This window comes from Zea mays, chromosome 8 (assembly GCF_902167145.1).
Source record: "Zea mays cultivar B73 chromosome 8, Zm-B73-REFERENCE-NAM-5.0, whole genome shotgun sequence".
NCBI lineage: Eukaryota > Viridiplantae > Streptophyta > Magnoliopsida > Poales > Poaceae > Zea > Zea mays.
In genome coordinates this window covers 62,573,096-62,687,319 of record NC_050103.1, presented here as the reverse complement: position 1 = coordinate 62,687,319, position 114,224 = coordinate 62,573,096, and the positions used below count along the sequence as shown (strand labels likewise).

The 114,224-nt window shown below is 44.5% G+C and overlaps 1 pseudogene; it reads right to left on the bottom strand.

Annotated features, from left to right (window-relative positions):
• Nucleotides 1–24,469: 24,469 nt before the first annotated feature.
• On the bottom strand, nt 24,470–105,948 carry LOC103636964 (vacuolar cation/proton exchanger 1a-like; annotated as a pseudogene).
• Nucleotides 105,949–114,224: the final 8,276 nt, after the last annotated feature.

Genomic DNA, 114,224 nt, shown 5'->3' with positions numbered 1-114,224 from the left:
GTTATGGCTGTCAGGAGTGTTGCTCAGACCTGGTATTCCTCCCTTCGACCAGGAACAATCACTTCATGGCAGAAGCTGAAGGATATGTTGTTAACCAGCTTTCAAGGGTTTCAGACGAAGCCGGTCACTGCTCAAGCCTTGTTCCAGTGCACTCAGGATCATGAAGAATACCTTCAGGCGTATGTCAGAAGGTTCTTGCGTTTGAGGGCGCAGGCTCCAACGATGCCCAATGAAATTGTCATCGAGGCCATGATCAAGGGGCTTCGTCCTGGACCTGCAGCTCAATATTTTGCTAGGAAGCCTCCTCAGACTCTGGAGAAGCTGCTCCAAAAGATGGACGAGTACATTCGTGCCGACAATGATTTTCGCCAAAGAAGGGAGGAGGCTTTCAGATTTTCTGAGATGACCAGGGGCTTCGGAGGAAGATTCTATCCGAGGCATGTCAGGTCCATCCATAACTCTACTCAAAGTGATGATAAGGGGAGTCAGCAGCACAGGCCGCAGCCCTCCTCACAGGCTTCGGGGCAACAACAAAGCTTCTTCCGGCCACCAGCTCCAAGAGGAAGAGGCGCCAGGGGCTTTGGCGGAAGATTTGGAGATCAACCAAGGAGAATATTTTGCTTGTTTTGCGGTGAAAACAAGGGCCATACCACCAGGATGTGCCATGTTACCATCCAAAAGCAAAAGGAGATAGCCGAAGCTGCAGCACAACAAGCTCAGCCGAAGCAGGTCATGCATACTGCTTCGTACCATGTGCCTTACATCCCAGAATACGTAGGTAACCACCCTGCAGTTTCTGTTGCTTCGGCAAGTCAACCTCAAGCTTCCTGGCAACAACCTCCACCTCCACCACCGCTGCAACAAGGCCAACAGCCAGAAGGGAGCCAATATGCTCCACACCAAAGGGACTTCAGAGAGCAGTCCGAAGCTCGTACAGTCAACAGCACCGTGCCGGAGTCAAAGCACATTTATTGACAAGTATCCTACCTTGATAACAGTCTTTTCCATTTAGTTCTATTTTCTGTATAATAAAGAACATTTCGATTTTCATGTAATGGTTTTGTGGTTGGTCATAAGGGAAATCTATTTTCTCCGAAGGCTTAAGTTGCTGAAGCTTGAAAGTTTGCGGAGGACCTTCGAATTATTAAAAATCCTTCGAAGTAACAAAAAGTCGTTCTAAGGAACGCAGAGTAAGTTGCTGAAGTTACAAAAAGCCGTTCCAAAGGGAGCGCAGTGTAAGTTTTTTGCTCCAAAGACGTTCCTAAGGGAATGCAGAGCATACAGCGAAAAGTCAACGCTGATACCGCCTAAGTAAAAGGCGAAGAAGCTCCAAAGACGTTCCTAAGGGAATGCAGAGCTTATACCGCCTAAGTAAAAGGCGAAGAAGCTCCAAAGACGTTCCTAAGGGAATGCAGAGCTTATACCGACTAAGTAAAAGGTGAAGAAGCTCAAAAGTCGTTCCTAAGGGAATGCAGAGCTTACAGCGAAGAATCAACGCTGATACAAAAATATTGTGTGGGGATATGTGTGTATCTTTTGGAACAAATGTCATCTACGTAACATAACATCATCACATCATTTTGCATAGCATAAGCATCATACATCATGTTGCATATGGCACAAGAAGGGGACACAATATTGATCTTCGGAAGTATGCTTTGAAAGAGTGAAAATCGTGTTAAGTCACAAGGAGACACAATCTTCATCTTCGGAGTATAGCTTCGGAGAATGTTTTCACGAAGCTTGGATATTCTTCATCTGAGCACTATGGACATTATTGTGATACATAAAAATTTTTCTTCACGAAGCATGAAAAGAAGGGAAGGTGTTTTTTCGCCGAAGGCTCAAAAGCGGTACGTATGTAAAGTTTCATGCATCGTAAAGAATTGAATAATGAAAAGAGACTTGTATATTACATTCAAATGTACCAAATATTACATAAATCACACTTCAACTGTTTTTCCTAATAACACCTAGTCTTCTCTTAATACTACTTCGGCAGCCTCATTTAGAAGCTGTTCAACAACTTTATCCACGATAGTTTCGGCCATTTGTTTAATTTCGTCATCCCCTTTTGTGTGAGGGTCAACAAACGATCCAGCAGGTTCTGAGGGAAGAGAATATTTTTGCATTACTATTACAAACCGCGAACAAAGTTTGAAATAAAAATTACAACACGATACAAATTATTAATTAATACCTAATTGACCTTCGGGCTCTGCGCTCTTTTCGGCAGCCTTAGCCACTTCTTTAGCATCGTGAATGCCCTTTTCACTTCTTTGAATAATTTCTCCTGCCATTTCTCGGCCACCATTATCCCAGACGTCGGTGAAAAATTTTCCACCAACTTGGCTAGCTTCGGTCGAGGGGTCTTTAATATCTTCAGCGGATAAAGTGGCTTCGGATTGCGCAAGCAGCTTAATATGATCACAACCTTTCTTCTCTAGAACAGTAGCAACTCCTCTGGCGCCCGAAAATGCGCAGATATCACCGCGGCTGCTCAGGATTTCCTCGAAAGCTTCTGCTTCATGACTAATCCATTCCAATGGACCTTCGGGATTGCCTCTGGAGAAACTTTCTTCACTAGAAAATGCGCCAACACTGGCGAAGCTGGATTTTATCTTTTTGACGCATTCTATAGATTTAACATAGCATTTCCTCTGGGATGCACGAAGCTCCTGAGCACTTAACTCTAAATGATTAACCAACTGATCACTAAGCTCTCGTTTTGTTTCTTCAAGCACACGTTCCTCTTTAGCTCTAGCTAGCTGTTTCTGAAGATCTTTAATCTCACGTTTTTGGGCTTCGGCCTGGATCTTTGAGGCAGCTTCATCCTTTTTTACCTTGTCTACCAATGTAAGCAAAATTTTATCCTTTTCCAGAGCTTCGTTTCTCAGTTTAATAACTTCTGACCGAAGGTTGTTGAACGCAATTTCATAGCTCTCATCTTCGGCACTCTTTTGTGCTCTTAATGCGTTGCTTAGGATTAAGCCCTATATGTAAAGACTTGGTATAAGAATAAAAGAATGAATTACGTATTGTAAAATTTTTTCAAAACGTCTAATTCCCATACCTTTAGGCTGTTATACGCAAGACTGTCCGCGAGATCCTCCTTCGTCATAGCACATAATCCAGCTTCGAGCTTCGGGAACCCCATACTTCTAGCCATCTCTCGGCAGACAGATAACTCTTTGTTATCAGGGAGGCAGTATAGGAAGTCATCCTCATTTGTCCCATTGAACACCACTGCTCCCTTTGGATATTTTAACTCTCTGGCATAGTGATTGGCTTCATAAGTCTCTTCTTCAGATAATTTTTTCCCCGAAGCATGTCGTATGATATAATCGCATGTGCTGGCAGGAGCTTCGGGGACGGCAGTGTCAATCTTCTCAACCAAAACTGGTTCTGATGTTTTTTCGGTTTCCAAAGATTGTTCCTTGGTGGGCTCTGAAGGCCCAGCTTCAGCTTCAGCTTCAGCTTGTTGCTTCGAAGTTTCAGTAGACGCTTCAGCAAGTTCAACAGTCTTCTTTGGAGTTGTGCTTGAAGACATAATTGTCTCCAAGACATCTAGTACGTTCACCATTCTTTTTCTTTTTGGGGTCACCAATGGGCCCTTTTGGATTTTTCTTGTTTCAGCATTCGCTGAAGGACTTAAGATTTCCAATATTTTTTGTCCTTCAATTCTCGATTTTCCGCCTTCTCTGCTAAAGGCGCTTCAGATTTCTCTTCTATCTTCGGCACTGGAGCTGGTTCTGTAGCTTCAGAGGCCAAGGAAACTTCACCAATGAATTCTGGCACTGTGGCCGGCTCAATAAAGCGCGCTCGGTGGGTGAGCACCTTCATCTTTTTCCTTTGCGGCGCTGGCTCATTAGTGGCACTTGTGGTAGTTTCTGTTGCAGAAGAAGTATTCTTTCTTTTGCGACCCAACACCGGATAGTGATAGTCAGGGTAGACAAACCCGACTGCGTCAAATACCCGGTTGAGTCTTTTCTTCTTTCGGCCTCCGAAGGCTGCTGATAATGCAGTGTTCTCGACCTTCGAATATGCCCCAAGCAGTTCGTCACTTAATGTTTCAATGCTTTTCAACCAGTCGTCATCAGGTTCAACAAATTTATCCCCGTATTTGAATGTGTATTTTAGTCTGACCAGTCCGCCTTCGTCGGACTCTTTGATGGTCTCCTTCGGCATTTCCCACTTAACTGCAAGTGGCCACACCCTGAAGGCAATATGTTCTTGAATCAAGTCCCTTGTCCCAATAAAAGAGCAGACTACGCCGAAGGCTCTTTGGCATTCCTCGGTTGCTTCATCCATTTTAACCTTCGGCCTTCGAAGTCCGAAGCGTTGCCAGATGGGGCGCATAATGATACTTTTGACATCTTCTTGCGTTGTTAGGTCATTCTTTACATAGAACCATTCAGTCATCCAGGCTCCGGGCCATCTCTTCCGAAAGGTCGGCACAGGGCAGCTTGACCCGGAGCGGGCAACGAAGCTGTAACACCCAAAGTTGTTGTGATATTGTTCTTTCCCCCAGGGCTTCGTCTCATATAACAACTCATGAATGTTGCAAAAGCTTTTGGCATTTGGTTCTAAACCTTGGCTTCTCGCAGCCTAGACAAACATCCCCATTCTTATGATAGCTTCGGGAGTAATTTGATGAAGGTAGATTTGAAATGTTTTCAGAACTTCAACAACAAAGTTGCTCAGGGGGAATCGAAGTCCAGCCTTGAGAAAGCTTCGGAAGATTACGACTTCATTTTCTTCGGGGGTGGGAGAAGTTTTTTCTCCAGCATCAGCTCTCACAATAGATATATCTTGAAAATATCGGCCCCTCATATTATCAATATGACTCTGCTTAATGGTGGTTTTCCCGAAAACCGCGTGACTTGGCCGCCATGGCCGATCTTCGGACTCTTCCCCACCACTTTCTACATCGTAACTGTCGCTGTCACCAGTATCTTCAGACAAGCCTTCCAGTATCTCCTTGGTTATTTTTTCCGTATTGGTCTCCGCCATCGCTATAAGGAACCCCAGGTTCTTCTCTTCAGAGAGACTCAGCTTCATCTCGGGACCGGCCTTTTTGTCTTCAGACATCTTCGGAAATGCTAAAAACTGTTTTCAATGCCGAAGCTTCAAAACTAAAAGCTCAGTAAATTTTTGCGCGCAAGAGATAAAATTGAGTAAGCAGGGGCAGATGGCAAGTGTGCGTACCAAAATGAGTTTGTGGTATGATCTTATTTATACGCCCAGTGCGTTGAAAGTTGAAAGACCCACTTGTCAGTGAATGTTGCTATTCTAGCAAAGGGAAGGTGTTTTTTCGGACCTTCGGCTTAAGGCCTTCGTCCATATCGCAATCTAAATTTATCATTAATAAATTAATATTGCGAGGGGCTACTGTTGGGGGCCTTCGTCCTCCGAAGGTCCTCAAAAACATGATTTGACAATATCTTCCAAGTGAAATGTATGAACAGATATCTTCGGACCCAGATTATGAACATGAAGTACGATCAGGACGAAGCTTAAGCTAGACGAAGGAGGATTGAGATGAAGGACGGGCTGATCACCAAGCCGTACGAGGGATGGTGCATAGCCGAAGCTATGCGCAGGGGAGCTTCGGCATAGTGGCAGAAAGGGGAACCGACTTAAAGATGAAAAGACTACTTAGGCTTTGACAGATCCTCATAAGTCATTAGCAAATGTAGTGGACATGAATGTAATTTTACATGGGCTGCGTCCCACGTCTATAAATAGATGAACAGTACTCCCGTACTGTTCAGGCTGACTTGGCATTTGCTTTTGCGTCACACTTGTATTTTCATCTCCTTCCAGGCCGAAGGTACATTTATAATTCGATATTGTCTCTATTTTTCTATGATGATATAATAAAGTTAAATGGATGATGTTATATGATTATTCATGCTATCTTTTATGTTTCATATGCTTCGTCTTTCATTAATGTATATTGTGACGATGAAGGTTCGTCTTTCATGACCTTCGTCCGAAGATCGTTATGTCCTAAGGGAAATAATGTTTCAAAGGACGAAGGACTTTATCGTTTAACATTCTCTGTGTTGCCTTGTTCTTAACTCATAGCACTTGAGAACAAGTTCCCAACAACTCTTGGACCAAGTCACTTGTCCCGATATAAGTGCACACTGTTTTAAAAGCTACTTGGCATGCTTGCACATCATTTCCAAGCGCAATGAGTGGCCTCCTAATGCTGAAGCGAGACCATATAGGACGCAAAATAATCCCTTTTATATCCTCCCTCTGACTCAGGTCAACTTTCACATAAAACCATTCCTGCATCCATGAGCCTGGCCACTTTTTCTAAAACATCGGCACATGATAACTAGCATCAGAGCGAGGCACGAAGCTGTAGCAGCCTAAGTTATTATGATATTGTTCTTTCCTAGTTGCCTTCATCTGATAAGATAATTCATTAATATTACAGAAGCATCTGGCGTTTGGCTCTAATCCTTGGCTCCTCATGGCCCATATAAAAACCCCTACTTTGATAAAAGCTTCGAGGGTAAGTTGATGAAGATAAATTTCAAAAGTTTTTAATACTTCAACCAGCATCGTGTCTAGGGGGAAACGAAGCCCAGCTTTCATGAAGCTTCTAAAGATCACCACTTCATCAGCTTCGGGAAGAGGAAAAGTATTCTCCCCTCCGGCCCTCACGATAGAAATGTCACGAAAGTATCTGCCTCTCATTGTTTCGATCTGCCCTTGTTTAATGGTCGACTTTCCGAAAATAACATGGCTCGGCCTCCATGGTTGATCTTCGGCATCTTCATTTCCACTTTGAAGTCAAAACTCTCACTATCGCTGGAATTTTCAGATAATCCAGCCAGCATCTCATTGGTGATTTTCTCCATGTTGGTATTCTCCATAGTTTCGTAAAACCCGGCTAGTGTGGGATCAACGATCTTTTTCTCCCCAACCATTCAGACGACGGTTGCTAAAATGCTAAAGCTCAAAACTTGATCAAACTCAACGAAGCAAGGAAGGTTAAAATAGAAGACACAATGCAAGCAGCAAAATAACACGAAAAATACTCACGAAACAGGTCTCTATATACACTCAAAACCCCGCAGTATGGTGGGTCCCACGGGTCAGAACGATTCGCTAGAAGGTGTTTTTTCGGACCTTCGGCTAAATGCCTTCGTTCACGTTGCAGTCTAAATTTGTTACAAAGAAACAAATCAATACTGCAAGGGGCTACTGTTAGGGGCCTTTCTCTTCCGAAGGTCCTCAAAAACATGACTGGCCATATGTCTTCAGTATGACGTGGATTATTACAGGAGGTTTCTGTAACACCTCTGGTGTTACTAGCACTAAAACTTGAGCATAACATCGTGTGCATTGACATTTCATGTGGTTGTTACACCTAGAATGCATTCACTAGGTAAAATTTTCAAACAAGTTGTGATGATGTGACTTGAAGAATGCTTAACCTTAGGGTAGGGTACTGGACCCTTGAATTAGGGCCTATGGATTAAAGTGAAGCCAAAATGAGTAGAAATCTCATAAGCCATGAGAAATGTTCACAAGGTATCACATTTGATGCTTTAGTGGCACAAAAACCCTAAAGTACTCAAAACCCTAAAAGAAACCCTAAAAACCCTAATTGGAACCCTAGGGGGGTAAATGCAAATTTTATTCACTTTTGGACCAAAGTGAAAATAACCAAGTGATAGAACACCACAAACTAAGTAAATTTCATATTGAAGGATTTTCAAGTAATGTGGAGGAATTTGGACTCATTGCAAAAGTACCCCTTGAACACTATGTGGTTAAGTCTGAAATTTAGTGTATTAAAGTCAACTTTGGAGACCTATATCTCTTAATTCATGGGGATTTTTCCCTAGGTCAATATAGCAAACTTGTAGAGCTATGTTAGGGGTACAAGTTTGATTAAGTGACTAAGCATTGGTGTTGTACAGAAATTGGATATAAAATGACTTAAAGTCGGGCTGTCAGTCAACTCTGAGTCTGAATTTTTACTGACAGTGACCTGGGATGAACTTTGGAAGATATTTTGAGTAGGAACCAGGGAGTATTTGATTATGGTTGCTATAGTAGAATCAAGGATGGTTTATAGAGCTACAACTTTGGTACAGATGGATCAATAGCTCTCCACATGAAAATGGAGAATGGAGCTTCTCAATTTGCTCTGTCAGGCACACTGAATGGAGTCCTGATGGTACAATAGACTGAAAAAGATCACAAGTTCGCTGCACCTCGCCGCTGGTGACCTTGCGCTCGGATTCGCACTGGCGCTGTGATTCGCGCCCAATAAAACGCGGATAACGACCCCCTGGTGAAAAGATCTCGCCGTGGATGAAGTCGGAGCACTGTGGCCGCTCTGTCGCCCATCCACTTGCGCCGCGACATGGCCGCGCGGCCGTCGCGGCGATGATCACCGTTAACCCAAGCCTGCCACGCTATAGGTAGCCTGCTTGTCCTCTGAGTCGACGCGCCAGTGAATGCCACGGTAGAATGCCGCGGTGACTCAGTCCCTCTCTCCGGCCGCCAGCGTGCTTTCTTCAAATTGAACGCCACCGCCGATGGAGTCTATAAATTGCTGCCCCAGTGAGCTCCACTAGGTTATTACACATCCAAAGCATCAGCTCTCTCCTCTGATCGTTCACCAGAGCCTCCCAATTTCACATTTCCCCCAAATCGGTCAAAACACCATCGTGAAACATCTCGTCGTGGCCAGTCGTCTATGGGTTAGTTCATGTCCTTCTGTGTGATGTTCTAGCTTCCCTCATGTCTCCTGTTGCTCACAGACCCGTTTGATTGAACTAGACCGCATTGAATCACCTAGAACACCTTGCTTTGTCTCCGATTTTCGCTGTCGTCGTGGACAAAGAGATTTTGGCCCGGATTTGTGCAATTAGTTGAGGGATTAGTGTCGCCTGGGGTAGGATTTGGTGTTAGCCGAGTTAGGACACCAGCCGTTGCATATTCCGGCCAGTACGAGTTTGCCGAAGACCTGCTCGTCGCCGTCCACCATCGTGGACTTGGCGCTGCGAAGAAATAGAAGTGCAGGGGCCTAACTATGAATGTTAGAGACACTGATAAATAGTGCACATGGTTCTTTACCGATTATTTGAATAACCGAGGTCCTCTGCGCAAAATGAACATCGCGGGCGTGTGCGGGCGCGTTTCGCCTAGACGTGGGCCGGTTCGGGCTAGTTTCAGCCATCATTGTTCCTCCTTTTTCCTTTTCTTTTTCTGCCGGACTTAGGGAAATTATAGGAAAACGATAAAATCATGAGACCAATTTTACTGGACTCCTAAAATCCCCTAGTATTTAATAAAAATTGTTCCAAGATTTTTAGTCCAAACCAAGAATTATTTAGTATTTAAGAAGGCCTAAACCTAGACTTTTGGAATTTTAGAAATTATTTGATAACTCCAAAAATCATAAAACTTTTTAGGTAATCTTAATTTGATAATTAGAGCCCTTGGGTGAAGTTTGACATGTTTTGAACATTGTTTGATCCCCAAACCCAAAACCCTAGCTTTCTAGGTAATAGTTGCCTTATTCTAGTGGGGTACTGACTCAGAAAACCCTAGTTTCCCGGGTGTATCATGAAGGAAAGTTGTATTCAAGATACAACTTGATGTATCACTAATATAACTGCATATTCATAACATCACATAAGCATTCATGTATATGTATGGTTATAAATAGAAAACGAAGATGAAGTCAGTGTTGAAGAAGAAGAGACTACACCACCAACTGAGACTCCACCTGCCGGGAATTTTTTTTCTTTGATATCTGTGGAACAGATCCCAACTCCCCTACAACACAAGGCAAGCCCCGGTGCATTTACCTTTTCCTTGTGATTTTAAACTCTTTATCACTTGAATGATGCATTAGGTGATAGGAGTCGGGTGTTAAGCCAATTGCTGCATTTCCTTCCTTGGAATTATTTACCCTTCCTTGATTACCTGTTTTGTTAAAAGGTTTTCTGATGCTTAGTCTTTCTTTAGAAAACAAAAATGTTTTGTTTTTAACAAAAGATGATGCTTCAAATGGAATGGGACGTTTTCAAAAATAAAACTTGATGATGGATCCATCATGGTCGTGATGGGTTCAACATCGGACAAGATGTACCTCTATCAGGTACCAAATTTTGGGATTGAAAATGATAAAGATGAGACCAGGCGGGTGACTTGCACGAGAAGGAAGTCTCGGTGTAGTGTCTCCGTCTCAGTCGATTAAGGACCGTACCGATGTGGGCCTGCTGATCGAGAACCCTTTAACTGGTCACTGTAACACCCTGAATTTAGGGGTATAAAATTTCTTTTCTGTTATCCACCAAATTCAAGTGTTACTCTCTCTTTTCCTTACTTTTCTTTTCTTTTTCCTAAATAGGGAAGGATTATTTTATTTTATATCGACTTGTGAGCCTAGTAAAGTAAAACCCCTAGGTGGTGCTTAATTGTCGCAACATACGGTAGTGCATTTATTTTATGTTTAATGTATTGTCTTTGTGTGTATCCGTTTAATTTGTAGCTCTTTCTTGTGTATAAATATGAATATGAATAAAAGAAAATAATCAAAAGAAGAGAAAATAGAGAAAGGGACTTGCTTCCTCAAATCCCCTAGCCAGCCCACCTCTCATTTTCCCTCCCCCCGCGTGGCCCAGCCGCCGTTTGCCCATTCCCGCGGCCCAGCCAGCACGCCCGCGCTCCCCTAACTCTCCCGCGCTCGCCAGCCAAGCAGCGGCCTGCTCGTCGGCCTGCTCCCTCCCGCGCTATGGCCCGCCCAGCGCCGACGCCCCCTCCCCCAAGCCCTAGCGCTTGGGCGCGCCCCAGCCGCCGCCCCAGACGCCCCAGCAGCCGCCGCCTATGGGGCCCGCTTGTTAGGGTGGCCTTCTCCAACCGCATGCCTGCTCCCTTCGGTGCCCACGCAGCGCACACTCATGGAACCGCCCCATTCATGCCTCGGCCGTGCTCAACCCCTCCGTCTTCTTGTCACACCCGTTTCTATGGGGCAGAGCTGGGTGCATAGCATATGTGTGCCAGGATGTATTTTCACACATACGTTGACATCACAAGTGTAATATATCAAAAGAACAATGCATAAAAGCGTAAATAACGATTATATTAACATATTACACTTCGAATAGACATAATGTCTAAACCTTTATTCATCAAAGTACAACAAAACATGGACATCCATCCACAGGAAGATGACCGGGGGTATAACTAGACTAGCATCCATGGAGCTCAGCATCATAACTTCATCTGCAAACTTCTGATCAAAATTAAGCAAGGGTGAGCTCACTTATGGTCGGGGCTCAGCAAGTGGAGGAAAAACTAATGCAATTTTAACAAGGTGAGGCTAAGGTTGAGCAGTAAGCATTTTAGTTGGTCACATTTTATTAACAACATCTGTCTTACTAATAAGTGTGAATCCCAGGTATTCCCATTAAACAGAGGTATAAGAGTATATCAAAAACACTTAAGTGAAACCACTTAAGCAAACCATTGGCAGATCATCGGATCTCGATTTATTTCCATCTTCAAGTTCGATTATCATGTGAAGAGTCCAGGCTGCTCATAACTGTGAGCACGGCTGATATATCAGTTTTACACTCTACAGGGGTGGCGCATCTTTACCCATGAGTCACGATTCCCTTCTAGCCTGGGTTAGCTAGACCCGTATTCACTTTCAAGGTGAATGGCTAGGGTCTCACTACGAGGCTTCTCCCTAGAGTCCTCATTACGCAAATGTTGGAAATGGTCAACTGCATAAGGTACACCTACCGTAACCAACTTATAGTCCAGACTACAGGGTAAAGCTTTAGGAACTATGCCCGTATCCAATCTGCCTGAGCCGGAACTATAAGCGCTTGCCAGATGCCCCCGTTCCGGTCGACCACGACCAGCACCCAACATAAGACTTCCCTAGTTATTTAGCCAAGACCACAACCATGATAGTTCTCATGGTAGCACTGTTTTCCTGGGTGCTTACTCCATGTTCCAATTAATATGCAATAATCTTGTTTAACCATCGGGTTAACAACAATAATGTAAACTTACCATTTGGAACATTAGTATCATAAACAGGAGTGACTTCATAAAGTTAAGTTGTAGCAACAGCATAGCTACGAAGGTAAAGTATAATACCTAGGTTTGATCAAGGAATAAGGTTGGAAATGTTAGGTGTATCCGAATAGGTAACCCATCAAATTATGCATATATATCCAAGAATAAACTTTATTAAATGTATTGTTTAGGATCAAACAGAGTATGTGAGAGCACCTAGAGGGGGGGTGAATAGGTGATCCTGTGAAACTTGAAACTTAAGCCACAAAACTTGGTTAATCGTTAGCACAATAATTGCCAAGTGGCTAGAGAGGAGTCTCAACAAAACACAATAACCACAAGAGATCAATCACAGAGATGGCACGGTGGTTATCCCGTGGTTCGGCCAAGACCAACGCTTGCCTACTCCACGTTGTGGCGTCCCAACGGATGAGGGTTGCAATCAACCCCTCTCAAGCGGTCCAAAGACCCACTTGAATACCACGGTGTTTTGCTTGCTTTTCTTAATCCCGTTTGCGAGGAATCTCCACAACTTGGAGCCTCTCGCCCTTACACTTGAATATCACAAAGACGCACAGAGCAAGGGAGGGATTAGCAACTCACACAAGACACAAAGATCACAGCAAATACGCACACACAAGACCCAGACTTAAGCTCGAAAGACTAGCACACTAGAACGGAGCTTAAATCACTAGAATGTTGAACAAATGCGCAAGAATGAAGTGTGAGTGGTCAAGATTGCTCAAGGAATGCTTGGTGTGCTCCTCCATGCGCCTAGGGGTCCCTTTTATAGCCCCAAGGCAGCTAGGAGCCGTTGAGAGCAATTCTGGAAGGCAGATCTTTGCCTTCTGTCGACTGGCGCACCAGACAGTCCAGTGCACCACCGGACACTGTCCGGTGCAGATAGCCTTCCTTATTTGGCGAAGCCGACCGTTGAAGTCTGAGAGCCGTTGGCGCACCGGACACTGTCCGGTGCACACCGGACAGTCCGGTGCACCAATGTGACCGTTGGCTCGGCCACGCGTCACGCGCGGAATCCTCGGCCGACCGTTGCCCCGGCTGACCGTTGGCTCACCGGACAGTCCGGTGCGCCACCGGACAGACCGGTGAATTTTAGCCGTACGCCGTTAATCATCTCCCGAGAGCGACGAGTTCGCCTGTGAACGGCTCACCGGACAGTCCGGTGCACCACCGGACAGACCGGTGAATTATAGCCGTACACCGCCGTCGAAGTCCCGAGAGCAGCCTGTTCGCCAGAGCCAGCCTGGCGCACCGGACACTGTCCGGTGCACCACCGGACAGTCCGGTGTTCCCAGACTGAGCAGAGTCTTGGCTGCTCGAGCCAAGACATTTCCAATTGGATTTTTCCTGTTTCCAGCACTTAGACACAATACATTAGTCCATAAAACAATGTACTAAGTCTGAGAAACATACCTTTATCCTTGATTTGTACTTTGTCCACCTTTTTACACTTAGGCACTTGTGTTGGACACTAAATCAACAAAATACTTAGAAATGGCCCAAGGGCACATTTCCCTTTCAATCTCCCCCTTTTTGGTGATTTATGCCAACACAACATAAAGCAAGTAGAACAAGTACAAAATCAATTCAAATAAGAACTCAAAATTGTTTTGATTCAATTTTGACATATATGGATCATCATTTGCCACCACTTGATTTGTTTTTGCAAATCAAACCCAAATTTCTATCTCTAAGTCAAACATACTTGTTAAAACATAAAGAGAGTCATTACAAGAGAAATTGATTCAAGATTTCAAAAACTCCCCTTTCTTTCATAATCAACATTTCTCCCCACAAGAAGCCAACTTTTGACAAGAGAGACAATAAAAGAGTTTTGACAAACCAAAAGCTCTATTTTACTATTTTCAAAATCTCTCAAGTGGTAGCTGATCCATTTATCGCTTTGGCCTTTATTTTCTCCCCCTTTGGCATCAAGCACCAAAACGGGATCAATCTTGGCCCTTTAACCCCATTGCCTCACCAAAATCTTCACATAAGAGTACAAAGGCAATAAGAGTACATGAGATGAACTTGGAATTAGTTACCCTCTCATCGGAGTGCAGTGGAAGTCTTTCATGGTCCAAGTCCACCTTTCCCTTTCAAACCTCCTTTGAGACTAAACCAAGCAAACTCAAGCAAACGGTTAGTCTCAAAGGGTCAAGTTGTAGTACAACTCCCCCTAAATATGTGCATCACTTGCACAAGGACTTGTGAGGTCCGGGGAGAGTTTGTACAACTTGAGCACCACAAGTAAGCAACAAAATGCATAGAGAACATGATCAACGGCATAAATACATGTATGCTATAAATCAATCCAAGTTCCGCGAATCTAGGACATTTAGCTCACTACGCAGCCTCCAAAAGGTCTTTTCATCTAAAGGCTTAGTGAAGATATCGGCTAGCTGGTTCTCGGTGCTAACATGAAACACTTCGATATCTCCCTTTTGCTGGTGGTCTCTCAAAAAGTGATGCCGGATGTCAATGTGCTTTGTGCGGCTGTGCTCAACAGGATTTTCCGCTATTCGGATAGCACTCTCATTGTCACATAGGAGTGGGACTTTGCTCAGATTGTAGCCAAAGTCCCGGAGGGTTTGCCTCATCCAAAGTAGTTGCGTGCAACACTGTCCTGCGGCAACGTACTCGGCCGCAGCGGTGGATAGGGCAACGAAAGTTTGTTTCTTAGAATTCCACGACACCAGGGACCTTCCTAAGAATTGGCACGTCCCCGATGTACTCTTCCTATCGACCTTACATCCAGCATAGTCGGAATCTGAGTATCCAATCAAGTCAAAGTTAGACCCCTTTGGATACCAGATCCCGAAGCAAGGCGTAGCGACTAAATATCTAAGAATTCGCTTCACAGCCACTAAATGACACTCCTTAGGATCGGATTGAAATATAGCACACATGCATACGCTAAGCATAATATCCGGTCTACTAGCACATAAATAAAGTAAAAACCCTATCATAGACCGGTATGCTTTTTGATCAACAGACTTACCTCCTTTGTTGAGGTCAGTGTGTCCGTCGGTTCCCATCGGAGTCTTTGCGGGCTTGGCGTCCTTCATCCCAAACCGCTTTAGCAAGTCTTGCGTGTACTTCGTTTGGGAGATGAAAGTGCCGTCCTTGAGTTGCTTCACTTGGAACCTAAGGAAGTAGCTCAACTCGCCCATCATCGACATCTCGAATTTCTGCGTCATCACCCTGCTAAACTCTTCACAAGACTTTTGGTTAGTAGAACCAAATATTATGTCATCGACATAAATTTGGCACACAAAAAGATCACCATCGCAAGTCTTAGTGAAAAGAGTTGGATCGGCTTTCCCAACCTTGAAAGAATTAGCAATTAAAAAGTCTCTAAGGCATTCATACCATGCTCTTGGGGCTTGCTTAAGTCCATAGAGCGCCTTAGAGAGCTTACACACGTGGTCGGGGTACCGTTCATCCTCGAAGCCAGGGGGTTGCTCCACGTACACCTCCTCTTTGATTGGCCCGTTGAGGAAAGCGCTCTTCACATCCATTTGGTACAACCTGAAAGAATGGTGAGCGGCATATGCTAGAAAAATACGAATTGATTCTAGCCTAGCCACAGGAGCAAACGTCTCCTCAAAGTCCAAACCTGCGACTTGGGCATAACCTTTTGCCACAAGTCGAGCCTTGTTCCTCATCACCACCCCGTGCTCGTCCTGTTTGTTGCGGAACACCCATTTGGTTCCCACAACATTTTGTTTGGGACGAGGCACCAGTGTCCAAACTTCATTGTGCTTGAAGTTGTTGAGTTCCTCCTGCATGGCCAACACCCAGTCCGGATCTAGCAATGCCTCTTCTACCCTGAAAGGCTCAATAGAAGAGACAAAGGAGTAATGCTCACAAAAATTAACTAATCTTGAACGAGTAGTTACTCCCTTGCTAATATCACCCAAAATTTGGTCAACGGGATGATTCCTTTGAATCGTCGCTCGAACTTGGGTTGGAGGTGCCTGAGGTGCTTCTTCCTCTTCAACTTGAACATCCTGTGCTCCCCCTTGACCATGCGCCTCCACTTGAGGTACCTGTTCGTCATCTTGGGTTTGGGGATGCACCATTGTTGAGGAAGACGGTTGATCTTGCTCCATTTGTTCCTGAGGCCGCACATCTCCAATCGCCATGGTACGTATCGCGGCCGTTGGAACATCTTCTTCATCTACATCATCAAGATCAACAACTTGCTCTCTTGGAGAGCCATTAGTCTCATCAAATACAACGTCGCTAGAGACTTCAACCAAACCTGATGATTTGTTGAAGACCCTATACGCCTTTGTATTTGAGTCATAACCTAATAAAAACCCTTCTACAGCTTTGGGAGCAAATTTAGAAGTTCTACCTTTCTTCACAAGAATATAACATTTGCTCCCAAATACACGAAAATAAGAAACATTGGGTTTGTTACCAGTTAGCAGCTCATATGAAGTCTTCTTGAGGAGGCGGTGAAGATAGACCTTGTTGATGGCGTGGCAAGCCGTGTTCACGGCTTCCGACCAAAAACGCTCGGGGGTCTTGAACTCTCCAAGCATAGTCCTCGCCATATCGATGAGCGTCCTGTTCTTCCTCTCTACCACACCATTTTGCTGAGGTGTGTAGGGAGCGGAGAACTCGTGCTTGATCCCCTCCTCCTCAAGGAACTCCTCCACTTGAAGATTCTTAAATTCGAACCCGTTGTCGCTCCTTATCTTCTTCACCTTAAGCTTAAACTCATTTTGAGCTCTCCTGAGGAAGCGCTTGAGGGTCCCTTGAGTTTCAGATTTATCCTGCAAAAAGAATACCCAAGTGAAGCGGGAAAAATCATCAACTATAACAAGACCATACTTACTTCCTCCTATACTTAGATAGGCGACGGGTCCGAAGAGGTCCATATGAAGCATCTCCAAGGGTCTTGATGTGGTCATCACATTTTTGGTGTGATGAGAGCCTCCCACCTGTTTCACTGCTTGACAAGCTGCACAAGGTCTATCTTTTTCGAAATGTACATTAGTTAGACCTATCACATGTTCTCCCTTTAGAAGCTTGTGGAGGTTCTTCATCCCCACATGTGCTAAGCGGTGATGCCACAACCAGCCCATGCAAGTCTTAGCCATTAAGCATGCATCTAGACCGGCCTCTTCTTTTGCAAAATCAACCAAATAAAGTTTGCTGTCTCGTACACCCTTAAAAGCTAGTGAACCATCACACCTTCTAAAGACAGACACATCTACATTTGTAAATAGACAATTATATCCCATTTTGCATAATTGACTAACAGATAACAAATTATATCCAAGCGACTCAACTAAAAACACATTAGAAATAGAGTGCTCAGATAAAATAGCAATTTTACCTAACCCTTTTACCTTGCCTTGGTTCCCATCACCGAATATTATTGAATCTTGGGAATCCTTGTTCTTGACGTAGGAAGAGAACATCCTCTTTTCCCCCGTCATGTGGTTTGTGCATCCGCTGTCGATAATCCAGCTTGAACCCCCGGATGCATAAACCTGCAAGGCAAATTTAGGCTTGGGTCTTAGGTACCCAACTCTTGTTGGGTCCTACAAGGTTAGTCACAATTGTCTTAGGGACCCAAATGCAAGTTTTATCTCCCTTGCATCTTGCCCCTAATTTCATAGCAATCACCTTCTTACTCTTTCTATAAATGGCAAAAGAAGCATTGCAAGCATGATATATTGTAGAAGGTTCATTAACTTTCCTAGGAACATTAACAACATTTCTCCTAGACATATTATGAACAACATTTCTCCTACCAACATTTCTATCATGCACATAGGAAGAACTAGAAGCAAACATGGCATGAGAATCAAAAGCATCATATGCATTATAACTCCTATAAGCATTTCTAGATTGTCTCCTGTCATGATACATAAAAGCTTGGTTCTTTTTAGCACTACTAGCCATAGGGGCCTTCCCTTTCTCCTTGGTGGAGATGGGAGCCTTATGGCTTGTTAAGTCCTTGGCTTCCCTCTTGAAGCCAAGTCCATCCTTAATTGAGGGGTGTCTACCAATCGAGTAGGCATCCCTTGCAAATTTTAGCTTATCGAAATCACTTTTGCTAGTCTTAAGTTGGGCATTAAGACTAGCCAATTCATCATTTAATTTAGAAATTGTAACTAGGTGTTCACTACAAGCATCAATATCAAAATCTTTACACCTAGTGCAAATCATAACATGTTCTACACAAGAATTAGATTTATTTGCTACTTCTAATTTAGCATTTAAATCATTGTTGACACCTTTTAAAGTAGAAATGGTTTCATGACAAGTAGATAGTTCATAAGAAAGCATTCATTTCTTTTAACTTCTAAAGCATAGGATTTTTGTGCCTCTACAAATTTATCATGTTCTTCATACAACAAATCCTCTTGCTTTTCTAAAAGTCTATCTTTTTCATTCAGGGCATCAATAAATTCATTGATTTTATCAATTTTATTTCTATCCAATCCCTTGAACAAGCTAGAGTAATCTATTTCCTCATCGCTAGACTCATCATCACTAGAAGAATCATAAGTAGTACTGTCTCGAGTACATACCTTCTTCTCCTTCGCCATGAGGCATGTGTGATGCTCGTTGGGGAAGAGGGATGACTTGTTGAAGGTAGTGGCGGCGAGTCCTTCATTGTCGGAGTCGGAGGAGGAGCAATCCAAATCCCACTCCTTTCCGATATGTGCCTCGCCCTTGGCCTTCTTGTAATTCTTCTTCTTCTCCCTCTTGTTTCTTTTTTCCTGGTCACTTTCGTTATCGGGACAGTTAGCAATAAAATGACCAATCTTACCGCATTTGAAGCATGAGCGCTTCCCCTTGGCCTTGGTCTTGCTTGGCTATCCCTTGCGACCCTTAAGCGCCGTCTTGAAGCGCTTGATGATGAGGGCCATTTCTTCATCATTTAGCCCTGCCGCCTCAACTTGCGCCACCTTGCTAGGTAACGCCTCCTTGCTTCTCGTTGCCTTGAGAGCAATGGGTTGAGGCTCATTGATTGGACCATTCAGTGCATCGTCCACGTACCTCGCTTCCTTGATCATCATTCGCCCGCTTACGAATTTTCCAAGGACTTCTTCGGGCGACATTTTGGTGTACCTGGGATTCTCACGAATATTATTCACCAAATGTGGATCAAGAACGGTAAATGACCTTAGCATTAGGCGGACGACGTCGTGGTCCGTCCATCGCGTGCTTCCGTAGCTCCTTATTTTGTTGATAAGGGTCTTGAGCCGGTTGTATGTTTGAGTTGGCTCCTCGCCCCTTATCATTGCAAATCTTCCAAGCTCTCCCTCTACCAACTCCATCTTGGTGAGCAAGGTGACATTGTTCCCCTCGTGAGAGATCTTGAGGGTGTCCCAGATTTGCTTGGCATTGTCCAGGCCGCTCACCTTATGATACTCGTCCCTGCACAAGGAGGCTAACAACACAGTAGTAGCTTGTGCATTTCTATGAATCTGTTCATTAATAAAAATAGGACTATCCGAGCTATCAAATTTCATTCCACTTTCCACAATCTCCCATATGCTCGGATGGAGAGAGAACAGGTGACTACGCATTTTGTGGCTCCAAAATCCGTAGTCCTCTCCATCAAAGTGAGGAGGTTTGCCAAGTGGAATGGAGAGCAAATGAGTATTTGTACTTTGCGGAATACGAGAGTAGTCAAAAGAAAAGTTCGAATTAACCGGTTTCCTTCTCTCGTAGTCGTTGTGGTTGTCGTCCTTTTGGGAAGAAGTAGACTCATCGCTGTCGTCGTAGTAGACGATCTCCTTGATGCGTCTTGTCTTCTTCTTCTTCCCATCTTTGCGTCTGTGACCCAAGCTCGAGTCTGTAGGCTTGTCATCCTTCGGCTCGTTGACGAAGGACTCCTTCTCTTTATCGTTGATCACGATTCCCTTCCCCTTAGGATCCATCTCTTCGGGCGATTAGTCCCTTTGTGAAGAGAACGGCTCCGATACCAATTGAGAGCACCTAGAGGGGGGGTGAATAGGTGATCCTGTGAAACTTGAAACTTAAGCCACAAAACTTGGTTAATCGTTAGCACAATAATTGCCAAGTGGCTAGAGAGGAGTCTCAACAAAACACAATAACCACAAGGGATCAATCACAGAGATGGCACGGTGGTTATCCCGTGGTTCGGCCAAGACCAACGCTTGCCTACTCCACGTTGTGGCGTCCCAACGGACGAGGGTTGCAATCAACCCCTCTCAAGCGGTCCAAAGACCCACTTGAATACCATGGTGTTTTGCTTGCTTTTCTTAATCCCGTTTGCGAGGAATCTCCACAACTTGGAGCCTCTCGCCCTTACACTTGAATATCACAAAGACGCACAGAGCAAGGGAGGGATTAGCAACTCACACAAGACACAAAGATCACAGCAAATACGCACACACAAGACCCAGACTTAAGCTCGAAAGACTAGCACACTAGAACGAAGCTTAAATCACTAGAATGTCGAACAAATGCGCAAGAATGAAGTGTGAGTGGTCAAGATTGCTCAAGGAATGCTTGGTGTGCTCCTCCATGCGCCTAGGGGTCCCTTTTATAGCCCCAAGGCAGCTAGGAGCCGTTGAGAGCAATTCTGGAAGGCAGATCTTTGCCTTCTGTCGACTGGCGCACCAGACAGTCCGGTGCACCACCGGACACTGCCTGGTGCAGATAGCCTTCCTTATTTGGCGAAGCCGACCGTTGAAGTCTGAGAGCCGTTGGCGCACCGGACAGTCCGGTGCACCAATGTGACCGTTGGCTCGGCCACGCGTCACGCGCGGAATCCTCGGCCGACTGTTGCCCCGGCTGACCGTTGGCTCACCGGACAGTCCGGTGCGCCACCGGACAGACCGGTGAATTTTAGCCGTATGCCGTTAATCATCTCCCGAGAGCGACGAGTTCGCCTGTGAACGGCTCACCGGACAGTCCGGTGCACCACCGGAAAGACCGGTGAATTATAGCCGTACATCGCCGTCAAAGTCCCGAGAGCAGCCTGTTCGCCAGAGCCAGCCTGGCGCAACGGACACTGTCCGGTGCACCACCGGACACTGTCCGGTGCACCACCGGACAGTCCGGTGTTCCCAGGCTGAGCAGAGTCTTGGCTGCTCGAGCCAAGACATTTCCAATTGGATTTTTCCTGTTTCCAGCACTTATACACAATACATTAGTCCATAAAACAATGTACTAAGTCTGAGAAACATACCTTTATCTTTGATTTGTACTTTGTCCACCTTTTTACACTTAGGCACTTGTGTTGGACACTAAATCACCAAAATACTTAGAAATGGCCCAAGGGCACATTTCCCTTTCATTATGCAGAGGGAGAAGTCCACTTGCCTTGCTTATTGAAAACTTGAGGTTCTTCCACGGATAGGAATAGATCTTGATTCTTAACTACTAGATCAACCACTGAATATCACACAAACAAACAAGGAGAACAAACACCACTCAATAACATACAACATTCACCATAGGTAAAGCTAAAAGAAAGCCTAACAAAAAGAGCGTTCGCTTTTCAAAAACCTTACACGCAAGGGTTATAATAAGTAGGTATTCTTTTCAAAGATGTGTGATCTATACTTTATAAAACAAGACATGAGCTTAAAAATGTCTTAATTAAATATATAAATATTAGGTTCACCAATTTAATCTTTTATAAAGCGTCATATGTGATATGTCTAAGATTAAGTGTTTATAAGACAACAAAACACGTTACAACAATATTAAACCTTTTTAACCTTTTTAGAAAAGATATATGTTATTTATCTAAGGTTAATGAGTTATGAAACACATTATTAAACATTACTTTTATAAAAAACTCATAAATAGCTTAAACAACTTTTTACGTGAAAAGATCATAATTATATTATTAATCATCTATTTAAGACGAGTTAGGTTATGAGCCTTAACTAGATTGTCATGCAAAAGATAATGATCGCATAACCATCTTTTAATTTTATTAGAAAACACATAGCCTATATTATTATATTCGAAGTCCATATATAAAGTAACATTTTAAGTTATAAAAGAACTTAAACTTTTATTACTTTATTTTATTCCTTTAGGAAAAGCGAAGTGATTCGTATATAATGTGGACTAAATTCTATAAAATCATTAATCATGCCATAAATCTAGTTAAGAACAAATTGACTATATGTTTGATTAATAAATTATGATAAAGGATAATTAATCTATTAATTATCTGTAGTTCTATTTTAGGAACAAATGATCTAATGCATTAAAAAGGAAATTACGTTCAACAAAATTTAATCTATCATTTTAGTTATGTGGGCACTTAATTAAGCTATAATAGAAATCCCTATCTAGCGTACACTTATTTAATATGAAATACTTGAATACAAATCTAAATCATAAAATGACCATTATATAGTTATTTATTTAGTACGTTTGATTAAGGAAAGGTGATCTACAATTCTTTTGAACTTCATAATTAGAAAACTACGTAATAATTAGAAAACTACGTATAAATTTATTATAACATTCATAAATCAGATTTAAATTATGAAAACATGTGAATAATCGTAAATATTAATTTTGAAGTATTTAGAATAGACATACGAAACTAATAAAACAATTGTTAGCAGATTTGAATCTCAAATAAAAATCATCATAATAACTTATGCCTAGATTTTAAAGAGCAGCACACAATTTTCACCTTGTTAATCACATGTTCATGGCAAAAAGGAGTTGCGGCTTCGGTTGCAAGAGAGTAGGAAGCCTTGACGTGAAATTCGTACACGGCGTCGGTGAGCTCGGCATCAGACGGTGCGTGGCAACAGAGCGATGACGCGATGCGGAACAGGGAACGACGACGTCTTTCGACGCGATGAGCTGGACGATGTGGACGGGCTCTGACGGGGTGCTGCAAAGCGGCCACGGCATAGTGGGTGTCTAGGTGCTGGCGGTGGGAAAGACGCAGAGAGCGTCGAAGACGAGCTCTGGCGGCGACGACGACAACAGTGTACGGGCACGAAGATAAATTGCAGAATCAGAGGTCGGAGGGGAGCGAGGAAGGGGAAGGCGAGCTCGCTTGCGCACTACTTATATGCGTCCGGAGGAGGGAAGACGAGTAGGCGATGGTGCTTCAGTGTGGCCGACGACTCTTCCGTGCCAGCAGGCACAATTACTTGGAGAAGAAACGAACGGAGTTACGGATGGAGTTAGGCCTTGTTCGTTTGTGTCAGATTGCACCTGAAATCGTTACAGCTAATCAAAATTTATATAAATTAGAGAAACAATCCGTTTAGAAACCATTCCGATTCATCAATCCAGCACAAACGAACAAAGCCTTAATGCAGAGGACGAGAAACGGATGACGTCCACTGAGGAGAGGCGAGCGGACGGAGTGAAAACTCGTGTCGCGGCAATGTATGCAGGCGAGGGCGAGCGGTGGTGCGCGACGCGCGCGAGCTCGCATCTGAGATTCTGAGCGGCTGCCTGATGCGTGCGGCTGCGTCACGGAAACAGAGGCTGGCCCACTTGTCATCCAATGGAGAGGGAATGGGACTGGCTAGCTGGGACGCATGAACGGGTGAGCGGATGGGTCTAGCGGCTTGTAGGCAAAGCATACGTCCAGTGAAGCCTAGATTTTTTTTTTGTTTTTCTTTTCTTAATTTATATGTGTAGCGTGTGTTGTGTGTGTGTTTTTTTCCTTTTTTTTATAATATATATATCTATATTATATTTAAATATTTTAAAAATTGTAATAAATTCAAAGATAATATTTTATAAATAAAATACCAAATTTTAAAGAATAAATTATTTTAGGCACAAACCTATTATTTAAATAGAATGGGCTCTATAAAAAGAAAAAGAATATTTTCACAATTACCTGCAACAAAAGTTATTAACCTATCAAAAAGTATGTTCCAAAAACACTTATTTTAACAGCTCATTCTTATTTTATTAAATGAGATTTTTCATACTAACTTAAATCCAAAAGTTGGATACATCAAACAAAGTTTATGTTTCAGCATGAATGCATCAAACACTTGATAAAATTGATTTATTCAAAAATTGTGTAATTTGTTTCTATCACCAAATTTATTATTTGAAAACGAAAATATTTTTTATTTCTACTGGAAATTAATAATATAACCTAAGTAATTTTCAATTGATGGATTTAGGGTGTTACACTTCTCCAGGCGCGCGCCCCCACCCCCCGGCCCCCAGCACGGCGGCCGGCGCTGATTGCTCATGGCGCGCGGCCGATGCAGCCCGCTCGTCGCAGCTCTTGCCGGTCGACGGCGAGCCCGCTCGACCACCTGACCCGCGGCCGCGGCCAACCTGGTGGCCCGACGTGGTGGCCAGCCTGCAGCCAGCGCGGCGCGCGTGGCCATCCAACCCCGGTCAGCTAGCGTGGTCCTCAGCACAGCGGCCTGGGCACGCCCGGTTCGACCCGTGGCGTGGCTTCCCGTGCCCTGCGCGGCCTCGCAGCCGGTCGACGTGGCACGCGGTACCCGGCGCGGCCCGCCTTGCGCGCGACCGGTGGCCTGTGTCCGTGGTGACGTGCCCCCGGTGGCTCTGTCTGCGCGGCCATGGCCCGGCGGCCCGCGGCTTGCCCTGCATGGCCAGCCAGCGCGGCCTCTGCCCGGCGGCTCGCGGCCAGCCAGCGCGGCGCGCACTGAAAGGGAAATAGGCTCACACCGTTTCCTAAATAATTTTGGTGGTTGAATTGCCCAACACAAATAATTGGACTAACTAGTTTGCTCTAGATTATAAGTTCTACAGGTGCCAAAGGTTCAACACAAACCAATAAAAAGTCCAAGAAAAGGTTCAAATAAAAAGAGCAAAAGACAAACCGAAGGCTGCCCTGGTCTGGCGCACCGGACTGTCCGGTGTGCCACCGGACACTGTCCGGTGCACCAGGGAGAATTCCCTACAACTGCTAAGCTTCGGGTTTCAGAAAATGGCTCTCCGCTATAATTCACCGGACTGTCCGGTGTAGCACCGGACTGTCCGGTGTAGCACCGGACTGTCCGGTGTGCCAAGCGGAGTAACGGCTACAGCGCCAATGGTCGTCTGCAAAAGGTGAACAGTGATCTATAGTGCGCGGACAACGCGTGTAGAAGTCAGAGCAGGCGCAGATAGCGCACCGGACAGTGAACAGGACCTGTCAGGTGCACCACCGGACTGTCTGGTGGCCCCACTTGTCAGAGCTCCAACGGTCGAACCCTAACGGTTGGGTGACGTGGCTGGCGCACCGGACTGTCCGGTGCGCCCGTCGACAGCAGACTTCCCCAACGACCACTTTGGTGGTTGGGGCTATAAATACCCCAACCACCAACACTTCAAGGCACCCATGTTTCCAGCTAGCACATTCAATACAAGAGCTAGTGCATTCAATACAAGACACAAATAGAGTGAATCAAAATCTCTCCAAGTCCCAATTCCACTCAAAGCAATTAGTGACTAGAAGAGAGACTTTTGTCGTGTTCTTTTGAGCTCTTGCGCTTGGATCGCTTTTCTTCTTCCTCCTTTCTTGTTCTCAACTCAATTGTAATCAAAGCAAGAGACACCAAGTTGTGGTGGTCCTTGTAGTGGACTAAGTGTCCCGTTTGATTGAAGAGAAATGCTCACTCGGTCTAAGTGACCGTTTGAGAGAGGGAAAGGGTTGAAGGAGACCCGGTCTTTGTGACCACCTCAACGGGGAGTAGGTTTGCAAGAACCGAACCTCGGTAAAACAAATCACTGTGTCATCCGCTCTTATTTGCTTGTGATTTGTTTTCGCCCTTCGAACTCAACTATATTTCTAACGCTAACCCTGGCTTGTAGTTGTGCTTAAACTTTATAAATTTCAGATTTGCCTATTCACCCCCCTCTAGGCGACTTTCAATTGGTATCAGAGCCCGATACTTCATTAAGAGCCTAACCGCTCGAAGTGATGTCGGAAGCTCACGCCAAGAAGGAGATGGTGACCGGCGACAAGCCCGCCACAAGCCACGGGAAAGCTCCATCGGGGGAGTCCGGCAACAAGAAGAGGGAGGAATCACCTCTCCGCGTCAAGTCGCACCGGAGTGGCGACAAGAAGAAGAAAATGAAGAAAGTGGTCTACTACGAGACCGATTCTTTGTCGCCTTCCACCTCCGGCTCCGACGCGTCGTCCGTCACTTCTAAGCGCCATGAGCGCAAGAAGTTTAGTAAGATCCCCCCTACTCTATCCTCGCATTTCCAAACACACTCCTTTACTTTCCGTCCCACTAGGCAAATCACCAGTTTTTGACGGTGAAGATTATTGTATGTGGAGTGATAAAATGAGGCACCATCTAACCTCACTCCACGCTAGCATTTGGGACATTGTTAAGTTTGATGCACAGGAACCATCCGTGGGGGATGAAGGCTATGACTCGGACGAGGTAGCCCAAATCTGGCACTTCAACTCCCAAGCCACTACTATACTCCTCGCCTCTCTAAGTCGAGAGGAGTATAATAAGGTGCAAGGGTTGAAGAGCACCAAAGAGATTTGGGATGTGCTCAAGACCGCGCACGAAGGAGATGAGGTGACCAAGATCACCAAGTGGGAAACGATCGAGGGGGAGCTTGGTCGATTTATGCTCAACCAAGGAGAGGAGCCACAAGCCATGTACAACCGGCTCAAGACCTTGGTAAACCAAGTGCGCAACCTCGAGAGCACCAAATGGGATGACCATGAAATGGTCAAGGTTATTCTAAGATCACTTGTTTTTCTTAATCCTACACAAGTTCAATTAATTCGCGGTGATCCTAGATACAAGCTAATGTCTCCCGAGGAGGTTATAGGAAAATTTGTGAGCTTTGAATTGATGATCAAAGGCTCCAAGAAAATCATCGAGCAAGGTGCCTCCTCCACACCCGAGATGCAACCCGTCGCATTCAAGGCGACAGAGGAGAAGAAAGAAGAGTCTACATCAAGTAGACTCCCCATCGACGCCTCCAAGCTTGACAACGAGGAGATGGCGCTCATCATCAAGAGCTTCCGCCAAATCCTCAAGCAAAGGAGGGGGAAAGATTACAAACCCCGCTCCAAGAAGGTTTGCTACAAATGTGGTAAGCCCGGTCACTTTATAGCAAAATGTCCTATTTCTAGTGACAGTGACAGGGGCGACGACAAGAGGGGAAAGAAGAAGGAAAAGAAGAGGTACTACAAGAAGAAGGGCGGCGATGCCCATGTTTGCCGGAAGTGGGACTCCGACAAGAGCTCCACCGACTCCTCCGACGAGGACGCCGCAAACATCGCCGTCAACAAGGGTCTCCTCTTCCCCAACGTCGGCCACAAGTGCCTCATGGCAAAAGACGGCAAAAAGAAGAAGGTAAAATCTAGAGCTTCCACTAAATATGCAACATCTAGTGATGAGGCTAGCTCTAGTGATGATGAGGATGATTTGCTCACCCTTTTTGCCAACTTAAACATGCAACAAAAGGAAAAATTGAATGAATTGATTAGTGCTATTTATGAGAAGGATGAACTCTTGGATAGCCAAGAGGACTTCCTAATTAAAGAAAATAAGAAGCATGTTAAAGTTAAAAATGCTTATGCTCAGGAGATAGAAAAATGTGAGAAATTAACTAGTGAGCTAAGCACTTGCCATGACATATTTCCAACCTTAGATTTGAGAATGATAAATTAATTGCTAAGGTTGAGAAGTTAGATGTTTGTGATGATTCAATTGTTAGTCTTAGAAATGATAATGCTAGTTGGATTGCTAAGATTGACAAGTTGAATGCATCACTCTCTAGCCTTAAAATTGAGAATGAAAAATTAATTGCTAAGGCTAAAGATTTAAATGTTTGCAATATTTTTATTTCCAATCTTAGAGATGAGAATGCTATTTTACATGCTAAGATTGATGAACTAAATACTTGCAAACCCTCTACATCTACCATTGAGCATGTTACTATTTGCACTAGATGTAGAGACATTAATGTTGATGCTATCCATGATCACCTAGCTTTAATTAAACAACAAAATGATCACATAGCTCAACTTAGTGCTAAAATCAATTAGCATGACTCAGAAAATGAAAAATTTTAATTTGCTAGAAGCATGCTCTATAGTGGGAGACGCCCTAGCATTAAGGATGGCATTGGCTTCCAACAGGGAGAAAATGTCAAGCTTAATGCCCCTAAAAAATTATCTAATTTTGTTAAGGGCAAGGCTCCCATGGTTCAGGATAACGAGGGTTACATTTTATACCCTGCCGGTTATCCCGAACACAAAATTAGGAGAATTCATTCTAGGAAGTCGCACTCTGGCTCTCATCATGCTTTTATGTATAAGAGTGAGGCATCTATCTCTAGGCAATCAACCCATGTTAAATTGCCTAAAAAGAAATCTCCTATAGCATCAAATGAACCTAATAATTCATTTAAGACTTTTGATGCTTCTTATGTGTTCACTAACAAATCAGGCAAAGTAGTTGCCAAATATGTTGGGGCCAAACACAAGGGATCAAAGACTTGTGTTTGGGTACCCAAGGTGCTTGTTTCTAATGTGAAAGGACCCAAGACCGTTTGGGTACCTAAGAACAAGGCCTAAATTTGTTTTGTAGGTTTATGCATCCGGGGGCTCAAGTTGGATAATTGATAGCGGGTGCACAAACCACATGATTGGGGAGAAAAGGATGTTCTCCTCCTATGAGAAAAACCGTGACCCCCAACGAGCTATCACATTCGGGGATGGAAATCAAGGTTTGGTCAAAGGACTTGGTAAAATTGCTATATCACCTGACCATTCTATTTCCAATGTTTTTCTTGTAGATTCTTTAGATTACAATTTGCTTTCTGTTTCTCAATTATGCAAAATGGGTTACAACTGTCTTTTTACAGATTTAGGTGTTACTGTCTTTAGAAGAAGTGATGATTAAGTAGCATTTAAGGGAGTAGTACAGGGTCAGCTGTACTTAGTTGATTTTAATAGAGTTGAACTCGACACTTGCTTAATTGCTAAGACTAACATGGGTTGGCTCTGGCATCGCCGACTAGCCCACGTTGGGATGAAGAATCTTCATAAGCTTCTAAAGGGAGAGCACATTTTTGGGACTAACAAATGTTCATTTTGAGAAAGACAGGATTTGTAGCGCATGTCAAGCAGGGAAGCAAGTTGGTGTTCATCATCCACACAAGAACATCATGACGACTGACAGGCCGCTTGAGCTACTCCACTGGACCTATTCGGCCCGATAGCTTACATAAGCATCAGCGGGAGTAAGTACTGTCTAGTTATTGTGGATGATTATTCTCGCTTCACTTGGGTGTTCTTTTTGCAGGAAAAATCTCAAACCCAAGAGACCTTAAAAGGATTCTTGAGACGGGCTCAAAATGAGTTCGGCTTAAGGATCAAGAAGATTAGAAGCGACAACGGGACGGAGTTCAAGAACTCACAAATAGAAGGCTTTCTTGAGGATGAGGGCATCAAGCACGAGTTTTCTTCTCCCTACACACCACAACAAAATGGTGTAGTGGAGAGGAAGAATAGAACTCTACTTGATATGGCAAGGACCATGCTTGATGAGTACAAGACTTCGAACCGGTTTTGGGCGGAAGCAATCAACACCGCTTGCTACGCCATCAACCGACTCTATCTTCATCGAATCCTCAATAAGACATCCTATGAACTCCTCACTGGTAAAAAGCCCAATGTTTCATATTTTAGAGTCTTTGGTAGCAAATGTTTTATTCTTGTTAAAAGAGGTAGGAAATCTAAATTTGCTCCTAAGGTTGTAGAAGGCTTTTTACTAGGATATGGTTCAAACACAAGGGCATATAGAGTCTTTAACAAGTCCACTGGACTAGTTGAAGTTTCTTGTGACGTTGTGTTTGATGAGACTAACGGCTCTCAAGTAGAGCAAGTTGATCTTTATGAGCTAGATGATGAAGAGGCTCCATGCATCGCGCTAAGGAACATGTCCATTGGGGATGTGTGTCCTAAGGAATCTGAAGAGCCTCCACATGCACAAGATCAACCATCTTCCTCCATGCAAGCATCTCCACCAACCCAAGATGAGGTTCAAGCTCAAGATGATGAAAATGAAGATCAAGAGGAGCCACCTCAAGAGGAGGACAATGATCAAGGGGGAGATGCTAATGATCAAGACAAGGAAGATGATGAGAGTCCAATGCCGCCACACCCAAGAGTCCACCAAGCGATACAAAGAGATCATCCCGTGAACTCCATCCTCGGCGATATTCATAAGGGGGTAACCACTCGATCTCGTGTCACTCACTTTTGTGAACATTACTCCTTTGTGTCTTCTATTGAGCCTTACAGAGTGGAAGACGCATTAAGAGATTCGGATTGGGTGTTGGCGATGCAAGAGGAACTCAACAACTTTACGAGGAATGAGGTATGGCATTTAGTTCCACGTCCTAATCAAAATGTTGTAGGAACCAAGTGGGTCTTCCGCAACAAGCAAGATGAGCATGGTGTGGTGACAAGGAACAAAGCCTGACTTGTGGCCAAGGGATATTCACAAGTCGAAGGTTTGGATTTCGGTGAAACCTATGCACCCGTAGCTAGGCTTGAGTCAATTCGTATATTACTTGCCTATGCTACTTACCATGGCTTCAAGCTCTATCAAATGGACGTGAAAAGTGCCTTCCTCAATGGACCAATCAAGGAGGAGGTCTATGTTGAGCAACCTCCCGGCTTTGAAGATAGCGAGTACCCTAACCATGTATATAAACTCTCTAAGGCGCTTTATGGGCTCAAGCAAGCCCCAAGAGCATGGTATGAATGCCTAAGAGATTTTCTTATCGCTAATGGCTTCAAAGTCGGAAAAGCCGATCTACTCTCTTTACTAAAACAATTGCAAATGATTTGTTTGTATGCCAAATTTATGTTGATGATATCATATTTGGGTCTACTAACAAATCTACTTGTGAAGAGTTTAGTAGAATAATGGGACAAAAATTCGAGATGTCTATGATGGGGGAGTTGAAGTATTTCTTAGGATTTCAAGTGAAGCAACTCCAAGAGGGCACCTTCATTAACCAAACGAAGTACACTCAAGACATACTCACCAAGTTTGGAATGAAGGATGCCAAGCCCATCAAGACACCCATGCGAACCAATGGGCATCTTGACCTCGACACGGGAGGTAAATCCGTAGATCAAAAGGTATACCGGTCGATGATAGGATCTCTACTCTATTTATGTGCATCTCGACCGGATATTATGCTTTCTGTATGCATGTGTGCAAGATTCCAAGCCGATCCTAAGGAAGTTCACCTTAGGGCCGTGAAACGAATCTTGAGATATTTAGTTCATACACCTAAGTTTGGTCTTTGGTACCCCAAGGGATCCACTTTTGATTTAATAGGTTACTCAGATGCTGATTGGGCAGGGTGTAAGATTGATAGAAAGAGCACATCAGGGACTTGTCAGTTCTTGGGAAGATCCCTGGTGTCTTTTGTGCTTCAAAGAAACAAAACTCAGTAGCTCTTTCAACCGCCGAAGCCGAGTACATTGTCGCAGGCCATTGTTGCGTGCAATTGCTTTGGTTGAGGCAAACCCTTAGGGACTATGGTTACAAATTAACCAAAGTTCCTTTCCTATGTGATAATGAGAGTGCAATCCGCATGGCGGATAATCCCATTGAGCTCAGCCGCACTAAGCACATAGCCATTCGGTATCACTTTTTGAGGGATCACCAACAAAGGGGGGATATCGAGATTGCATATGTTAGCACCAAAGAACAATTAGCCGATATCTTTACCAAGCCATTAGATGAGAAAACTTCTACCAAACTTAGGCATGAGCTCAACATTCTTGATTCTAGGAATTTTGATTGATATTTTGCACACATAGCTCATTTATACCTTTGATCATATCTCTTTCATGTGCTATGACTAATGTGGTTTTCAAGTGTATTTCATGCTAAGTCATAGATTGAAAGGGAAATGGAGTTCTTCGGCGAAGACAAGGCTTCCACTCCACTCCATCGAATTATTCATCCTTCGCCGTAATTCCGCACCGCTCTCCAATCTGGTATAATCTTCACTCACATATTATTTGCCAAAGGGGGAGAAAGTTTACAAAGGGCTCATATTTCACTCACAACTATTCGTTTTTGGTGATTCATGCCAAAGGGGGGAGAAAGTATTAGCCCAAAGGAAAAGGACCGCACCACCACCAATTTCAAAAAATGTTTTTCCAATTTGTATTACAAGAAAGTTTTTCAATTGGTATCTTATTTTTGATATAATTTCAAAGTGGTATGACCCCTTTCAAAATTAAATATCTAAAACCCTCTTGTACACTAAGAGGAGAATTTCATTGAGGGGGAGTTTTGTTTAGTCAAAGGAAAAGCATTTGAAACAGGGGGAGAAAATTTCAAATCTTGAAAATGCTTCTCGAAATCTTATTCATTTACCCTTGACTATTTGCAAAAAGACTTTGAAAAGAATTTCCAAAACATTTGCAAAAACAAAACAAGTGGTGCAAGCGTGGTCCAAAATGTAAAAATAGAAGAAAGCATCCATGCTTATCTTATGAAATGTAAATTGGTTTAATTCCAAGTAATCTTTGCACTTACCTTCTGCAAACTAGTTCAATTCTGCACTTATATATTTGCTTTGGTTTGTGTTGGCATCAATCACCAAAAAGGGGGAGATTGAAAGAGAAATAGGCCACACCGTTTCCTAAATAATTTTGGTGGTTGAATTGCCCAATACAAATAATTGGACTAACTAGTTTGCTCTAGATTATAAGTTCTACAGGTGCCAAAGGTTCAACACAAACCAATAAAAAGTCCAAGAAATGGTTCAAATGAAAAGAGCAAAAGACAAACCAAAGGCTGCCCTGGTCTGGCGCACCGGACTGTCCGGTGTGCCACCGGAAAGTGTCCGGTGCACCAGGGAGAATTCCCTCCAACTGTTAAGCTTCAGGTTTTAGAAAATGGCTCTCCGCTATAATTCACCGGACTGTCCGGTGTAGCACCGGACTGTCCGGTGTGCCAAGCGGAGTAACGGCTACAGCGCCAACGGTCGTCTGCAAAAGGTGAACAGTGATCTTCAGTGCGCGGACAGCGCGCGCAGAAGTCAGAGCACATGCAGATGGCGTACCAGACAGTGAACAGGACCTATCCGGTGCACCACCGGACTGTCCGGTGGCCTCACTTGTCAGAGCTCCAATGGTCGAACCCTAACGGTTGGGTGACGTGGCTGGCGCACCGGACAGTGTCCGGTTGCGCACCGGACTGTCCGGTGCGCCCGTCGACAGCAGACTTCCCCAACGGCCACTTTGGTCTTTGGGGCTATAAGTACCCCCAACCACCAACACTTCAAGGCATCCAAGTTTTCAGCCAACACATTCAATACAAGAGCTAGTGCATTCAATACAAGACACAAATAGAGTGAATCAAAATCTCTCCAAGTCCCAATTCCACTCAAAGCAATTAGTGACTAGAAGAGAGACTTTTGTCGTGTTCTTTTGATCTCTTGCGCTTGGATCGCTTTTCTTCTTCCTCCTTTCTTGTTCTCAACTCAATTGTAATCAAAGCAAGAGACACCAAGTTATGGTGGTCCTTGTAGTGGACTAAGTGTCCCGTTTGATTGAAGAGAAAAGCTCACTCGGTCTAAGTGACCGTTTGAGAGAGGGAAAGGGTTGAAAGAGACCCGGTCTTTGTGACCACCTCAACGGGGAGTAGGTTTGCAAGAATTGAACCTCGGTAAAACAAATCATCGTGTCATCCGCTCTTATTTGCTTGTGATTTGTTTTTGCCCTCTCTTTTGGACTCAACTGTATTTCTAACACTAACCCCGGCTTGTAGTTGTGCTTAAACTTTATAAATTTCAGATTTGCCTATTCACCCCACCTCTAGGCGACTTTCACGCGCGACCTAGCTCCCAGCCTGCCGTAGTGTGCTCCCAGCGGGCCCTGGCCGCCATCCAGCTATCGTGGTCGACCGAAAGGCCACCCTCGTCGAGGTCCTCCCGTCTTGTAAGTTCTCATGGGCGCGGAGGAGAACGAGAAGTAGAAGCAATCGTCTTGTTCGTGAGAGAGACTGTGATCCATTTCTGAGCCTCGAGGAATTGAAGATCAAGCATGGTGACCAAGTGATCTAGTTCTTCGACTTCTACGAGATTGAAGACCCTGAGCGTCTGTTTGGTGAAGGCAAGTGTCCTCTGACCCATTATGTCCCATTTACTTTATAATTCACATTCCCACATACTATGAACAACCTAAGGATTGACTTGCTTTCTATTTACCTTGTCCTTGATTACCTTTTGGGTTACTATGGTTAGCTTCATGCTAGCGCTTTACTTTAATCAATGAACATGATGAGATACAATGATGATACTATGGTTTTATTCTGGATATGATGATATACTTGTGGCATTTAAGGGGACTCGAGTTGTTTCTCGAGTGCCTCTCCGTAAGGACTGGTTCGTTGGATGACCGCCCAGGAAAACAGTGCAACCATGAGGGTGGAATGGGACGCCCTTAGCTGAATAATTAGAGGAACTAGGGTGTAGTTCGCTTTGCCGTCGTGCCGTTAATGGGGCTCGGTGTATGCGGCTCGCTCTGCCAAGGTTGGTTCGCCCCACGGGGAGGAGTGCGATGCATTTAGGAAACCTAACGGGTGGCTACAGCCTCAGGTAATCTTTGTAAAGGCTTCATAGTGAATCCCTGGTCATTCACCTTGGGAGTGAATAAGGGTCTTGCAAGCCCGGGCTAGAGAGGAAATCACGACTTGTGGGTAAAGTGCGCAACCTCTGCAGAGTGTTATGAAACTGATATATTAGCCGTGCTCGCGGTTATGAGCGGCCAAGGGAGCTCCATTGATTAGAGACTCATTGATCAGAGATGCTTTGGTTACAGATGATGATCGGGATAATGATGGTTTTTATGATTATGATTATGGTTTCTGGTATTCTTTCCGTTTGGAAAGGGTACTTTTGGGTTAACAACTTGGGTTAATGCTAAAACATGGCTCTATACTAGTAATAACTACCCGATCAACTAAAAGCAACTACTTGACCTTAACCCCACATAAAGCTAGTCCACCTTAGCCAAACGGGACATTTGCTAAGTACGTTGATGTGTACTCACCCTTGTTTCACAAAACACTAGGTTGCCTTTGGTGCAATCTATGCTCAGGTAAAGAAGAAGGTGTCGAGGCGGATCTCCAGGAGTTCCAGGACTTTGACGAGTTCGAGGATTAGGCTACCGCCTCCCCCAGTCAGCTGCCTGTGGTGGGTTGTTTACGTTGGCTACATTTCGATTCTGCGTACTTTGATTTATACTGTGTAAATGGCTCTGGTCTGTAATATTATTACTTACTCTTTATTGTAATTCGAAGCATTGTGCTATGATGAGTCATTTATGTAATCGCTGTGTACGTGAATTACTGATCCTGGCACGTACATGGTTCGCATTCGGTTTACCTTCAAAACCGGGTGTGACATAAGTGGTATCAAAGCCTTGCTGACTGTAGGACCGCTATCCTAGTGTAGAATTGGCCGTTTTAAGGACTTATTGATTATTACTTCACCTCATCCTTGATTCTGCTTCAAAATATTAGTCACCTCGACTAATTCTATGTTGTGCTCCTATATGCCTCCTTGCCAAAAGTATTTTATTCTAGTATGGTCTATTCTTATCTCAATCTATTAGATCTAATCTCACTCTTGTGCTTGCAACGTCTTTGTATATGCCCCCTGATCATAACCTCCTTGTCTTTTTTGATTGTTTCCTCTTTCATCATAAATTGCTACCATCTGGCAAACTCTAGTCCTTTGGTATTGACATACTCGTATGCCTGAATTCTTCAATACTCTTGTTTCAAATACTTGCCTCTAAATTTATACTACCTACTTAAACATTTCAGATTATATGTCCATGACCTTCCTGTCTTTTGAGGTCCTTTCCTCTTTTGTTGTTAAGTCGCTATCTTTCGACAATTTCTTGTCTCTTGGTATTAGTATGCTCATCTCCTTGAAATCTTTCAAACTCTCATCTTTTTTATGCTTACCTTTATATCCTAAGGTTTGTTTAAGATATTTCATTTTACATGCCCTTGACCACCCTTGTTTCTCAATGATCCATGAGCATTCATCTTATTTCTCACATCCTTGGTGACCTCGTTAATTCCTCTTAACTTTCTTCGGTAATGAATTTTTACTTCGACTCTTTTGTTGGAACCTCACTTATCTTATCCTTGATTGTTTTCTCCAATTCGTCACTCTACGAGTCTTTCCTTAACTCTGTTCATGGATTATGTTTTTCATCATTATCACCTTTATCCTTATCACCTCTATATCTTACCTTGATGTTTATCTTATATCGACCTTTAAGATATCCTCTTTTCCATCTCAATCTGAGCATTGTACTTTACATACTTTTCCCTTGGTCGTGTCCTCTTCTTTGTCACCTGCTAGTTTTTAACTCTATCCTTTGTTGTGTTTTTGTTTGTTATTTTCTTTACCCTTCTCATCACTCTATCCTACCTTGTGATTACATTACGTCTGTTATCTAAAATCTCCAATCTCCTACCTCAATTTGAGAGCGGTGTTTACTTACCTCACCCTTGGCTATATCCTCTTCTTTACTACGTGTAAGCTTGGGCGCAACTCCATTCTTTGTTGTACTCATACCACTGGCTCTCCAATGCCTTCGTCTTTTCTCTCATACCCTTGTTGGCTATCGCCTTTGACCCTTGCGACATTGATGTCCTCTACCTAAATGCTGACCTTGAACTTATCCTTTAAAGGCCTCCCCTTTCTTTCAACCAAGTTTGAGGGCTGTGAGGTACCTATCTCTCCCTTGATTTCTTTTCACTTATTGTCTCCTTACTTGTTTTGTGCTAATTCCATCCCTTCCTGTGTCTTTATTTGCTATCACCCTCGCCTTGTTGTCCATCGATCTTGCCTTGATACTCATGTTTATTCCTACTCTTTAAAAATCCCCTCTCTTCCACCTCAATTTGAGAGCGACAACTTACCTATCTGGCCCTTGGACGTACCCTCTCCTTTTCCACTTGCAGGTCCTGTCTTAACTCCATACTTGGTGGTACTTATATTCTTGGTTCTTATGCCCATTTACCACCTCTCCTACACCCTTGTCCGTTATCACCTTTAAACCCTTGTGATATCTATGCCCTTACCTTCATGCTTACCTTGAACCTACCCTTTTAAACCTCCTCTTTTCCATCCCTATAAGAGGATAATGCCTCATCTATTTGATCATTGACTGCTCCCCCTTCTTTGACACCCTGCTAGTTTTTCCTAAAATATATCCTTTGTTGTGTGTTTGACCGTTGTCACACTCACCCTTGGCGTCCCTTGATCTTTACCTTGATGCTTATACCGCCCCTGCATTTTAAAGCCCCCTCTCTCATTCCAGTTCAAGAGTGTTGTCTTACCCACCCACTCTTGGTCGTTCCCTTTTCCTTTGCCGCGTTGCGAGTCGTAGCTTTTGTTTGATATCCCCCTTACCCTTGTAATCACTAGATCTTGACTTGATACTTATCTTAGGTCTACTTTTGGAAACCTCCCCTTTTCTATCTCAACTCGAGAGTGTTGTTCTACCCATTATGCCCTTGGTTGTATCCTTTTGTTGGTCACTTACAATGCTTGCTTTAACTCCATCCTTTATTGTGCTCATGCCCCTATCCTGCACGTCTTGTTCTTCTCCTTGTCCTTTGACAACCTTAGAGAGTAATTATTCCCTTTTCAAGAAAGACCACCATTTAATTAAAAGAAATGTATAGCAACGAGATGTTTGTTGTTGTATGCTTGTGTTGTTTGTCTTTGTGTGATGACTGATTTGCTTCTTTGTGATGAGTGTTGATGTGTTGTGGTCCTTGGTCCGCAATGACATCAGTTTACTAGTTGAGTGCCATAGAGTTAGGTAGCTGGGTGCTCTCCCTTTTCTCTCTTTAATCCATCTATGCTTACCTTTTCTATCTGTAGCCTTTCCTCTTGCACCTGTCCGGTTGGCAGCCTCCAACCTCTCTTAATCAGTCAAGATCAGAGTCGGTATCATCTTCACCAAGTGCATATCAACGATCCTGTTAAGGGGGTTAGCCGCTAACCCCGATGAAGACAATGTGATCAACATCAACCAACAAGATTGAAGTGGCATAGCGAAAGCGTGCGTGGGTCCTAACCCACAGGTCCAAGGGATCCTCAAGAATGTTATTAATTGGTCTCGAGCGCCTGAAGGTCAAAGCAACCAGTCCGCAAGATAAGCTGGTAGAGTCAATGTTGAATGGAAGAAACTTTGGACAATCAATGAACCAACCTCATTTTTCTTGCTATCTTCTTCTTGAATCTCGAGGGCGAGATTCTGTTAAGGGGGGTTAGATTTGTAACACCCTGAATTTAGGGGTATAAAATTTCTTTTCTGTTATCCACCAAATTCAGGTGTTACTCTCTCTTTTCCTCACTTTTCTTTTCTTTTTCCTAAATAGGGAAGGATTATTTTATTTTATATCGACTTGTGAGCCCAGTAAAGTAAAACCCCTAGGTGGTGCTTAATTGTCGCAACATATGGGAGTGCATTTATTTTATGTTTAACGTATTGTCTTGGTGTGTATCCGTTTAATTTGTAGCTCTTTCTTGTGTATAAATATGAATATGAATAAAAGAAAATAATCAAAAGAAGAGAAAATAGAGAAAGGGCCTTGCTTCCTCAAATCCCCTAGCCAGCCACCTCTCACTTTCCCTCCCAGCCGTCGTTTGCCCATTCCTGTGGCCCAGCCAGCACGCCCGCGCTCCCCTAACCCTCCCGCGCTCGCCAGCCCAGCAGTGGCCCGCTCGCTGGCCTACTCCCTCCCGCGCGTGTGGCCCATCCAACGCCGGCGCCGCCTCCCGCAAACCCTAGCGCACGGGCGCGCCCTAGCCTCCGCCACCGCCTGTGGGGCCTGCTTGTCAAGGCGGCCTTCTCCAACCGCCTGCCCGCTCCCTTTGGTGCCCACGCAGTGCACACTCATGGAACTGCCCCATTCATGCCCCCCCGGGGGGGGGGGGGCTCGACCCCTCCCTCTTCGCCAGCCCCGCTCCCCCACCCCCGGCCCCCATCGCGGCGGCCGGCGTTGCTTGCTCGCGGCGCGCGGCCGGTGTAGCCCGCTCGGCGCGGCTCTTGCCGGTCGACGGCGAGCCCGCTCGACGACCTGCTCGCGGCCGCGGCCAGCCTGGTGGCCCGACGTGGTGGCCAGCCCACGGCGCGCGTGGCCAGCCAACCCCGGCCGGCTAGCGCGGTCCTCGGCACAGCGGCTAGGGCACGCCCAGCTTGGCCCGTGGCACGGCTGCCCGTGCCCTGCTCGGCCTCGCAGCCGACTGACATGGCACGCGGTACCCGGCGTGGCCCGCCTTGCGCGCGGCCGGTGGCCCGTGTCCACGGTGACGCGCCCTCGGCGGCTCTGTCTACGCGGCCATGGCACGACAGCCGGCGCGGCGGCCCGTGACTTGCCCTGTGCGGCAGCCTCCGTGGCCAGCCTGCGCGGCCTCTGCCCGACGCGGTGGCTCATGGCCAACCAGCGCGGCGCGCGCGACCTAGCTCCCAGCCCACCGTGGTGTGCTCCCAGCGGGCCCTGGCCAGCATCCAGCCATCGTGGTCGACCGAAAGGCCACCCTCGCCGAGCTCCTCCCATCGTGTTAGTTCTCATGTGCGCGGTGGAGAACGAGAAGTAGAAGCAATCGTCTTGTTCGTGAGAGAGACTGCGATCCATTTCCGAGCCTCAAGGAATTGAAGATCAAGCATGGTGACCAAGTGATCTATTTCTTCGACTTCTACGAGATTGAAGACCCTGAGCATCTGTTTGGTGAAGGCAAGTGTCCTCTGACCCATTATGACCCATTTACTTTATAATTCACTGTCACGCATACTATGAACAACCTAAGGATTGACTAGCTTTCTATTTACCTTGTCCTTGATTACCTTTAAGGTTACTATGGTTAGCTTCATGCTAGCACTATACTTTAATCAATGAATAAGATGAGATACAATGATGATACTATGGTTTTATTCTAGATATGATGATATACTTGTGGCATTTAAGGGGTCTCGAGCTGTTTCTCGAGTGCCTCTCCTTAAGGACTGGTTCGTTGGATGACCGCCCGGGAAAACAGTGCAACCATGAGGGTGGAATGGGACGCCCTTAGCTGAATAATTAGAGGAACTGGGGTGTAGTTCGCTTCGCCGTCGTGCCATTAATGGGGCCCAGTGTATGCGGCTCGCTCTGCCAAGGTTGGTTCGCCCCTTGGGGAGGAGTGCGGTGCATTTAGGAAACCTAACGGGCAGCTACAGCCTTAGTGAATCTTTGTAAAGGCTTCATAGTGAATCCCTGGCCATTCACCTTGGGAGTGAATAAGGGTCTTGCAAGCCCAGGCTAGAGAGGGAATCACGACTTGTGGGTAAAGAGCGCAACCTCTACAGAGTGTTATGAAACGGATATATCAGCCGTGCTCGCGGTTATGAGCGGCCAAGGGAGCTCCATTGATTAGAGACACATTGATCAGAGATGCTTTGGTAACAGATGATGATAAGGATAATGATGGTTTTTATGATTATGATTATGGTTTCTGGTATTCTTTCCGTTTGGAAAGGGTACTTTTGGGTTAACAACTTGGGTTAATGCTAAAACATGGCTCTATACTAGTAATAACTACCTGATCAACTAAAAGCAACTGCTTGACCTTAACCCCACATAAAGCTAGTCCACCTTAGCCAAACGGAACATTTGCTGAGTACGTTGATGTGTACTGACCCTTGCTTTCACAAAACACCAGGTTGCCTTTGCTGCAATCTATGCTCAGGTAAAGAAGAAGGTGTCGAGGCGGATCTCCAGGAGTTCCAGGACTTTGACGAGTTCGAGGATTAGGCTAGCGACCTCCCCCAGTCAGCTGCCTGTGGTGGGTTGTTTACGTTGGCTACGTTTTGATTCTGTGTACTTTGATTTATATTATGTAAATGGCTCTAGTCTGTAATATTGAAAGTCGCCTAGAGGGGGGTGAATAGGGCGAAACTGAAATTTACAAAATTAATCACAACTACAAGCCGGGTTAGCGTTAGAAATAGAAACGAGTCCGAGAGAGAGGGCGCAAAACAAATCGTGAGCGAATAAAGAGCGAGACACGATGATTTGTTTTACCGAGGTTCGGTTCTTGCAAACCTACTCCCCGTTGAGGTGGTCACGAAGACCGGGTCTCTTTCAACCCTTTCCCTCTCTCAAACGGTCACTTAGACCGAGTGAGCTTCTCTTCTCAATCAATTTGGAACACGAAGTTCCCACAAGGACCACCACACGATTGGTGTCTCTTGCCTCAATTACAAGTGAGTTTGATCTCAAGAATGAATGAGAAAGAAGAAGCAATCCAAGCACAAGAGCTCAAGAGAACACAACAAATCACTCTCACTAATCACTAAAGCCTTGTGTGGAATTGGGAGAGGATTTGATCACTTTGGTGTGTCTTGTATTGAATGCTTAGCTCTTGTAAGTAGTTGGAAGGTGGAAAACATGGATGTCTTGAATGTGGGGTGGTTGGGGGTATTTATAGCCCCAACCACCAAACTAGCCGTTTGGTGGAGGCTACTGTCGCATGGCGCACCGGACAGTCCGGTGCGCCACCGGACACAGTCCGGTGCGCCAGCCACGTCACCTGGCCGTTGGGTTCCGACCGTTGGAGCTCTGACGTGAGGTTCCGCCTGGCTGTCCGGTGGTGCACCGGACAAGTCCTGTAGACTGTCCGGTGTGCCACCCGCGCGTGCACTGCTCCTCTGCGCATGCTGGCGCACATTTAATGCGTTGCAGTCGACCGTTGAGCGCGAAGTAGCCGTTGCTCCGCTGGCTCACCGGACAGTCCGGTGAATTATAGCGGAGTGGATTCCTGAAGCTGGCGAGTTCAGAGTTGCTCTCCCCTGGGGCACCGGACACTGTCCGGTGGTGCACCGGATAGTCCGGTGAATTATAGTGGAGCCCTCAGAAAATTCCCGAAGGTGAAGAGTTTGGCTTGGAGTTCCTTGGTGCACCGGACACTGTCCGGTGGCACACCAGACAGTCCGGTGCGCCAGACCAGGGCACACTTCGGTTGTCCCTTGCTCTTTTTAATGAACCCTTTTCTTGGTCTTTTTATTGGCTTTTTGAGAACCTTTGGCACCTGTATAACTTATAGACTAGAGCAAACTAGTTAGTCCAATTATTTGTGTTAGGCAATTCAACCACCAAAATCAATTAGGAAATAGGTGTAAGCCTAATTCCCTTTCAATCTCCCCCTTTTTGGTGATTGATGCCAACACAAACCAAAGCAAATATAGAAGTGCATAATTGAACTAATTTGCATAATTGTGAGTGCAAAGGTTACTTAGAATTGAGCCAATATAACTACTCATAGGATATGCATGGATTGTTTCTTCATTTTTAACATTTTGGACCACGCTTGCACCACATGTTTTGTTTTTGCAAATTCATTTGTAAATTCTTTTCAAAGTTCTTTTGCAACTAGTCAAAGGTAAATGAATAAGATTCTTGAGAAGCATTTACAAGATTTGAAATTTTCTCCCCCTGTTTCAAATGCTTTTCCTTTGACCAAACAAAACTCCCCCTTAGTGAAATCCTCCTCTTAGTGTTCAAGAGGGTTTTAAGATATTGATTTGAAAATACTACTCTCTCTCCCCCTTTTGAACACAATGAGATACCAATTTGAAAATCATACTAATTGAAAAACTCTTTCTAAAATTTTGAAATAGGTGGTGGTGCAGTCCTTTTGCTTTGGGCTCATGCTCTCTCCCCCTTTGGCATAAATCGCCAAAAACAGAATCATTAGAGCCCTATCATAACTATGTTCTCCCCTTTGGCAAATAAAACATATGAGTGAAGATTATACCAAAGCCGAAGAGATGCTCGGAGCGACGGCGAAGGATGAGTTATGGAGTGGAGTGGAAGCCTTTGTCTTCGCCGAAGACTCCAATTCCCTTTCAATACACCTATGACTTGGTTTGAAATAGACTTGAAAACACATTAGTCATAGCATATATAAAAGAGACATGATCAAAGGTATACTCATGAGCTATATGTGCAAGACATCAAAAGAAATTCCTAGAATCAAGAATATTTAGTTCATGCCTAAGTTTCTTAAAGGTTTGTTCATCAAGTGGCTTGGTAAAGATATCGGCTAATTGATCTTTAGTGTTAATATATGCAATCTCGATATCTCACTTTTGTTGGTGATCCCTTAGAAAATGATACCGAATGGCTATGTGTTTAGTGCGGCTATGTTCAACGGGATTATCCGCCATGCGGATTGCACTCTCATTATCACATAGAAGAGGAACTTTGGTTAATTTGTAACCGTAATCCCTAAGGGTTTGCCTCATCCAAAGTAATTGCGCGCAACAATGGCCTGTGGCAATGTACTCGTCTTCGGCGGTAGAAAGAGCGACGGAATTTTGCTTCTTTGAAGCCCAAGACACCAAGGATCTTCCCAAGAACTGGCAAGTCCCCGATGTGCTCTTTCTATTAATCTTACACCCCGCCCAATCGGCATCCGAATAACCAATCAAATCAAATGTGGATCCCCTAGGATACCAAAGCCCAAACTTAGGAGTATAAACCAAATATCTCAAGATTCGTTTCACGGCCGTAAGGTGAGCTTCCTTAGGGTCGGCTTGGAATCTTGCACACATGCATACGGAAAGCATAATATCCGGTCGAGATGCACATAAGTAGAGTAAAGAGCCTATCATTGACCGGTATACCTTTTGATCTACGGATTTACCTTCCGTGTCGAGGTCGAGATGCCCATTGGTTCCCATGGGTGTCTTGATGGGTTTGGCATCCTTCATCCCAAACTTACTTAGAATATCTTGAGTATATTTTGTTTGGCTTAGGAAGGTGCCCTCTTAGAGTTGCTTCACTTGAAATCCCAAGAAGTACTTCAACTCCCCCATCATTGACATCTCGAATTTTTGTGTCATGATCCTACTAAACTCTTCACATGTAGATTCGTTAGTAGACCCAAATATAATATCATCAACATAAATTTGGCATACAAACAAATCATTTTCAAGTGTTTTGGTAAAGAGTGTAGGATCGGCCTTTCCGACTTTGAATCCATTAGTGATAGAAAATCTCGAAGGCATTCATACCATGCTCTTGGGGCTTGCTTGAGCCCATAAAGCGCCTTAGAGAGTTTATAGACATGATTAGGGTACTCACTATCTTCAAAGCCGGGTGGTTGCTCAACATAGACCTCTTCCTTGATTGGTCCATTGAGGAAGGCACTCTTCACGTCCATTTGATAAAGCTTGAAGCCATGGTAAGTAGCATAGGCCAATAATATACGAATTGACTCAAGCCTAGCTACGGGTGCATAGGTTTCACCGAAATCCAAACCTTCGACTTGGGAGTATCCCTTGGCCACAAGTCGGGCTTTGTTCCTTGTCACCACACCATGCTCGTCTTGCTTGTTGCGGAAAACCCACTTGGTTCCTACAACATTTTGATTAGGACGTGGAACCAAATGCCATACCTCGTTCCTAGTGAAGTTGTTGAGCTCCTCTTGCATCGCCACCACCCAATCCGAATCTTGAAGTGCTTCCTCTACCCTTTGTGGCTCAATAGAGGAAACAAAAGAGTAATGCTCACAAAAATGTGCAACACGAGATCTAGTGGTTACCCCCTTATGAATGTCACCAAGGATGGTGTCGACAGGGTGATCTCGTTGGATTGCTTGGTGGACTCTTGGGTGTGGCGGCCTTGATTCTTCATCTTCCTTGTCTTGATCATTTGCATCTCCCCCTTGATCATTGCCGTCATCTTGAGGTGGCTCGTCTCTTTGATCTTCTATTTCATCAACTTGAGCCTCATCCTCATTTTGAGTTGGTGGAGATACTTGCGTGGAAGAGGATGGTTGATCTTGAGTATTTGGAGGCTCTTTGGATTCCTTAGGACACACATCCCCAATGGACATGTTCCTTAGCGCGATGCACGGAGCATCTTCATCACCTATCTCATCAAGATCAACTTGCTCTACTTGAGAGCCGTTAGTCTCATCAAACACAACGTCACAAGAAACTTCAACTTGTCCAGAGGACTTGTTAAAGACTCTAGATGCCCTTGTGTTTGAATCATATCCTAGTAAAAAGCCTTCTACAGTCTTAGGAGCAAATTTAGATTTTCTACCTCTTTTAACAAGAATAAAGCATTTGCTACCAAAGACTCTAAAATATGAAATGTTGGGCTTTTTACCAGTTAGGAGTTCATAAGATGTCTTCTTGAGGATTCGGTGTAGATACAACCGGTTGATGGCGTAGCAGGCGGTGTTGACCGCCTCGGCCCAAAACCGATCCGAAGTCTTGTACTCATCAAGCATGGTCCTTGCCATGTCCAATAGAGTTCTATTCTTCCTCTCCACTACACCATTTTGTTGTGGCGTGTAGGGAGAAGAGAACTCATGCTTGATGCCCTCCTCCTCAAGAAAGCCTTCGATTTGGGAGTTCTTGAACTTCGTCCCGTTGTCGCTTCTAATTTTCTTGATCCTTAAGCCGAACTCAATTTGAGCTCGTCTCAAGAATCCTTTTAAGGTCTCTTGGGTATGAGATTTTTCCTGCAAAAAGAATACCCAAGTGAAGCGAGAATAATCATCCACAATAACTAGACAGTACTTACTCCCACCGATGCTTATGTAAGCTATCGGGCCGAATAGGTCCATGTGTAGGAGTTCCAGTGGCCTGTCAGTCGTCATGATGTTCTTGTGTGGATGATGAGCACCAACTTGCTTCCCTGCTTGGCATGCGCTACAAATTCTATCTTTCTCAAAATGAACATTTGTTAATCCTAAAATGTGCTCTCCCTTTAGAAGCTTATGAAGATTCTTCATCCCAACATGGGCTAGTCGGCGGTGCTAGAGCCAACCCATGTTAGTCTTAGCAATTAAGCAAGTGTCGAGTTCAGCTCTATCAAAATCTACCAAGTATAGCTGACCCTCTAACACTCCCTTAAATGCTACTGAATCATCACTTCTTCTAAAGACAGTGACACCTACATCAGTAAATAGACAGTTGTAGCCCATTTGACATAATTGCGAAACGGAAATCAAATTGTAATCTAATGAATCAACAAGAAAAACATTGGAAATGGAATGGTCAGGTGATATAGCAATTTTACCCAATCCTTTGACCAAACCTTGATTTCCATCCCCGAATGTGATAGCTCGTTGGGGATCTTGGTTTTTCTCGTAGGAGGAGAACATTTTCTTCTCCCCTGTCATGTGGTTTGTGCACCCGCTGTCGATTATCCAACTTGATCCCCCGGATGCATAAACCTACAAAACAAGTTTAGTTCTTGGTTTTAGGTACCCAAACTGTTTTGGGTGCTTTGGCATTAGAAACAAGAACTTTGGGTACCCAAACACAAGTTTTTGAACCCTTGTGTTTGCCCCCAACAAACTTGGCAACTACCTTGCCGGATTTGTTCGTTAAGACATAAGATGCATCAAAAGTTTTAAATGAAATGTTATGGTCATTTGATGCACTAGGAGTTTTCTTCTTAGGCAACTTAGCACCGGTTGGTTGCCTAGAACTAGATGTCTCACCCTTATACATAAAAGCATGGTTAGGGCCAGAGTGAGACTTCCTAGAATGAATTCTCCTAATTTTGCTCTCAGGATAACCGGCAGGGTACAAAATGTAACCCTCGTTATTCTGAGGCATGGGAGCCTTGCCCTTTACAAAATTAGACAATCTTTTAGGAGGGGCATTAATTTTGACATTGCCTCCCTGTTGGAAGCCAATGCCATCCTTAATGCCAGGGCGTCTCCCATTATAAAGCATACTACGAGCAAACTTAAATTTTTCATTTTCCAGTTCATGCTCGGCAATTTTAGCATCTAATTTAGCTATATGATCATTTTGTTGTTTAATCATGGAAAGGTGATCATGTATAGCATTAACATCAATATCTCTACATCTAGTACAAATAGTGACATGCTCAGTGGTAGATGTAGAGGGTTTGCAAGAATTAAGTTCAACAATCTTAGCACGTAATATATCATTTTTATCTCTAAGATCGGAAATTGTAATATTGCAAACATCAAGTTCTTTAGCCTTAGCAAGCAATTTTTCATTCTCAACCCTAAGGCTAGCAAGAGAAATGTTTAATTCTTCAATCTTAGCAAGCAAATCATCATTATCATTTCTAAGATTGGGAATTGAAACATCACAAACATTTGAATCAACCTTAGCTAACAAATTAGCATTCTCATTTCTAATTAGCAGTCTCATGGCAAGTGCTTAGCTCACTAGATAGTTTTTCACATTTTTCTACTTCTAGAGCGTAAGCATTTTTAACCTTAACATGCTTTTTGTTCTCTTTAATAAGGAAGTCCTCTTGGGTGTCCAAGAGATCATTCTTCTCATGAATAGCACTAATCAATTCATTTAATTTTTCTTTTTGTTGCATGTTTAGGTTGGCAAAAAGAATGCGCAAGTTATCCTCCTCATTACTAGCATTATCCTCATCACTAGAGGTTTCATATTTGGTGGAGGATCTTGATTTTACCTTCTTCTTTTTGCCGTCTTTTGCCATGAGGCACTTGTGGCCGACGTTTGGGAAGAGAAGTCCATTGGTGACGGCGATGTTGGCGGCGTCCTCATCGGAGGAGGAGTCGGTGGAGCTCTCGTCGGAGTCCCACTCCCGGCAAACATGGGCATCGCCACCCTTCTTTTTGTAGTACCTCTTCTTCTCCTTTCTTCTCCCCTTCTTGTCGTCGCCCCTGTCACTATCACTAGAAATAGGACATTTTGCTATAAAGTGACCGGGCTTACCACACTTGTAGCAAACTTTCTTAGAGCGGGGCTTGTAATCTTTCCCCCTGCTTTGCTTGAGGATTTGGCGGAAGCTCTTGATGACGAGCGCCATTTCCTCGTTGTCGAGCTTGGAGGCGTCGATGGGAGTTCGACTTGGAGTAGATTCCTCCTTCTTTTCTTCCGTCGCCTTGAATGCGACCGGTTGTGCTTCGGACGTGGAGGGGTCGTCAAGCTCGTTGATCTTCTTTGAGCCTTTGATCATCAATTCAAAGCTCACAAAATTCCCGATTACTTCCTCGGGAGTCATTAGAGTATATCTAGGATTGCCACGAATTAATTGAACTTGAGTAGGGTTAAGGAAAACAAGTGATCTTAAAATAATCTTAACCATTTCGTTGTCATCCCATTTTTTGCTCCCGAGGTTGCGCACTTGGTTCACCAAGGTTTTGAGCCGGTTGTACATGTCTTGTGGCTCCTCCCCTTGGCGAAGTCGGAAGCGACAGAGCTCCCCCTCGATCGTTTTCCGCTTGGTGATTTTGGTCACCTCGTCTCCTTCGTGCGCGGTCTTTAACGTGTCCCAAATCTCCTTAGCATTTTTCAACCCTTGCACCTTATTATACTCCTCTTGACTTAGAGAGGCGAGGAGTATAGTTGAGGCTTGGGAGTTGAAGTGTTGGATTTGGGCCACTTCGTCCTCATCATAATCCTCATCCTCTACGGATGGTACCTGTACACCAAACTCAACAACATCCCATATACTTTTGTGGAGTGAGGTTAGATGAAATCGCATTAAATCACTCCACCTAGCATAATCTTCACCATCAAACGTTGGTGGTTTGCCTAATGGGACGGAAAGTAAAGGCATATGTTTAGGAATGCGAGGATAGCGTAAGGGGATCTTACTAAACTTCTTGCGCTCATGGCGCTTAGAAGTAATGGATGGCGCGTCGGAGCCGGAGGTGGAAGGTGATGAAGTATCGGTCTCGTAGTAGACCACCTTCCTCATCTTCTTTTTCTTGTCGCCACTCCGATGCAACTTGTGGGAAGAGGATTTCTTCTCCTTCCCCTTCCCCTTGTTGCGGGACTCTTCCGATGAAGCTTTCCCGTGGCTTGTAGTGGGCTTGTCGCCGGTCTCCATCTCCTTCTTGGCGTGATCTCCCGACATCACTTCGAGCTGTTAAGCTCTAATGAAGCACCGACTCTGATACTAATTGAAAGTCGCCTAGAGGGGGGGGGTGAATAGGGCGAAACTGAAATTTACAAAATTAATCACAACTACAAGCCGAGTTAGCGTTAGAAATAGAAACGAGTCCGAGAGAGAGGGCGCAAAACAAATCATGAGCGAATAAAGAGCGAGACACGATGATTTGTTTTACCGAGGTTCGGTTCTTGCAAACCTACTCCCCGTTGAGGTGGTCACGAAGACCGGTTCTCTTTCAACCCTTTCCCTCTCTCAAACGGTCACTTAGACCGAGTGAGCTTCTCTTCTCAATCAATTTGGAACACGAAGTTCCCACAAGGACCACCACACGATTGGTGTCTCTTGCCTCAATTACAAGTGAGTTTGATCTCAAGAAAGAATGAGAAAGAAGAAGCAATCCAAGCGCAAGAGCTCAAGAGAACACAACAAATCACTCTCACTAATCACTAAAGCCTTGTGTGGAATTGGGAGAGGATTTGATCACTTTGGTGTGTCTTGTATTGAATGCTTAGCTCTTGTAAGTAGTTGGAAGGTGGAAAACATGGATATCTTGAATGTGGGGTGGTTGGGGGTATGTATAGCCCCAACCACCAAACTAGTCGTTTGGTGGAGGCTGCTGTCGCATGGCACACCGGACAGTCCGGTGCGCCACCGGACACTGTCTGGTGCGCCAGCCACGTCACCTGGCCGTTGGGTTCCGACCGTTGGAGCTCTGACGTGAGGGCCCGCCTGGCTGTCCGGTGGTGCACCAGACAAGTCCTGTAGACTGTCCGGTGTGCCACCCGCGCGTGCACTGCTCCTCTGCGCGCGCTGGCGCGCATTTAATGCGTTGCAGTCGACCGTTGCGCGTGAAGTAGTTGTTGCTCCGCTGGCTCACCGGACAGTCCGGTGTGCACCGGACATGTCCGGTGAATTATAGCGGAGCGAATTCCCGAAGCTGGCGAGTTCAGAGTTGCTCTCCCCTGGGGCACCGGACAGTCCGGTGAATTATAGTGGAGCCCTCTGAAAATTCCCGAAGGTGAAGAGTTTGGCTTGGAGTTCCCTGGTGCACCGGACACTGTCCGGTGGCACACCGGACAGTCCGGTGCGCCAGACCAGGGCACACTTTGGTTGTCCCTTGCTCTTTTGAATGAACCCTTTTCTTGGTCTTTTTATTGGCTTTTTGAGAACCTTTGGCACATGTATAACTTATAGACTAGAGCAAACTAGTTAGTCCAATTATTTGTGTTGGGCAATTCAACCACCAAAATCAATTAGGAAATAGGTGTAAGCCTAATTCCCTTTCAAATATTATTACTTACTCTTTATTGTAATTCGAAGCATTGTGCTATGATGAGTCATTTATGTAATCACTGTGTACGTGAATTACTGACCTGACACGTACATGGTTCGCATTCGGTTTACCTTCAAAACCGGGTGTGACAGTCACATGCCTCGTCATGGGTAAGCTTTGCCTCGGGCAGACCAATACCAGAAAGGCCAACATTCAATGGGAGTGGAGAGATGGCGAGAGTAGTGTGTACCCACCATGGCAAGAGACTGGACGGTGGTGTATCTGTGCTCTCGGTTGGCGTGAACCCGATCTGGTCTTGAGAAACCCGGTGGCGAGTTGACATATGCAAGGGTTAAGTGCTACATATGTCGTGTGATTGGAGATCCTCAACTGAGTATTAATCAATTCGGATCGCCATTACTTCTCGGACATGAAGACTTGGTCACTGACTTACACGTAGCATTCCAGTAAACTAAAGGGTTGATAAAAGATGGCTAGTGTAGGCCAAGTGCTTGAACTAGGGTAGAAGGAACTCTAGATTCAGGTAATGACTTAAACTGATAATAAAACTAGATTTTTAAGGATCCACTATTAGTAAGCATTTCTGCAAACAGAGTTTTTGATTCTTGAATAACCTTATCTTGACTCCCTCAAGCCAGCATATCCTTGAGAGTCTTTTCTTTTGTCGAGTAAGACTTGCGAAAGTACACTTCGTACTCAGGGTTTTCGAACCCATGTTGTTGTAGGTGAGGAAACAACATACTTTTGTTGTTTCTGTTCAAAGGTGGTACCCAAAGAAGAGCCCCAACAGTGAAGTTGTGTGCGGGAGGATGTTGACCTCCCACTTTGAAAACAATAAACTTTTGTGCGGGAGGGTGTTTTGCCTCCCTGGTCTGTAATAATAATACTTTATGCACTCGTAATACCTCAGTATTGTAATAATAATACTCTATATATATTGGATGAATGTAAATTAAGTTATTGTAATTTGGTTCCGCTTATTCTTTCCTCCGATCTGATGTAATATCAGCATGACGGGTGAAGCGCTCTTGGGCGAAATGATGAGGATACAGTTACCGAACTTGTTGAGTGATTATGTACATCTATAGGGTATTCCAAGGTCCTTAGGACAAGAACAACTGTAGGTGGGCCTAATAACTTGGGAGGTTCTGTCACAGCTTGTATCAGAGCAAAACTCATCTCTCTAGATATTACGTAGTACTTCAAAAGAATTTTCAAATACTCACCTAGAAATATTCTTTCATTCTTACCTTACCACTTTCTGGTAGTCCCTTATCTTGTAGGATTCGGTAACAGAGTGCAATATATAGGAAGTTGGGGATCAACGAAGGTTGATTCCATAATTATTAGACTATGCATGCATCATGTTAAGAATATACTAATAAATCTTCCCCTCTTATGGAGACATGGCGTGTACAAGGAAAACAACACGCAAATCAACTGGACCTTTTGGTGTGCCTTGCCATTAGCTAGCCCCCAGACATGAAGGGAGTAGTAGTGGCAGCAATGACCCAATTGGAGACCTGGAAGCCAGGGTGGAACAACTTCGGTCAGAACTACGCCACAGAAACAGGGCACGGGAGCAGGACAGTCAGCGTATAGCTGAATTGTCAACTGATGTTAGCCGCTCGCAATATGAGATTTCATAACGGGATTCGGCCATTGATTGGGCCATCAACTCACGTTTGATCGCTTGGGACCGCAAAGCCAAAGCTCGAGCTCGTGTGGCAGAGCTTAGTGCGGCCCTCGACAGCCTGCAAGTGTACTGTAATACTTTACATGAAGAAGTACATGTACTGTATGCTCGATTGCACCCGAACGTGCCTTCCGACGTTGCTGCAATGGGAGCCAGACCATCGGGAACAGCAAATGAAGGACCTGATGGGGAGTTGGACCTTTTTAGGCCCACTCCTTCCATGAACCTTGCTGACGAACGGTCTCCTGCAGCAGGAAATGAAGCAACAAAGGATGACGAAGACTAGAATAATATAGTTTAGATGTTATACTTATGTAAAATAAGTAATGAAGTCAAGTTGTACGCTGGAGTCTGTATAATTATTACTTTTTGGTAATGTAATATGATGGTGTATGCTGGCATGTTATATTTTTTCCAAATGTTTCTTTACCTCAGATGCCATCACGGACTCGTGCACATGATGGTGCAGGGACTTCCCGTGGTAGGGAGGATACTCCCAACCTGCCACCAGTACCACCGACTTTGGCTGAGGCTATCACTGCCCTAGTCAATGCTACTGCGGATAATACATGCTTCTTGCGCGAAATGGCGGGCAATCAGTTCCAACAGCATGGAGGCAGAGCTCCTCCCCAAGGACTGCGTGATACTACATATTCGGAATTCTCTGAGACTCGACCCCCGCTCTTCATCAAAGCAGAAGAACCTCTAGAAGCCGATGAGTGGGTAAGAGTTATGGAACAGAAGTTTGGATTAATTTGGTGCACGGAGATACAAAAGCCACTGTTTGCCGCACAACAGCTGAGTGGGCCTGCTAGTACTTGGTGGGCAAATTTTGTAGCAATTCAATCGGCTGGACATCAGATCACCTGGGAGGAATTCAAGCTAGCATTCCGAGAGCATTATGTTCTAGAGGGAGTGCTCCATATGAAACAAGAAGAGTTCATCCGGTTAAAGCAAGGGGGAGATACTGTAATGCAGTATCTCAATAAGTTCAACCATCTATCCCAGTATGCCATCGACCAAGTGAATACAGATCTAAAGAATAAGAATTGTTTTATGAGGGGACTCAATGATAGGCTTCAGCCAAAAATGGCAACCTGCTTGGACCTTACCCACAGTAGGCTGTCAGTACAACCCTGGCAGTGGAAGCTAAAACTGAAGGACGCTGAAATTCAAAGGGGTTTGGAGGTGAAAGGTCAAATCAAGGGCCTGAGAAGAGAACCAGGTTGGTGATCTGACCTTTTAATCAAAATCGTTCTTCTCCTCGCCCACCTTCATATCCATTTAAGCAGTCTGTCTTTATTCATCCCACTACTGCCCCCGCTCCTACCAATCAGCTGAGTGCCCCTGGTACTCATTTCCCTGCTCTTCCTAGTTCTTCCACTAGTTGCTTCAATTGTGGAAAGTTTGGACACTTCATCAAGGACTGCCCATACCCGAAGCAAAATAAAACCAATTTCCAACAGAACTCTGGGAACTCCAACCAAGGAAAGGGTAATACGGCTAATACTTCAACGGGCAAGAACATCAAGAAAACTGGATAGATTTATTATACCCAAGTGGCTACAATACCGTAGGGCGAGCCGGTAATGATGGGTACGTTCCTTGTTGCCAATTACCCAGCAGTTATTCTCTTTGATTCTGGTGCATCACACACCTTCATAAGCAAGAATTTTGTGGAAAAGCATTGCATTCCTTGCACTGAATCAAGGGAAGGATTTATTATCCATTCACCTGGGGGACGGATATTTACTAAGGAAGTAGCCTTCCACATACCAGTAACGTTGGCCGGACGGGAATTTCCTACCAACATGATTGTTTTAAAGGGCCAAGACATAGATGTAATTCTGGGCATGAACTGGTTAGCCCAGCATAAAGCCATCATCAATACAGACTTAAGGACCATCAAATTAAGCTATGGTCATGAAGAGATTCAATTGTCCATCCCTATAGTTGTCACAGCCAAACCATCTGGACGAGTCTATGAAGCTATCGTACAAGAAATCCAGGATATTTCGGTGGTGTGTGAATTCCTGGATGTCTTTCCTGAAGACTTACCTGGGTTGCCTCCTGAAAGGGATGTGGAATTTGTGATTGAACTAAAGCCCGATATGGCTCCTATTTCTAGAAGGTCGTACCGAATGCCACCTAATGAATTGGCAGAACTCAAGACTCAACTCCAAGACTTGCTTGAGAAGGGGTTCATTAGGCCCAGTTCATCACCATGGGGATGTCCAGCAATTTTCGTTAAGAAGAAGGATCAAACACTTTGAATGTGTGTGGACTATAGACCCCTTAATGAGGTCACTATCAGGAACAAGTACCCTCTTCCCCGGATCGATATTCTATTCGATCAACTTACTGGAGCTCAGGTATTCTCCAAGATTGACCTCAGGTCAGGTTATCATTAGATCTGTATTCGACCCGAAGATATACCAAAGACCGCATTCACTACACGGTATGGATTATTTGAATATTTGCTCATGTCCTTCGGATTAACAAATGCTCTAGCCCACTTCACATACTTAATGAACTCGGTATTTTTGCCCGAGTTAGATAAATTTGTGGTGGTCTTCATTAATGACGTCTTGATCTATTCCAAAAATGAAGAGTTGCATGCGAAGCACTTACGGATCGTGCTAACGCGCTTAAGAGAGCACCAGTTGTATGCTAAATTCAGCAAATGCGCGTTTTGGTTGGAGGAAATCTAATTTCTTGGACATGTATTATCTGCCAAAGGAATTACGGTCGATCCCAGCAAAGTCAAGGATATTCTAGAATGGAAACCGCCAACAACAGTACATCAAGTTCGAAGCTTCCTTGGACTAGCTGGATATTACCGCAGGTTTATTCCGGATTTCTCCAAGATTGTTAAACCTATTACAGGTTTATTGAAGAACGATACCAAGTTTGACTGGTCCTCAAAATGTAATGAAGCCTTCGATCAACTGAAGGTGTTATTAACCACTGCTCCGGTATTGGCTCAACCGGACATTGAAAAACGTTTTGATGTGTATTGTGATGCATCAGGTAGTGGACTCGGATGTGTCCTAATGCAGGAAGGCCAAGTCGTAGCTTATGCTTCAAGACAACTACGCCGGCATGAGGAGCACTATCCAACTCATGATTTGGAATTGGCTGCAGTTGTTCATGCCCTCAAGATATGGCATCATTATCTACTAGGAAATACTTGCCATTTATATACAGATCATAAAAGTCTGAAATATATCTTTACCCAGTCAGAACTGAAAATGAGGCAAAGAAGATGGCTTGAGCTAATTAAAGATTATGACTTGGAAATCCACTATCACCTAGGAAAAGCCAATCTGGTGGCAGATGCACTAAGTCGCAAGGCTTCCTGTCATTGTCTTATAGTGAGGACACCTGACACCACACTATGCCAAGAAATGGAAAAGTTAAATCTGGGAATGATACAACACGGAACCTTGACACAATTAAAGCTCGAGTCAGTTCTTCTAAAGAGAATTATTGATGCCCAAAGAACCGACAAGGGTATGAAATACATTCATGAAAAAATAGCAGCCGGCAAAGCTAATTGCTTCAGAAAAGATGACCAAGGAATATTATGGTTCAATGATCGCATAGTTGTGCCTAAAGATGCTGAAGTCCGCCAACAAATTTTGGATGAAGCTCACCTTAGTCGATATTCCATTCATCCTGGAAGTACTAAGATGTATCAAGACTTAAAGCAACACTATTGGTGGACAAAAATGAAGATTGATATTGCACGCTATGTGGTGAGATGTGACACCTGCAGACGTGTTAAAGCAATACATATGAAGACCGCTGGACCATTACAATCCTTGCCCATCCCAACCTGGAAGTGGGAGGTTATTAGCATGGATTTCATTGTAGGGTTGCCCATGACAACAAAAGGATTTGATTCTATCTGGGTTATAGTTTATCGTAATACCAAGATAGCCCATTTTCTACCTGTCAAGACAGATCACCCAGTTGTCATCTATGCCCAGTTATACATTGCTTGTATTCTCAGTTTGCACGAGGTTCCAAAAACAATAGTGTCGGACCATGGACCACAATTTGTATCCAAATTTTGGAGTGAACTGCATAAATCCTTGGGTACTAACCTGCTCCACAATTCGGCCTATCATCCTCAAACAAGTGGACAATCTGAGAGAGTAAATCAAATACTTGAAGACATGTTGCGAGCATGTGTCCTGGAATTTCCACAAAAATGGGATGAATGTTTGCCATTGGCAGAGTTTTCATATAACAATAGCTATCAAGAAAGCATTAAGATGGCACCATTTGAAGCACTGTATGGGTGACGGTGCCGGACACCATTAAATTGGTCAGAACCTAGAGAAAGGTGGTTTTTCAGGCCCGACATGGTTAAAGAGACGGAAGAAAAAGTCCAACGGATCATACACAACTTGAAAGAGGCACAAGCTTGGCAAAAGAATTATGCGGATAAGCGACGCCAACCTTTGGTCTTTCAATTTAATGATCATGTATACCTAAAGGTATCACCAATGAAGGGTGTGAACCGTTTCGGGGAAAAAGGGAAACTGGCACCTCGGTATATTGGCTCGTTTCTTATTCTTGAACGATACGGACTAGTGGCCTACCAACTCCAACTGTCAGAAACATTGTCTACAGTGCATAATGTGTTCCATGTATCTCAATTAAAGAAGTGCCTTTGGGTTCCTGATCGAACCATCGATGTGGTAGATGTTGCCTTGGAACCAGACTTAACTTATTCAGAACATCCCATTCGAGTTTTGGATCAGAAGGACAGGGTCACCCGAAAAAGAACTCTTAAATTCTATAAGGTACAATGGAACCAACATACTGAGGATGAAGCTACCTGGGAGACTCAAGACTTCTTGGAAAAGAATTTTCCTAGGTTTTTAGCTTCATGTAACCTGTAACATGTGTACATTTGTTTGTAAAGTTGGAATAAACCCCATACCATCCCTTCTCTATAAGACAAGTAAGGAAATAAAGATGTGACGTGTTTCCTTTTCCATTACTTACCCTAGGACCTTAAATCTCAGGACGAGATTCTTTTATGGGGGGAAGGATGTAACACCCTTGGTGTTACTGGCACTAAAACTTGAGCATAACATCATGTGCATTGACATTTCATGTGGTTGTTACACCTAGAATGCATTCACTAGGTAAAATTTTCAAACAAGTTGTGATGATGTGACTTGAAGAATGCTTAACCTTAGGGTAGGGTACTGGACCCTGAAATTAGGGCCTATGGATTAAAGTGAAGCCAAAATGAGTAGAAATCTCATAAGCCATGAGAAATGTTCACAAGGTATCACATTTGATGAGCTTTAGTGGCACAAAATCCCTAAAGTACTCAAAACCATAAAAGAAACCCTAGAAAACCCTAATTGGAACCCTAGGGGGGTAAATGCAAATTTTATGCACTTTTGGACCAAAGTGCAAATAACCAAGTGATAGAACACCACAAACTAAGCAACTTTCATATTGAAGGATTTTCAAGTAATGTGGAGGAATTTGGACTCATTTGCAAAAGTACCCCTTGAACACTATGTGGTTAAGTCTGAAATTCAGTGTATTGAAGTCAACTTTGGAGCTCTATATCTCTTAATTCATGGGAATTTTGCCCTAGGTCAATATAGCAAACTTGTACAACTATGTTAGGGGTACAAGTTTAATTAAGTGACTAAGCATTGGTGTTGTACAGAAATTGGAGATAAAATGACTTAAAGTCGGGCTGTCAGTCAACTCTGAGTCTGAATTTTTACTAACAATGACCTGGGATGAACTTTGGAAGCGATTTTGATTAGGAACCAGGGAGTATTTGATTATGGTTGCTATAGCAGAATCAAGGCTGGTTTATAGAGCTACAACTTTGCTACAGATGGATCAATAGCTGTCCACATGAAAAATGGAGAATGGAGCTTCTCAATTTGCTCTGTCAGGCACACTGAATGGAGTCCTCATGGTACAGTAGACTGAAAAAGATCACAGGTTCGCTGCACCTCGTCGCCGGTGACCTTGCGCTCGGATTCGCGCCGGCGCTGTGATTTGCGCCCAGTAAAACGCGGATAACGACCCCCTGGCGAAAAGATCTCGCCGTGGATGAAGTTGGAGCACTGTGGCCGCTCTGTCGCCCATCCACTTGCGCCGCGACGTGGTAGCGCGGCCGTCGCGGTGACGATCACCGTTAACCCGAGCCTGCCACGCTATTGCCTTGTTACCACGTCGTCGTAGGTCACAATAGGTAGCCTACCTGTCCTTTGAGTCGACGCGCCAGTGAATGCCACGGTAAAACGCCGCGGTGACTCAGTCCCTCTCTCCGGCCGCCAGCGCGCTTGATAAACTCCAAAATCGTTCCAAGATTTTTAGTCCAAACCAGGAATTATTTAGTATTTAAGAAGGCCTAAACCTAGACTTTTGGAATTTTAGAAATTATTTGATAACTCCAAAAATCATAAAACTTTTTGGGTAAGCTTAATATCATAATTAGAGCCCTTGGGTGAAATTTGACATGTTTTGGACATTGTTTGATCCCCAAACCCAAAACCCTAGCTTTCTAGGTAATAGTTGCCTTATTCTAGTGGAGTACTGACTCAGAAAACCCTAGTTTCCCGGGTGTACCGTGAAGGAATGTTAAGATACAAGTTGATGTATCACTAATATAACTTCATATTCATAACATCACATGAGCATTCATGTATATGTATGGTTATGAATAGAAAACGAAGAAGAAGTAAGTGTTGAAGAAGAGGCTGCACCACCAACTGAGACTCCACCTGCCGGGAATTGTTTTTACTTTGATATCTGTGGAACAGATCCCGACTCCCCTACAACACAAGGCAAGCCCCAGTGCATTTGCCTTTTCCTTGTGATTTTAAACTCTTTATCACTTGAATGATGCATTAGGTGATAGGAGTTGGGTGTTAAGCCAATTGCTGCATTTCCTTCCTTGGAATTTTTTACCCTTCCTTGATTACCTGTTTTGTTAAAAGGTTTTCTGATGCTTAGTCTTGCTTTAGAAAACAAAAATGTTTTGTTTTTAACAAAAGATGATGCTTCAAATGGAATGGGATGTTTTCAAAAATAAAACTTGATGATGGATCCATCATGGTCGTGATGGGTTCAACATCGGACAAGATGTACCTCTGTCAGGTACCAAATTTTGGGATTGAAAATGATAAAGAAGAGACCGGGCGGGTGACTTGCATGAGAAGGAAGCCTCGGTGTAGTGTCTCCGTCTGAGTCGATTAAGGACCGCACCGATGTGGGCCTGCTGACCGAGGACCCTTTAACTGGTCACATGCCTCATCATCGGTAAGCTTTGCCTTGGGCAGACCCATACCAGAAAGGCCAACATGCAATGGGAGTGTAGAGATGGCGAGAGTAGCGTGTACCCTCTGTGGCAAAAGGCTGGACGGTGGTGTATCTGTGCTCTCGGTTAGCATGAACCCGGTCTGGTCTTGAGAAACCCGGTGGCGAGTTGACATATGCAAGGGTTAAGTGCTACATATCTCGTGTGATTGGAGATCCTCAGCTGAGTATTAATCGATTCGGATCGCCGTTACTTCTCGGACATGAAGACTTGGTCACTGACTTAGACGTAGCATTCCAGTAAACTAAAGGGTTGATAAAAGACGGCTAGTGTAGGCCAAGTGCTTGAACTAGGGTAGACGGAACTCTAGATTCAGGTAATGACTTAAACTGATAATAAAACTGGATTTTTAAGGATCCACTATTAGTAAGCATTTCTGCAAACAGAGTTTTTGATTCTTGAATAACCTTATCTTGACTCGCTCAAGCCAGCATATCCTTGAGACTCTTTTCTTTTGTCAGGTAAGACTTGCGAAAGTACACTCCGTACTCAGGGTTTTCGAACCCATGTTGTTGTAGGTGAGGAAACAGCAGACTTTTGCTGTTTCTGTTCAAAGGTGGTACCCAAAGAAGAGGCTCAACAATGAAGTTGTGTGCGGGAGGATGTTGACCTCCTACTTTGAAAACAATAAACTTTTGTGTGGGAGGGTGTTTTTCCTCCTTGGTCTGTAATAATAATACTTTATGCACTCGTAATACCCCGGTATTGTAATAATAATACTCTCTCTATATATTGGATGAATGTAAATTAAGTTATTGTAATTTGCTTCCGCTTATTCTTTTCTCTGATGTGATGTAATATCTGCATGATGGGTAAAGCGCCCTTGGGCGAAATGATGAGGATGCAGTTACCGAACTTGTCGAGTGATTGTGTACATCTACAGGGTTGTCCAAGGTCCTTAGGACAAGGATAACTGTAAGTGGGCCTAATAACTTGGGAGTTTCCGTCACAGTTTCGGCTTCGGAATGAAGGTCTTCTCTCGTGACAAGGGTAAAGGTGTAACCCGAAGGTGATGAAAATGGACAATGAAGCTATAGCCAAAGAGCTTTGGCTTGAAGTGATGAGGAAGACCAAGTATGATGATGACCGAAAAGAGACAAAGACTGTTTGATCCTTAATAATTCATGTTATGATTATAGATGAATGTTAAGGGCATAAATGTACTTTCACTCGGGCTGTGCCCCGTGCCTATAAATAGATGAACAGTAGCGTCGTACTGTTCACGCTGAACTGTAATCACTCTCTTGCGTCTTCACCTTCGAGCAAGCCAAAGGTATCAATATAATATTAATACTGTCAATATTCATACATGTTTTATAAAATGCATATAAGTATGAATTAATGAAATGTAGTTACTGTCTTCATCTCTTTGCATTTTCGTTCGCATAATAAATGATGAAGGTATGTCTTTCTTGACCTTCGTCTGATGAGCATTATATGGATGTTGTAGCATGCTGGTCGGCTTCTTTCATGGTGATCTGGTGGTAGCCCGAGTATGCATCTAGGACGAAGAGAAGTTCACACCCAGCGGTGGAATCTACAACCTAGTCTATGCATGGGAGAAGAAAATGGCCCTTTGGGCACCCCTTGTTAAGTCTCGTGTAGTCGACGCACATCCTCCATTTCCCAGTCTTCTTCTTCATGAGAACAGGGTTTACAACCCACACTAGGTGGTGAATCTCCCTCACGAACCCGATTGCCAAGAGTTTTGTGGTTTCTTCGCTAATGGTCTTGCGCTTCTCCTCATCAAAACGCCGGAGTCGCTGGGCGATTGGTCTTGCCGTAGGATTGATATTCAGGGAGTTCTCGATGAGATCTCTTGGGATCCTCAGCATGTCCACGGGCTTCTAGGAAAAGACGTCGCGGTTGGCTCGAAGAAAGTTGACGATGGTACCTTCTTGCTTGTCGGAGAGCACCTCCCCAATCTGAACGCTCTTTGAAGTGTCGGTGTCGTCGACCGGAATGTTTTTTATGTCTTGCACCGACTTGAACATGCCAGAAATGGCCTTGGGGTGTCAGGTCCATCTTGCGGGTTGATGCCTCTCTGTAGCTCAGCCAATTCCCTTGCGACAGCCTATGCTGACATGAGCTCTGAAAGGGAAATGTGCCCTTGGGCCATTTCTAAGTATTTTGGTGATTGAGTGTCCAACACAAGTGCCTAAGTGTTAAATTGTGCAAAGGACTCTTGAAGTGCAAATCAAGATTAAAGGTATGTTTTTAGACTTAGTACATTGTTTTGAAGACTAATGTATTGTGTCTAAGTGCTAGAAACAGGAGAAACAATTTTGGAGAAGATGGCTGTGTACAGCCAAAAGGCTGCTCGGTCTGGGTGCACCGGACTGTCCGGTGGTGCACCGGACAGTGTCCGGTGCGCCAGGCTGGCGTTTGTCAGCTGGCTGCTCTCGGGACTTCGACGGCGGTGTACGGCTATAATTCACCGGACTGTCCGGTGGTGCACCGGACTGTCCGGTGAGCCAACAGTCGGCCGGGCCAACGGTCGGCCGTGTAATCCGCGCGCGACGCGTGGCAGAGCCAACGGTCAGAAGGGGGCACCGGACTATCCGGTGCGACAACGGCTCTGAACCGCCAACGGTCGGCTTCGCCAAAGAAGGAAAGAAATCCGCACCGGACAGTGTCCGGTAGTGCACCGGACTGTCCGGTGCGCCAGGCGACAGAAGGCAAGAATTGCCTTCCAGGAATGCTCTCAACGGCTCCTAGCTGCCTTGGGGCTATAAAAGGGACCCCTAGGCGCATGGAGGAACACACCAAGCATTCTCTAAGCATTCCTAAGCACCAAGACTTCAATTCCACGCATTCGATTCTTTGTGATAGCAACTAGAGCTCCATTTGAGTAGAGAACTCTTTGAGTTGTGCTGAGAGCTCGTGTTGTGACTTGTGTGCATATTGTCACTCTGATTTTGTGTCTTGTGTGCGTTGCTCATCCCTCCCTTACTCCGTGCTTCTTTGTGAACATCAAAGTGTAAGGTCGAGAGGCTCCAAGTTGTGGAGATTCCTCGCAAGCGGGATATAGTAAACAAAGCAAAACACCATGGTATTCAAGTGGGTCTTTGGACCGTTTGAGAGGGGTTGATTGCAACCCTCGTCCGTTGGGACGCCACAACGTGGAGTAGGCAAGTGTTGAACTTGGCCGAACCACGGGATAAACCACTGTGTCTATCTGTGATTGATCTTCTTGTGGTTATCGTGTCTTGCAAGAACTCCTCTCTAGCCACTTGGCTTTATTGTGCTAACTCCTAATCAAGTTTTTGTGGCATTAAGTTTCAAGTTTTACAGGATCACCTATTCACCCCCCCCCCCCTCTAGGTGCTCTCAATTGGTATCAGAGTTGTTCTCTTCAAGAAAGGGACTAATCGCCCGAAGAGATGGATCCTAAGGGCAAGGGGATGGTGGTCAATGATAAGGAGAAGGAGTCCTTCGTCAATGATCCAAAGGATGACAAGCCTACTGACTCAGTCTCGGGCCACAAAAGAAAAGACGGGAGGAAGAAGAAAACAAGGCGCATCAAGGAGATAGTCTACTACGACAGCGACGAATCTTCCTCTTCCCAAAAGGACGACGACAACGACTATGAGAAAAAAGAAGACGGTTAATTCAAACTTTTCCTTTGATTATTCTCATATTCCGCAAAGTTCCAATGCTCATTTGCTTTCCATTCCCCTCGGTAAACCCCCCCCCCCACTTTGATGGAGAGGACTACGGATTTTGGAGTCACAAAATGCGTAGCCACTTGTTCTCTCTCCATCCAAGTATATGGGAGATAGTAGAAAATGGAATGCACTTTGATAGTACGGGTAGTCCCATGTTCATTAATGAGCAAATTCACAAAAATGCACAAGCTACTACTGTTCTTCTAGCTTCATTGTGCAGGGACGAATACCATAAGGTGAGTGGCTTGGATAACGCCAAGCAGATTTGGGACACCCTCAAAATCTCACATGAGGGGAACGACGTCACCATGCTCACCAAGATGGAGTTGGTGGAGGGCGAACTTGGGAGATTCGCAATGATCAGGGGCGAGGAGCCAACCCAAACGTACAACCGGCTCAAGACCCTCGTCAACAAAATAAGGAGCTATGGAAGCACGCGATGGACGAACCACGACGTCATCCGCCTAATGCTAAGGTCTTTTACTGTCCTTGATCCACATCTTGTGAACAATATTCGTGAGAATCCTAGGTACACCAAGATGACACCCGAGGAGATACTTGGAAAGTTCGTAAGCGGGCGGATGATGATCAAGGAGGCTAGATACATTGATGATGCGTTGAATGGCCCAATCCAAGAGCCTCAAACCATTGCTCTCAAAGCAACGAGGAGCAAGGTGGCACAAGTTGAGGCGGCCGGGCTTAATGATGAAGAAATGGCCCTCATCATCAAGCGTTTCAAGACAGCGCTAAAGGGTCGTAAGGAGCATCCCAACAAGAACAAGACAAAGGGGAAACGCTCATGCTTCAAATGTGGTAAGATTGGTCATTTTATCGCTAATTGTCCCGATAATGATAGTGACCAGGAACAAGGGAACAAGAGGGTAAAGAAGAAGACTTACAAGAAGGCTAAGGGCGAGGCACACCTTGGCAAGGAGTGGGACTCGGATTGTTCGTCGTCCGACTCCGACAACGAAGGACTCGCCGCCACCGCCTTCAACAAATCGTCCCTCTTCCCCAATGAGCATCACACCTGCCTCATGGCAAGGGAAAAGAAGGTAAGCACTCGTGATACTAGTACTTACGCTTCCTCAAGTGATGAAGAATCTAGTGATGATGAAATAGACTATTCATGTTTATTCAAGGGCCTAGATAGAAATAAGGTTGATAAGATTAATGAATTAATTGATGCATTGAATGATAAGAATAGGTTATTAGAAAAGCAAGAGGATCTTTTGTATGAAGAACATGATAAGTTTGTAGAGGCACAAAAATCCCTTGCTTTAGAAATTAAAAGGAATGAAATGCTTTCTTGTGAATTGTCTACATGCCATGACTCTATTTCTAGCTTAAAGAGCATAAATGATGATTTGAATGCTAAGTTAGAAATAACTAATAAATCAACATCTTGTGTAGAACATGTTGCAATTTGCAATAGGTGTAAAGATTTTAATGTTGATGCTTGTAGTGAACATCTAGTTTCAATTTCTAATTTGAATGATGAAGTGGCTAGTCTTAATGCCCAACTTAAGACTAGCAAGAGTGAATTTGACAAACTAAAATTTGCAAGGGATGACTACACGATTGGTAGACACCCCTCAATTAAGGATGGTCTTGGCTTCAAGAGGGAAGTCAAGAACTTAACAAGTCATAAGGCTTCCATCTCCGCCAAGGAGAAAGGGAAGGCCCCTATGGCTAGTAATACTCAAAAGAACCATGCTTTCATGTATCATGATAGGAGACATTCTAGGAATGTTTATAGAAGTTATGATGCTTTTGATTCTGATGCCATGATTGCTTCTAGTTCTTCTATTATGCATGATAGAAATTTGGCTAGGAAAAATGTTGTTCATCATATGCCTAGAAGAAATATTGTTCATGTTCCTAGGAAAGTAATGAATGAACCTTCTACAATTTATTATGCTTGCAATGCTTCCTTTGCTATTTGTAGAAAGGATAAGAAGGTATTTGCTAGGAAATTAGGGGTCAAATGTAAGGGAGACAAGACTTGCATTTGGGTCCCTAAGACTATTGTAACTAACCTTGTAGGACCCAACATGAGTTGGGTACCTAAGACCCAAGCCTAAATTTGCCTTGCAGGTTTATGCATCTGGGGGCTCAAGCTGGATTATCGACAGTGGATGCACAAACCACATGACGGGGGAAAAGAGGATGTTCTCTTCTTACGTCAAGAACAAGGATCCCCAAGATTCAATCATATTCGGTGATGGGAACCAAGGCAAGGTGAAAGGGTTAGGAAAAATTGCTATTTCATCCGAGCACTCTATTTCTAATGTGTTCTTAGTTGAGTCGCTTGGATATAACTTGTTGTTTGTGAGTCAACTTTGAAATATGGGATATAACTGTTTATTCACAAATGTAGATGTGTCTGTCTTTAGAAGAAGTGATGGTTCATTAGCTTTTAAGGGTGTACTAGACGACAAACTTTATTTAGTTGATTTTGCAAAAGAGGAGGCCGGTCTAGATGCATGCTTAATTGCTAAGACTAGCATGGGCTGGCTGTGGCATCGCCGTTTAGCACATGTGGAGATGAAGAACCTTCACAAGCTTCTAAAGGGAGAACACGTGATAGGTCTAACTAATGTAAATTTCGAAAAAGATAGACCTTGTGCAGCTTGTCAAGCAGGTAAACAGGTGGGAAGCTCTCATCATGACAAAAATGTGATGACAACATCAAGACCCCTAGAGTTACTTCATATGGACCTCTTCGAACCCATCGCCTATCTAAGCATAGGAGGAAGTAAGTATGGTCTTGTTATAGTTGATGATTTTTCCCGCTTCACTTGGGTATTCTTTTTGCAGGATAAATCTGAAACCCAAGGGACCCTCAAGCGCTTCCTAAGGAGAGCCCAAAACGAGTTTGAGCTCAAAGTGAAGAAGATAAGGAGCGGCAATGGGTTCGAGTTCAAGAACCTTCAAGTGGAGGAGTATCTTGAGGAAGAAGGAATCAAGCACGAGTTCTCCGCTCCCTACACACCACAACAAAATGGTGTGGTAGAGAGGAAGAACAGGACGCTACTAGACATGGCAAGGACGATGCTTGGTGAATTCAAGACGCCCGAACGGTTTTGGACGGAAGCCGTGAGCACGGCTTGCCACGCCATAAACCAGGTGTACCTTCATCGCCTCCTCAAGAAGACTTCGTATGAGCTTCTAACCGGTAACAAACCCAATGTGTCTTACTTTCGTGTATTTGGGAGCAAATGTTATATTCTAATGAAGAAAGGTAGAAATTCTAAGTTTGCTCCCAAAGCTGTAGAAGGGTTTTTGTTAGGTTATGACTCGAATACAAAGGCGTATAGGGTCTTCAACAAATCATCGGGTGTGGTTGAAGTCTCTAGCGACGTTGTATTTGATGAGACTAATGGCTCTCCAAGAGAGCAAGTTGTTGATCTTGATGATGTAGATGAAGAAGATGTTTCGACGGTCGCAATACGTACCATGGCGATTGGTGATGTACAACCACAGGAACAAAAGGAGCAAGATCAACCTTCTTCCTCAACAATGGTACATCCCCCAACTCAAGACGATGAACAGGTTCATCAAGAAGAGGCGTGTGATCAAGGGGGAGCACAAGATGTTCATGGGATAGAGGAAGAAGCGCAACCGGCACCTCCAACCCAAGTTCGAGCGACGATTCAAAGGGATCATCCCGTCGACCAGATTTTGGGTGATATTAGCAAGGGAGTCCCTCTAGATTAGTTAATTTTTGTGAGCATTACTCTTTTGTCTCTTCTATTGAGCCTTTCAGGGTAGAAGAGGCCTTGTTAGATCCGGACTAGGTGTTGGCCATGCAGGAAAAGCTCAACAACTTCAAGAGAAATGAAGTTTGGACACTGGTGCCTCGTCCCAAGCAAAATGTTGTGGGAACCAAGTGGGTGTTCCGCAACAAACAAGACGAGCACGGGGTGGTGACAAGGAACAAGGCACGACTTGTGGCAAAAGGTTATGCCCAAGTCGCAGGTTTGGACTTTGAGGAGACCTTTGCTCCTGTGGCTAGGCTAGAGTCAATTCGCATATTGTTAGCCTATGCTACTCACCATTTTTTCAGGTTGTTCCAGATGGATGTGAAGAGCGCTTTCCTCAACGGGCCAATCAAGGAGGAGGTGTACGTGGAGCAACCCCCTGGCTTCGAGGATGAACGGTACCCCGACCACGTGTGTAAGCTCTCTAAGGCGCTCTATGGACTTAAGCAAGCCCCAAGAGCATGGTATGAATGCCTTAGAGACTTTTTAATTGCTAATGCTTTCAAGGTTGGGAAAGCCGATCCAACTCTTTTTACTAAGACTTGTGATGGTGACTTATTTGTGTGCCAAATTTATGTTGATGACATAATATTTGGTTCTACTAACCAGAAGTCTTGTGAAGAGTTTAGCAGAGTGATGACTCAAAAGTTTGAGATGTCGATGATGGGCGAGTTAAGCTATTTCCTTGGGTTCCAAGTGAAGCAACTCAAGGATGGGACCTTCATCTCCGAAACGAAGTACACGCAAGACTTGATCAAGCGGTTTGGGATGAAGGACGCCAAGCCCGCAAAGACTCCAATGGGAACCGACGGACACACCGACCTCAACAAAGGAGGTAAGTCCGTTGATCAAAAGGCATACCGGTCTATGATAGGGTCCTTACTTTATTTATGTGCTAGTAGACCGGATATTATGCTTAGCGTATGCATGTGTGCTAGATTTCAATCCGATCCAAGGGAGTGTCACTTAGTGGTCGTGAAGCGAATTCTTAGATATTTAGTCGCTACACCTTGCTTCGGGATCTGGTATCCAAAGGGGTCTACCTTTGACTTAATTGGATATTCAGACTCTGACTATGCTGGATGTAAGGTCGATAGGAAGAGTACATCGGGGACGTGCCAATTCTTAGGAAGGTCCCTGGTGTCGTGGAGTTCTAAGAAACAAACTTCCGTTGCCCTATCCACCGCTGAGGCCGAGTATGTTGCCGCAGGACAGTGTTACGCGCAACTACTTTGGATGAGGCAAACCCTCAGGGACTTTGGCTACAATCTGAGCAAAGTCCCACTCCTATGTGATAATGAGAGTGCTATCCACATGGCGGATAATCCTGTTGAACACAGCCGCACAAAGCACATTGACATCCGGCATCACTTTTTGAGAGACCACCAGCAAAAGGGAGATATCGAAGTGTTTCATGTTAGCACCGAGAACCAGCTAGCCGATATCTTTACCAAGCCTCTAGATGAGTCGACCTTTTGCAAACTGCGTAGTGAGCTAAATGTCTTAGATTCGCGGAACCTGGATTGATTTATAGCATACATGTGTTTTATGCCTTGATCATGTTCCTTAATACATTTTGTTGTTTATTTATGGTGCTCAAGTTGTACAAGCACTCCCCGGACCTCACAAGTCCATTTGCAAGTGATGCACATATTTAGGGGGAGATGTGCTACAACTTGACCCTTTGAGGCAAACTGTGTGCTTGAGTTTGCTTAATTTAGTCTCAAAGGAGGTTCGAAAGGGAAAAGGTGGACTTGGACCATACAAGACTTCCACTGCACTCCGATGAAAGAGTAACTGTTTCCAAGTTCATCTTTGTACTCTTATTGCCTTTTTACTCTTAGTTGAAGATTTTGGTGAGGCAATGGGGTAAAGGGCCAAAATTGATCCTGTTTTGGTGCTTGATGCCAAAGGGGGAGAAAATAAGGCCAAAGCAAGAAATGGATCAGCTACCACTTGAGAATTTTGAAAAAGTAGAGTTAGAGTTTTTGTTTGTCAAAATACTCTTGTTTGTCTCTTATTGTCAAAAGTTGGTCTCTTGTGGGGAGAATGTTTGATTATGGGAAATAGGGGGAGTTTTTGAAATCCTTGAATCAATTTGTCTTTGAACAACTCTCTTTATGTCTCAACAAGTGTGTTTGACTTAGATATAGGAATTGAGTTTGATTTGCAAAAACAAAACCAAGTGGTGGCAAAGGATGATCCAAATATGCCAAATTTGAATCAAAACAAATTTGAGTTTTCATTTGCAGTGATGTTGCACTTCTTTTAGTTGCTTTTTATTGTGTTGGCATAAATCACCAAAAAGGGGGAGATTGAAAGGGAAATGTGCCCTTGGGCCATTTCTAAGTATTTTGGTGATTGAGTGTCCAACACAAGTGCCTAAGTGTTAAATTGTGCCAAGGACTCTAGAAGTGCAAATCAAGATTAAAGGTATGTTTCTAGACTTAGTACATTGTTTTGAAGACTAATGTATTGTGTCTAAGTGCTAGAAACAGGAGAAACAATTTTGGAGAAGATGGCTGTGTACAGCCAAAAGGCTGCTCGGTCTGGGTGCACCGGACAGTGTCCGGTGCGCCAGGCTGGCGTCTGTCAACTGGCTGCTCTCAGGACTTCGACGGCGGTGTACGGCTATAATTCACCGGACTGTCCGGTGGTGCACCGGACTGTTCGGTGAGCCAACAGTCGGCCGGGCCAACGGTCGGCCGTGTAATCCGCGCGCGACGCGTGGCAGAGCCAACGGTCAGAAGGGGGCACCGGACTGTCCGGTGTGCACCGGACAGTGTCCGGTGCGCCAACGGTCGGCTTCGCCAAAGAAGGAAAGAAATCCGCACCGGACAGTGTCCGGTGGTGCACCAGACTGTCCAGTGCGCCAGGCGACAGAAGGCAAGAATTGCCTTCCTGGAATGCTCTCAACGGCTCCTAGCTGTCTTGGGGCTATAAAACGGACCCCTAGGCGCATGGAGGAACACACCAAGCATTCTCTAAGCATTCCTAAGCACCAAGACTTCAATTCCGCGCATTCGATTCTTTGTGATAGCAACTAGAGCTCCATTTGAGTAGAGAACTCTTTGAGTTGTGTTGAGAGCTCGTGTTGTGACTTGTGTGCGTATTGTCACTCTGATTTTGTGTCTTGTGTGCGTTGCTCATCCCTCCCTTACTCCGTGCTTCTTTGTGAACATCAAAGTGTAAGGGCGAGAGGCTCCAAGTTGTGGAGATTCCTCGCAAGTGGGATATAGTAAACAAAGCAAAACACCGTGGTATTCAAGTGGGTCTTTGGACCGCTTGAGAGGGGTTGATTGCAACCCTCGTCCGTTGGGACGCCACAACGTGGAGTAGGCAAGTGTTGAACTTGGCCGAACCACGGGATAAACCACTATGTCTATCTGTGATTGATCTTCTTGTGGTTATCGTGTCTTGCAAGAACTCCTCTCTAGGCACTTGGCTTTATTGTGCTAACTCCTAATCAAGTTTATGTGACATTAAGTTTCAAGTTTTACAGGATCACCTATTCACCCCCCCCCCTCTAGGTGCTCTCAAGCTCGCAATTGGCCCGTTCGCATGCGTAAGCCACCTGGAATGAGGTGGACATCGTAATGGCTCCATGGCGGCTGGGCATCTTCAACTTGAGGTATATGTAGTTGGGGACGGCGTTGAATCTCACGTATTATGGCCTCCCCAAAATAGTGTTGTATGCCCCCAAAAATCTATCATCTCAAACTCCAGTCGCTCGGTGCGGAAGTTGGAAAAGTCCCCAAATGTGACGGGTAGAATGATTTGTCCGAGCGGGCTGGAACCAAAGCCTGGCATGATGCCATGAATTGGCGCAGCGCTGGGGGCAGCGTGGAGCATGTGATTCCCAGGCATCGAAGGTCTCAACGTTTATGGCGTTGAGGGCACTTCCTCCGTCCATGAGGACATTGGAGAGGCATTTCCTATCCACGATGGGCTCGACGACAAGGGGGTATGTCCTAGGATGCGAGATCTTATCTGGATGGTCACGTCAGTCGAAGTAGATCGGAATCTCCATCCAGCGGCAACGCGGGGGATTGGGTGGCTCCACTGCATCCACCTCGCGGGGGCTTGATTTATGACTGTGCTTGATGCCGACAACTTCGGGGGCGGGTGGTGGTTCCTCCCCCGCTTGCTGCTGAATGGTGGCGGGTTGGTCGAAACTTTGCTTCTCCGTTTTGTCCCCATGAAATATTTGGGTCCATGCCTATGTTGACTAGATCGCCGGGGCAGGCGAGGCAGAGTGCTCCAGTGGCGGTGTGTCACACTCGGTTTGGAAGGTAAACCGAATGTGAACCATTTACGTGCCAGGATCAGAACTCATGTACACAGCGATTACATAGTTGGACATCATCACATAATGCTTGAATTAAATAACGGAAAGGTACTTAGTTACATCAAGATGTGTGAGACATCCACAGAGTCTAATACATATCTATAGTGTTCAACATTAAATCAAAGTGCGGAATAACGAAACGTAGAATGTAAGCTTACACAGGCAGCTGACTGGGGGTTTGCCACTAAGATAAACTAGAACTCATCGTATTCCTGGAACTCCTCAAAGTCATCCATGTTGCCAGCTTCACCTCCTGAGCACTGAGAGCAATGGGGACAACCTAGGGTGGGGTGGTTTGTAAAGCAAGGGTGAGTACACTTCAACGTACTCAGCAAATGTCCCGTTTGGCTAAAGTGGACTAGCTGTATATGGAGTTGAGGTTAAGCAGTTGCTTTTAGTTGGTAAAATATTTATTATTATTAGTAGAGCCAAGTTTTAGTAATAAACCCAGTTATTACCCAAAAGTACCTCCTCAAAAGAGGAAATACCAGAGATCAGATTTTATATCATCATTATTAACCATCATCATAAAAGTAACCATTGTTCTTCTAATCGAAGAGGATCCCAAGGCTGCTCATAACCGCGAGCACGACTGATATACCAGTTTCTAACACTCTACAGAGGTCGCACACTTTACCCACAAGCAGTGATTCCCATTCTGCCTGGGGTTCTGGCCTCCCCATTGATCACTACCAAGGTGACCTAACAGGGTCTCACTACGTAGCCTTTACAAAGATTCCCCAGAGGTCATAGCCGCCCATTAGGTTTCTCCAGTTTGATAAACACAGTACATCTCCCCAAAGGAAGGGTGACTAACAAAACCAAATCAAAGAACCTCTGCAACCAACCTCGGCAGAGCAAGTACTGTGCTCGGACCCTATTGACGGCCCTATGGCGAAGCCAACTACTCCTCTGGTTCCTCTAATTAATCAGCTAAGGGCGTCCCATTCCACCCTCATGGTTGCACTGTTATCCCGGGTTGTCACTCCCCAAACAGGTCCTTACGGAGAGGCACTCAGGAAAGAGCCTGAGCCCCCTAAAGTAATCACAAGGACCTCATCGGGATAACATCATCGTATCATAAAAGATCACATCATGTTCATTGATTAAATTTAAGCAGCATAAGCTAACCATGATTAACCCAAAAAGCTAAACAAGGGTAAGGGGAATACAAACTAGTCAATCCTTAAGTTTCAGTAATGTAATGCAGGACAATGAATTATAAAGTATAGTAGGACATAGTAAGTTTGAGGACACTTGCCTTCACCAGGTTGTTGCTCAGGGAGGTCTCCAACAACACACTCAGGAACCTCAGACTGCTCGTTGTCTAAATAAAGCGAGCATGCATTCAATACATTTGGAAAGTACAAATGAACATCACACCAAACATGTACAAACATTGGAACGCATCTTAAAAAGACACAAAACTACATAAGGGACAAATGAATTCAAAATGGGACATGAATTATAATATGAATTAACTTCATTTGGAAGTAGATCATTATTTCCCTAAGTGTTATTTACAAGTACATGATCATAAATCAAATTATTTTATGGTGACCTAAAATTTAGAACAGAGATGAACTCATGTAATACATATTACTAATCTCACAAGCTTAAGTCAGTTTAAATCTCTAAGGTTCTCATTTTATTTATTTTATTAAATAAATAAAACTACATCTACATTAGTTCATATTCAATCCTAAAAATTAGAGTGTGCATACAGTAAGTGTTGGGGAATTGTTCTCAAATGCTATGAATCAAGAACAAGGCAACATAAAATGTTAAATATCAAAGCCCTTCGTCCTTCGAAGCATTATCTCCCTTCGGATATAATGAATTTCGGACGAAGGTTATGAAGGTCATACCTTCATAATCATAATAAAAGATGAGATAAATTTATACACAAGACACGGAAAATAACATGATTACTTTAAACATTATAATCAATTCCTTTTATTATATTATTTGTATAAACAACAGCAAATTACAAATATACCTTCGGCTTGAAGGAAAGTAAGGGTACAAGCGTGATGCTAAAGCGAATGCCCAGTCAGCGTGACCTGTACGGGAGTACTGTTCATCTATTTATAGGCACGGGACGCAGCCCGTGTAAAATTACATTAATGCCCTTTACATTTATCAATAACTCTATAGTAATTCTTCGAGGTCTAATTTGGCTTTTCCTCTTTAAGTCGGTTCCCCTTTTCTGCTGTCATGCCAAAGCTTTTCTGCACATAGCTTCGTGATCGTCTTATCCTTCGTCATGATCGTATTCCATTCCAGTCACGCTTCGTCTTGACCATGCTCTTGTATACCCGCAACCTGATTCCGAAGATACCTGCTCGCATACTTAGAAAACATTGTCAAATCATATTTTTGAGGACCTTCGGAAGCCGAAGGCCCGCAACAGTAGCCCCTCGCAATATTAATTTGCTGGAATGATAAATTCATATTGCGACATGGACGAAGGCCTTAAGCCGAAGGTCCGAAAAAACACCTTCTCTTTGCTAGAATAGCAACAGTCTTTGACAAGTGGGACCCTCCAGTTTTCAACGCACTAGGTGTATAAATAAGGGCTCATCACGATTTTATTTGGTACGCTCTCTTGCCATCTGCTTTTACTCACCCAACTTTTAGCCTGCGCAACAACACTTGCTTGGCTTCTTAGATTTTTAAGCTTCGGTTTCGAGAGCACCTTCTCAGTGTTTTGCAAGGATGTCTGAAGATAAAAAAGTTTTTGGTGATTCGAAGCTAAGTCTTTCTGAAGAGATGCATCTGGGCTTTCTTCAATCAATGTCAAAGACTAATACAGAGAAGATTACTAAAGAGATTTTGGAGGGTTTATCTGAAGATACTGGTGTCAGTGACAGTTTTGATGCGGATAGTGGTGGTGAAGAGTCCGAAGATCGACTGTGGCGACCAAGTCACACAGTCTTCGGAAAGTCGAGCATCAAACAGAGTCATCTTGATTGCATGAAGGGAAGGTAGTTTCGAGACATGTCTATTGTGAGGGCAGATGCCGGGGAGAAGACTACGCCTACTCCCGAAGAGAATGAAGTCGTAATCTTTCGAAGCTTCTTGAAGGCTAGACTGTGATTTCCTTTGAGCAGTTTTGTCGTGGAAGTACTGAAGATATTTGAAATTTACCTTCATCAACTTACTCCGGAATCAATCATAAGGATGGGCATCTTCGTCTGGGCCGTGAGGAGCCAAGGTTTAGAACCAAATGCGAAAAGTTTCTGCAACGTACATGAGTTATTGTACGAGACAAAACCCTGGGGTAAAGAACAGTATCACAACAACTTCGGCTGCTACAGCTTCGGCTCCCGGTCTGGGTCAAGCTGCCCCGTGCCAACCTTTCGAAAGAGGTGGCCCGGCGACTGGATGACGGAATGGTTTTACGTGAAGAATGACTTGAAAACACAGGAAGATATTAAAAGTATCATTATGCGTCCCATCTGGCAACGCTTCGGACTGCGGAGGCCGAAGGTGGAAATGAATGAAGCAGCCGAAGAATGTCAGAGAGCCTTCGGTGTTGTTTGCTCTTTTATTGGGACAAGGGATTTGGTTCAAGAACACATTGCCTTCAGAGTATGGCCACTTGTGGAAAAATGGGAAATGCCGAAGGAAACCATTAAAGAAACTGACGAAGGTGGACTAGTCAGGCTGAATTATACATTTAAATACGGAGATAAATTCGTTGAGCCAGATGATGACTGGTTGAAAAGTATTGAGGCCATCAGTGATGAATTGCTTGGTGTATACTCAAAGGCCAAAGATACTGCATTATCGGTGGCCTTCAGAGGCCGAAAGAGGAAGAGGGTCAACCGAGTATTCGATGCAATTGGGTTTGTCTACCCCGATTACCGCTACCCAGAGCGGGGTCAAAAAAGAAAGAATACATCTTCTGCGAAGGAAACTGCTTCAGCCACTCCTAGTGAGCCGGCGCCGAAGAGGAAAAGGGTAAAGGTTCTCACACACCGGCCGCGTTATATCGAACCGGCCACAGTGCCTGAATTTGCTGGTGGGACCTCTTCGGCCACCGAAGCTAAAGAGCCAACTCCGCTGTCAAATATTGAAGTGCTGGCCGAAGCGCCAGCGACTGAAAAAATAGAAGAACCGAGAGCTGAAGAAATAAAGACATCAGAAGTCTTGAGTCCTTCGGCAAAAACTGAGACAACAAAAAGCCATAAGGGTCCAGCAGTGACCCCTAAAAGAAAAAGGATGGTTAATGTGCTAGATGTTTTAGAGACAATCAAATCTTCAAGCACACCTCCAAAGAAAATTGTTAAAACTTCTGAAGCACACACTGAAGCCTTTGTCGCCGAAGCTTCAAAGCAACAGCCTGAAATTGAAACCGGGCCTTCAGAGCCTGCCAAGGTGAAATCCTTGGAAGCCGAAAAAACAGAAATAGCAGAACAAATTTTGGCTGAAGAAACTGGCACTGCTACCCCCGAAGCATCTTCCAAAGTACTTGATTATATTGTACGACATGCTTCGGGGAAGAAATTATCTGAAGAAGAGATTTTTGAAGCTAATCACTATGCCCGAGAACTGAAGTATCCGAAAGGGGCCTTAGTATTCAATGGCACAGACGAAGATGACATCTTATACTGTCTCCCAGACAACAAAGAATTATCTGTCTGTAGGGAGATGGCTAGAAGTATGGGGTTTCCGAAGCTTGAAGCTGGACTCTGCGCTATGTCGAAGGACGATCTTACGGATAGCCTTGCATATAATAGTCTGAAGGTATGAGAATTGTATATTTGGAAATTTATAATTTTTGAATCATTCTTTTATTCTTATACTACTTCTTTTTCATATAGGGTTTAATACTGAGCAACGCTTTGAGAGCGCAAAAGAATGCCGAAGACGAGAGCTACAATATTGCTTTCAACAACCTACGAACAGAGGTTATTAAGCTGAGGAACGAAGCTTTGGAAAAAGATAAAATTCTGCTTACATTGGTGGATAAAATAAAGGAAGACGAAGCTACCTCTAAGGCTCAAGCTGAAGCCCAAAAACGCGAAATTGAAGATCTTCGGAAACAGCTAGCCAGAGCTAAAGAAGAACACATACTTGAAGAGACAAAACGAGAACTTAGTGATCAATGGGCAAATCATTTGGAAATAAATGCTAAAGAGCTTCGTGCATCCAAGAAAAGGTGCTATGACAAGTCCATAGAATGTGCTAAGAAAATAAAATCCAGCTTCGCCAGCGTTGGCGCATTCTCTAGCGAAGAAAATTTCACAAGGGGTAATCCAGAAGGCCCGATTGAATGGATCAGTCACGAAGCTGAGGCCTTCGAGGAAATCTTGAATAGCCGCGGAGACATATGTGCTTTTTCGGGCGCCAGGGGGATTGTTACTATTTTGGAAAAAAAGGCTGTGAGCATGTGAAATCTTTAGCGCAATCCGAAACTGCCTTGTCTTTCGAAGATATAAAAGACCCGTCGGCCGAAGCAAGCCTGGTCGGTGGAAAAATTTTCACCGACATCTGGGACAATGGCGGCCGAGAAATGGCCCAAGAAATCATTCAAAAAAGCAAAAAAGGCATCCATGATGCTAGAAAGGTAGCAGAGGCTGCTGAGAAAAGCGCAGAGCCCGAAGGACAAATAGGTATTAATTAGTGATAACTGGCTCTTCGTTGTAACTTTTTGATTTCTAACTTGTTCATGGTTTGTAATAGTAATATATCCATATCTTCTCTTCCCTCAGAACCTGCTGAGCTATCTCCAGGCCCCCACACGAAGGGGGATGACGAAATTAGACAAATGGCCGAAGCCATCATGGATAGAGTTGTTGATCCGCTTCTAAACGAAGCTGCAGAAGTAGTCTTAAAGGAAGATTAAATGCTGCTGTAAAAACATTTAGATCGTAATGCTTGCTGAGAATCATATGTAACATTGTGTAACTTTGGATATAGCATATTAGCTGTTTATAATTCTATTTTTGACGATGCATGAAACATCATATACATACCATTTTTGAGCCTTCGGCGAAAAAACACCTTCCCTTCTTTTCATGCTTCGTAAAAATCAATAATCAATCCTTGTAAAATCAATAATCAATAGATCCTTCCATTTCAGAGTTTGACGATGGTATAACTTTTCAACGGCTATTTTTTGTGCCTTGTCACTATTTCTTCAAAACAATCTTCGAATATCAATATCGAGACCCCCCTTCTTGCGTTGTTGATGCACTATGATGTATGATGTTATGCTATGCAAATGATGTAATGATGTAATGTTGTGCAAAATGATATGTGCCGAAGGTTGACATTAATTTTTCTCCGTAAGCCTCCCTTAGGAGCTTCTTCGCCTTTTACTTCAGCGGAATCAACGTTTATTTTTCGTTGTAAGCCTCCCTTAGGAGCTTCTTCGCCTTTTACTTTCAGCGGAATCAGCGTTTATTTTTCGCTGTAAGCCTCCCTTAGGAGCTTCTTCGCCTTTTACTTTCAGCGGAATCAGCGTTTATTTTTCGATGTAAGCCTCCCTTAGGAGCTTCTTCGCCTTTTACTTTCAGCGGAATCAGCGCTTATTTTTTGCTGTAGGCTCAGAAAACTTACACTGTGCTCCCTTAGGAACGACTTTTTGCTGCTTCGAAAAAATTGCACTGCGTTCCTTAAAACAAATTTTTGATAATTCGAAGGTCCTTCTTGCCATCATAAATTCTCATGCTTCGGCAACTTAGGCCTATGGAGAAGATATATTTTCATTATGGTAAAAAGCGAAACTATTACAAGAAATTGAAGATATATTTTCCATAATTGTTCCTTATTAAAAAGAAAGTAATACTGAATGTGAAAATGCAAAAAGTTGCTGTCGAGGTAGGATATTTGTCAGTAAATGTGCTTCGACTCTGGCACAGTGCTATTGACTGTGCGAGCTTCGGACTCCTCTCTGAAGTCCCGCTGAAGGTGATTGTGCTGACTCCCTTCTGGCTGCTGACCTCGTTGTGTTGGAGGTGGTGGTGGAGGCTGTTACCAAGATGCTTGGGGTTGGCTTGCCGAAGCAACAGAAACTGCAGGGTGATTGCCAACATATTCTGGAATGTAAGGCGAATGGTACGAAGCAGTATGCATGACCTGCTTCGGCTGACTCTGTTGTGCTGCAGCTTCTGCTATCTCCTTTTGCTTTTGGATGGTAACATGGCACATCCTGGTGTTATGACCCTTGTCTTCACCACAGAATAAGCAGTAAATTTTTCTTGGCTGATCCCCAAATCTTCCCCCGAAGCCCCTGGCGCCTCTGCCCCTTGGCGCTGGCTGCCGAAAAGAGCTTTGCTGCTGCCCCGAAGCTTGCGAGGAGTATTGTGGCCTTTGCTGTTGGCTCCCTCTATCATCACTTTGAGCAGAGTTATGAATTGACCTGATGTGCCTCGGATGAAATCTTCCTCCGAAGCCCCTGGTCATTTCAGAGAACCTGAATGCTTCCTCCCTTCTTTGGCGGAAGTCATTGTCAGCTCGTATATACTCATCCATCTTCTGGAGCAGCTTCTCCAAAGTTTGTGGTGGCTTCCTGGCAAAGTATTGCGCTGAAGGTCCTAGCCGAAGTCCCTTAATCATGGCCTCAATGACAATTTCATTGGGCATTGTTGGCGCATGTGCCCTCAGACGCAGAAACCTTCGGATATACGCCTGAAGGTATTCTTCGTGGTCCTGGGTACACTAGAATAAAGCTTGAGCGATAACTGGCTTCGTCTGAAACCCTTGGAAGCTGGTTATCAACATATCCTTCAGCTTCTACCATGAGGTGATTGTCCCTGGCCGAAGAGAGGAGTACCAGGTCTGAGCGACACTCTTGACGGCCATGACAAAAGACTTTGCCATGACTGCAGTATTGCCACCATACGAAGATATGGTTGCTTCATAGCTCATCAAAAATTGCTTCGGGTCTGAATGACCGTCGTACATGGGAAGCTGGGGTGGCTTGTAAGACTGGGGCCATGGTGTAGCCTGCAATTCTGTTGATAGAGGAGAAGCATCATCAAAAGCAAAATTTCCATGACGGAAATCTTCATACCAGTCGTCCTCATTGTAGAAGCCCTCCTGATGAAGCTCTCTGCGCGGAGGCATTTGGTTCTGGTCATCTTGAGCAAGATGACGAACTTCTTCGGAAGCTTCATCTATATGCCTCTGAAGGTCAGCTAGACGAGCCATCTTCTCCTTCTTTCGCTGCACCTGTTGATGGAGCATCTCCAGGTTTTGGATTTCTTGGTCCAAGTCGTCCTCCGGAGGCGTTGGACTAGTAGCCTTCCTCTTCTGGCTTCGGGCCTCCCTAAGAGAAACGACATCCTGATTGGGATCCAGCGGCTGCAGAGTGGCAGCCCCTGTCGCTGAAGCTTTTTTCGGCGGCATGACGAAGGTGATGCTTGCCGAAGGTGTTCAAAGCTCAAAAAATGGAAGTGAGTTCACCGGAGGTGGGCGCCAATGTTGGGGACTTGTTCTCAAATGCTATGAATTAAGAACAAGGCAACATAAAATGTTAAATATCAAAGCACTTCGTCCTTCGAAGCATTATCTCCCTTCGGATATAATGAATTTCGGACGAAGGTTATGAAGGTCATACCTTCATAATCATAATAAAAGATGAGAGAAATTTATACACAAGACACGGAAAATAACATGATTACTTTAAACATTATTATCAATTCCTTTTATTATATTATTTGTATAAACAACAACAAATTACAAATGTACCTTCGGCTTGAAGGAAAGTAAGGGTACAAGCGTGATGCTAAAGTGAATGCCCAGTCAGCGTGAACTATACGGGAGTACTGTTCATCTATTTATAGGCACGGGACGCAGCCCGTGTAAAATTATATTAATGCCCTTTACATTTATCAATAACTCTATAGTAATTCTTCGAGGTCTAATTTGGCTTTTCCTCTTTAAGTCGGTTCCCCTTTTCTGCTGTCATGCCGAAGCTTTTCTGCACATAGCTTCGTGATCGTCTTATCCTTCGTCATGATCGTCTTCCATTCTAGTCAAGCTTCGTCTTGACCATGCTCTTGTATACCCGCAACCTGATTCCGAAGATACCTGCTCGCATACTTGGAAAACATTGTCAAATCATATTTTTGAGGACCTTCGGAAGCCGAAGGCCCCCAACAGTAAGTGAAACCATTTTATTTAAACAGAGATAATTCTATGAGCATTTTGCAATTTGAATCACTCAATTTGGAGTTCATCTACAAAAGTTATGAAATTAACAAGTTTGGGAATTTAAAATATGAATTTAGGGCTAATTTTGTGAATATTTAAAAGTCCAGGGCTAAATCTGAAAGGTTACAGGGGTCTGCGCGCGAAAACCAGGGACGGCGGGTTGATTTCCAGTAAACCGAGGGTCTCTTTAAGAAAACTACCGCGCGAATGGGTATCGGGTGAATCTAACCGCTAGATCAGAAACCGACGGCCGAGATTAGATCTGCGGTCGACGGCGCGCGCGCGGGCGAGCGCTGACAAGCGGGCTAGGGGTGTCAGCGACCGAGGGGGAGGGTGCACTGACCGAGCGGGCCCAACGCTAGAGGGGAAACGGACGGCTACAGGGGTCCGAGGGGGTCCGAGCTGTTCGATCAAGATCGGACGGGGGAAATCAGACCGGGGAAATAGACGTGCGCGAAGCGGTACTCGTGGTCCGAGGGGGTCCGAGCCGTTCGATCAAGATCGAATGGGGGAAATCAGACCGAGGGGGTTCAATGGCTGCGGGCGGCGCTGCTCCTCTCCGCGGCGGTGAGGTCGCCGGAGTTGAGGCGGGCGCGAGCTAGGGTGGCTCCGGGGTCACCGGAGTTGGGCAGAGAGGAAGAGGGTGCCACGGCGAACTCGATGGCTGGGAAAGGGCCATGAATCCACGGGCAGAGAGGGGAGAGCGGCGGTGAGAAGGTCTCGGGCTTAGGGTAACTCCGGTGAGCCGTTCCGGCCATAGGGAGGGGACTTAAGGTGCGCTAAGGCCCTGGCTAACTTCAGCAGAGGTAGATGCACCTTAGGGACTAACACCGGGGAACTAGACCGGGCTAAATAGGCCGGCCACCGTGCGAGCACGGCGGACCGCCGTGGTCGAGCACCGACGAAGGCAAAATTGGACGAACACAGGGCGCAATAAGGGAAATTGGGCACGGGGACGGGTGTCTCACCTCGGGGAGGAGCTCGGGGAGGCTTGGAGCGGTGGCGGCTGGCGGCGTGGGCAAAGCGCGAGAGATGGTGAAGTCGAGTGAAATGAGGTGAGGGGTGTGCGCGGGGCACTATCGGGGCTCAAAAAAGGGAGTCGGGCGTGTGGGCGGGCGTCGTGGCCAAGAAACCCGGTGACGTGCGCGAGTGCGCACGCGCTGGTCCACGGCGAACGCGAAGAAGGCGGAACTAACAAGGCAGGCCCACGGCGTAGAGAGAGAAACGGGACGCGCGGGAGCAACAGCTCGTCACTGGCGAACCGGGCCCGCGAGACAGAGAGAGAGAGCGAACGGGCGAAGGAAACTGGCGCCGACAGGTCGGCCCCACTGGGCAGCGAGCGAGAGAGGGAGGGCGCACGCGAGGGAGAACTGCCGCTGACAGGCGAGGTCCGCCTGTCAGGCAGCGCGGGCATGCGGCCTATCTGGGCTTAGTGGGCCGACTGGGCTACTTTCTCCTTTTCTTTTTCTTTGGATTTTCTAATTCCTTTTCTATTTCTTTTCTATAGGGTTTTCAAATCCAAACTCAAATCAGGTTTCAAATTCAGATAAATTCAAACTTGTGCAACACTTCACAGAATATTTTAAGCTCAGCATGATGCAACATGTCATGACTCATAAGGTTTTGGCAAAAATAAATAATTAACCTCCACTAGTTTAGGCTATCTCTAATCAAAAAGGAAGAAGGGAGAATGAATCTAGAGAGAGAGGAAACCTAGAGTGAGAAAAAAAAGAGTAACACATGATTTTGGGTGATAATTAGAAAGAAATTTTATACCCCAAAATCAGGGTGTTACAGACTTATCCCCCTTAAAAGAATCTCGCCCTCGAGATTCAGGGCTGGCTAGAAAAGAGCTTAGGGTACTTGGCTTTTAAATCATCTTCTCTTTCTCAGGTTGCTTCTTCTTCTGAGTGATGGCCCCATTTGACTTTGCACATTCTGATGGTACTTGAAAGGGAAATAGGGTCAAACCTTTTCCTAAAATGATTTTGGTGGTTGAATTGCCCAACACAAATAAATGGACTAACTAGTTTGCTCTAGATTATACATTCTACAAGTGCCAAAGGTTCAACACAAACCAATAAAAAGAACAAGTTAGGCTTCAAAAGAAAGGAGCAAAAAGGAAACCGAAGTGTGCCCTGGTCTGGCGCACCAGACTGTCCGGTGCACTAGGGTGAATCAACTCAAACTTCTCAGCTTCGGGTTTCCCAGGCGCATCTACGCTATAATTCACCGGATTGTCCGGTGTGCCACTGGACTGTCCGATGCACCAGCGGAGCAACGACTATCTGCGCGCAACGGTCGACTCTGACAAATGAACAGTGCAGCACAGTGTCGCGGCAGAAGTCAGAGCAGCAGGTCAGAGGGGCACCGAACTGTCCGGTGTGACACCGGACTGTCCGTTGCCACATGAGGACAAAGCCTCCAACGGTCGACCAGCTCCAAGCCCTAACGACAGGGTGACGTGGCGGTGCACCGGACACTGTCCGGTGGCGTACCGGACTGTCCAGTGTGCCCATCGCCAGCAGCCTTCTCCAATGGCTACAATTTGGTTGGTGGCTATAAATACCACCCCAACCGGCCACTTCAAGGTGTGGGAGCCCAAGCAACATTCCATGTCATATAGTTGACATATCCAAGCCCTCCCAACCAACTCCATTCATTGATCCATCCTATACACAAGATTTAGACCACTACAAACCACACAAGTGCCACAAAAGAGAGAGCAAGCAAAAGAAAGCCTCTTGTGAGAGTTTAGCTCTAGTGCCTTGTGAGATTCATTGAGAGAATGTGTGTGCTACATCTTGCGTTCATTTGTGCGTGGAGTTTTGACTCCCATTAAACTTCCTCCAAAGTTTTGGAGGCTTGTAAAGCTAGCAAGAGACACCAAAGAGTGTGGTGATCCTTGCGGGGTCTTAAGTGATCCTTGAGAAGAAGAAGAGCTCGCCGGTCTTTGGTGATCGGTGGAGAGAGGGAAAGGGTTGAAAGAGACCCGTCCTTAGTGGACTCCTCAACGAGGACTAGGCCTTCGAGGGCCGAACCTCGGTAAAACAAACCATCCGTGTCTCTTGTGTTTATTGGTTGTGATTTGTTTGTCTTCCCTCATTCTAAGTTCTCTTGCACTATTCTTTGCTAAATACTAGTTGGTATTGCTTTAAGTTAAATTCACATCTAGTGAAGCAACGCCTTGCAAGAAAGAACTTGTGTTATTGCTCTTCTTATCTAAGCCCTCTTGCTTTATTCTCCATTGACCTATTAGTTGTATTGATTTATCAATTCCGCATTATTTGAAAGCAATACTCTTTACAAATAAAGGACTTAGTTTTATACTCTGATAATTGTGTATCTTGTTCTAACCACTAATCAAGGGATCTAGTTGGGGTGTAAAGTTATAATTTTCAGGTTTCGCCTATCCACCCCCCTCTAGGTGACTTTCAATTGGTATCAGAGCTAGGCACTTCATATTGATTCTAACAACTCGAAGTGATGGCTCGTAGAAGATCCCAAAAGAACAAGAAGACACCTCCGAAGGAATACAATGAGGTAACTCTTGAAATATTGCTTCCCGATTGTTCTAATTATGATTCATGGTCTACTAGGGTGATAAATGCTTTTAGAACCATAGATCCTCAATTAGAACAAATTTTAGACAAGAGTATCATTCCTTCTGGCTATGATAGGAAAAATGCTTCCGAGGAAGATCTAAGATGTATACGCTTAAACTATCTAGCTTATGACATCTTAAGTAAATCTATTAGCAAATAAGATTATCGTGCCTTTATAATAAGATGTGATGAACCTATTAGTGATGCGCATGATATTTGGACTAAAATTAAAATCAAATTTGATGAGTCCAAACATGATAGTTCATTTTGTGCTTCTACTTCCTTCGTTATTTGTGAAACTAACTCTTTGAAGGAAGAAGAAGAAAATGAACGATGGAGACCAAACGATGAAGCCACCTCTCCAAAAGGTTTGTCTTCCCATGTCGATTCTCACATATGTTGTGTGGCTAATGAAAATGATAGCGGAAGCACAAATGAGGACGAGGAGGATGAACGAAGCTTCATGCAACTCTACGCTCATCTAAGCCTAGAAGATAAGGCGGTCATGCTCAAACTTCTAAAAAGAGCGAGAGAGCAAAGCGAAGCTTGTCAAATGCTAGAAGATGTTCTCTCCGTGAAAATACTACGCTTTGACAAGTTGACGAAAGAACATGAGGAGCTAAAGCGCTCTCATGTTGATTTGGTCCAAAGGTATGAAACTATTTCAATTGAGCAAGATAACTCTTTACATTGTATCGCTCAATTAGTAAATAGGAATGCCTTGCTTAAGGACCGAGTAGAAAAGCTAAAAGATGAAAATTAGCTTTTCAAGAAAAATATGATATGCTTCTATGTTCTCATGAAAATCTTATGGATAATCATATCGTATTAAAAATTGCTCATGAGGTTGTAATAGAAAACTTAAAATCCCAACAACTTCAATCATGCACATGTATTCAAATTGAAACTATATTACCATGTGCTAATGCTTGTTGTCCGTCGATAAGCAAATCTTCCTTTGAGCTAGAATTTGCAGGAACAAAAGATGATACATATCAAAAGCTCAAAGAAGAAAATGAGAGGCTAAAAATGATCTTGACACAACTAAAAGGGAAGTGCATTGCTCAACCTTCTCAAGATAACCGTGATCACATGGTGAAGAAGCTTGAGACGGGAACAACCGTGGCAAGCACTAAATCCCTTGAAGAAAATGTCAAGGACTTGAGGATTGCCAAGAAGAGGGAACAAAAGAAGAAAATCAATACCTCTTCGAAAAGCCTCAACCATGTCTCCATAAAAGGTAACATCCAAGGTAATAATCAAGTCACACTTCACACTAAGAGAAGTAAGAAGTGTAGTGAATGCTTTGAAAAGGGACACTCGATTAAGTCATGTCCCTATATTAAAAATGACTTGATTATTAACAAGGATGATAAACTTTGTTTTAAATGCTCAAACAAGGGACACTTAATTAAATCTTGTCCCTATTTAAAACAAAAAGGCATAGTGTTAGAAAAGCAAATATTAACTAACCATGTAGCAAGCGAAAAACAAGGAAAGAAGAAATCTTCAAGACTTGAAGATCGCCTTTGCTACATATGCCGAAAAAGGGGACATCAATGCAAGGATTGTCCCATTGGTAACAATCCCACTCCTAGCTTGTCAATTAATTCTCATGTAACTAGGCAACCCAAAATTGCAACTTGTGCTAGAAAGGTAATGAGTTTACCTAGTGCTAACACAAAGGACATTTGGGTTCCTAGATCTTTGTTGACTAACCGTGATGGACCCATCAAGCGATGGGTACTAAAATATGCTTGACAAGCTTTGCAGGAAAAGGAGATGGTATGAAGCTTTGGGGTGCTTGAGAGAGTCAATTCAATTTTTATTAACTCAAGCTATCAATCTTCAATGATCTATATCCAAGATTGACCCAAAGTTATTTTGAATTGTTATATCTAAAACTCATATCATCTCGGGGAAGATATTGATGTTGTAGGAAATAAAGAATTAATCCTATGCCGAAAAGTCAAGGCCTACAACATGGAGGAAAGCCAAAGGATGGTAACAATTATGCTTTTAAGTGCAAGTATCTTAAATTATTATTTCTTATGTGTCTTGTGTAGTCACATAGAAAAAGAAAGCACTTCAAATGTTTTTAAATTATGTCACCATTCTTTGAAGAAATTCCTCTCATATGGTAGATTGTATATTCATCATTTCTATACCATGGCAATCTACATGCTTTAAATTGTTGTAAGTATCTCATGGCATGCTTTACACTAATCATCCTATTATTGCCATGTTCTAGATATAGAGAGATATTCCATGTTCTAAAAAGAATAAAGTGTCACGTAAAGAATTCAATTCCTTAGGACACTTATAAAGGGAATCTCTCTTTATATCTGGAAATCGTGGGACTAATGTTTTTGTCTAAATAACCTAAGTAGTCTCACATGTAGAGAATAAGTTTCTCTTTGGAGATGCGCAATCTAACATGAAAAGAAAAGTCAATCCAATGATTTATGTTGTTTTGCCTCTTGCTTAAATTGGATATGATTCTTCTTCATTCATCGCTCTCCATGTTATGAATTAAATTTGTTCCCATAATCTTAAGGAATTAACTATGCGTGTTTTATAAGTTAAAACTGAGCATACATCATGTAATAATCTAGTTCATATTATAAAGTTTCCGTGCTTTAGTAATCTACTTTCCATTCCTTGTCAAAAATGATTACAAAAAGGGAAACTAGTGCTTGTGTTACTAATGACATATCTCTTGAGCTTACTTATGAAAATCTACAAGAGAGTAAGTGCAAGCCGCAAGCCTCAAGGGTTACTCTTCACCCAAAGGAAGAAAGGTAAAAGCAAAGGTATGGGAACTCATCTTCTTAATCAAACATAGTTCCCATCAATGGTTATTTACTCTAAATTCTACCTATGAGAAGAATAGATTCTTTATTGGACTTAAGTCATCCAGATATACATTCAATCTCATTCTCATAAAATGCACTTGTCCTTTAGAATCTAATTCATGCCTTTGCTATATCTGTTCTCATATTGATATGCTCTTAAGTCATGATAATAAATTCAATATGAAGAAGTAAAATTCCTATGATTGATCAAGATATTTAAAAGGTGCTTATTCCTCTTTTCTAATAATGTGCACTAATGTTAAGGATTTTACTTCATGTCTGTGTGACTTGTGAATGATGAATTGTTTATATTTCTTATCTAAAAGAAATCATTCTTCATTATATACTCCCTTGTGCTATTAACATCTCTCTTGAGTATTTTCAATAAGTTTGGAAGGAAAAAGAGTCAACTATAAAGGGAGGACACTCAAATGAAAAAGGAAGACATCAAGAGCAACAACACCTACTTGGATAATGAGATCTTCAAAACAATCAATGGTGTGATTGTAAGCATTTTAAATATTTTTCATTATGATAATACTAGGCATAAATTGTTTATTGCAAATTTTGTAAGCCTTGATCAAGATGAATAATGCTTCTCCCTATTTGTCTTTAAAAGTGAGTACATCTATCCAATTCATTCAATTTCTTGATGCATATCTTTAGGGGGAGCCTATTTCTATATCTTGATTATATTGAGACTAACACTTTATCTTAGTAATCTCATATAGTCTCATGTATGAGAACAATTTTCTCATGAAGTATGCTACTACATATCAATCCATCTTGGTAAAGTAATGTCACCTTTATCAAGGATTGTAGCTTTCATTGTTAAAGTAGCATATTTACTGGATTCTCTCTTTTTAAGCTTGTTTAATGATCTAATGCCTATGTTGTTCTTTTGATCGCATCTGTTGTTTGTTTGATCATTGTATAACTTCAATTAACACTTATGTTTCTTAGTGCCTCATATAATTTCAATCAATATCTCTCTTGATATGCACTAAGTTAAAAGGAGAATTCATGATATATTTATGCAATTTGTGATCTACTTGATATATAATAACAATGACTTAAAAAGGATCACTAGTTGTAGAACCCTCTCTTGTGCAAAATATTTCCATACACTGTCTTGAATATAGGTCTTGAATAACCAAGACTAAGGACAAAGCACAACGAAGAGAGCGTCTCTATGTGAAGGTACAAAAGGGTAAAACTACTTCCTCCCATTTACACGTGTACCTAAATCTTCTATACATTCCTTGCATATCTCGTATAAAAGGAAGAGAAAGCATGTCTATGCATATCCCTGCTTCATACCTAATTTAACCTCTCAAAAATTTTCATTCTTGCTTTAATGCACTTTTGTTGCAACTAGGTGAAGTGATTTTATTGTCAAAGAGCTTAAAGCTTAACCTTGTAACGAGGATAAGCTACCTTTGTTTCAAAGGTGGAGGGTCCTTAAGTCTCTTTGAAATCCTTAAGGGTAAATGCGTAAAATGATTTTAACATGCTTTCCATAAGTGCATAATCTGTCATGAGCATCACACTTTTATTATGACACATTGCACTTCACAGATTCTATGATAAAGATATGTTCTCATTAACCTAATTATGTGCACTTGGCATTTAAGGCCAAAATCTGTATTCCTCTCAAGGCACATATTTAGGGGGAGCAATCTATATTATATAGAACTATTTAAGCTTAATTGACATATCCTTTTAATCATGTCTTTTTCCTTTGGTACATCTGCATATTTCCTATTGTGCCAAGGCTAAGACTAATAGGTTTCCATGAGCATCTCGTGTATTAAGTCTTAGATTGAAAGGGAAATGGAGTATTCGGCAAAGACTTCGCTTCCACTCTACATCTTCGGTATTATCCTTCCTTGTCGGTATTCCGCCACCTCTCCAATTTGGTATAATCTTCACTCATATAAAGGGGGAGAGAAAGTAAAAAGGGCTTATATTTCACTCACAAGTATTCGTTTTTGGCGATTCATGCCAAAGGGGGAGAAAGTATTAGCCCAAAGCAAAAGGACCGCACCACCACCAATTTCAAAAATTTGTAGTCTTTCAATTTGTATTAAAGAAGGTTTTTCAATTGGTATCTTATTTTTTATAGAATTTTCAAATTGGTATAACCCCTTTCAAAATTAATATCTAAGACCCTCTTGAACACTAAAAGGAGAATTTCATTAAGGGGGAGTTTTGTTTAGTCAAAGGAAAAGCATTTAAAATAGGGGGAGAAAATTTCAAATCTTGAAAATGCTTCTCAAAATCTTATTCATTTACCTTTGACTATTTGCAAAAAGACTTTAAAAAGAATTTCCAAAAGATTTTGCAAAAACAAAACATGTGTTGCAAGCGTGGTCCAAAATGTTAATATGAAGAAAGTGTTCCATGCATATCTTATGAAAATATAAATTGGTTTAATTCCAAGCAATCCTTGCACTTACCTTATGCAAACTAATTCAATTCTGCACTTATATATTTGTTTTGGTTTGTGTTGGCATCAATCACCAAAAAGGAGATTGAAAGGGAAATAGGGTCAAACCTTTTCCTAAAATGATTTTGGTGGTTGAATTGCCCAACACAAATAATTGGACTAACTAGTTTGCTCTAGATTATACATTCTACAGGTGCCAAAGGTTCAACACAAACCAATAAAAAGAACAAGTTAGGCTTCAAAAGAAAGGAGCAAAAAGGAAACCGAAGTGTGCCCTGGTCTGGTGCACCGGACAGTGCGGTGTGCCACCGGACAGTGTCCGGTGCACCAGGGTGAATCAACTCAAACTTCTCAGCTTCGGGTTTCCCAGGCGCATCTCCGCTATAATTCACCGGACTGTCCGGTGTGCCACTGGACTGTCCGGTGCACCAACGGAGCAATGGCTATCTGCGCGCAATGGTCAACTCTAACAAATGAACAGTGCGGCACAGTGTCGCGGCAGAAGTCAGAGCAGCAGGTCAGAGGGGCACCGGACTGTCCGGTGTGACACCGGACTATCCGGTGCCACATGAGGACAAAGCCTCCAACGGTCGACCAGCTCCAAGCCCTAACGATAGGGTGATGTGGCGGTGCACCGGACACTTTCAGGTGGCTCACCGGACTGTCCGGTGTGCCCATCGCCAGCAACCTTCTCCAACGGCTACAATTTGGTTGGTGGCTATAAATACCACCCCAACCGGCCACTTCAAGGTGTGGGAGCCCAAGCAACATTCCAAGTCATATAGTTGACATATCCAAGCCCTCCCAACCAACTCCATTCATTGATCCATCCTATACACAAGATTTAGACCACTACAAACCACATAAGTGCCACAAAAGAGAGAGCAAGCAAAAGAAAGCCTCTTGTGAGAGTTTAGCTCTAGTGCCTTGTGAGATTCATTGAGAGAAAGTGTGTGCTACATCCTGCGTTCATTTGTGTGTGGAGTTTTGACTTCCATTGAACTTCCTCCAAAGTTTTGGAGGCTTGTAAAGCTAGCAAGAGACACCAAAGAGTGTGGTGATCCTTGTGGGGTCTTAAGTGATCCTTGAGAAGAAGAAGAGCTCGCCAGTCTTTGGTGATCGGTGGAGAGAGGGAAAGGGTTGAAAGAGACCCGTCCTTAGTGGACTCCTCAACGGGGACTAGGCCTTCGATGGCCGAACCTCGGTAAAACAAATCATCTGTGTCTCTTGTGTTTATTGCTTGTGATTTGTTTGTCTTCCCTCATTCTAAGTTCTCTTGCACTATTCTTTGCTAAATACTAGTTGGTATTGCTTCAAGTTAAATTCGCATCTAGTGAAGCAACGCCTTGCAAGAAAGAACTTGTGTTATTGCTCTTCTTATCTAAGCCCTCTTGCTTTATTCTCCATTGACCTATTAGTTGTATTGATTTATCAATTCCGCATTATTTGAAAGCAATACTCTTTACAAACAAAGGACTTAGTTTTATACTCTGATAATTGTGTATCTTGTTCTAACCACTAATCAAGGGATCTAGTTGGGGTGTAAAGTTATAATTTTCAGGTTTCGCCTATCCACCCCCCTCTAGGCGACTTTCAGTACTTCTCCGAGTGACCTGATCTGCTGTCTCTAGAATTTGAGTTGGCTTCTCAATATAAGTCAGATCTTCTTGAACTTCAAGATCCTCTGCTGGCAACTGCTCTTCTAGCACTCTTAAGCATTTCTTCAACTGAGACACATGGAACACATCGTGCACAGCTGATAGATTCTCCGGTAAGCTGAGTTGATAAGCCACTTCTCCACGTCTGGCTTGAATCTGATACGGCCCGATATAGCGAGGTGCCAACTTGCCTTTGACTCCAAACCTCTTGGTTCCTCTGATGAGCGACACTTTCAAGTAGACATAGTCTCCCACTTCAAAATCGAGTTCTCTTCTCCTGGTTTCAGCATAGCTTCGCTGTCTGGATTGTGTTGCCTTTAAATTCTCTCGGACCATTGTGATGTTCTCTTCGGCTTCAAGCAAAATATCTGGACCGAACACCTGTCTTTCACCAGATTGATCCCAATGTAGTGGAGTTCTACAATTCCTCCTATAGAGCACTTCAAATGGTGACATCTTCAAACTGGCTTGGTAGCTATTGTTGTAAGAGAATTCTGCATATGGTAATCTCTTTTCCCAACCTATCTTGTCTTGCAAAGCACAAGCCCTCAACATATCCTCTAGAATCTGATTGGTTCTCTCTGTTTGGCCATCTGTCTGCGGGTGATAAGCTGAGCTGAACTTCAAATGCATGCCCAAAGCTTCATGTAACTGCTGCCAAAAATGAGAGGTGAACTGGGTGCCTCTATCCGATATTATCTTCTTTGGAATACCATGGAAGCACACAATCCGAGACATGTATAACTCTGCCAACACTGCATTGTTATAGGTGGTCTTGACTGGTATGAAATGGGTCGTCTTTGTTAAACTGTCCACTACTACCTAGATGGAGTCATAACCAGCTCGAGTGCGGGGCAGACCAACTATAAAGTCCATCCCAATCTCATCCCATTTCCACTGAGGAATCTGCAACGGCTGCAACAGACCTGCGGGTCTCTGATGTTCTGCCTTGATCCTCTGACAACTGTCACATCTTGACACATATTCTGTTATCAATCTTTTCATACCGTACCACCATAATCTCTTCTTCAGGTCTTGGTACATTTTCTCGCTACCTAGGTGTATAGAATATGTTGTCTCATGAGCTTCCTTGAGAATCAGTTCCCGGATCGAGGAGATGTCGGGAACACAGCCTATCCTTGAACCATACCACTCCTTCTTCATCTTCACGGAAATTTGGGCCTTTCCCATCAATGATCAGCTGCCGGATCTCGTTGATCTTCTCATCATCCTTCTGACCTTTTCTGATGTCTTGCTCTAGAGTGGGTTCCAACTCGATTGCCACTCCTTGAGTGTTGTTCAGAAATCCGAGACTCAATCTGTCGAACTCCTTCCCTAGCTCATATGGCATCGGGTGAGCGGCCAACATATTGACTTGACTCTTTCTACTCAGAGCATCTGCAACCACATTTGCTTTGCCTGGGTGATAATGAATCTCCAGTTCATAGTCTTTGATCAATTCTAGCCATCTTCACTGCCTCATGTTTAACTCTAATTGAGTGAATATGTACTTGAGGCTCTTGTGGTCTGTGTAGATATCACACTTCTGCCCATAAAGATAATGTCTCCAGGTCTTTAGTGCATGAACCACTGCTACTAGCTCCAGATCATGAGTGGGGTAATTCTTCTCATGAACTTTCAATTATCGAGACGAGTATGCCACTAATTTCCCTTCCTGCATTAACACACATCCCAGTCCGGTGTACGAAGCATCACAGTATACTGAGAATGGCTTGTGAACATCTGGTAACACCAACACTAGCGCTGTTGTCAACTTTTGCTTCAACATTTCAAATGATTCTTGGCATGTTGTGGTCCACTTGAACTCAACCTTCTTTGCCAACGATGCTGTCATTGTCCTGGCAATCTTGGAGAAACCTTCAATGAAACGTCGATAATAACCGGCAATTCCAATGAAACTCTTGATTCCTCGAACATCTTTTGGTGCTTTCCAGTCCAAGATAGCTATTATCTTTTTCGGATCTGCAGCCAATCCTTCTCGGTTTATAATATGACCCAAGAATAGAACTTCGCTGATCCAAAACTCACACTTGCTAAGCTTGGCATACAACTGGCAATCTCGTAGCCTTTGAAGTACTTTCCTCAAATGCTCCTCATGCTCTTGCTCATTCTGGGAATATACGAGAATATCATCAATGAACACCACTACGAACTTGTCAAGGTAGTCCATGAACACACTGTTCATCAGATACATGAAGTATGCTGGCGCATTTGTCAATCCGAATGACATAACCATGAACTCATATAGTCCATACTTAGTGATGAATGTTGTCTTTGGTATATCCGAAGGTCGGATTCTGAGCTGATGGTAACCTGACCTCAGATCTATCTTTGAGAACACGCTGGCTCCTCTCAGTTGATCAAATAAGTCTTCAATTCGAGGCAAAGGGTACTTGTTCTTGACAGTGACTTCATTCAAAGCTCTGTAATCGATGCTCATCCTCTTTGTGCCATCCTTCTTCTCCACAAATAACACTGGGGCTGCCCAAGGCGAGGTACTTGGTCTGATATAACCTTTCTCTAACAACTCATCAATTTGCTTCTTGAGTTCCACCAACTCTGGTCTGGACACTTGATAAGCTCTCTTGGAAATAGGGGTGGTGCCTGGGATAAGCTCTATGGCAAATTCCACTTTTCTGTCAGGTGGCATGCCTGGTAACTCTTCAGGGAATACATCAGGGAATTCTGACACAATCCTAATTGCCTCAATTGGATTGGACTCGGTATCATCTACTCATAAATGGTGACAAGCTCCTTCTTCTAGTTCAGGGAAGTACAGCTTGGTTACTACTTCCTTTCCGGATGGGGACACCAACTTAACTGTCCTCTTGTCACAACTGACAGTGGCTTGATTTTTGTGTAGCCAATTCATCCCTAGGATGACATCTAACCCTTGAGTTCCCATGACTACTAGGCTAGCGGGGAAGGCTATCCCCCTTATTTCAATCCTTAGATTCAGACAAATCCTATCGGACTGAACTTTTCCCGCAACTGAATTAACTCTCAAAGGTGGGATCATTGGTTATATGGGGATGTTATATGATTCTACCCAAGATGTAGAAACAAAAGAATGTGTGGCACCAGTATCAAATAGTAAATTTGCTGGGTAGGATTCGACTGGAAACATACCTACTGCCACGTCCTGAGCATCTTGGATTGCTTCGGCCTCCAGGTGGTTCACCTTTCCACGGTTGTAAGCCTGACCACGGACTCCTGGTGCTTGCTGTGGTGCTCCTTGTCTTGTTAGGGCATTGACTGCTGGCGATTGCTAGGCTGCTTTCTTTGGACAATTCTTCGCCCAGTGATTTTGTTCTCCACAGTAGAAGCATGCACGACCTCCTACTTGTGCTGGGGCTGCTTGGCCATTCTGGTTGGTTGCTGGGGCAGGAAGACAGGCTGCCTGGTTGTTCTGACGTTGGTACTAATTTCCTCCTTGCTGGTTGTTCTGACAGTACTGCTGCTGCTGAGGAAACTGCCTCTGGTACTGCTGCTGTTGGTTCTGACGCTGATGCTGGTGCTGGTGACCTTGCTTGAATTGCTGCGGAGAGTTGCCTGAGTAGCGGGGACGGCTGCTACTCCCGGCCTGAGGTCCACCAATCTTGCGCTTACTATCCTCCATCTCCCGATGCTTCCTTTCAGTCATGATTGCTCTGTCTATCAAATGCTGGAAGGTGGGGAAAGTGTGGTTCATCAGTTGATAGTGGAGGGGATCAACCAATCTTCTCAGAAAGCGGTACTGCTTCTTGGCATCTATGTTGACATCCTCTGGGGCATAACGCGACAGCTGCAGAAACTTATCCTTGTACTCACTGACAGACAAGGGACCTTGCTTCAGGGCAAGAAACTCCTCCTTCCTCACTATAATCAGTCCCTCAGGCACATGGTAGCGACGGAAGTTGTCCCTAAACTCCTCTCAAGTAATGGCTTCAGGGTTGGCATGGGTGGAGAGGTAGGACTCCCACCAAGACTATGCTGCTCCCCTCAGCTGTTGGGGACATGCAACACCTTCTCGCGGTCGTTGCACTGGGCAGTGTGCACCTCACGCTCCATGGTAAGCAGCCAATCTTCCATGTCCATGGGGTCAGCAGAGTGGGCAAAGACAGGGGGATGGCCCCTCATGAATTCGGCTCGCTTGTCCCTAGGCACTTGAGGCATCTGGACTTGCACTTGAGACTGAGGTGGTGGTGGCTGCTGCTGAGCCTACTGCTAATGTCTGACCAATTGCCTGAACTGCCTGGGTCTGCATCAAGATCATCTGCTCAATGGTCATCGGGGGTGGCGGTGGCAAATGCTGCTACGGGGCTGCCTCCTCTTGAGGTGCCTGCTGCTCTGGCTGAGCACGCCTCGCACCTCTGCGCCTGTTCTCAGACATCTGTAGAAACCACACACATATCAGATCTGACTCTGCAGTCTTTCAGCATAAGAAAAGATATACGGAAATCGTCACAACACTGAACAATTGATCATCTTCACTGACAACTTCTTAGATAAAGAGGAGAGTGGAAATAAATGGATTACCCAACTAAATAACTGACTTTATTAATAACTACACCAAGTTGTAGGGGTTATCCACCCTTGGTGACAATCATTACAAAGATCCAACTTCATTACATGACCATCATAACAAGCATTCCATCATACAATAAGCAAACTAACTCTAACTAAGACTGACTAGACTAAGACACTGAATTAAGCATTATTACAGACTCCGACTCTGTCGATCTAGGGATCCAAATCTATGCGGGTCCTGCAGTCTGGGGTACCATAGTCGAAGCGACCACAAGGCGGTGAACGGTAAGGGTGTTGAATCCCGACAGGGGCGGGAGAACCACCATCAAGATAGTGGCATTCCACGCATTCAGCACGCAATTCCGCAACCTCCACCCGAACCTTGCCCAACTCGTCAAGGGCTTGGTCCAACTCTGTGTTGAGCACGGCGACCAAGTTAACCATGCTGCTCAGCCTGGGATTGCCCTCACCAACTGGCGAGACAATCACACCTCCAGCACTGCTGGTCGAACGACGAGGGTAGTACTTCAGGTCAAGGCCATCAGCTACCCCGCTGAACAACGAGCAATATTGAGAAAGTGCTCGTCATGCTGCATCTTGCATGGCTGCCTCAGCAGTATCCCTCTCAGTGATAGAATAGTGCTCTGAGAAGGCCTCTGCACCCCGGAGATCATCATCCGGACGGCGCACCAAGCAAGTGCCTCCCACTGGTCCGGGTATAGCCCGCGACGATGCTGGTAGACTACACAACGGTACTCGATAGACCAGGTGTGTTGGTCGAAGGCCCGACGCAACAGGGTATCGAGTGATGGGTCTAGAGATCCATCCCTCCGGCTCCGGCTGCTTCGAAAGCTCCGTGTCGTGGCTCGAACTGCCACCAGCGTCGTCGTCGTCTCTGTCTCCTTCAGGGTCTCCTCCAGCAGCCAGGATGCCCTGAGGTGGTGCAGGGGGCATCTCTGGCTGAGGTGCAGGGGAAGGAGGCCTCTCAGACTCCACCTCCTGCTGAGGCAAGGGGGAGGAGTCCTGCTGCTCCTGATCCTGCTCCTGCTCCTGGCGTCGGCGCTCCTGCTCCTCGTGCAGGCGACGATGCAGTCTCTCCAGCTGGCTGGACTGACCTGACACCGTGCGACGCAGTGGACGCTCCGCCAGGCGAGAAGGCAAAAAGGGGTTCACAGACTTACGTGCAGTTCCCTGATACGGGCCATCTACAAAAGACAACGTAAGCACAAGAGTAAGGGTAGAACTATGAGACTAGAAAGTAAACAGAAAGGAAAGTGAGACAAAACTTTTTGAGATAAGTAAATAACATAGAGTTGGTCAAGATGTCAAACTTTTGAAAAGACACGAAGGTCAAGGTAAGAGTAGAGGTCTATAGTCCTTAGTTTGACCATTCTAGTCTAGGTTAGCGGTCCTATAGTCAGCAAGGCTCTGATACCACTTATGTCACACCCAGTTTGGAAGGTAAACCGAATGCGAACCATGTACGTGCCAGGATCAGAACTCACGTACACAGCGATTACATAGTTGGACATCATCACACAATGCTTGAATTAAATAACGGAAAGGTACTTAGTTACATCAAGATGTGTGAGACATCCAAAGAGTCTAATACATATCTATAGTGTTCAACATTAAATCAAAGTGCGGAATAACGAAACGTAGAATGTAAGCCTACACAGGCAGCTGACTGGGGGTTTTCCACTAAGATAAACTAGAACTCATCGTATTCCTGGAACTCCTCGAAGTCATCCATGTTGCCAGCTTTACCTCCTAAGCACTGAGAGCAATGGGGACCACCTGGGGTGGGGTGGTTTGTAAAGCAAGGGTGAGTACACTTCAACGTACTCAGCAAATGTCCCGTTTGGCTAAAGTGGACTAGCTGTATATGGAGTTGAGGTTAAGCAGTTGCTTTTAGTTGGTCAAATATTTATTATTAGTAGTAGAGCCAAGTTTTAGTAATAAACTCAGTTATTACCCAAAAGTACCTCCTCAAAAGAGGAAATACCAGAGATCAGATTTTATATCATCATTATTAACCATCATCATAAAAGTAACCATTGTTCTTCTAATCAAAGAGGATCCCAAGGCTGCTCATAACCGCGAGCACGACTGATATACCAGTTTCTAACACGCTGCAGAGGTCGCACACTTTACCCACAAGCCGTGATTCCCACTCTGCCCGGGGTTCTAGCCTCCCCATTGATCACTACCAAGGTGACCTAGCAGGGTCTCACTACATAGCCTTTACAAAGATTTCCCAGAGGTCATAGCCGCCCATTAGGTTTCTCTAGTTTGGTAAACACAGTACATCTCCCCAAAGGAAGGGTGACTAACAAAACCAAATCAAAGAACCTCTACAACCAACCTCGGTAGAGCAAGTACTGTGCTCGGACCCCATTGACGGCCCTACGACGAAGCCAACTACTCCTCTGGTTCCTCTATTTAATCAGCTAAGGGCGTCCCATTCCACCCTCATAGTTGCACAGTTATCCCGGGTTGTCACTGCCCAAACAGGTCCTTACGGAGAGGCACTCAGGAAAGAGCCTGAGCCCCCTAAAGTAATCACAAGGACCTTATCGGGATAACATCATCGTATCATAAAAGATCACATCATGTTCATTGATTAAGTTTAAGCAATAGCATAAGCTAACCATGATTAACCCAAAAAGGTAAACAAGGGTAAGGGGAATACAAACTAGTCAATCCTTAAGTTTCAGTAATGTAATGCAGGACAGTGAATTATAAAGTATAGTAGGACATAGTAGGTCTGAGGACACTTGCCTTCACCAGGTTGTTGCTCAGGGAGGTCTCCAACAACACACTCAGGAACCTTGGACTGCTCGTTGTCTAAATAAAGAGAGCATGCATTCAATACATTTGGAAAGTACAAATGAACATCACACCAAACATGTACAAACATTGGAACACATCTTAAAAAGACATAAAACTACATAAGGGACAAATGAATTCAAAATGGGACATGAACTATAATATGAATTAACTTCATTTGGAAGTAGATCATTTTTTCCCTAAGTTTTATTTACATGTACATGATCATAAATCAATTTATTTTATGGTGACCTAAAATTTAGAACAGACATGAACTCATGTAATACATATTACTAATCTCACAGGCTTAAACCAGTTTAAATCTCTGAGGTTCTCCTTTTATATATTTTATTAAATAAATAAACCTACATCTACATTAGTTCATATTCAATCCTAAAAATTAGAGTGTGCAGACAGTAAGTGAAACCATTTTATTTAAATAGAGAATAATTCTATGAGCATTTTGCAATTTGAATCACTCAATTTGGAGTTCATTTGCAAAAGTTATGAAATAAACAAGTTTGGGAATTTAAAATATGAATTTAGGTCTAATTCTGTGAATATTTAAAAGTCCAGGGCTAAATTTGAAAGGTTACAGGGGTCTGCGCACAAAAACCAGGGACGGCGGGTTGATTTCCAGTAAACCGAGGGTCTCTTTAAGAAAACTACCGCGCGAAGGGGTATCGGGTGAATCTAACCGCTAGATCAGAAACCGACGGCCGAGATTAGATCTGCGGCCGAGGGCGCGCGCGCGGGCGGGCGAGCGCTGACAAGCAGGCCAAGGGTGTCAGCGACCGAGGGGGAGGGCGCACTGACCGAGCGGGCCCAGCGCCAGAGGGGAAACGGACGGCTACAGGGGTCCGAGGGGGTCCGAGCCGTTCGATCAAGATCGGACGGAGGGAGGGGTCCGAGGGGGTCCGAGGAGGTCCGAGCCGTTTGATCAAGATCGAACGGGGGAAATCAGACCGGGGAAACAGACGTGTGCGAAACGGTACCCGTGGTCCGAGGGGGTCCGAGGGGGTCCGAGCCATTCGATCAAGATCGGATGGGGGAAATCAGACTGAGGGGGTTGAATGGTTGCGGGCGGCGCTGCTCCTCTCCGTGGCGGCGAGGTTGCTGGAGTTGAGGCGAGCGCGAGCTAGGGTGGCTCCGGGTCGCCGGAGTTGGGCAGAGAGGAATAGGGTGCCACGGCGAACTCGATGGTAGGGAAAGGGCCATGAATCCACGGGCAGAGAGGGGAGAGCGGCGGTGAGAAGGTCTCGAGCGAGTCGGGGTAACTCCGGTGAGCCGTTCCAGCCACGGGGAGGGGACTTAAGGTGCGCTAAGGCCTTGGCTAACTTCAGCAGAGGCAGATGCACCTTAGGGACTAACACCGGGGAACTAGACCGGGCTAAATCGATCGGCCACCGCGCGAGCACGGCGGACCGCCGCGGTCGAGCACCGGCGAAGGCAAAATTGGACGAACACAGGGCATAATAAGGGAAATTGGGCACGGGGACGAGTGTCTCACCTCGGGGCGGAGCTCGGAGAGGCTTGGACGCGGGCGCGGCTCTCCGGCGGCGGCTGGCGACGTGGGCAGAGCGCGAGAGAGGGTGAAGTCGAGTGAAATGAGGTGAGGGGTGTGCGCGGGGCACTGGCGGGGCTCTAAAAAGGGAGTTGGGGGTGTGGGCGGGCGTCGTGGCCGAGAAACCCGGCGATGTACGCGAGTGCGCACGCGTCAGTCCATGGCGAGCGCGAAGAAGGCGGAACTGACAAGGCAGGCCCACGGCGCAGAGAGAGAAAAGGGGACGTGCGGGGGCAACGGCTCGGCACTAGCGAACCGGGCCCGCGAGACAGAGAGAGAGAGAGAGCGAACGGGCGAAGGAAACTGGCACCGACAGGTTGGCCCCACTAGGTAGCGAGCGATAGAGGGAGGGCACGCGGCCTTGATGGGCTTAGTGGGCCGACTGGGCTGCTTTCTCCTTTTCTTTTTCTCTGGATTTTCTAATTCCTTTTCTATTTCTTTTCCATAGGGTTTTCAAATCAAAACTCAAATTAGGTTTCAAATTTAGATAAATTCAAACTTGTGCAACACTTCAAAGAATATTTTAAGCTCAGCATGATGCAACATGTCATGACTCATAAGGTTTTGGCAAAAATAAATAATTAACCTCCACTAGTTTAGGCTATCTCTAATCAAAAAGGAAGAAGGGAGAATGAATCTAGAGAGAGAAGAAACCTAGAGTGAGAAAAAGAAGAGTAACACATGATTTTGGGTGATAATTAGAAAGAAATTTTATACCCCCAAAATCAGGGTGTTACACGGTGACGAGGAAGTTGAGGGTGCCGAACTTGACGTGGCTCTCAGGGGTGAATGCTGATGAACCGGCCATCGGAGTGAAGAATGTTTCTTGGCACACTAACAGCTCCCCTACATGGCAGCCAACTGTCATGGTTTCGGGAACCAGGGGATAATAAGATTTATGTTCGGCAGGGGTGCTAGTGAGGACTCGCTCCAAATGGTGATATATGGGGGGCTCGAACGTGGATATGAGACAAGGGGTTATACTGGTTTGGGCCGAACGAAGCCCTAGTCCACTGTAGTGTTGATCGTGTATTGCTTGGAGTGTGTTACAGTTGGGTGCTTGTGTGCAGTTCTGGATGGATAGGATGTGTGTGAAGATGGGGGTTGTCTTGCCCTTTTATAGCTCAGGGGTAGACTTTACAATGAGAACTTGTATTCTACTAGGGTGGAGTTTGACTCCTGCTTCTGGGCCTCGTAGCCCCTATGGTGTCGTTTGCTAGGTCGTGCACTGTCGTACCCCAGGTATGGCATCACGTCTTGTCCGTTTGCCATATGGGTTCGTGTAGCTATTCTGATATAGACGTAGCGGTGCTTGGTGGGTCCTACTGAGTCAGCTTTTCGGGATGTCTTCGGTATAGCTTCATCTTCCATCATCCCCTTAGTGTCACCTTTCATCATGCGTAGAAATATGCCTGTTATGGCATATTGCCCCGTTCCTTCTGGTGTATGGGTCATTATGAAGACCCCGATGCTGAGGTCCTTGCGGTTGGGGTTGACTGGTCCCACTAGTTAGCGGGGATACGTATCCGGCATCGTGCTTGATACAGACCCTTCAGTACTACTTCTATGGTCTTTACACGGCTTGGTGATGATGTGTCTCATCGTGTTGATGTGGCTTCATAGTACGAGGTTGGCTCTTCCCCTATAGAGGTGTTCGTCTGAGAGCCAATTGTCGTCTTACTGGGTTGCTCGGCAGGCAGGTTGATCGGTAGCCCTGCCTCGCCGGGTTGCTCGACAGGCAGGTTGATCGGCAGCGCCGCCTCACCGGGTTGCTTGGCAGTGTTATTCAGTGAGCGGATTGGTCGGCAACCCCGCCATGCCGGGTTGCTCGTCGGGGGGGGGGGGGGGGGGGGGGGTTGGTCGGTAGGCCTGGCCACCGGTTTGCTCGGCAAGTGGGCCGGTCAGTTGGTGGGCCGTCTTTGGGAGGCCTTTTCGACCTTCTTAGGGCACCCGGTTCTTAGGTACCCAACACCAGCTGAGTATATTCTCCGCTAATACATTAAATGATCATTGGTGTGGTATTGATCGTGTAATGCGCTATATGAAGGATACAATGAGTCATGGAATTTAATATTCAGGGTACCCAAGTGTACTTGAAGGATATAGTGATTCAAATTGGATTAAAGATGCTTATGAGATGAAGGCCACTAGTGGATATATATTCACATTAGGTGGTGGCATTGTCTCTTGGAGATCATGTAAGCTAACAATACTTACAAAATCTACCATGGAGGCACAGCTCACAGATCTAGACACAACTTCTATAGAAGCTGAGTGGTTAAGAGAACTTTTGATGGACTTACTATGGTTGAGAAACCAATTCTTACCATTCTCATAAACTGTAATAATCAAACGGTGATCACGAAAGTGAAGAATAGTCAGGATAATATGAAGTCCAATAAACATGTAAAACGTAGATTGAAGTCTGTCAGAAAACTGAGAAGTTCCGGAGTAATAGTTGTGGATTATATCCAGACAACTAAGAACCTGGTAGATCCCTTCACTAAGGGATTATCATGTACTTTGATTGATAATGCATCGAAGGAGATGGGACTAAGACCCATGTGAGTTAACCTCAATAGTAACCTAACCTATGTGATCGGAGATTCCATGAATTAGGATATGGGTGGAACAAGCTATTGGTTAACGGAGAGTACACCTTACTTCTAACCCACTACATTGGAGATGTAGACTTAACTGGGTGGAGCAAGCTATGTGTTCTGAGTCTTTACAACAAGATATTGTCGTATAGAGTATGATTGTAAGAACACACCTATGTGAGCTCAACTGTTAGTCGTAGTTCATAGGATTTGGGAATTCCTTAAGAAGCTCATGAAGAGAGACAGGAGTATGACCTATACACTCCAATTGCGGGGTAGGCAATTCATAGCTTATTAGTACTAGTTTAGACGTCAAGTGAAACTTGTTCACACCAAACTATCAATTCAAGGTTTAGTCCATTGTGTACTTATGTATGAGTCTAACTAGTCGTTCTAGGTGGATGTTCAACCTTAGCTGGTCTCCAACGAAAAGCCAGTATATTAACAGTCCTTTGGTACATGGAGGATGAAATGTGCCTCAGGATCTGGTGGGGGATTGTTAGAGAATTTGGGCTTGGCCCAAATAATAATTCCTGTAAATCCCAAAGGCCCACTCACACATGCATGGTATGGTGGGAACTTTAGTACCACTTTGCTACTAAAGGTTGAGTGAGGCCAACTTAAATAGTTGAGTGGTCTCCACCTGGTTTAAGCCATTGAGGAGAGAGAGAAAAGGAGAACCCAAGCGTGCTCGCTCGCCTCGCCTCGTCGAGCTGGGCCGGGGCAATGGGTGCGAGCGCACGACACGCGCGTGAATGGTCTGGCGATTTCTCGTCTCTGCCCTTGTAGGTGCGCGGCCTCCTTTTGTTGCACGATATTTTTGCATGCATGGAGAAAATTGTGGTAGCCTGGTTTGGTAAGCAATTATTCTCGCAATAATTGTGATGGATTGTCACTTTAGTAATGTGATTACGCGGCTGATTACTTGTCTATTTTGCTGCGTCGTGTATACAAATAGAGGGCGAGACGTCGTCCTCAGTACAGTCTTTCTCCTCCTTACAACAGAGCGCTATGCTGCCATCGTCTTCCCCATCCCGCCGTCGACGTGCCATCAGGGTTGGGAGAGTACGATCTTTGAAGCCTACGTCCCCTTATGTCCCTATACGAGGTAGGGGTCATATCAAGTTTTTGGAAAGCGCCGTCGCGACTGCTTGCTGTTTGTCAGCTTCCTTTACGTCGACGTCGTCGTCTTCGTCTACGTATACTCTTGTGTTGTTCTAGTGCCGACAACCCCACTATAAAGATGTTTAAACGAGTGTGTACAGTGAATGATGTCACTGTTACTGAGATGAAGAGAGAGCCGGTCTCTAGAAGCTTGAAGTCAAGATCCATTTGAATACCGGCGATCCAAGCTACTATGACACTCAGCGGAACCTTTCACGTTTAGGCATATAATGGCACGGTTATTCAACTATGAGTAGGTATTAATTTAAGCCAATAAAATCTGGACAGGATACGCCTCGTGTAACAGTGAGAGCTGCCCTTTTTAAATAAGAAACCACCACAAACAGGGAGAGATCTGGGTTGCCGAACCCAAAGCTACTCCGAGGGTGATGTCCTGTGTTGTATGAGGTGCGAAATAGTTAATAACTTTACATGATTGGGCTATGTACAGTTCATGTCCGTGATCTGTGACAATATGAGCATGTGAGACAAGAGGAATAATCTGGGTTTTGTGTGTCTCGTACCAGCTTGTTCTTGAGAGCGAAAATGATTGCCCCGGCATGCTCCGCGGCGTTCACGACAATTGGTATTTGGTAGCAGGATGATGCTGATGAAGCTGACTGACAAACCCCAGGATTTGAAGGTAGGCTGACAGTACGTACATGCATGATTGGTGCACGTTAGTAATAGAGGCGGGGCGGGCACCCGCGGGGCGGACGGCTGCGTGGGCGGCGGGGTGGGCTGGCGTCGGCGGCGGCGGGGCGGGCGTGAGTTGGGCTGGGCGAGCGAAATGAAACGGCGTGCTTGGACACCATGACTTAAAATCACTTATGTCTCACAGTTTGTGTGACCGCCGTCGACGAACATAAGACTATGTTTGACAACTGTCAGACAGGCCATCAAATATAAGATTATCGTTGACGGTCTGTTTGATAGCCGTCGGACGTAGGATCTTATGTCCGACGGTTGTAGATATGTTCGACGGTTTCTAAAAAAGCCGTCGGACATTACGTGGTCATCGGATCTTTATCATTTTACTGTTGTGCGGTCAATCTTAATTAGCTAGTAATTAACAAGAAGAGAGGAATAATGAAAGATGTAGTAAAATACACTGTACCTCAATTGTGCCGACAACGTACTCAGACAGGATGACGATGAGCACGGTCTTGAACGCGAGCCAGAAGAGGGCACTGGCGAATCCAATGACCACCTTTTTGTCCTCTTCTGCCTCGCCGCCATCTTCGTCAACCTCCTGCGGCTTGAACAGCTGGGCGTGTGTCCTGAGCTGGAAGAAGAGGTAGGCGACGTAGGCGAGCAGCATGACGATGCTGTAGGCACGGGAGAGGTCAAGCCCCACGGTGGTCGCGACGACGAAGTGCTCGCTGGCGCCTGCCGCGTAGCGCAGCATGAGCGGCAACGACTGGCACAGCACGCCGAGGATGAGGAGCCCAGTGCCGACGTCCGCTAGTGTTTGCAAAAAGCATGAAGCAGCGTGGAAGCACATCAATGATTATATATAGGCGACAACATTTGCTAGTACGTAAGCACCCTATCGTATAGCTGCTCGTCGCCGAGGTTGACGATGCCGCCGCAGAAGAGGGGCGTGCCGAGCACCAGCAGCAGGTTGGAGAGGACGAAACCGTGGAGGGAGCACTTGACGACCTCGATCTTTGCCCTCCATGCATGAGCGTGAACAGCGCGATGATAAGCTCAATGGCGTTGCCGCACGTTGCGTTCAGGAGGCCACCCACTGTACGTGATTGTTGCACCTACCTCTAGTCACTAGTGAACTACGAACAGAATAGAGGAAGGGCAGAAGTTCAAAGGAAGGAGGAGAGGATAGTATTGATTCCAAAATGTTCGACGCATTTGTTTCTCACTGCCTCTCTCCTTCTATACGCTACTGCCACTTATGGGCTTTACATGGACCACTTGTCCGAGGGAAAAAGAGAATAGGACTTACGGACACAACGGCCCGACACATTCACTCATTCATCTGGTCGCTCACTGGTGCCAGCCGATTCTTGTATCGCATCCGGCACGCTGACATTCCCCTCCTGATGAAATGCCGCTTGACCCCAAGCGGTTGCAGCTGGAAAGATAGCGCAATGCTTCTTCATCCTCCCACAAATCCAGGACCGCGTCACAACCTGACCAACGAATCAGAACTTGAGGCACCTGACGGCCCCATCGAGAGATGGTCCGACACTGCATTACTCATTCGGACACTCGAAGCAACAGCAGGAAGAGAAGCACTGACAAGGCAAGATGGTTGAACTGATGGCTTCAATTGGGAGACATGAAACACTGTACGAATAGAAGTGGAGTCCGACAGCTTCAGCTTATAAGCCATGGCACCCACCTTCTGCAAGATTTCGAATGGCACAAAATACTTGTATGAAAGCTTGTGATTTTGTAACACCTCAAAATAATATCTTGAGTAATCTAGAGAATGCTTTTCCAAGATTTAACATTATCTAACGTGTTAAAATAAAGAAATTAAAGGGACTAAATGAAAAGTGGAAAGATCTTCATATGAATTAGATTACTTCTTTAATTAATATAGTTGAGGGACATTCTTAAGAAAGTGTAAGTAAAATCACCTTTTAATGAATGTTACACATTAGAAATTATTTTCCTAAAAGTAATCCTTTTTTATTTATGGCTTGTATGTTGAGAACATTTGCTAAAAAAAGAAAGGATAATAAATAAATAACTAAAATTATACTCTTGAATTCATATTGGAGTTTTGTCTGTGCACTTAAATTGTTTTAAGGTTGATCTCTATTTGAATTTAATTCAAAATTCAAATTTGAATCTGATTTTAAATTGGGAAAATAAAATAAAAATAAAAAGGAGAGAGAACAATTAGCTGTCCCATGGGCCTTTCTCCTTGGGTGGACCAGCTCACCAACCCCCTCTCCTCTACCCACATGGGCCAACCGCCAGCCCACTAACCCCTCATCTAGCCGACCCATGCTCCATCCCGCGTTGCGTCTCCGGCTTGTGGGCCCGCTCGGCCAACGTCACGCTCACACACGCTGTCGTGTGGGACCCAACCCCCAGCGTCTTAGACTACGTCACCTAGCTCCCGCGCGCCCCGAACGACCTCCGCGAATGTTGCGTCGTCGTAACCCCCTGGGTGGATCGCGCGGCGAACTCTGCCCCCCTGCATATAAAACTCAAGTGTGGGCCACCGCCCCTGACCAACTTCAGCATGCTTCATCACGTGGGAGCATCGACAGAGACCGGACTGATGATGGAAAACGAGTGAGGGTAAATCCGCCATCATCGATCCACAAATCCACCGCCGCCAATACTTTGACTTTGGGTCTGACATCTTCCCCGTGGCACGACGATGGTGGTCGTGTCTCTAGTATCAGGGATAAGCCACTAGTTCTTGCGCAATTTCTCGTCGTCGACCCTATGCCGTCGCGGAACCGTGCAACCACGGGGGCAGGGTAGCCACCACCCCAAACCAAGGTAATAAGCCCTCCCTTACGTTCGCCGTGAATTCAATTAGGGCCAGTAGCATTCTACGCCGTGTAGGATCGTCCGTGCAAGGACATCGCCGGCGTGCGCCACCTCGGTTGGATGGATGGGCGCCGTCATCCAGCTCGGCTGGGAGAGAAGATAGATGATGGCTGCTCATTAGAAAATGGACGCTCAGGAATAGATTCAAAGGCACTGCGATCCAATCCCTCGATCTGGGATCGGGCGGATGATGCTCATCCGCGTCTAACGGGATCTTGGGTCGTTGATCAGTATGTGTGCGGCCGGATTAGAAGTCACAGATACCCCTTCGCACCGTAGTATATGGGTCGTTGATTCTATCACGAATGGTTGTGGTTAGATCCTAGGATAACGGTTCGACAACGCGATGTGATCCCTCGGATCTAGATCTTGTGGTCCAGGGCTTCCTGTGTTGCGTCAGCCACGTGCATTTTCAAAAGAGACCCTGGGTTATTTCAAAAATAACCCGCCACCCATTTTCAGCGTTAAAATAAATAAAAATAAACTAGGACTTTGCAATTTAGCCCCTGGAAGCTATTTTAAGTGTAAATGTAATAATAAAATACCTAGAAACTTGTTTAACCCATACCTCTCTCATTTTAACTATGTTTTGCTCCGTTCAAATTGCGTTAGCTTCTTACTAAAATTGTTTACACATTAAAAACATTATTTCTATCATTCTGCATACGTTTATAATTAGATATTTATTTAGCTTATGTTAGTTGATTAATCAATCTAGTCAAGTCAACCTGACTATAACCATAACCTGACTAAAGATGTGATCACTACTCAAGTTATAACTTAGAATTAGTTATAATATTCCCCTCACATGCCTTATATTAATTGCAGAGAATATATTTTTACTGGTAAACCACATGTATCTTTCGAAAATCATATCTTTTCAACCGTAACTCTAATTTTAGTGGTTTTCGAACCCACTATCTTGTAGGAGCGCATAGAATACTCTTACGTTGTTTGTTCTCATGTTTGGTGTGATGTTAATTTTGCCTATACAATGTTTGTTTGTATTGCTACGACTAGCAGCGAGGTTACGAGAATCTAAAGATCATCCTGGTATCTGGAAATCTCGAGTCTCAGGCAAGTTGTGCCCTTGATCACTTTTCTTTACCTAATAATCTTCCTATGAACCACTGTGACATGCTCAGGTTAATTTGATGGGACCTAATAGGTTTCCCTAGTATTGTTTATCCCACACCTTGTTTACCACTGAACTTTTGGGTAGTTTTGCTATTGATATACCTGGTTTTGGGATTAATATTACATTACGATCATGTTCTAAGTATACTGTTATTTTAATTGTTATTCATGACAAGATCATTGTGTTAATTGGAACATGGAGCTTGAAAGGGAAATAGGGTCAAACCTTTTCCTAAATGATTTTGGTGGTTGAATTGCCCAACACAAAACAATTGGACTAACTAGTTTGCTCTAGAATATCTACAGGTGCCAAAGGTTCAACACAAACCAATAAAAAGTCCAAGAAAGAGTTCAAAAGAAAGGATAAAGACAACCGAAGGCTGCCATGGTCTGGCGCACCGGACTGTCCGGTGTGCCACCGGACAGTGTCCGGTGCACCAGGGAGATCAACTCCAAACTTGCCACCTTCAGGTTTCTGGAAATGCCACTCCGCTATAATTCACCGGACTGTCCGGTGTGCCATGCGGAGCAATGGCTAACAGCGCCAACGGTCGTCTGCAAAAGTGAACAGTGCATGAACAGTGCGCGGACAGCGCATGCAGAGTCAGAGCAGGCGCCAGAAGGCGCACCGGACAGTGAACAGGAACTGTCCGGTGCACCACCGGACTGTCCCATGGCCCCACATGTCAGAGCTCCAACGGTCGAACCCTAATGGTTGGGTGACGTGGCTGGCGCACCAAACAGTGTCCGATGGCGCACCGGACTGTCCGGTGCGCCCATCGACAGCAGCCTTCACCAACGGCCATTTTGGTGGTTGGGGCTATAAATACCCCCAACCACCACACTTCAAGGAATCCAAGTTTTCTGCCATTGCATTCAATACAAGAGCTCTAGACTTCACTCCAAGATGCAAAACAAAAGATCAAATCCTCCCCAAGACCCAATCTCATTCCAAAGACTTAGTGGCTTGTGAGAGAGACATTTGTGTTTATTTGAGTTCTTGTCGCTTGGATCGCTTTTCTTCTTCCCCATTTCTTGTTCCCAAGACATTTGTAATCAAAGCAAGAGACACCAATTGTGTGATGGTCCTTGTGGGGACTAAGTGTCCCAATTGATTGAGGAGAAAAGCTCACTCGGTCTAGGTGACCGTTTGAGAGAGGGAAAGGGTTGAAAGAGACCCGGTCTTTGTGACCACCTCAACGGGGAGTAGGTTTGCAAGAACCGAACCTCGGTAAAACAAATCATCGTGTCACACTCTTCGTTTACTTGTGATTTGTTCTTCACCCTCTCTTTCGGACTCGCTTTTATTTCTAACGCTAACCCCGGCTTGTAGTGGTGCTTAAAGTTTATAAATTTCAGATTTGCCTATTCACCCCCCCTCTAGGCGTCTTTCAATTGGTATCAGAGCATGTACTTCATTAGAGCCTAACCGCTCGAAGTGATGTCGGGAGCTCACGCCAAGAAGGAGATGGTGACCGGCGAGAAGCCCGCCACAAGCCACGGGAAAACTCCATCGGGAGAGTCCGGCAACAAGAAGAGGGAGGAATCACCTCCCCACGTCAAGTCACACCGGAGTGGCGACAAGAAGAAGAAAATGAAGAAAGTGGTCTACTACGAGACCGATTCTTCTTCGCCTTCCACCTCCGGTTCCGACACGTCGTCCGTCACTTCTAAGCGCCATGAGCGAAAGAAGTTTAGTAAGATCCCCTTACGCTATCCTCGCATTTCCAAACGCACTCCTTTACTTTCCGTCCCACTAGGCAAACCACCGGTTTTAAACGGTGAAGATTATTGTATGCGGAGTGATAAAATGAGGCACCATCTAACCTCACTCCACACTAGTATTTGGGACATTGTTGAGTTTGGAGCACAGGAACCATCCGTGGGGGATGAAGGCTATGACTCGGACGAGGTAGCCCAAATCCAACACTTCAACTCCCAAGCCACTACATCGCCTCTCTAAGTCGAGAGGAGTATAATAAGGTGCAAGGGTTGAAAAGTGCCAAAGAGATTTGGGACGTACTAAAGACCACGCACGAAGGAGACGAGGTGACCAAGATCACCAAGATGGAAACGATCGAGGGGGAGCTCGGTCGGTTCATGCTCAACCAAGGAGAGGAGCCACAAGCCATGTACAACCGGCTCAAGACCTTGGTGAACCAAGTGCGCAACCTCGGGAGCACCAAATGGGATGACCATGAAATGGTCAAGGTTATTCTAAGATCACTTGTTTTTCTTAATCCTACACAAGTACAATTAATTCGTGGTGATTCTAGATACAAGCTAATGTCTCATGAGGAAGTTATAGGAAAGTTTGTGAGCTTTGAGTTGATGATCAAAGGCTCCAAACAAATCATCGAGCGAGGCGCCACCCCCACACCCGAGGTGCAACCCGTTGCCTTCAAAGCGACGAAGGAAAAGAAGGAAGAATCTACGTCGAGTAGGCTTCCCATCGACGCCTCCAAGCTCGACAACGAGGAAATGGCGCTCATTATCAAGAGCTTTTGCCAAATCCTCAAACAAAGGAAAGGGAAAGACTACAAACCCTGTTCTAAGAAGGTTTGCTACAAGTGTGGTAAGCCCGGTCATTTTATCGCTAAATGTCCATTATCTAATGATAGTGACAGGGGTGACGACAAGAAGGGAAAGAGGAGGGAGAAGAAGAGGTACTACAAGAAGGGCGGTGATGCCCATGTATGCCGGGAGTGGGACTCCGATGAGAGCTCCACCGACTCCTCCGATGAGGATGCCACCAACATCGCCGTCAACAAGGGTCTCCTCTTCCCCAACGTCGGCCACAAGTGCCTCATGGCAAAGGACGGCAAAAAGAAGGTAAAATCTAGAGCATCCACTAAATATGCAACATCTAGTGATGAGGATAACTCTAGTGACGATGAAGATAATTTGCTTGCCCTTTTTGCCAACCTAAACATGCAACAAAAGGAAAAATTAAATGAATTAATAGGTGCTATTCATGAGAAGGATGAACTCTTGGATAGCCAAGAGGACTTCTTTATTAAGGAAAATAAGAAGCATGTTAAGGTTAAAAATGCTTATGCTCAGGAAGTAGAAAAATGTGAAAATTTAACTAGTGAGCTAAGCACTTGCCATGATACTATTTCCAACCTTAGAAATGAGAATGCTAAATTAATTACTAAGGTTGAGAAATTATATGTTTGTGATGATTCTCTTGTCAAACTTAAAAATGGTGATGCTAATTTGATTGCTAAGATTGACAAGTTGAATGAATCAATTTCTAGCCTTAAGATCAAAAATGATAAATTAATTACTAAGGCTAAGAATTTAAATGTTTGCAATGATATTGTTTCCAATCTTAGAAATGAAAATGAAATATTGCATGCTAAGATTGATGAATTAAATGCTTGCAAACCCTCTACATCTAGTGTTGATCATGTTACTATTTGTACTAGATGTAGAGACATTAATGTTGATGTTATCCATGATCACCTAGCTTTAATTAAAAAACAAAATGATCACATAGCTCAACTTAGTGCTAAAATTAATGAGCATGACTTAGAAAATGAGAAATTTAAATTTGCTAGAAGCATGCTCTATAATGGGAGACGACCTGGGATTAAGGATGGCATTGGCTTCCAACAGGGAGACAATATCAAGCTTAAAACCCCTAAAAGACTGTCTAATTTTGTTAAGGGTAAGGCTCCATGTTTCAGGATAACGAGGGTTACATTTTATATCTTGCTGGTTATCCCAAGCACAAGACTAGGAGAATTCATTCTAAGAAGTCTCACTCTGGCTCTCATCATGCTTTTATGTATAAGAGTGAGGCATCTAGCTCTAGGCAATCAACCCATGTTAAATTGCCTAAAAAGAAATCTCCTATTGCATCAAATGATCATAACATTTCATTTAAGACTTTTGATGCTTCATATGTTTTAACTAACAAATCAGGCAAAGTAGTTGCCAAATATGTTGGGGGCAAACACAAGGGCTCCAAGACTTGTGTTTGGGTACCCAAGGTGCTTGTTTCTAATGTTAAAGGACCCAAGACCGTTTGGGTACCTAAGAACAAGGCCTAAATTTGTTTTGTAGGTTTATGCATCCGGGGGCTCAAGTTGGATAATTGATAGCGGGTGCACAAACCACATGACTGGGGAGAAAAGAATGTTCTCCTCCTATGAGAAAAACCATGATCCCCAAAGAGCTATCACATTCGGGGATGGAAATCAAGGCCTGGTCAAAGGACTTGGTAAAATCGCTATATCACCTGACCATTCTATTTCCAATGTTTTTCTTGTAGATTCTTTAGACTATAACTTGCTTTCAGCTTCTCAATTATGCAATATGGGCTACAACTGTCTATTTACTGATGTAGGTGTTACTGTCTTTAGAAGAAGTGATGATTCAATAGCATTTAAGGGAGTGTTAGAGGGTCAGCTATATTTAGTTGATTTCAATAGAGCTGAACTCGACACTTGCTTAATTGCTAAGACTAATATGGGTTGGCTCTTGCACCGCCGACTAGCCCATGTTGGGATGAAGAATCTTCCCAAGATTCTAAAGGGAGAACACATTTTAGGACTAACAAATGTTCATTTTGAGAAAGACAGGATTTGTAGTGCATGCCAAGCAGGAAAGCAAGTTGGTGTTCATCATCCACACAAGAACATCATGACGACCGACAGGCCACTTGAGCTACTCCACATGGATCTATTTGGCCCAATAGCTTACATAAGCATTGGCGGGAGTAAGTACTGTCTAGTTATTGTGGATGATTATTCTCACTTCACTTGGGTGTTCTTCTTGCAGGATAAATCTCAAACCCAAGAAACCTTAAAGGGATTCTTGAGACGGGCTCAAAATGAGTTTGGCTTAAGGATCAAAAAGATTAGAAGCGACAACGGGACGGAGTTCAAGAACTCACAAATAGAAAGCTTTCTTGAGGAGGAGGGCATCAAGCATGAGTTCTCTTCTCCCTACTGTGGTGGAACCGCCCGAATTATTTCAGCTTAAGTGCCCAAGCACTTAAACAAGAATAACCCGTCAGTCCCTCGGATCTAGTCCGATAAAGCCACTTATCCAGGATCAAATACCACTAACTCACTCGAAAGTGAGGCACAGAGAAATACAATAAAACATAATACCACAATTTAATAAGTATCATTAGTGATTACATTATCGGAGTTTCAAAAATAATAATCATAAATTTTAATGCAGCGGAAATAACTAACGGAGAAGAACCGAGTAACATGGTGAAGCCTGGCCACGCTACTCCTCCTGGTCCTCTCCTGCGGGAGCAGTAACCCACTCGACCGTCTATCCCGGTGGCAGGGATGGAGGCCAAGTCACACCAGCAACCAATCATCCTAAGGAGTACCTGCAAAAATGGTGCCACAAGCAAGGCTGACTATACTAATACTCAGCTAGACTTACCCGGTGTGAGGAGTCTACTCCTCTACCTCTAGACATGCAGCTGTTTGGCTGAGGGGTTTGGTTTGCCAAAAGCACAAGCTGAGTCTAAAATCAAGTTTTAGCTTTTCAAGTTTTAGTATGATCCTCTTTACTAGATGTGTACCTAGCTAGTCATACATGGTATCAAACATTTTATCAATCAACATCTTTTGCCAGTCACCTCATTTCCACTTATTACTCAATGTAGCAGCATGGATCAAGCAGTCTCATTAGCTGCGAGAAGCAGCCGATTCGAATCGAGTTTTTAAGCCTTGCAAGGTAAACCTAAACACACGACATGCAGGGGCACTCCGTCCCCACACACATCAACCGTCCCCATCGATTCCCCGTCAGCAGATCAGGGCTCACCGCCTTGGCGTACAATGCCTCACTGACCCCGACTGGCCGTCGTGCAGTGACCGCACATGTACCCACCATAACCGGAATGGGAGACCTCGTCTCAGGTCGCGTGAGGGGATATGTCCACTGCCAGGTTCACTCAGGTACTAGGCTTACCGATTTACCATA